Source organism: Raphanus sativus, chromosome 2, assembly GCF_000801105.2.
Source record: "Raphanus sativus cultivar WK10039 chromosome 2, ASM80110v3, whole genome shotgun sequence".
Taxonomy (NCBI): Eukaryota; Viridiplantae; Streptophyta; class Magnoliopsida; order Brassicales; family Brassicaceae; genus Raphanus; species Raphanus sativus.
The window spans coordinates 30,369,050-30,507,705 of NC_079512.1; the positions used below are offsets into that span (position 1 = coordinate 30,369,050).

The 138,656-nt window shown below is 33.6% G+C and overlaps 24 protein-coding genes, 3 long non-coding RNA genes and 1 pseudogene across 30 annotated transcripts in view; 12 read left to right on the plus strand and 16 right to left on the minus strand.

Annotated features, from left to right (window-relative positions):
- The window catches only part of LOC108843184 (RGG repeats nuclear RNA binding protein B), a 2,069-nt gene extending 1,314 nt beyond the window's left edge, over positions 1–755 (plus strand). For both annotated transcript variants that reach the window (XM_018616307.2, XM_018616308.2), the window contains 3 exons: positions 1–105; positions 193–243; positions 332–755. The exon at positions 1–105 is cut by the window's left edge and continues 54 nt beyond it. In XM_018616307.2, coding sequence (XP_018471809.1) covers positions 1–105; positions 193–243; positions 332–559 — 384 coding nt within the window. In that variant the 3' untranslated portion in view covers positions 560–755. The remainder of the gene's footprint in view (positions 106–192; positions 244–331) is intronic.
- Positions 756–801: 46 nt separating this feature from the next.
- On the minus strand, positions 802–2,843 carry LOC108843185 (ras-related protein RABD2c). Its single transcript, XM_018616309.2, has 8 exons — positions 2,563–2,843; positions 2,101–2,173; positions 1,917–1,964; positions 1,784–1,831; positions 1,627–1,698; positions 1,393–1,548; positions 1,210–1,313; positions 802–1,112 (listed from the first exon to the last, which is right to left on the minus strand). The coding sequence occupies exons 1-8, from the start codon at positions 2,574–2,576 to the stop codon at positions 1,019–1,021; spliced, it is 609 nt and encodes a 202-aa protein (XP_018471811.1). The 5' UTR covers positions 2,577–2,843; the 3' UTR covers positions 802–1,018.
- Positions 2,844–2,981: 138 nt separating this feature from the next.
- LOC108833000 (uncharacterized) lies at positions 2,982–4,871 on the plus strand. The gene is given in 8 exon segments (XM_018606452.2): positions 2,982–3,223; positions 3,226–3,333; positions 3,564–3,652; positions 3,751–3,826; positions 4,023–4,072; positions 4,152–4,403; positions 4,473–4,511; positions 4,607–4,871. Coding segments are annotated over 8 exon segments (873 nt in total). The 5' UTR covers positions 2,982–3,144; the 3' UTR covers positions 4,787–4,871.
- Positions 4,872–5,835: 964 nt separating this feature from the next.
- On the minus strand, positions 5,836–7,173 carry LOC108833003 (putative F-box protein At4g17565). Its single transcript, XM_018606454.2, is given in 2 exon segments — positions 5,836–6,209; positions 6,211–7,173. Coding segments are annotated over 2 exon segments (1,122 nt in total). The 5' UTR covers positions 7,087–7,173; the 3' UTR covers positions 5,836–5,963.
- Positions 7,174–9,182: 2,009 nt separating this feature from the next.
- LOC108819758 (GATA transcription factor 26) lies at positions 9,183–12,483 on the minus strand. The gene is made up of 7 exons (XM_018592799.2): positions 11,983–12,483; positions 10,782–11,547; positions 10,613–10,685; positions 10,422–10,525; positions 10,131–10,326; positions 9,927–10,044; positions 9,183–9,836 (listed from the first exon to the last, which is right to left on the minus strand). Exons 1-7 carry the CDS (start codon positions 12,020–12,022, stop codon positions 9,622–9,624), a joined length of 1,512 nt encoding a protein of 503 aa, XP_018448301.2. The 5' UTR covers positions 12,023–12,483; the 3' UTR covers positions 9,183–9,621.
- Positions 12,484–14,868: 2,385 nt separating this feature from the next.
- On the minus strand, positions 14,869–16,589 carry LOC108836337 (uncharacterized). Its single transcript, XR_001947106.2, has 3 exons — positions 16,086–16,589; positions 15,444–15,589; positions 14,869–15,236 (listed from the first exon to the last, which is right to left on the minus strand). It is a non-coding gene; the product is annotated as an uncharacterized LOC108836337 (long non-coding RNA).
- A 2,342-nt stretch (positions 16,590–18,931) lies between these two features.
- LOC108843518 (TORTIFOLIA1-like protein 2) lies at positions 18,932–23,019 on the minus strand. Its single transcript, XM_018616732.2, has 8 exons — positions 22,820–23,019; positions 21,821–22,526; positions 21,536–21,730; positions 21,349–21,451; positions 20,588–21,237; positions 19,795–20,451; positions 19,533–19,698; positions 18,932–19,308 (listed from the first exon to the last, which is right to left on the minus strand). The coding sequence occupies exons 2-8, from the start codon at positions 22,484–22,486 to the stop codon at positions 19,295–19,297; spliced, it is 2,451 nt and encodes an 816-aa protein (XP_018472234.2). The 5' UTR covers positions 22,487–22,526; positions 22,820–23,019; the 3' UTR covers positions 18,932–19,294.
- Positions 23,020–23,447: 428 nt separating this feature from the next.
- On the minus strand, positions 23,448–32,681 carry LOC108843133 (uncharacterized). The gene is made up of 35 exons (XM_018616236.2): positions 32,385–32,681; positions 32,217–32,310; positions 32,028–32,134; positions 31,456–31,931; positions 31,149–31,359; positions 30,756–31,058; positions 30,561–30,678; positions 30,312–30,449; positions 30,120–30,201; positions 29,697–29,968; positions 29,448–29,561; positions 29,125–29,369; positions 28,781–29,032; positions 28,534–28,689; positions 28,292–28,432; positions 27,954–28,193; positions 27,691–27,815; positions 27,394–27,511; positions 27,134–27,295; positions 26,900–27,047; positions 26,704–26,804; positions 26,466–26,627; positions 26,332–26,379; positions 26,133–26,240; positions 25,966–26,040; positions 25,838–25,888; positions 25,579–25,725; positions 25,358–25,488; positions 25,129–25,216; positions 24,966–25,025; positions 24,646–24,889; positions 24,395–24,546; positions 24,205–24,275; positions 23,815–23,971; positions 23,448–23,710 (listed from the first exon to the last, which is right to left on the minus strand). The coding sequence occupies exons 1-35, from the start codon at positions 32,538–32,540 to the stop codon at positions 23,546–23,548; spliced, it is 5,418 nt and encodes a 1,805-aa protein (XP_018471738.2). The 5' UTR covers positions 32,541–32,681; the 3' UTR covers positions 23,448–23,545.
- A 1,719-nt stretch (positions 32,682–34,400) lies between these two features.
- Positions 34,401–38,489, plus strand: LOC108843004 (calcineurin B-like protein 1). Its single transcript, XM_057003043.1, has 8 exons — positions 34,401–34,888; positions 35,228–35,310; positions 36,937–36,996; positions 37,157–37,265; positions 37,349–37,401; positions 37,713–37,793; positions 37,895–38,007; positions 38,116–38,489. The coding sequence occupies exons 1-8, from the start codon at positions 34,810–34,812 to the stop codon at positions 38,177–38,179; spliced, it is 642 nt and encodes a 213-aa protein (XP_056859023.1). The 5' UTR covers positions 34,401–34,809; the 3' UTR covers positions 38,180–38,489.
- On the minus strand, positions 38,441–39,863 carry LOC130508004 (uncharacterized). Its single transcript, XR_008942660.1, has 2 exons — positions 38,872–39,863; positions 38,441–38,781 (listed from the first exon to the last, which is right to left on the minus strand). It is a non-coding gene; the product is annotated as an uncharacterized LOC130508004 (long non-coding RNA).
- Positions 39,864–40,428: 565 nt separating this feature from the next.
- Positions 40,429–43,737, plus strand: LOC108823736 (NAD-capped RNA hydrolase DXO1). The gene is made up of 13 exons (XM_018597014.2): positions 40,429–41,016; positions 41,127–41,389; positions 41,470–41,535; positions 41,681–41,759; positions 41,868–41,947; positions 42,053–42,076; positions 42,232–42,356; positions 42,492–42,708; positions 42,810–42,863; positions 42,967–43,013; positions 43,125–43,209; positions 43,315–43,378; positions 43,457–43,737. The coding sequence occupies exons 1-13, from the start codon at positions 40,623–40,625 to the stop codon at positions 43,591–43,593; spliced, it is 1,635 nt and encodes a 544-aa protein (XP_018452516.1). The 5' UTR covers positions 40,429–40,622; the 3' UTR covers positions 43,594–43,737.
- A 147-nt stretch (positions 43,738–43,884) lies between these two features.
- Positions 43,885–45,878, plus strand: LOC108842937 (casein kinase II subunit beta-2). Of its 2 annotated transcripts, none has more exons than XM_018615994.2 (5): positions 43,885–44,353; positions 44,620–44,844; positions 44,934–45,043; positions 45,136–45,301; positions 45,448–45,878. In XM_018615994.2, the coding sequence occupies exons 1-5, from the start codon at positions 44,131–44,133 to the stop codon at positions 45,576–45,578; spliced, it is 855 nt and encodes a 284-aa protein (XP_018471496.1). In that variant the 5' UTR covers positions 43,885–44,130; the 3' UTR covers positions 45,579–45,878. The 2 variants fall into 2 exon arrangements, with proteins under 2 accessions (XP_018471496.1, XP_018471497.1); XM_018615995.2 differs by having other exon boundaries at positions 44,626–44,844.
- Positions 45,879–46,013: 135 nt separating this feature from the next.
- On the plus strand, positions 46,014–47,827 carry LOC108842939 (uncharacterized). Of its 2 annotated transcripts, XM_057003044.1 has the most exons (5): positions 46,014–46,565; positions 46,791–46,986; positions 47,059–47,190; positions 47,303–47,470; positions 47,667–47,827. In XM_057003044.1, the coding sequence occupies exons 1-4, from the start codon at positions 46,255–46,257 to the stop codon at positions 47,423–47,425; spliced, it is 762 nt and encodes a 253-aa protein (XP_056859024.1). In that variant the 5' UTR covers positions 46,014–46,254; the 3' UTR covers positions 47,426–47,470; positions 47,667–47,827. The 2 variants fall into 2 exon arrangements, with proteins under 2 accessions (XP_056859024.1, XP_018471499.1); XM_018615997.2 differs by lacking the exon at positions 47,667–47,827 and having other exon boundaries at positions 47,303–47,625.
- Positions 47,828–51,441: 3,614 nt separating this feature from the next.
- Positions 51,442–52,459, minus strand: LOC108839875 (FCS-Like Zinc finger 2). The gene is made up of 2 exons (XM_018612657.2): positions 52,005–52,459; positions 51,442–51,824 (listed from the first exon to the last, which is right to left on the minus strand). Exons 1-2 carry the CDS (start codon positions 52,286–52,288, stop codon positions 51,635–51,637), a joined length of 474 nt encoding a protein of 157 aa, XP_018468159.1. The 5' UTR covers positions 52,289–52,459; the 3' UTR covers positions 51,442–51,634.
- Positions 52,460–55,398: 2,939 nt separating this feature from the next.
- On the plus strand, positions 55,399–56,505 carry LOC130500415 (uncharacterized). The gene is made up of 2 exons (XR_008939044.1): positions 55,399–56,119; positions 56,217–56,505. It is a non-coding gene; the product is annotated as an uncharacterized LOC130500415 (long non-coding RNA).
- Positions 56,506–62,670: 6,165 nt separating this feature from the next.
- On the minus strand, positions 62,671–64,228 carry LOC108840269 (BOI-related E3 ubiquitin-protein ligase 1). Its single transcript, XM_018613102.2, has 2 exons — positions 63,586–64,228; positions 62,671–63,500 (listed from the first exon to the last, which is right to left on the minus strand). The coding sequence occupies exons 1-2, from the start codon at positions 63,961–63,963 to the stop codon at positions 62,982–62,984; spliced, it is 897 nt and encodes a 298-aa protein (XP_018468604.1). The 5' UTR covers positions 63,964–64,228; the 3' UTR covers positions 62,671–62,981.
- Positions 64,229–69,136: 4,908 nt separating this feature from the next.
- Positions 69,137–70,343, plus strand: LOC108840928 (peroxidase 41). Its single transcript, XM_018613731.2, has one exon. The coding sequence runs from the start codon at positions 69,153–69,155 to the stop codon at positions 70,152–70,154; it is 1,002 nt and encodes a 333-aa protein (XP_018469233.1). The 5' UTR covers positions 69,137–69,152; the 3' UTR covers positions 70,155–70,343.
- A 746-nt stretch (positions 70,344–71,089) lies between these two features.
- Positions 71,090–74,014, minus strand: LOC108825136 (probable transcription factor KAN3). The gene is made up of 6 exons (XM_018598474.2): positions 73,234–74,014; positions 72,998–73,074; positions 72,151–72,196; positions 71,965–72,058; positions 71,688–71,745; positions 71,090–71,366 (listed from the first exon to the last, which is right to left on the minus strand). Exons 1-6 carry the CDS (start codon positions 73,757–73,759, stop codon positions 71,238–71,240), a joined length of 930 nt encoding a protein of 309 aa, XP_018453976.1. The 5' UTR covers positions 73,760–74,014; the 3' UTR covers positions 71,090–71,237.
- A 6,276-nt stretch (positions 74,015–80,290) lies between these two features.
- On the minus strand, positions 80,291–81,407 carry LOC108827189 (binding partner of ACD11 1). The gene is given in 4 exon segments (XM_018600563.2): positions 80,291–80,991; positions 81,071–81,151; positions 81,229–81,308; positions 81,311–81,407. Coding segments are annotated over 4 exon segments (792 nt in total). The 3' UTR covers positions 80,291–80,457.
- A 1,674-nt stretch (positions 81,408–83,081) lies between these two features.
- LOC108843393 (syntaxin-23-like) lies at positions 83,082–90,154 on the plus strand. Its single transcript, XM_057003046.1, has 7 exons — positions 83,082–83,187; positions 88,581–88,819; positions 88,915–89,008; positions 89,084–89,223; positions 89,305–89,379; positions 89,456–89,714; positions 89,832–90,154. The coding sequence occupies exons 2-7, from the start codon at positions 88,620–88,622 to the stop codon at positions 89,895–89,897; spliced, it is 834 nt and encodes a 277-aa protein (XP_056859026.1). The 5' UTR covers positions 83,082–83,187; positions 88,581–88,619; the 3' UTR covers positions 89,898–90,154.
- A 151-nt stretch (positions 90,155–90,305) lies between these two features.
- LOC108843392 (heat stress transcription factor A-1a) lies at positions 90,306–92,024 on the minus strand. The gene is made up of 2 exons (XM_018616584.2): positions 91,697–92,024; positions 90,306–91,524 (listed from the first exon to the last, which is right to left on the minus strand). The coding sequence occupies exons 1-2, from the start codon at positions 91,982–91,984 to the stop codon at positions 90,487–90,489; spliced, it is 1,326 nt and encodes a 441-aa protein (XP_018472086.2). The 5' UTR covers positions 91,985–92,024; the 3' UTR covers positions 90,306–90,486.
- Positions 92,025–94,411: 2,387 nt separating this feature from the next.
- Positions 94,412–96,436, minus strand: LOC108841829 (uncharacterized). The gene has a single exon (XM_018614599.2). The coding sequence runs from the start codon at positions 96,400–96,402 to the stop codon at positions 94,492–94,494; it is 1,911 nt and encodes a 636-aa protein (XP_018470101.2). The 5' UTR covers positions 96,403–96,436; the 3' UTR covers positions 94,412–94,491.
- Positions 96,437–97,269: 833 nt separating this feature from the next.
- Positions 97,270–101,306, minus strand: LOC108839410 (uncharacterized). The gene is made up of 6 exons (XM_057004316.1): positions 101,277–101,306; positions 100,952–101,166; positions 100,323–100,897; positions 99,188–99,725; positions 98,208–98,372; positions 97,270–97,285 (listed from the first exon to the last, which is right to left on the minus strand). The coding sequence occupies exons 1-6, from the start codon at positions 101,304–101,306 to the stop codon at positions 97,270–97,272; spliced, it is 1,539 nt and encodes a 512-aa protein (XP_056860296.1).
- Positions 101,307–102,265: 959 nt separating this feature from the next.
- LOC108839411 (alpha,alpha-trehalose-phosphate synthase [UDP-forming] 5-like) lies at positions 102,266–104,243 on the plus strand (annotated as a pseudogene).
- A 242-nt stretch (positions 104,244–104,485) lies between these two features.
- LOC108840851 (transcription factor MYB39-like) lies at positions 104,486–106,291 on the minus strand. The gene is made up of 3 exons (XM_018613663.2): positions 105,987–106,291; positions 104,858–105,601; positions 104,486–104,730 (listed from the first exon to the last, which is right to left on the minus strand). The coding sequence occupies exons 1-3, from the start codon at positions 106,250–106,252 to the stop codon at positions 104,694–104,696; spliced, it is 1,047 nt and encodes a 348-aa protein (XP_018469165.2). The 5' UTR covers positions 106,253–106,291; the 3' UTR covers positions 104,486–104,693.
- Positions 106,292–115,414: 9,123 nt separating this feature from the next.
- Positions 115,415–116,927, plus strand: LOC108824349 (uncharacterized membrane protein At4g09580). Its single transcript, XM_018597762.2, has 3 exons — positions 115,415–115,890; positions 116,056–116,497; positions 116,586–116,927. Exons 1-3 carry the CDS (start codon positions 115,685–115,687, stop codon positions 116,709–116,711), a joined length of 774 nt encoding a protein of 257 aa, XP_018453264.2. The 5' UTR covers positions 115,415–115,684; the 3' UTR covers positions 116,712–116,927.
- A 3,263-nt stretch (positions 116,928–120,190) lies between these two features.
- LOC108852101 (AT-hook motif nuclear-localized protein 23) lies at positions 120,191–121,565 on the minus strand. Its single transcript, XM_018625600.2, has one exon. The coding sequence runs from the start codon at positions 121,344–121,346 to the stop codon at positions 120,474–120,476; it is 873 nt and encodes a 290-aa protein (XP_018481102.2). The 5' UTR covers positions 121,347–121,565; the 3' UTR covers positions 120,191–120,473.
- A 16,519-nt stretch (positions 121,566–138,084) lies between these two features.
- Positions 138,085–138,656, plus strand: part of LOC108840738 (zinc finger protein 11) — a 939-nt gene continuing 367 nt past the window's right edge. Inside the window, exon 1 of the mRNA XM_018613569.2 lies at positions 138,085–138,656. This exon is cut by the window's right edge and continues 367 nt beyond it. Coding sequence (XP_018469071.1) covers positions 138,175–138,656 — 482 coding nt within the window. The 5' untranslated portion in view covers positions 138,085–138,174.

Below are 138,656 nucleotides of genomic sequence, written 5' to 3' on the forward strand. Positions count from 1 at the left end.
CAGGCAACCAAGATTGAGGAGAGGAAGGTTGACACCAAAGTCTTTGAGTCCATGCAACAGCTCTCTAGCAAAAAGAGCAACAACGATGAGGTCTTCATCAAGCTGGTAGGTTATATAAATTCTTATATTAGTGTTTGTAATTTTTATTATCATCGAGTGTGTGCTTATTGAACGTTGAAATGTTGTTCTCAGGGAACAGACAAGGACAAGCGCCCAGCTGAGAAGGAAGAGAAGACCAAGAAGGTTGCTTGTTTGCAAATGCCTTATCCTTTTTAAAGGATTTTCATTCAATTTTTTCTTATGCTTATGTGTTTTTTTTTCTTTTTTGTAGTCGTTGAGCATAAATGAGTTCCTGAAACCTGCGAATGGAGAGAGGTACAGAGGTGGTTACCGTGGTGGAAGAGGAGGTCGTGGACCAAGAGGAGCTGATGAGGGAGGTCGTGGACCAAGAGGTGGAGCCGAGGGTGGTCGTGGACCAAAAGGAGGAGCTGAAAGAAAGGCTGCTGCGCCTGCACCAAAGATTGAAGACGCTGCACACTTCCCTACTCTGGGAAAGTGAAGCTCTCTCTGGTTTGGTCCTTCAGCCTCCGTTTGGTCTGCTTTTGTTTTTGTAATCTCTCACCCGGTTCTCTTTTTGTTCTTCTGATTTCATTGTTATCGTCATACTTGCTGAAGGCTTTTTGTTCTACGAACCCAAGTTTTGGGATTTTTTTGCTAAGTTAAATGAGGCAGAAAAAAATCAGTTCTCCATCAAAGTTTACTGTAACCTTTTTCAGCTTTATAATTTATTAAGGCTTTCCGGAAGAAAACACACCACTTTAGCATTAATATTTGCACGAAGAACTTTTACAACCGAGCTTAGTGTTTCCACGAACATTAATACAAACAGTATAGAAGCTTTTGGAAATAAAAGTGACTGAAAAAAACAAATACAAAAGATAAGAAACAACGTTGTTCAGGTGTCCTACATGGAAACAAATGAGATAATATATATGGTTAAAAGTGTTGACAAAACGCATTAAGAAGAGCAGCAGCCTGATTGCTGGTTTACAGGTTGTCCTCGGATCTGGACTGTTGAAGGCTTAGATCCACCAGCAGGTTGGCTCGCCATTCTGAAAGAACAATAAAAAAAGAAACAGATCGAGTTAAGGCTACCCTATAAGTGTATCCAATCTATGAGCTCTGACAATTGAGTCTTGCGTGAGTTACCTTGTCTTGATTGCAGCAGTCATGGCCATGAAAGCTTCTTCAACATTTGTAGCGTTCTTGGCACTTGTTTCCAAGAAAGGGATTCCAAGTTCATCGGCGAAAGCCTGTGTTGGCAGCAAATCCTTTAGACAAGCGTGTCAAACAGCCTTAACTGTGAAGCATCATCATATGATATTTAATTACCTTGGCTGTCTCAGTGGATACAACTTTCTGTGAAGTGAGATCACACTTGTTCCCAACAAGTAGCTTGTTCACATTCTCACTGGCGTAGCGGTCGATTTCATTTAGCCATTGCTTGACATTGTTGAAGCTTTCTTGGTCTGTTACATCGTAAGTCACCTGACAAAATGACAAAGAACATAAGGATTCAGAGTCTAATTACAAATGAGATAATGTCAAGTGTGATAATGAGCATACAATGATTCCATGAGCTCCTCTGTAGTAACTGCTAGTGATGGTTCTGAAACGTTCTTGGCCTGCTGTATCCCACTACATATTTGGTGATAGACATTAAGGAGAGTGATCATCATATATTAAGCAAATGGAATCTGAGTCATCACTTAGTAGAACTTACAATCTGGAGTTTGATTGTCTTTCCATCTTGTTCGACTGTGCGGATTTTCTGCAAAAGATAATATTACAAAAAATGAGAACATTTTATGATTGGTGCATAACAAGCAGTTGATAAAGTGAAAGAGTAGGCTTACAAAGTCAACACCAATGGTACTGATGTAGCTATCGAGGTAGGAATCATCCTGCACATACAAAAAAAAATTCAGAGGACACCACTTAAAACAGAGCAACAATTGGCAGTTAACTGAGACGTCTATTATTCAATAGCATAGAGGCAAAAAACAGTATATCAGAGAGAGAGAGATGGAATGGACTTACAGCAAACCTAAGAAGCAAGCAGGACTTTCCAACACCAGAATCACCAATAAGCAAAAGCTTGAAGAGATAGTCACTGCAGAATCAAAAAGAGTTAAATAAGAGTTAAATAAGCACCACCATGTAAAAATGATCATCAACTCTATCATTCTCCAGCAATACAAGGAGTTTGTGAAAACGTTTGAGAAGAAGCTCATAGAGTCAGTAATCCAAAGCAATCTCAAGCTCCATAATCCAAATTCGCTCACTATCCTAGAATGTCATTTTAATATTTACAGATCTAAATCAAAATACGATCCACGAAATCTCGATCATACATACAGAAGAACAAAGCCTCCATCAAACGAAGATTGCTAAGATTCTCCAGCTAGAAACGGTGATCTAGTAGACACTAAACCATAGAAGACGTTATAAAATTCAAAAAAAAAAAAGGCTAAGTCGATTCTGAAGGAAAAGAGAAATTACTATTCAGGATTCATGGCTGATGTCGTAGCTGGATCGATCTACAGGTGAGAGAACGAAGAGTAGATTTCGCCGATACGGCCGGTGAGGAGCGCCTGAGAGAGAGAGAGGGAGAGACGTAAACGATCGCTTTGTGTCGTGGTTGAGAAAATAAGAAAGGTCCAGACGATGGCTACTCATCTAAATAAGTCTCTGTGTTGATTTGGTGACGTGTCATCTCCAACGCAGAAGATGCGTGGTGAGGAGAGAAAGTTTCATTTTTCTGTCTCTTCCACTTTTTTTTTTCAAAAGGGAAATGCAGTTTGTTTTTGTTGTTGTTCCGACAAAATCAATATTTATATTATTACAGTAATGGGCCGTTTGAGTTTTGATATATGTGCATAATAGGCCCATTGCTCATTTCCTAATCGACCGTAGAAGAATTTGGCTAACCTGGCTGGAACCATAGTAGTCTTCTTCTCTCTCACTTGTTCAACAATTCGGTAACCATGGCAGTGGCGGGAAATAATAGCAGTGTAGGATTCTTAGCTTAGCTTGTGGAACTCCCAATCATTGCATCTTCAGTTTAGCGAGGGAAATATAGAGATGGAGGAAACCGGAAGAATCAGCCGCAATGGTGTGGTGATGAAGAAGAAGAAGAAGAAGGAAGGATTAGGGTTTTCTACTGGGGAATCAGATTAGAGAATCCTTTCGCTTTCAAAGCTCTTCAAGTCTTCACTGGATTCGGCGTGGGTTGTGGAGTTGGAATCGGCAGTGGTGCTCCTTTAAATCTCGGTAATATTACTTTCTCGAGGTGTGTGAGGGGAACGAGAACGAGAACGGCAAATTAGGTTAATATCTTAATTGAAATCAATTAGCTTGAGATGCACTTAGTGTGCTGTTTCTGCCGCTGATGATTATGGTGTTAAGCTATCATTAATAGTCCAAAACAGTGTGTCATTACTTAGCGAATTGGTCTCTATCTCTCTTTATCATGCTTGTGAATTGTATGATGATATTATCAGCTAGTATTCCAATGGTGGGGGAAGTTATGAGTGCAGCTAGAGGAGCTACCACTGCTTTTTCAGGGGCCACCCACCACGTCAATGACGCTGTACTGTTGACAAAACTTTTGTGCACTATCTTCGCTCTTCCTTGCTTGCACTAACTATGCTCTTCTGAATCTGTTTGCGTACTTTGGCCATCTTTTAGTTGAGGAAGCTGGGAGCTAGGAACATTAAAGCAGGTGTTGGCTGTGGAGTTGGCTTCGGTCATGGTTTTGGAGTTGGTATGTTTAACTAACTAAACTTCTTCTCCATTCATGCGATAAAGATAAGACCCCTGAGCTCAAAAAAGCACCCTAGCTTCTGGTTGTTTTTAGTTGGTGAAACGGTTGAATTTTTTTTGAGTGACTTGGGTTTGTTGTTGGTTGTGTAAGCACTATCGTTCTCTTATCGCCGTTAACTGTTATCTATGGTTGACAGGCATCGCAGTGAAACCAAGTGCCATACACAAACTACAAGCTTCTATTATGGTAAGCACAAATCTTTCCAATAAGTATAACCAGTTTGTGCATTCACATGAAACCATGAGTATGTATCTATCTTTTCAAGGGAACTGCGTCCAGCTTGATGACAAAACTCGGAAGAACGAGTGAGACCACCACAGATGAAGCCGAGCCAGAAGACCAGGCGCCTCAATCTCTGACGGAACACAAGAAACACGTGGACACAAAAGCATCTTTCAAGAACAGTGGTTCCTCTAATGACCCAAGAACGTTCGGTACTCGAACAGAGAAAGTGATCAACAGTTTCCTCGACAACCCTATTCTGAAACAACAGGACACAACTGCAGAAGAACGACAGGTAACGCTGTAGTCACAGAATGTCTCTCAAGCCTTCGTTGAACTTCCTCTTGTTGCATGACGTTTGCAGGTCACACAAGTAGAATCAGAGAGCATAATGCTTCAGATGGTAGTGTCTCGTTCTTATCTATTCGTGTTACAATATTTCATATGATTTTATTCATCCATTGGTTGGTTACATATCAACGTAATTTGTCTCTGTAGGTGCTGAAACATCAAAAACTCGTTAACGAACTGATGGAAGAGAACGAAAAGCTTCGAAGGATTATCATAGATGATCTCAAACTTTCACCGGAAAAGCTCAAATCAGTTTCAACTTACGTGTACGAATCACCATGCAAAGATTGCTTCGAGTGTCGTAGAAAACAGAGAAGAAATAGATGAAGAATGTTGTCAACTAATTACTTCACTTTTTTTTTTATGAAATACAAGATTCACAATGTCACACAAAAAGACAGGTTCATCAACATATCCAAGTTTCTCTCTAATTTCAGCAATAACCAGACGGGTCAAACGCAATCCAGCACAAAGAGCACCAACGACCAAACATATAGAACACAGCTTGCAAACCCAGTGTCGAAAGAAACCCTGTCAAAAAGAGGACCCAAAGCCGCACCAGCAGAACCAGTTCCATCAATAATATGCGGTCACAGTGGCAAGAGCCCTTGAGTCGCCTTGTAAGGACTTATGCGTTCCGTGATCCGCTGAGACTGCGGTTGTGATGAGTGCATAAGGTCCATTGACAAACAAACCAGCAACCATCATGAGGAGGATGTTGACTGTCTGAGAGACACCTCCATAATAATGGTACACAAGCATTGCTGGAAATCGCAGCGTACATGAACGTTGCCGCAGTAGTTGCTCTTGCTTTGAACTTGTCTGAAATGTAGCCCGCAAGAATCCCTCCCACGATGCCTCCAACATCAAATAGCGTGGAGAGGTTTCCTGCTGTTTTTACAGACATATACTCTCCACCAATAGCTGTGAAAAAAAAAAGATGTGTGAATGTATGACACGTGTTCTCTTCGTTACGACAGAACCAAAAGTCATGCAAGAAGTCGACGGCGCGTGACCGATTAGCCTGCTGGGGTCAGTCAAATTCATAGAATAGAATATATATATATATAGCACGGCAGCGTCGGGATTTGTTTGATTACATATATTTATTTGGTGATCATTTTGCATTACGACAGTTACTATAATTATATACTAAAGACCCATAAGAAAATTGGAAGCATTCATGCCTTCCTTTCATAGCAATTAGCAAGTAATAAGCGCTAATATTGTCCTCCTCATAAGTGGTTTCATTTGTTTCTATCACGGGCATGGTCGGATTTGAAATGGAGGGATTATCATCTACGTACATGTTGTACGTACACACCACAATAAGAAATAAAACTGAAGTATGTGAAGTTATGAAATCTAAGACAAAAAAAAAACGAATAAATAATACGTATATTAACAATCAGAGGACAAAAATATAAAAAACAACATATTAGTTAGGTTTAGAACCAAAAGAAAAAGAAAAAAAAATCCTCAAAGGAAGCAGAAACGAGTCTGATTAACAAGTGATATCCGGGAAGAACCATCTAGCATAAGAGGAGAAGCCTACTGATGAGACAACCCATTGTGGCAAACGCTCTGTGGTTCGGGTGCCGAGATCATAGACAAATATATGTTCGGTTCTATGATGACTGCTGTTGCCACTGAAATAGATAGAGTTTCTCTTCAGCCCAGGGATATCTTTAGCGACAACAGTGAAACCCGTGTTCCAGATTAGAGCCTCATCACCTAAATCTTCCACTTTTTTCCCATGTCTTATTCAGAGGATCGTACCCGCACATGCAGAACTTCCATCTGGAGTCCTGAAACAGACAAGCTACAAACAGAACTTGTCCAGTTACCGTGGTTGCAATCATACTATCGAAGTACAAAACCCTAGCCCAATGGATAGGGCCATCATCGCGAAGGGCATATATACTGAAAGGTAAAAGAGACCCACTTTGGCGTGGGATATCATCGGAGAAATCCCAAATAAAGACTTCACGAGAAAAGTTGGTAGTAATGTATACCTTTTGATCTTTCCAGTTATAGAAATTTTTTTCAGCATCTTGAACGGGACCAATGCTACCGGTTCTCCACCTACCATCACCTTTCCTAGTGTAAACCATACCGTGACGCACGATCCAAACGACTAGGTAATTTTTGGTTATGCTGTCTATCCAGAGACAAGCTGGGCATGGTCTGATAATGTCTTTTTTAGATAAGTAAGAATGTGGTAGATCAATTCTCTCTAACCTCAATGGATTGATAATGTATAGATTCTGAAAGTGGTCTAACATCAAGAGCCAGCTACCGTAACTCGCAACACAACTGCTTTGTGTGAAGTCAGCACCGAGATCTCGTGTCTTGTAAAGGTTGTCTTTATCATCTGGAACGAATAAAACACAGTTATTATTGCTATTGGTTTGGTTCTCTTTAGGGAAGAGTATCAGCCAAGGAATCTGATTTTTCTTGGGGACGCAGCTTCTCGAAGCAGAGTTCCATGACCTACAAACTAATTTAGCTCACTTCAGATTTGTGAAACTCAATAGTCCGAAAACACTTCGTAGCAAGTCCGGACAAAGATCCGACCAGGTGGGAATCACCGGAGGACGATTAGGTTTGCTCTCGCTCTGATCCATCTCTTAACTTGATTGATACGCGAAAGGTTTTTTTGGTCACGACCCCCCTACTTCCGTATTTATAGATTATCCCTACACACTTCTAAGACTCAGGGTGGATTTTCTTTTTCTTTTCAGTTCAAAATTTTATATTTTTATATAACTATTTATCTTGAATAATATCATTTAACACAGAAATACAATAAACGAAAAATTAATTGGACAATTCTCTCAAATAGTCTTTTTTTAAGTTTTTGTCACAAAAATATCTTTAAAAAAATTAAATGACCTACTAACTTCTTTTATTTCCATGGCTTTTGATTTTTTCACCGTAAATAAAAAGTTATGTAAATTAATAGTGTTGGGAACTAAATATTAAACCCAGTTTTATAATATTGTAATTACATTAATATGGTGTTTTATATTTCTTTTAAAAATTATGTTTTTTTTTTCCTACTGGCACTTTTGGTATATCAAATTTTTTTACTTTAGAAAATTTTGTTAACAATATATTAGAGATTAATTATATATATATATATATATATATATATATATATGTTAAGATATAATTGGAAAATAACTAAATATTTTTAAATAGCTAAATATGAAAAAAAATGATTTTTTAAAAAAGTTATTACAAATTTCTATTATTAATGAAACTAAATATTTTTAATAAATTATATAACATTAATTATCTGACAAAATTATATAAGTTCTAAAAAAATTTATCAAACTAGGTTAAGATCCGCGATTGCGCGGAATGAACATTATATTTACAAATAACTTTTACATATTATTTTTGTTATGCGTTTATTTATGTATTGTATATAATTAAATTTGAATAAACACATAATAAAAAATTACTGTTTGTTTATTTATAATTATTGTTTGATAAACAAATCAAAAGAATCATTTATTTATTTATATGATATATAACTAAATTTCAATGATATGAACATAGGGATATAATATATTTGAATATAAATATTTATTATTGAGACTTCTTACTCATATGATTTTATTAACATTTATATATTTGTTGATCTTCAAAAAAAAACATTTATATATTTGTTGTAACAAACAAATCATTAACCACAAAATTTGTAATGTGAGATTTTTCAATGTAAAATTCAAAATTCAAAATTTAAATATTAAGGTCTCAATACTTTTCAATGAAAATTTCAAATTTTAAAATTAACATATTATGTAGTTTATATGGTATGTATTTTTATTTGAACAATATTAAAAATATATACGATATTATGATCATTTGTATTTTGTTATAACAAAAAATAAACCATTGATCAAAATGGGTTCAACGTGGAACTTTAATATTTTATTAATTTGTAAGAAAAATAAACCATTGACAGAAATATAACATATAAAAAAAAAATTAATTTTTAATTATATAGTTGATGTGGTTATTTAATTTTTTTTAATAATATAAAATTTAAACAAACATTTGAGAGGACACAAAAATTATTATCAAATCTTTATTATTCATAATCATTAATAGTCACATATATTTTAATCATATTTAGTAATTTAGTAGTTTTTATTTAAAGAAAAAATGGTTAATTTTTTTTATACATACTAATCAGTTTGATAGTTAGTTTAATAAAAAAATATTTTTATATATTTAGATGAATCAACTTATTTTTCTAAAGATTATGGGAATTATCTTTGTAATATAGTTACAAAAAAATGTTGCAATGCTTCTCAATTAATATATAAAAGATGAATGATTATTAATATATAAAGGCTAATGAGTATATTGTGGAAGTATGTTTTGTCTATTGGTTTGATCTGACCAGACCTGGATTTTGAATCTTAAAACCAATTATTAATAATTATGCTGATTAATGGAAAAATACTTGCATTTCATTTCCAATATGGTTAGATATCAAACTTTATAAAAGGGTTTGTGCAACTAGAACCGTTAGGCTTGACATGAACCCCTTAAGCAATGGCTCTTAGATCTTAGATCCATTATCATTTGATTCATTTGTCCCTCTTTTATAGTTTAGTGGATACATTTTAAGAAAACATGAAAGATGATCAAGTATTATATTTTAATTTGGATCATTTAAGGTATTTATGCATTAATCCCACAGATCTAATACAATATTCATATACTCTATTTTATGCATCTGGGAAAGTTTACATGATATTACAGTATCATCATCTCAGCATCCTGTTCAACAAAAGGACAAACTGAAATTCCAAGAAAAAATGAAAAAAAAAATGGAACTTTCAAGCTTAAAACTTTTTAAGTTAAAAGGTTTACTGAAAGAGAGGAGGCAATATGTATATACATATGTATAGATAAGACCCACCTTATAGTATGTATATAAGACCCACCTTATAAACTTAACCACCAAAGAGAAGCCCAGACTCAAATGAAAAAAAAGTCATTTTTATGTCTCAATATTCCAGTTTCTAAAGCAGAAGAGACTCAAAAAGCCTAAGAGTCTCTTTCATCAATCTCACTCAAGCTTAAGAATCCTTCCTTCAGCACTGAGAAGCAGCATGAAGTTTAAAGCTTTGTCTCCCCCCTCATAGTTGGTGAATCAGCTCTGCTTGAGGAAACGACCCATTTGACGGCAAGTCCAAAAGAAGGAGATCTTGATCAGAACTGCAATTGCCTTCATAACCACTTTCTTGAGCAAACACAGAAGCCAAGCTTCTTGGTCTGAAGCATGAGCCGTTGCTTTCGTGGATTGCTTTCATTTTCGTTACACTTTTGGGGCTCCTCATAAGCCCTCTTGACTCTGTAACCAAAAAAACAACAGAGAATCAACAAAACACAAAGATTGATCGTAGAATCAAACCTAACAGATGAAAACGTTCATCAGACTGACCTGACTTTGATTGAGTTTGGTTCTCACAGCGTCTCTTAATGGTTACAATATGTTTATTATGTACATCATTTGGGTTTGAGCTTCTTGAAGTTGTAGTAACAGACCCTTTTTCTCCTTCCTGCAACAAAAGAATCCATGAACCTTTTGGCCAAAAGTTAATTAATATTATTATGTCACTGTCAAAATGAGATTAAGCCGCAGCACCTTGAGGAGGTTATAGCTTTCCACCAAACGAGATTTGCGAAAATCAGACAATGCAAGCTTCTTAAGAGACCTTTTGTCTTCCAGTTTTGCCCCAGAGGTAGTAGTAGAAGGCATCTCAAAGACACCCTCTGAAATAAGTTTCTGAAACAAAGTGAAGTTCTCTTTGAACTGAGCACTTTCGAACATCATTCTGAGGCTGCAAAATCATATAATATTGAAGAGATTAGAAACTTCCTTTGGTCTCGTCTCATTGTTTTATATATATAAAAAAAAAAGCAACGCAGTTTGAACCTATCAGGAAGGTTAACAGAGTCAATCTGAGGAAGTAATCTCATCAGTTTCTTCTGTTCTTCTTCAGTAAGCTGTTCTATGAACTCATCAAAGTTGAAAACATCCTGCAAATAAAGTATGCAATGGTCTCTGACTTGATTTGACTTCCATATGCAAGTACACAGACTTGATGAGAGTTGCTTGATACTTACCTTCAAATCTATGCTACAGAGTGGTGAACTATGTCCCCCCAGGACATGCACTCTTCCAGTTTGAGACTTGGTCCTAACCAACAATTAAAAGAAACATCCATTTTACTATCTTTCTTGACTCAATTGGTGAGCTTAATATACCCAAAGATGTATTCAGAACAGGTCTCACCTCTTGAGTTGCTCTTCCTTTACTGTTTCTCCAACAGACGCAGAACCTCTCTCTGCTCCAATCTCAGCACGCTTCACGGAATGCGAGTATGCATCACTGATGGATGACTTGTTCTCAACCGAAGAGAGAGAGCTGGCTTCTTCAGACTCCTCTTCCCGAGCAAACGAGTGAGGATTCCTCATCAGAACACTCCCATGTCCAATCTCAACAGAGACCATTGACAACATCTCATTCTCAAAAAGAAGATCGTCTTCCGAGGGACACGACGGTTGCTGCTCTTGTAGTATATTGTAAAGGTCCTGCGTGAGCTTCTCAACAGAAGAGGTCTTTGGACGGCCCACACACGTCCTCCTCTTGCAAGGAACAGTTGTGTCCCACCCGTTGGATCGAGATGGACCTGTTAACTCGCTGCTCCCATCTGCACTGCTGAACTGTGCAGCACAGCTCTCGGAGTTGGATACAGCAGAACCAGAACTCGATCTATTACTAGCATCCTCCTCTACCACAGCCTTTTTGAAACCGTAGTTGAATTCGAAGACCGGTTCTTGGATTGCTTTCCTCTTCTTGGTCTCTTTGTTCTTGTAACTTTCTGAGATGCTCTTCATTCTTTGATACCTGTGATGATGATGATCTTGGTTAACTTCAGCATCAGCACGAGAGTGAAGTGGAGTGTAGTTCACAAGTGATCCCTTTGTTCTCCAACGAGATCCACACGCATTGCACAACACTGGCTTCTCTGGTGGCCCGTTTCTCCACAGAGGTGTGCCTGTTTCAATGCAAGAACAAAAATTCTCAAACTCCAAACATCAAAGTCTTAAACTTTAATCATAAAACACAAACTCAGATCTTCAAATCAACTGAGAAAGTTTGTCTAAATTCATTGCAATCAGAGTGACTCACAAACAAAGATAAAAAGTGTTGTTGCTCTTTAGATCATTGATCAACAACAAACAAACCAAATACATATTGTTAAAGCAGCATAACTTCATGAATGCTCTCATTTATATATGTTCTTTTGAGTACATGAAAGTCTTTGCTGAATCTCTTCAATAATTGTTTTACAATTTGTTTAAAAACTGAAGCATGTAATCAAATCATTTTCACCAGAAAAAGAAAAATGGGCATCTCATCTCATCCAGAAACAGAAAAAAGTGAATATATTTTATACAATCAAATCGAAATTGGAGAAACAAGAACTCACTTGTAACGCCACAGTGGTAGCAAGGTCCTTGCTTCCCCATAATCTCTTTCTTTCTCTCTGTTGATTTTTCTCAAAAATGAAAAGAATAGTTTCAGAGAAAAGTTGCAATTTTTATAGACTAAACAATGAGATTTATGGAAATAAATTTAAAGTTTATAGATTTTGTTTAATATTGAGCTATTAATGGTACAATACAAAACTGCATAAGAACAAATTAAAGCCAAGGAGGAAAAAAAGAAAACCCAGAAATTTTCCTATGAAAAAATTCTGAAAAACTCCAAAACAGTTGCTGATAATTTAAAATAAAATCAAGGCTGATAATTTTTTTAATTTAAAGATATAATTTTGTTTTTTCTCTCTTTTCTCCGTTTTCTTTTTTGGTTCCCTTGAGCTATCAGTCTAATACAATCCAATAGACAAGAGAAGAGTCTTGAGAGGAGAAGAATCTAATAAATGGCTGTGGAAAAAAAGAAAAGAGAGATAAACTTTTGAGGGTTTAGAGCGAGAAACTTGGCTTTTTTAATCTTTTATTTGTATTGTTTTGAAGTCAATTTTCGCAATTTCTTTTTCATATAACAAAAGTATATCATTAGTGAAGCGAAAATAAAGCAATATATCAAATAAATATATATTTTATTATTAATACTGAGTCTAATGGCTTTTAAGTAAAATGATTTTGGAGGAATATTATTGCTTATGCCTTATGGTTCCTTCTTTCTTGTTGACTTTAGACTTTTCGTTGTTTGTTTTTCATTTGGTACTGGCAACGTATATAATAAATATAATAACGACAATTATATACTAATGACTATGATAAAAGATAAAATGAGGAATAATGATCAAATGGTTCCAGTAAAATGTTCAAATAAGCTTGATATTCGAATACTTAAGCCAGGTGTAAATAGGTATTTAGCTCTCTCTTCCAAAAAAAAATGGCTGCTAAAATGGTCAATCTTTTTATGTTGTCGACAGTATGTGAAATTACACGGGAATATACTATATATAGCCAAATTAGTAAATGTAATTTGTTGTAAAATGGATTTAGTAAATGTCATTTATATTCTCGCTACATACAAAAGTTACTAGTAAAAATTTGATTATATGTTTTTCATATACTTTACATATGTAGTTTTTCTTTAACTTAGGAGTTAAGAGTAAAGTTTATAATATTTGTTTTGTCAACGACTAGTAGATGAAGTCATGAAGATATTAGTTTTCTTTTGCTTATTCTTATGACCTTATTCATCTATGATGACACGATACTGGTAACACATAAATATTTGTTCATAAAAGAAGAAGAAAGAAATGGCAATGTAAAGTCACCGTCCATCATCACGATCATGGACGCAACTCCTCTCTCCACCGTTTGATTTAGGATAAAGAAATTTTAAAAAGATTGGTCCCACTTTTTGTATTTCTTTTGGTGATTGTGAATGTCATTAGGGAAACTAATGCTGGACGAACAACTATACATTATTACGTGTTTTTGTTATGATATTGGGATAGTTATGGTATCAGACACAAGTACAAGATTTGAAAAATAAGTTAGTATCACGACTTCTCTACTGTGTATTACTTTTTTTTTTTGGAACACTGTCTACAGTGTATTACATAATGTGATTTTTTGTCTTTTGATTGAACATTGCACTTTTGAAAAATTGGAAAATAGATTTGTCAAAACAAAACATTGGAAAATAGTTATGTTTAATACAGAAAGAAACTGGTTAAAAAAGTTAGCAAAGACCAAAACAAGGGATAACTATAAATGATGAGATTTTACAAAATGCATGAAAGAAATAGAATCGTGTTGTTTACTGGAAATGCAAAATAATAATGAAAATGATGAATTTACAGAACTCAAAGATTAGTTGCGAACTTGCGAATACTGACACAAAATAGCACGTGTCAGGAGAAGGCATAGAAAATAAAGTCTTACCAAATTTAAAAGGGTAACAAGAAATTCAGATGCCAATCACATCTCCTTATTCCATTTTTTTTTTTTTGAGAATTTCCTTATTCCATTTTATTAAACAATGGTAAATTCATTCTAAATTGGTAATGAAATAACGTATAGGCAAAGTGATGGAGGAAGATCAGACGACTGAGAAAAGGCGATGAGTGCGATAGTGATAGAAGACAAAAGGGGCCTCAGCCAGTCGTGCTTACAATTATAGAACTCAAATTTCATTTCGTTTTTGGTTTTCAGACGCTCATCATAACAAGTGATAGAGGGGAACCATTCAACAAATCCATTTGTCAAACATAATCTAATAATCGGATAGCATCTTTTAATCTTACAATTTTTATTCTAGCATTATCTCTAGTAACATCTCTACGGATTAAAGTCAAATGCGCACTGAGTTCTTACCTCTCGCCATAAATGCGTATTGAATTACTAACTCTCAGTCCAAAAGTCAAAATTAGAAGACGCGGACAAGCTTGCTCATGGGACAAGGAGTTCACCATCAGCTATGTTATATGTCGATTTGATTCCTCCGGTTTGGCTCTCTGAACCGGTAGAATCACGGTAGAGTAATTCGTTGTTGTCAAAAAAAAAAAAAGAAGATGCGGATTCAAAAGTTTCCAAATGAACTCGTTTACACATGTTAAACAAAACTACTAGACAGTAAAGAGTAAAACCTGTGCAAAAGTCATTTAGTATCTGAAGTTCCAAAGTATTTATGATAGTAGAGAAATTAGTCGGAGAGAAATACTCTGAGTTATTATGTTATCACACTTCTCAATTCTTCCACATGATTGTTCTGTTCATACGGAGTAGTGAAACAAACACAACCAGTTCATGCCTCCAAACGAATCCAAAACTAAAAGTCCAACATAAGATAAGGAGGTAAGCTCCAAAGGTAGACGGAACAAGACCTACAAATTTCTGCAAGGAACATAGAATCAAGAACAATGAGCAGAGCATGATCGCCTACTGTAATAACAGTTTGGCAAAAAATGAAGAAATGTAAAACAGTTTGGCAAAAAATGAAGAGATGTAAAACTCTTTACAACACGCGAATCAAATCAACAATTAGAAACCAACGAACTGAACAACAAAATAAAACCAAAAACACTAAGAGAAGTTCCACAACGGAAATCAAATCCAGAACAATGAGCTCAATCGGCTCATGAACACCAGAGTTTCGCAAAAGACCAAAGTTTCGTCGTGGAATTTTTTTGTAACTCTCTCTCTCAACTTTCTTGTCAGTGTCTTGTCTACTTCAGCACACCTAATGATCATGAGCTTTTTCCTGCAAAAGAAACACACACACACACAAAAAGTAAGACTTTAATTTGAAGTTAAAAGATATTTTTTTACTGCAGCAGAATCACAAATGATGGGACTTCTCATAATATGAAGATTTTACAGTGTACCAGTTCAGAGATCAGGGTTGCTTTTTTCTTTCTGTGCATGATTCTTAGACTAAGTAGTAGGACAAATAAATATTTTAGCTTACCCCAAAGTTTGCGCAACTTCATTGCTAATTGAGTAACAGCTCTTCTCACAGCAAGATTCGAAAAGCACATGCATGAAGTCTCTTGAACTGCAGACAACACTGGAGCTCTCTTTCTTGCTGTCAGATAATTAGCTCCAGTGACCTAGCTATTAAAATAGTGAAAGATTACTTCGTCGATCTTGGGTTTTGTTTTACAAAAAAAAAAAGATTGGTTGATTTGAAGATAATTCGATCCAATTAAGCTGGAGAAGTTTTGGTTCAGTTTCATTACCTTGCCAAAATAATGAAATAACTAAAATATGTTTATTCAGTAAGATCGTATCATCATTTCCCTCTTTTTTTTGGATAAACATATAAGCTAGATTTAGACAACAACACCGATTGATACTTTTATTGATCAATGAAGAACAATGAAGCAAAAGGAGTACGAACTTGCCGATTACACACACAAGCCCATAATCCATCATCATGAGAACGTTACGTTCATTATTTTAAACAATCCAAGAAAATTACAAACAGAAAAGCAATCACCAACTAAAAGGAAACAAAAAGATAAAGCAATAAGTTTAAGCAACTGTAAACCATATGATTTGTTTATTCTTTTAGGCATGTCCTTAGATATGTCGTAAGTGTTCAACTTACACGCATTTTATATCCTTTGGAGCTTTTTTGCCACAAAAAGCGAAGAGAGCCGTGATACTTGTGGGAAAATTAGGGACGAAGCTACGAATGCCTTCCTTGAGAGCGGTACAGAGACAGGCTACAGCCTCAAGGTCAGACAAGCCATCATGAATAAGCGAGCAGCATGGGGTTAGGACTCGGTCTCCGAAATTTAGCTGATCCTGTTTGATGATCCCATCAATGCAAGGTTTTAGTTGTAAGGCATTTTTAGGACAAGTGCCTTGTGCAGAAGTGTAAGAGAAGAAGATGAGGTTAATGAAAAGGAAGATTGCAAGAGAGGTTCTTGGAGACATTTGTTTATGTACCAGAAAAATTCTAAAACAAAAAGCTCAGGAAGTCGTAGCGTGTTTATATTCTTCGAGATGGGTGGAGATAAATGCTGGGTGTTTGGTGGGTATTTTATAGAATTTTTCATTAGGAGAGAAATGAAAAGATTTCTTGTTGATCTTCTACAAGAGATTAATTTTCTAATTTTCATTGGTCCTTATGTGAGATTATGCCTCTGCCTTAATAATGCTTTAGAATAATGGCGATATAAGTATGCTCTATGACAATGGAACGTGTTGAATGATGTTATTCAAAACTATTATAATTAGTCCATCCATACGGCACTTATATATATAAATAACTAGGTGATTCTCCTGTGCTCATGCACGGGAATAAATATTTACAAATAAGTACTTTACTTTGTTTATTTATATGTTTTAAGTAATCTTTTATTTATATGTATAAAAAATTGTATTAAATATCTTTATGTTTTAAGTATGATATTTTGTATTATTTCAAATTTTTTTTTTGAGTTGTATATAGACGGTTAAATTAATGATGATTTTCTCATTAGGTTAAAATTATCGTATTAGTAGGTAATTCAGTTTATCCTCTTATATTTGTAAATATATTTCATAAAATTTTGTATAATTTGATATATCTTATTTTAGAAAATAGAAAAAAGTAAATCAGATATTCACTAATAAACATAACTTGTAAAATATTGAAAATTTATTCACGTATATGAATATATGCAAAATAGATACGTCATAATAATTGGTTGATTTAGTTGTTCATATTTTGATTGATATCATTACTTGCATTTGGTATATTGGGCTATATCATTTTTTAATCATAATGTTTTGGTTATAATTAGACTAAAATAAAACGATTTTGCTAATTACATTATTTTTAGTTTACCTTAGGTTCATAAATATATTATGTATAATTTATATATGTTTTTGATAAAAATATAAGTCTATATTTTAAAATTTGATAGATAATTTATATATGTTTATGTATAATCAATCTTTTATATTCTAGAAATATTATTATCTTATAGAAAAATGTCTAAATTATTTTATTAATATTATAAATTTTCTTTTTCTTATAAATATTTTAATACAAATTTGATTTAACTGAACATTAAAATTAAGATAAAAACAATTTTGTTTATTTTGAATTATATTTAAGAATGTGCATGTATATATTTAAAATTATAATCTTAGGTAGATTTTTCTATCTATTTATTTTAATTAAATATATTAAATCAATATGTAAAATTGCTTTATTGTCAAAAATTAAAATTAAAAATATTTATAAAATCTGTAGATATATATAAGAAACTAATAATTTTACGATTTAATTTGATTTGATGATTTTTTTTTTATAATTTTCTAAAAATATGTATATATTTTTGAAATCTTTTTAATTTAAATGATAATCCGAAATTTGAAATGCCATAATTGAATATATTTATTTTAATGATGATTTATGAGTTATTACCATATTTTTAAAAAGTCCAAAATATAAATCGACAATAAATGTAATATATGAGTTATTACCACATTTTTAAAATTTTTACCAAAAATATAAATTAACATTAAATATAATTTTTCATGTCATATTAATCTTTAAAACATGTCATCAATTTTAGTAGCCATATCACAATTATTAATTTAGGTATTTTTCGTGCACCATGTGTAGTGATGAATTTTTTCAAAGTTAAATTTATATTTTCAAATGTAATTTATTAATATTATATATTTTATTATTTTTACCAATAATTAATATAAATATCATTAATTAAGCATAAAATTAAGAGAAAATATTTTTTTTTTATTTTAAATTATATTTAAGAAAATATATATGTATATATATAAAGTTAAAATCTAGATAAAAAAATTATTTATTTCATTTGGATAAGTGTATTAAATCAACTTGTACTAAATTACTAAAAAATCATATAAAATTATATAGTTATCAAAAATTAAAACTAAATAATATTTACATAATTTGTAGATATCTAAAAGAAACTAATGATATTACGATTTATTTTCTTTTTTAATTTAGAAAATTTAGAAACTTTTAGATAATAAAAATTTTATAATTATAAAAGTAAACTTATATAATATTTCGAAATTCTAAATGTTATATTTGAATATATTTATTTTAGTGATGATTTATGAGTTATTACCATATTCTACAAAGTTTACAAAAATATAAATCAATATTAAATGTAATATATGAGTTATTGCCATTTTTTACAAAAAAATTCAAAAATATATATCAGCATTAAATGTAATTGTCCATGTCATATTTAGCCATATGACATGTCATCAATTTAATAGACACGTCACAATTTTTTTTGTAAAAACGATTGTAGAGAAACATGTGGCAAATCACTTAATGTATAGGGAATTGCTAAATGAAGCCATCAACGAGATATTGTTTAGAAGTAATAATGCTTTAAACTAATGGTGATATAGTTTGCCCATGAGGCCATATGGATGTAAGCTCCAAAAAGTAGACACAACAAAAGGACAGCATCAGGTGAGATAGTGATACAAAATTTTCGAAACGAACATAGAATTAGAATCCAAGACAATGAACAGAGCAAAATATCCCCTCATGAACACCAGTTTGGCATAAACCCAAGAAATGAAACACTCTTTACACTACACGAATCAAATCATCGCTTAGAAACCAACGAGCAGAACAACACCAATCAAATCAAGAACATCGAGCTCAATCGGCTCACGAACGAACACCAGTTTAGCAGATACCAAAGAAATGAAATACACGTTCCAGCGTGGAAATTTCTTAAAAACTCTCTCTCTCTCTCACTGTGTTTTCTCTCAACTTTCTTGTCAGCGTCTTGTCTACTTCAGCACACCTAATGATCATGAGCACTTTCCTGCAAAAAAAAAAGAAACAAAAATAAGACTTTAATTTGAAGTTAAAAGATTTTTACTTACGGCAAACAGAACCACACATGATGGGCTGCAAACAGAACCACACATGATGGGACTTTTGATCATACGAAGATTTTACAATGTAACAGTTTAGAATCAATCTTGCAATTTTTTCAGTGCATGATTGTTAGACCAAGTGTTAGTGCAAGGAAATATTTTAGCTTACCCCAAAGTTTGCGCAACTTCATTGCTAATTGAGTAACAGCTCTTCTCTCAGCAAGATTCGAAAAGCCCATGCACGAAGTCTCCTGAATTGCAGACAACACTTGAGCTCTCTTTCTTGCTGATGGAATCAGATAATTAGCTCCATTTGTAGTGCTCAAGTCTGCAACCTATTATAAGAGAAAGATAGTGTGGATTTTCAGTAACTGTTTCCAGTATAAGCAGTAGTAGCAATTCAAGCATGATTTCAAGTCCAATAAACTTGCCTGATGCAGCCAAGGAAGTATTGAATTCATGAATCTTCGCTCGAGGAGGTAGGAGAGAAGTATACTCAGAAGCTCATTCACGGTATTTGGCGACAAACTGTCCAGCACGGGGCCGGTTCTGTCAAGAAGCTCAACAAGTGCTAGCTCATCACCACCAGAAAGCACTTCTACATACTCTGATTCAACCACATCTTCACATGAACCACCTGTTCCACTCATCACCTCTGCATAATGCTTTGTTACACTTTCAGAACTTTGCCGGGTCTGGCTCAGTGCTCGCCTTCCCTGTCCAATGTTGTTCCATATGTCTTCCCTTGTATGTTGTTGACCAGTCTCACCAAAAGCATTACTTCGCGTCTTTTCCATACCCTGTGGTTCATTAAGTTTGCTTCTTCCATGTGTTTTCTTCTCTCTTGTCACTGAGAACTTGGAAGATGATAATGTAGACTGCCGATTGCGGACATCTGTTGAGTTTCTCGAAGTGCAACTAGAGAGCCTCGGTGACACTGTACTACCTTGGTTTAGCTTCACAAAATTGGAGTTTGATATATCTGAATGCAAGGCAAAGTTTTGAGCGATCCCTTCCACTGCATATTCTAAGCTTACCACCTTAGATTGAAGAGCCGAAAAATTGTTCATTATTCCTGTTGAAAAGACCTACAAAACAGGAGGAGAACAACAAATTAGTTTGCACTCCATTGTGTCAAAAATCTAAATACAAAGCTGTTTTGAGAACTTGCATCTTCAAAATACAAAGTTAAAGACAATAGATTGCGAAAGAATATTCACTGACCTGTAGCTGATCTATCAGCCGTGACTGTTTATTCTCGATATCAGAGAGCTGTTTACGTACAGAAGCCATCTCATTTGCAATCTGAGCACAGCAGTCATGATTGATTTCAGAGCTTGACACTGTTACAGTGGAGTCAGTGCTTGTACGATTCTTCACTTTGGTTGAGAATTGTTGCTCCTCAGAGTAAGTCTCTTCAGCTGCGAACTGCTTACTCATTATGGCTGGATTCAGCATACCACTCGCCAGGAAACTGTTTGACGAAACAGTAACAGACTTGATATCGTCATTCTCGTTAACAGCGTCAGTTACATAACAATCTGCCTTATCTTCCATTGGGATGTACTCATATGTCACTTCTGGCGTGTTTGCAGCTTCTGCAAATGTTTTGGTGATGCAACTGCCCTCTGATTCTTCATTGTGAAGATTAACCTTGGAGATAACTGGAGATTCCGAGACAGCGATTTCGATGCGCCAATTATCTTGTTTAGTCTTTCGAGGGTCGTCATTGTAACGCGTAGGTGCATTCCTAGCAGAAAACGGGACCTTCTTCCTTGCCAAATCTGTTACATACTTGTTAGATGTAACATCCTTCGATTTAGAGTCACTAGTGCTGAATAGTTCACTGTCCCCTTGAGCTCCACTATAACTTTCTGTGATTACGAAACAGATTAACAGAGAGAGCATCTATAAGTCTATGAGAAGGAAGCAAATATGGAAAAATGCAAAAATATTTGAGGAAAGAAACCATTTTCTTAACTGACCTCTTAGGGAGGATACAGTTTCTGATGGCTCTTGACTATCAGAACCAGGGACAGCTTTCCAGTATTGTAATGCAAGAATAATTGAGTCCCTCACCGGTTTCACCTAAACAGAAAAGCTCAAAGTTAGATATTTCACTTCAAATATTATCATCTGTTAGAGAGTGAAATTTTAGACAAGAGTTCAAACTTTGTCAAAGCGACATGATTCAAGAGAGCTAATGCAAGAAGCCTTGAGAGGTCCAAGAAACTTTTCACCAGTAGCAGCTATTTCCATAAGTGCTACAGAGGCTGCCTTACGAGTTGTCCAATCTTTGTTTTTAAGCGCATCTTGAAAGCTACTCATTGCTGATAAAAGCACACTCTTCGTTGTCGCCCCACCAGCCTGGATCAGAATCAATTTCCCAAAACTTCCGTTATACAACAACATCTATAAAGCAAACATGAGAGATTAGTAGGCAACAACAAAACTCACCAGGATGATACTTCGGTTAAGCTCAATAACCGCCGGTTTCGCAACGAAATGCGAGCTATTAAGCAGCTTCACAGTTTTGGTAAGCATGCGTTGAATAATCGCAACGGGAGCCTCAGGACTAGTATCAATAACTCTCGCCAAGCACAAAGCCGCACCCGACTGCACATACTTATTCTGATCACCAATAGCTTCGAAAAGCGGTTTCACCAATGAAACAAACACACCGTAGCTCCCGTCTTCGTAGCAGCTCATCTTCGAAGCCAAAACGCCCATCGTCTCGATACACGCGTCTCTCACAACGGAGTCCTGATCCTTGAGCCTCTTCACAACGCTAGAGACCATCTTGGCGAGATACGGCGCGACGAGGCCGTGATGAAACCTAGCCAGAGTAGCGATCAGCCTGATACACTCCTTGCGAACGGCGCTCTTCTGCTCGGAGTCGGTGTCGAGTATGCAGGAGAGGAAGCAAGAGATCTTGTCAGGCGCGAGGTGCTCGACCGTGTTCTCCAGCTCGTCGACTCCTCTCTGGTGCGTATCTCTATCCGCGAGCTTGTTTAAGGCAGTTACGACTTTCTTCTTCAGCTCGAAGATGACTTGCTGTGGATTCGCCGCCTTCGTGTTTCCTCCTCCTCCTCTCCCTTTCGCCTGCATGCTAATCGTCTTCATGTTTTGAGATCTCGAAGATCTGCTAGTTGAATCTCAACACCTGCGAGAAGGAAGCATGTGAGTTAGTTAGTTAGTTATTTTGGTGAATATGAGCAACGAAGATCCTCGCATCAATCAATACATGAAAGATTAGGCGAATCATATCAATTTCGTGAGACAATAACACGCCGAGCAGATCATGATTTTCCCTAAATAGATTCAGTGTAGTGTTTAAATTTGGAAAGAAGTACTAAGTCGAGCTTAAACATTCCTAAACGAAGAAGATTCGATCAATCTAGGATTCGCTACATTCTCAGGGAAGTACGAAGGAAGAGAATAATAGCGGAAGCATACTCTGAAAGCAATCACGAGGAAGATGGTGGTGGTGGTGGTGAGCGAAAGGAGTGAGAAGCCATGGAGGTAGAAATGCGATTCAGTTATTCTGTTAGGTTTCCAAAAAATGATGGGAGTAAAAATCTCTCTCAGAGGTAGTGGAGAGAGTTGATGATGTCTTTCACGGAGCCCAGAGTGGGGGAAGAGGAGTGTGAGGCGCGTGTGGTTCAGTTGCCATTGGTCAGCGTGTATTTAAATTTAATTTTAAGTTTTTGAATCTCGCGCTTGCTAGGTTTTTCGAATTTTGTTTTGTGGGGTCCGCTTGATTGGAAATTTAAATGTTTGAACACCAAAAGAGGAAAAAGGTTGACTGTAATAACTTTCGAGCTGGGCCTTTGTGGGCCGGGTATGTTCTGATCGGGTACTGTCACCATCGCAGGGCCGTTTTACCGCATTTATTCCCTTATTTGTATTGTGCAAGGCCACTGTTACTGTGATGACTTCCATAGGCTGACAGATATTCAAAGATCATGTGTCGCTGCCGTGATGAATTTACGAAATCAAAGATCATGTGTCGCTTACTGTCAGTTTATCACAGACGTTTACTGTAGATAGTGTTACAAATTTTTTGAAATAGTGTAACCAGAGATTGAAATGCCAATAAACATCTCTATTTCATTGTAAAAAACGTTCGTTTAATTGCTACAAGTGTTTAGGCAAAACTATGGGAGGGGCAGATCAAAAAAACTATTGAATGCGTTGCTGGCGAGTGTATTCCCAGAGAGCAATGGCGCCGCTGACATGAACGTTGAGGGACCTAACAACTCCTAGTTGTGGTATCTCCACACAAGCGTCTAATATATGGATTATATCTACAGGTATGCCTTCCTTTTCTCGACCCAGCACCAAAACCTTTCCAAACAACAACAACAGACACAAACATTGATCCACTTGGTTCCAACAGGAAAGTGAGAATAGAAAAACAAAATTCTTCTTGTTTTTGCTCATGAACTTACCGTCTTCTTTGGGAACTGATATTTGTCCAGAGAAACACTATTAGCTGTCTGCTCCAGTCCCAAGATTGAGAACCCTTCTCGTTTCTTTTTCTCCAAGAATAGTTTTAAGCTGTTCACCGGAACTTCAACGATTGGAACCCATTTCTCAGCAGTCACGCTGCATAAAAGATATAGAGAAAAACTCTTAATTAAGCAGGAAGGTTAGCTATTTGAGCTGCAAACTAGGTGTGATGAGTCAAGTCCAATGTTTTCATATTTATTGAGAGCTCTCAAAGGACAGATTATCAAATTTACTGATCCATGTACCATAGCAGATCCAACAACAGCATGAACTTGTGATGTCTTTGAGATTTTCGATATACATGAGCACTTCAAAATATAAAACCTTACCTGATTAGTTGGAACTGTTTGTCGTGTATTATGCTTGCATCTCCAACGACAAGACCTGACGCTTTAAATATCTGGAAATTTTGCAGAGAGTGACTTTGTTAACACAATTAGATACAAGAAGCACACGACACATAACTTTTCTTCTCTTCCTATAATTGTCGAAAATGGAAAGAACGAGGGGTCGTTATACCTCGCATGTCCGGGCTAATCCAGCAAGATTAGGAATACGATCAACCAATGAAGCCACAAGGATCAAACTCTGTCGCCCAGATTTCAACCTCTCCACCTCCATACTTCTAGATCGTAAGAGCTGACTCACGAGCTCGTCTTCTTTCTCCATTTCTGAAATGTTACTAACCGTGTTGGTATGGTGTGCATAGAAGCTGTACTGTACAACATAACCGTGAGAAATAGACAGGTACATAAAAAAAATATGCATACCGAAGAGACGCTTGTAAGTTTCCCCGTTTTGGAGCACAGAAGTTGTTGAACTAGCATCTTGCTTCTCATGTTTAGACAGAGTGATCTTCTTCTGGAAGTCCAATGAAGATGGTTCAGGAAGCCTTTCTTCATCTGATGTGGAAGTGATCACCCGACGGTTGGTTTCTTCTTCAATCTTGAAGCCTTCATTCTTAATGGTAACAATGTCCTTTGCCATGGAAGCACGGAGATCTTCCCTAACATCCTGCAAGACTTTCAAGTTAAGACAGAGAGACAGAAACACATATAAAAAGAAAAATATTCAATGTCTATGTGCTTACATTCAGAAAAGAAATCACGTTATCCATGAGGCATGTTGGAACACATTCAAACTCACTTTCCTGCACCACCACCACAAAATATAATAATAATCTTAGTAATGTAATAACTTGGCTGTTTGATTACTTGGTGCGTGAAGAATCAATTGAAGATTTTATTGGTTACCTCAACACGATTGACAAAAACACCAGACGGAGTAGCAGATGTGGTGGGATCATAGGCATCAAGATATCCTTCCATTGATGATCGCAATCTAGACCAGGAAAAAAAGAAAATTCACAGCTGAATGTGTGTAATAATAAACCAAAACCCTACAAGATGGCTTTGTCCATAAGACTAAGTTCGTTTTTGACCAATATAAAAAATTATAATCATACTGAGTAGAGCAACACACCTCGAACAATCAGGATTCTTGTCCAGGTAAGACTTCAAATTCTCAAAAGAGAGTTTCTCCAACGATATTGTCTGAGAGGAAGTGGACTCCACGGGGGGAAACAGTCTAAAGAGTACCCGATGCACTAATAACTGCGCCCAACCCGAAAAGAAAATGGAACAAGATTAATATACAGCCAACATTTACCAAAAGAAGACAGATGAATACAATAAAAGACCAACCTGAGTGAAACCACGTAAGCTGTGATGATGAGAAGTTAATAACGGAATTATTGGTGGAAGAAGTTCTCTCAAATTTGTCTGTTGAGCTGTCTTTTCGGCATGAAGGATGACATTGGCTGCAATGAAGACATAGGACGAGAGAGCTTGCTGCATATTTACAGTACAACATCTATCAATATATTAAACTGAGAAACTTCTACATAGTATTTTCATTTTAGTAGTACTAGAACGTCTAATGTGTATCTTGCACATGATTTACCTGAGCTTTAGTGTCATAATTTTGCAATATAGGAACTAACTGCTCTTTAACCTGTGATCCAACAATCAAGTAAGCATAAATCCATAGTCAGAGTTCGGTTACAGATTTGTTATTAGAAAGATTATTACCAATGGTGGGAACTTCAGGTAAATGTTTATGGCAAATGTTTCCAGGTATTGTCGAACAGCAGGCAGGTTATTTCTCTGCAAGCAATCAAACACATAAATAATCAGCTTCAATTTTATCACTGACACGTGGATAGTCAACAAGGCAGGCTATCTTTTCCTAAACTTACATATAAGCATATGTGCACACTGTCCATGACTTGGCCAACAATGTCATTGCTGACAAATCGCGACATAATGCATATCATCTGCCAAGCGCGTATTTTCCGTCTATGGATCTGTTACAGAGAGAGCAGACATTACAGTCAATTGTGGTACCCATCTAAGAACTTAATGAAGGAAAAGAAATGAAAAGGATGCAACTCTTACAGCACTATACTTCTTGTAAAGCTCCTTTGCCAAGTCTTTATCATGCACCTGTATCCTCAAAAAAATGGATTCATCAGTACATATCATTTATTAATCAGAGTATCAGACAATAAGACTTGGCAAACAATAAGTACCGCCGCATCAAGAAGCTCCAATAGGAACAACTTTCCAGCCACAATAGCATCCAGATAATCCTTATTTTGACATGCTGGTTCGGCCATAGTGGCCAAATCAGCCAGCTTCTGAAACAGACCAGCTACTGACACACGTGCATACAACTCCGTGTTGATAAAAACCTGAGAGAAATGCAGGACATGTCACTTTGCTCGGCCAAATTAATTGATACCATTATCTGCTAAAACTGGCTCTTACTTCTGTCAGTTCTGGGTCTGGGTTTTTTGCCAGTAATGATACTTCAGTTCTTGCATCATTATTGTCAGATAACTCAGCTTCAAAATCCTCATCAAATGCAACTAAAATATCATAAAGTTAAAGGATAAGCAATTCAATATCATAGCCAACGCAATGATGGCTTGATAGAAATAATAAGATATTACAGAGTACAGACCAGAGCCATAGAGAGTCAGAAGCTTCAATTCTTTAATGTAGTACTTTATCGTCCTAGGGTACATGAGCCACAGTCCTGTTAGGTGCAAGGCCGCAAGACGAATCGTGCGTGGACTTTTCTGACCTTCCTCAAGAACTTTTTCAACAAACTGAGAAACAAGAGATTGCCAATAAAAGACTCATTTTCTCTTTTGTTCCTTCGAAACATTTAATTAGGAAGGATAGATATGCATACCCACTTCAGCGGACCATCTCCATCTTCAGCTACGTGCATGTCTTTATTACTAAACAAAGAAGAATGCAACACAGAAGACAAAAGCGCAGCAATGGGTGCAACCCTTCTCTTCTTGCAGCTGATATGCAATATCCAACATGATTTGACCAGCTGCCACATCGTCTGCTTGCAAGGCATCACAAGAAATGAGATATAGATTAATAATTTGAAAAGGATAAAAGAAAAAAAAAATCAAATCTGTTTAAAACCCATTACAAAACCTGAGTATCCACACCCGTGAAACCATCCAAAGATGACTTCCCAGACGCAAGTATCCCCAAAGCGAGTCTGACAGATTTCAGCATAGGCAAAGCAGAACCTTCCCCAGCATTTTCAAGGCTGCCAAATCGTAAAGGGAAGTTAGAGGCCAAAGAATGAGAAGTATGAATGTATGATAAAGTTCACACCACTAGACTCACTAGATAAAGAAAAGTTTATATGGTACTCATGTATCTATGATATTTTTTGTATCTGCTAGCAACTGCTAGGAGAATAAATTTGAATATATCACATCTCACCTCTCTACAATATCATAAAAGATGCTTTTAACTGTATCATCTGAGAAGAAAGACGTTCTATCCCCTGGAATACGTCTGACATCAAGAACATGCATGACTGATAATAGATACTCCACACAAAGCCACTGAATCAAGAACATTACGGTCAGTATATTTCTTTAGCTCTCCAAGCAAAAGGTCATTGATAAGAAGATCTTGTGACATGTATAATTCCACTGGTAAAGGACCATAGCTTTATCAAATAGAATAAAAATATGTGTTACCTTCCAGCTAAGCAGAACTGCCCTTCTACTTCTTGCCAGAAGTCCTGCTGTGAGAAGATGGTTAATGTTGTGGAGGAAAGCCGGAACTGAAGCTTGTAACCAATATTCACCATCCACCATGTCTAATAATGTATTATCGTTTTCTAAAAGGTTGAAAGCTCTAGCTGAGCACAAGGACACAAATGCATTCAGTACAGCAGCTAGCGCTTCAAATGCTGCAAGACAGACCTCGGCTTCGGCCTGGTCAGATACATTCATCGTGAATTAGTATAGAAACTTCAGAGATTCACACAGTTCAGGCATTCCATCAAACCGGAGAACTCGGAAGAAGGCATTACCTCAGAGTTACAATTTTGAGATGATAGTGTATGATGGACGAACTTCCAAAAGAACGCCAGTGCTAATTTGAGTTCATTAACTCCACTAGTGACTTGACCACAGTGTGACGAGATCAACCCAATGATTTTCACCGACGTTACCTGCTCATCATAAAACACTGAGATGAATCTCTTTTCAACGTTGTAGGGCTTATGGAAACTTGTATGTAATTGTCCGAAGAAAACAAGAAAAGAAATCATACAGCTTCTAGTACAGCTGTTGTAGTAGGAACGGATAGCCGTCGTTGACTTGGACCCCCTAGTTTTCCTATGATAGAACCAGACAGAACACCATTCTCCACAGTAGTGTGAGACCAGAATATTGAACAAGATGAATCAGCAAATGAAATCAGCTGCTTCTGTATTGTCAAGCCAGGAAGAAAAAAAATCATAGTAAGCCAAGTTAATGTGAAGATCATTATATCATCGTCTGTCAAGAAAATGGTTTACCAGTATCGATAAGAGAACAGCAGCAAACTTTTCATTAATAACTGAAGCACTGCCAACGATCTGCTGCTTGCCATTTTCCTCAACAGAACCAATACACGACTTGCTCTTCACCGAAGAATTAAGCTCAGAGACCTCATCTTGCATGTTCTGGAGCTCTAGGAGCATACTCAGAATAAAGATTAAAAACTTCGCAGGTGCTCGTTCTAAATGGTTCTTCTCTTGGAAAAGATTAACGCCGCTATTTTGCACAAACTGCAGAGTTACAGAGGATTGTCAAATTAGCAACCCGCTACAACTGAAAAAAATCCAATGTGGAAAATAAATTTTAGCTGATTAAGTCAAACCATTATGATATCGGCGAGATGTTCTTCATCATTAATTGTGAGGAAAAAGACTCTTGCCCATCGTTTTGTTTGGGATTCCCATGCTTCCAAGTCTTCGTCATCATAACCCTCAACATGATCACTGACAAATTCTTTCAGATACTCATAAAGGCTCGCTAGAAGACGAGTGCCATCAGTACATAAACTGTTGGAAGTGTTTCTGTTGCACCCCTTGAGCCATTCTAGCATCGTTTTCCGCAATGAACCTAACATGAAAGAAAGCAAAGGATGTTAGATGATGAATTTGCATTTTAACCTCCGTATGTAAAATGTCTCACGCTCACCATTATGGTCAGTAAACTCCCGGGGAATTGCTGAAACAAACTGCAATAGTGTTCCAAGAGGAACTTCACAAGGGTTCACCACTGAAGCAGCAGTTTCCAACACTTTTTGACAAACTAGGAAATGGGGGGAAAAAACACAATTCAAAGATTTAGTTCTAGTATGGTTAAATTACTTATATACCACGAGGGAACGCCCAAAAATAATAATCATACATATGATTAAGTCGGTCAAGCTAATTGATTACGGACCTCGAGTACGGTACTTGTGATTAAAATGTTGTCTGCTGCTCTCTGCAACAAACTTCAAGACATCCAGTATATGTGACATCTCATCTTGACTTAAATGTCCACTAGAAGGTTCTAGGGGAGTCCCAGAGAGATGCTCCATTTCCTTGTTCCCATATCCTCCAACCACATATGCTGTAGACACAATGCATTGTGCGAGAGCCATAAATCCAGCCCTACCAAAAGACTGTTTCTTTGCAAGAGATGCCAAGTTGATCAAAAATCCAATCCGATTCCTGCGAAGCGAATAAACAATTAGAAAAGTATAACAATAAAACTCAACGATTTAATAATTTTGCAGACCCCCGAGAATATATCTATATCAAAGAAACTCTAGCAAGAGCATAAATAATATGATATATGACATAAAACACAGTGACACCTTACCTTGGGTTAAGGCAACTTGTGTACGCACACACATATTGAGCTGCACCTTCAATTGTTCTTGAGGTATATACTCCTTTCAGTCCTGGGAGAGTAAAATAAGCAACAAACAGTTCCAGTTACTACTTCACCAGAATGACAGTAAAAAACAATTTATGAAAGTTATTGGAATACATTTCTCCAAGAAGCACCTACCGAAATCCTTGTGATGTGTAGAATCATTCAACGCCTCTATGAAAGGCCCAAGAACGAAGGTCTGGGACATTGATTGTGTACATGTTTTGTATCTTCTCCATTCAATCCCCATAAAAGACTCCATGACCGTGCACCTGACTACAATTTTAGAATAGATGAATCAGCCAAAGAACTGAAATGAAATGCAGATCTGGATCGGTCATAATGTGTTGCCAACAAGGATACTGTAATTTAAGTACACAACAATACCTAGAGGATTATCATGACTAAAGCCTCGATTCCAAAGAACCTCTAACCAATTAAATATTTCAGTTTCTTCATCTGGAGTTTCTTCATATCTGAAAGATGATTTGATTAACAAATCAATCTGCGAGGTGAATTAGAAAACAATGAGTAAAGGAGACAAAGCATCAAGAGCAGAAAATTAAGGAAGAAACAACTGACCTGGTTACTCCACACAGCTTCTACGAGATGAGTGCCGTACTCGTCAAGCATCTCATAAAGGAGCACAAAAGCTTGCCACTGCTGCTGCTGACTAGTCAAAGCAGATTCAACAGAGCCATACAATTCTCCCACACCCAGTGACTTGGCTTCCTTTTCTGCCCACATCTCCTTCTTCGACAAAGCACGATGAACTGAGTTCCCTTCTGGCTTCTTCTCAGAACTCGCCTTACTCACTTCGCTTATAGATAAAACTGATTTCAGTATATGCAATGACTGCTTCCTCACTAAGCTCTCATCAAAAACCTGAAAGGTTAAGTATTTTTTTTACACTCATGGATCATCATATAGTAGAAACGGGAGAATCTATAAGAACAGCGAGTACTTTTGCCATACCAAGCCTTTCTTGATTTCTTCCCAAAACTCTTGTTCGGACCTAAAGTCAAACTCGACATCGTCTTTTTCTGAGACATAACTTTCTGTTCCGTCCGTCCGAGAGTCAGAAGAAAGACACAGAGAGAGAACACTGTAAGCATCCCTTCTCTCTATTGATCCAACCGAGAAGAGCTTCTTGCAGCATTCCCAAATCCTTTTCTTGAAGCCATTCCTGGAGTTTTTTACAGCTTTAAAAAAATCATAACAAGATAAAAAAAGATAAACTAACCTTGAAAGTATGTACACATTCTTCTTTCATTGACCTTACCTTGAAAGTATGTACACATTTCCTTGAAGTGAGATCTTCAGAGAAGACTGAGAAGAGAATGCCTTGAAAATAGCAGGGAGGAGGAAACTAACAGCACATGAACGATGCTCAACACTTTGTGACAAGAGCCTCTCAGTGGTATTACACAGATCCCACAGCATACCAGCTGCAAAATTCTCAACCTTTGGAGCTGCTTGGTCACTTTGAAAAGCAGCGTTCAGAATCAGATTCAAAAGATGGCACGATAGTGGGATCGGAAATGACTCAGACAAAGATCCAATGTAGTTTCCATCCATATTATCTGTACTCAGAGAGCCACCAAGCAACAACTCTCCCCATCTAATGAAATCTGATTCTTCGTGTTGAATCATTCCCATCGAAACACCAACTGATCTCAGTAAAAAAGGCACCAAACTCACTTCCAATACAACCAACGCACTTGTCTCGATCACAACATCAAAGAACGATTGTACAATCTGATACAGTCAAAGAAAAAGACGATCAAATAAGCTCAAGGATAGATGTGACTTTGTGGGCTTAATCAATAGACAGCAGGAGGAGGAAGATGTCACCTTATTAAGCATATCCAAGTCATAAGCACGAACCATCTTCATAAGTGGAACAAACACACTCCACACAAACAACTGCAACGCATTATGATTATCCTCAGTACCAAACCCTGACTCAAACCACACAAAGCAACCCCTCAATTAGTTAATTCTTGAAATCTCTAACAAGATTTCAAATTTTTCGAAACTCACCAAAACTCTTTAGTAGATGACAAAGACCAGCAACCAACGAAGCAATGTGGTTGCAATCATCAGGAGTGAATCTCTTGTCGCCACTATTCGTGTCCTATTACAAAAAAAACATTGAAGCCTTTTACCAATCATGGACAAGAAACTACATTGAAGAAAGATCATCATCACCTCCACGCGAAAAGGCAACTCTTTGATGAGTGATTCGAAGAGGGAGGAGGGAGAGACGCCTGTGGAGCTTAGGACACAGTCGAGAAAAGCAGGAACAGCTGTTGGAGGAACTTGTTTGAAGCTCTGAGACAGTGAAGTAATCACAGAGGAACCCATTCGCTCGAACTTCCTAAAACAATGACTGCTGGCAGCCAGGAAGATAGATATCAGAAAGACGTAAACGAATTTGAAATTTAGTTTTTTTCCGACAAATCCCTCTCTTAAACCCTAGTTAGTACATAGATGGGGACAGAAATTTCAGACAGATCCCTCTACTTCTTTTGCATATATCGCCTAATTGATTGGTGGCGTTTTATTAGTTTGGGCTTAATTCGGCTGTTGTTGGGCCTCGGGAAAAGGTTCGTGGAGAGCCTCTTATTTGCCCAAAAAAAAAGAGTTCCGGATCTGTTTATTGATTTCTATCGGATGAAATATATAATAATGGAGTGTCTTCAATGTCTGAAATATTCTCCACCCAGCTATATGTGCTCCGTAAGCATGTACCGTCCTTTACCCTTAACGGTAGGAGCCTTGTCGTTTTATCTCATGACAATCAATTCATGCCCTGAGAAAACTATATACCTGTAATTTAAAAATAATTCAAATACTATAAAACATTGTTAACCTTTCAAGTGTTCAATGGATTTGAACACTAGAAGGCTAATTTTTTAAGTAACCGTTTTTACATTGAAGATTTTTTCTGAATATATACATTGAAGATTTAAACATTTATGGATCGATTTCAGTCTTGTATGGTTTTCTTTTTGGCCGGCCTGTATTTTTATAGTAATTCTATTTCTGATTATTCATTTATTCATTTTGTAAATTCATATGGATATGATCCAGTGACATACTTTGTGTATAAATCCTATCCGAACCTAATCTGAATCTTCAAAACTCCAAAACTAATTTAAACATTTATTAGATAGTTTACAGGTTTTAGTCACTACACCAGTTTGATTTGTTTTACAAGAATCAAATGATTTTGTACCAAGTAAAAGATCAGAGCTAGTCTCGTGTCTGATTCGTATCGTTCACAAATTAAAATAGTAAAAAGCTGCTAAAATCAATAATATACTGAGATTAGATTTAAAAAATTTAAATATAAAAGCCCTTTAAAAGGAAATCAATAATCTATTGAGAAGGAAAAGAAAGAAAAAAAAAAAAAAGAACAAAAAAACACACGCAAAATGAAAGAAGAGAGCTGACCACCAACACGCAAAGTCTCAAGAAACACCACATTACGACCAGTCGAAGAAATATGATGTTTCCTGAATTTAGTATTGGTATATTTTATTTTTGTAAACTTAGTAGTTAGTACTGGTGTAGTAGTATAAAATATCTTAAAATATTACTATATACAAGGTTTCGTATATTCCGAATATTCCTGGTGAGGTGCCATTTTAACTTTTTGACTATTAAAATGGGTGTATCTTTGAATTTTCCGGATGCGAAAGAATTTATATTTGAATAACTGAACTTTTGAATTTCTTGTGTGTTTTTTTTTCTTTTGTTTTTTACACAATTAATAAATTCGTGTATGCTAACGTAATTATTTAGAAAAAAAAATATACTTAATTTTGAAAAAAGACAGAGAAGAAAACAGAATGAAAAGTAACAGAAATGAAATAGGTGTGTTCAGGTAGGGGTCCAACTGAAACACACACGAAGGATCTATTAACTTCCAAAACTGACTCGTCTTCCACGCGCTTACGACCTTCCCACGTGCGGCATCCCGTTTTATAAAGCCAGCCGCTACTTCTTTTTTTAAGATGGCAAAAAAAAAAAAACTTTCTCAATTCTTCCAAAACAAAAAACAAAAAAAAAACGTAAAATTGATTATCAACCGTTAGATTATTCATATTGCCATCAACGCCAACCAACCGCTACACAGATCATCTGCCTTCTCTCTTTATTTTGCTGCTTCTCGCTCATCTCCCTCTCTGTATCTCTCCGGCTAGCCGTTGGTGGTGAGTGTTTTTTGCTTTTGATCATTTATTAAAAAAATTCCTTGTGATTTGATTCTTTGATGTTCTTTCATTCTACTTTCTGGTATACTTTTGAATGTCATTTATGTATTTTTCTATGTTATGGATTCAAACAACTTTGTGTTCTTTACCATATTGACTTGTAAGAAGATGCTAGAGATTCTAGACTGCTCTCTTTCGTTGTTGTTGTTGTTGTGAATCTAACACGGCTCTGCAAAGTTTATTTGTTGGTCTGCTCCTATGTCAAAATGGTCTCTGTTGTTCATATTTTATTCAAGTCCTGTGTTCTGTTTTCATGTAATATGTGTATATTCTAAAAAGAATGTTTGTGATTATGAGCAGTAACGGTAACAATCAAGCTTTAGCAGCCGTTGAATTATCGCGGTTTCCATCTGTAAATGGGCTGCTTCCACTCAAAGGTAGCTAGAGAATTCCGAGGACACGAAGACCCTGTAAAGCTTGCCTCCGAGACTGCCTGTAAGTCACTACTTGTGATTCCTTTGCATGGCCATTTGTTTTCCTGATATGAGATTCATCTGCTTCATTATATCTTCTCCTTCTTCTTTGCTCATTGATCTAGTTTAAATGTTCCACGGTTTCAACGTATGTTTTTGTTACCAATACCATCACCTAATTTTAAGTAGTCGACAGTTTCAGTATATTTTATATAATAAGAAATGTCAAGAATGGTTTCTGACTCTCTGTTCTATGTCGATTTTGTAAAAAAAAGTTCAAAGGTGTATCTTTTTTTTTGTTTGGTTCCTGGAACTTTTGGTTTGATCCCGCGGTGTGGCTTGTTTTGTTTCTCTTTTCCAGTTAGTGTGAGTGAGGTTGAAGCATTGTTTGAGCTGTTCAAGAGCATAAGCAGTTCCGTTGTTGATGATGGTTTGATAAACAAGGTACAAAAGATTCGAAATTATGTTACTTTTGACCCCACTCTAATAATCTTTTGGCTCTTTACGCTATTTATTATTTCACTTAGTTGACTTTTCAGTAGAGCAAAATGATTCTTCCATGCTACCTGTCTATAATCTATTCTATATTGCACCACTAACTCAATGTATCATAGATTCATAGCCCTGAATGTTTGACTTTACTTTCCTTATTTTACTAGTATTTGCCCGCGCGGTTGCGCGCATGATTAGTTTTTTTTAATATATATTACAAAATAAAATCAAAATATCTTTTATTAGAAAAACAATTAAATTTACATATATGATCAGAAGTTAAGAGTTACATAATAAATCAATTATAGTTAAGCATCACTTTTGAATTATATATTGACAAAACAAATAATAGAATTTAACAACAAAATTATACATAATTTACTGAATTATACATAATTTACCGAATTATGTAACTAAAAGACTAATCTAAATAGCTTTAAAGATCTGATTAGTTACACAATTACACATTATTTTCAACATTCTTATCTTCCTCTATTTAGTCTAATTATTATCTCTCATAAACAACTATTTGCCTTTTTTGTGAACACTATTTGCCTTTTAAATGGTTACTATTTTCATCTGGAAATCCAATAAAACAGAATTTATTTTTAAAAATTCACACGTATCCTACCACTGTATAACAGAAAAATGTATGATGCAAATTGATTAAACAAATTAACACGTAAAATGACAAAGTCAACATAACAAAGAAGAGCCATAATCAGCACAAATCCATAAAATATGGATATTAGATAATGTATACAGTAAATTGTAAGAACTTACAGTTATGAATAACTAATATCATGAACAATTGACCTTGATCTCGTCTTCACGTTTCTTAGTAGTGAAAAAAATGATCTAGCCTTTCTTTTGTCCTGTAATAAACATAACAAACCAAAACTTTTCACTAAGAAAAAAACTAAAAAAATCGAAAGTTTACCATGGTTAGTTAACTGAAAGAAAAATACCAAAACTCTCATGGCCGCTGTCTTCTTGTCTTCCTAAGAATAAGCCATTGAAAAAAAAAATTGTAAATACTCAATCTACTTTTTGTAAAAGGAAGGGAAAGTATTATTATCTACCTGAAAAAAATGCTATGATTTTCTATTATATTGCTCCATTTAAAAGCCCTTTCAAAAAGTGATGAAGTAGACGAAAACTATGAATAAAAGAGAGAGAAAATAAACAAAGAAATGAAGCAAATTAGTTGTTCTGGAATTATATAGGAGATAAAACAGTTATATAGATGACATGATTTCCTTTGAATGTGATGGTAGTGATCCGAGAGAATCTAGAGATTTTTTTTTTGCAGTTTAAATAGTAAGATTTTCTTTTGTTTATCAAAGTTTTTATTTTTACTTTTGTTTCTTACATTTGTCTAACTGCTCGATCTTTTCTATTTATTTCATTTAATAGATTTTGTTTTTGATTATCCATGTGTCAAAATTTAATTGGTAGAGTGACTTGTGCTTTAGTATATAGGGATTTGCTTGCTATAGGTTTTGAATTATGAGGCTCTCATGGCCCACGTTTCTTATGTGTTTTTTTTTTTAATTCTGTCCCCTCACGTGTATGCAGGAGGAGTTCCAACTTGCCTTGTTTAAGAGCAGGAAAAGGGAGAATATATTTGCCAACAGGGTAAATTTCTAAATTCTAGACTTTTACATACTTGGTCTTCTGTAAGAGTGATGTGAACGAAGAACCTTTCGACTAATCCGAACGATACTTATCCGTCCATTCAACTAAACGGTTATTCTTTTTCTCAAAAAAAAGACTAAACGGTTATACTTCTTTGCAGATATTTGATATGTTTGATGTTAAACGAAAAGGAGTAATTGATTTTGGAGACTTTGTAAGATCACTCAATGTGTTCCACCCCAATGCTTCTCTAGAAGACAAAATTGATTGTAAGTTGTGACATAAAAGACAATTTGTTCATATCTTTGTACGAAGAGCTTTGTTGATTCTGGTCAACGTTTTTATTTCTCAGTTACGTTTAGGCTCTATGACATGGACTGCACGGGTTTCATTGAACGTCAGGAGGTAATAATAATATTCATTCTGGATATTTTGGATCACTTACAATATTTTAAGTAATTCAATATTCCAATACTGACATGTAGCCTGCCTCTGTTCAATATATTGAGACCGGTATTCAAACCGTCTAAACGACTTGTAAAAGAAAGTTCATGACTAATCTCACAGTCCTATCTTGTAGTTTAGGTTTAAAACTTGCAAGCTTTGATGCCTAATCATGAAAGATCTTTGCTATGTTGACAACATGTTTTTGAATATGCATCCCTCACTTAAAATGTCCTTCCAGAAAATCATTTTTACGTGTGATACTTTTGCAGGTTAAGCAAATGTTGATCGCCCTTCTCTGTGAATCTGAAATGAAGTTGGCTGATGAAACCATAGAGATAATATTAGATAAGGTTTGTAGTCTGTTTAGTTATAATTTTGTCTTTCTTGAAGTTAATACACATCTGAACCAAGTTATAACATGGTATGTTTCTTTGTGTTCATAAATGAACAGACATTTGAGGATGCAGACGTGAATCAGGATGGAAAGATTGATAAATTAGAGTGGAGGGATTTCGTGAACAAAAATCCATCACTGCTTAAGATCATGACACTCCCATATCTCAGGTATTTGTTTACATATTATGGGAGGGAAGCAAAACTCACAAAAATAACTGATAAATGAGAAATAAAATGAGAGATAAGTTTTCTTAACGTACATGTGAATCCATGCAGGGATATTACAACAACGTTTCCGAGCTTTGTCTTCAATTCTGAGGTCGATGAGATTGCCGCATGAAGAAACTGGTTCCACAAAGTTTGAAGAAAGAAGAAAGAACAAGACCAGTTCTGAGTTGATCAGCATCTGTTTGCAAATACTGTAGAGCTAGAGCATATCTTTTTTTTTTTTTAATTGTTTAATTTTCTGGGTCCTATTTAATTCTCGGAACAGTTTTGAAATCTTGAGTCTTTTAGCTTAAAAAGTGTATCATCAATCCAATCCTATACGTCATACATACATATACTTAGGAGTTCGTAGTTTTGTACATATCACACCATATACTTCTGTAAAGATTTGAAGATTTTACGCATGCAAATTACAAAACTAATGTTTTCTTCCGACAAACACATTTCATTCTTGAGTAACAACCAAGATCAACAACATTAGAATCCCAAACAGACAGGATCATGCACAATCATAATCGAAAGGTAACAAGACCCACCAATAGCTTCCTTAACCATATATGATTGGAACAGATCATTAGTGATAACAACAATCAAAAAACTCGCCTAGGAATCCCAAAGTCAGCTACTGTCGCTTCCCTTTACATAGATGGAGTTTGGCTCCTACCACCGGCAAGAACTGAGCAACAACTAGCTTTGCAGATACATCTAACCACCCTGGAGTTTTTGGATAATAAGGATCACTATGAATGGGAGATTGATGGCAGATTAAGGCCGAAGTATGGTACTGGAGAGATTTACACTTACATGAAGGGACCCAAGGCTCATGTTCCGTGGGCTAAGACTGTTTGGATTTCATATGGAATCCCTCGCCATAGCTTTCACTCCTGGCTCGTCCATCTAGATCGGTGTCCTACAAGAGACCGACTAATCAGATGGGGGCTTGATGTCCAGCCTCACTGTTTGTTATGTGGCACGGGTCTGGAGAGCAGGAACCACCTTTACTTTCAGTGTAGCTATAGTTCCTCTATCTGGCAGAAGATTGCGGATCGATGTCAACTCCAAGCACTTGATTCCTGGACTGGTACTGTTCTTCAGCTACAAGGTCTCACACAGAACAAAGCTTTAAGGCGCCTCACTTTGATCGCAGCACAGGCCACTATCTACTGGATTTGGTCAGAAAGAAACTCTAGACTCCATCGACAAACCTTCAAGCCGGTGGATACTATTGTAAGATCGATCGATCGCCAAGTTCGAAACAGGCTTCAGAGCTTGAGACATGCAAACCCAAGCGCGGCTTCGGCGATGCTACAGCTTTGGTTTCTCCGGTCCTGACCTCTCTTCCCGTGACTCTCTGCTCTTTTGACTTTCTCTCTTCCACTACCTTCCATCGATTATCTATCTCATCACTTGGGCCTCAGTTTCATCACTGGGCTTAGTTCCTAAAATATGTGTTTCCTTAAGTTGATTACTGGGTAGAGCCCAAAACAAACTAAAAGCCTATGGCTTTGTATGGTTTTATTTTTCTTTTCGTTTTTAATATGAAAGCCGATTTACCAAAAAAAAACAATAAAAAAACTGCAACATAACTTAGTCTTTTCTAACTTCCACCACCCCAAATTGTAAAGGAAAGACAAGACATTTAGAGATATTCAATTGAAGCAAGATGTCTACTCACGTGGCGGAGATTCAGGGCCGGCTCAACAGTTTCCCGGATCCTAGTGTCAAAAAAAAATTGGACCCTTAAACTAATATTAATTCCAAATTTTTGATAAATTTTATTTTAGAAAAAAATATTATGAGCATATTTTCAGAAAATTGTGATGAATCCAAATATTTATATATAGAAAAAAATATTTAAGCTCTTTATAGATAATTTTAACATAAAATTACATATGTTTTTTTTAAATTCGAACCCCTTGACTATTAAAAAGTAGAGGGAACATCAGACTGGACCCGAGACGATCGCACTGTTTGTCCCCCACCTAAGCCGGTCCTGGGGAGATTGTCCATAATTTCTTGATGGTACTCAATTACTCATGGTTGCCTCGTCATATATTAAAACAAAGAATATGACCAGAAGTGCAAACTATATGATTATATTCGTTAATCATTTGGAGTCCTCTCATCAATATATGTAGCTCCTTGACTATCCTTTCTATATCATTCTGACAACTAAGAAGTTTTCCCCAATGTCATTAAGCTTGCTAGGCTGTGTATTTGTGCAAACTGTTGAGCGGCGGTAAGAAGCGTATAAAAGGAATATAGTCGATAATGGGCCTTTGATAAATGGATCAGACTCAGTGATTCGTTGCAATATTTAGAGAGAAAGCCCAAAGCTCAAGAGAGTCAGCAAAAAAACGAGTTAACTCGTGAAACTCTCGCTCTGTCTGTCGTACTAGTTTCTAATTCAATTCTCTCGATTCTGACTTCTGAGCCGAGCCCTCTTCTCGATCGGGAAGCTCTCCACAACGGAAAGTAGTGATTCAGAGAGAAACCTAACAGTACACCCCCCCCCAAAAACCAAAAAAAAACCAAAAACCTTCGAGTGTGAGTAAATGGATTTACCACCGATGAAAAACCCAATGGACGACTTGTTCGGAGAAGATTCCGACAACGACTCTCGATCTTCGCGTTCGAAATCATCCTCTTCGGGTAACGCTTCTTCCTCCTCCTCCTCCTCTTCGTCTGGTTCAGCTTCCTCCTCGCGAGCTTCTTCCTCTAAAGGCGGTGATGGAGATGGTGGTGATTCCAGCAGTTCAAGCGATAGCGGAAGCAGCGGCGGGAAAGAGGAGCGTGGAGATGACATAGTCGATAGCACTTATAATGGAGATAGTGGGGGTTACGCCTATGACAATGAAGAAGAAGAGGATGATGACGAGAGAGATCTTTTTGGGTCTGATAATGAAGAGTACACAAAGACACCTGCTTTAAGCACTTACTCAATCCCTGGTACTTTCTTTTTCTGTCTTCAATGTTAAAAAAAAGTGGAAACTTTTTCTTGTCTACTTACTGAATTAAATTGTGTTTTTGAGTTTTGAGTTTGTGACTGATATTGACAGTTTTGCCTGCGGGATGGAGCAATGACAACCATGGTGGGAGAGGTGGGATGGGACGTGGTGGGCGTTGGGCTAATGGGAGAGGAGGAGGAGGAGGAGGAGGAGCTGGCCTTCTTCCTCGCCCCGGGCCTTTCCCTGGAGGAGGACGTGGTGGTGGCCGCGGTGGGAGATACCAGAATTATCAGCGTGATGAGCGTTTTGTCTCTGAGCTTAAACTTTCCAAGAGCAAAGAGACTTTGTCTAGGAAATCCACCGTCTTTCAGGAGGTAAGATTCACTGTTTTAGAGGCGGAATCGTTTTGCTGTTATAGGTTAATACGTTTCGATGTGTTTGATGATATTGACAGCCATGTGAGCTTACCAGCTACAGTCGTGTCGAAAGTGGAGAAGTGTTCTTTGATGAGCGAGGTTTGGTGAGACCTTTTTTGGCTTTGTTTTTCCTTTCCCTTTTAACTCTCTAGTTTGTGGGAGTATATATATATATATATATATATATGCATGTAAACCTATATATATCATCCGCAGCTTATTAATACCCACTTTGGTATTGTTTTCCAGAGGCTTTTCAAGCGTCATGTTTCCGAAGACATTGGAGCGGATTTAAATCAAGGTTATGATACTTTTGTTGAGAAAAGAGGTAATGGTTTAGGTGTTAGTACATTATATTTTGTTAGAGCTATCAGGTCATGTGCAAGATGTCGAAGTTTGAGGTATTAAAGCTGATTGTCTTCTCTTTTGAGAGCAGATCTGGCCTCTGAGGGCTTTGGTGACCTTCTTGCCAGCATTAGAGCAAAAAACATTTCGTTGGAGAACATTCATTTTGTGGTATGAAAGTGCTTGTGTATCAAAGTCCATTTAACTCTCAGTTTCATTACTTTGAACACATGATCCATAATGCTATCTTCTTTTTGTTTGCTTTGTTTTCGACAGACATTCCGTAATAATCTAAACAAGGTAAGGAAGATCCCCAACATTTATTTTGCTTTCTTTAGAAGCCAGTTAACTCCATTTGTTCTTCGTTTTGGTTTTTACTAAATAAGAAATGACGATTGATAGATATGTGTGTTGTGTGCTAAATTACTCACTGTGCTTTGTTACATCTATTTCAGATACTTGGTGCTGCTTACAACCGGCATGAACCGTGGGAAATGGGTGTGCATAAGAGGAACGGGACCATTTATCTTGATGTTCATAAACTGCCTGAAAGGCCACAGAGTGACTTAGATCGCCGCAGGTAAATCTTCATTTTATTAGTGGCTGTTTACGCATGAGGCAAGGTTAAATAGGAAACTACTGTGTTCTGGAAATTGGGAGAGAAGAGTGTGTATGACACTACATTTTTGCTACTAATGTAAACGCTGTTGTTCAGATGTTACTGGGGGTATTGTTTCGAAAGCCTTGCGACGGAAGATCCAGGAAGAGCTTATGGGGAAGATATACATCACGTGGATGCAAATGTTGAGTTCGTTTCTGCTGTCAAGACTAAACTCGGAGCTCACCGTGTCCTGATGGGTGCTGAAATGGATTGTTGCGACGAAACTGATGAAGGAAGAAGGATTTATATAGAGTTGAAAACCTCTCGCGAGGTATTATTTGTTTTCATGTTATAGTTTTCCTTTAAAGCGTCCATTGTTATCTCAGCGCTTCTGTTTTCATCGCCTGAATCTTCCTACTGTTTTCTCTTCAGTTGGATGATCGTACAGTAGAGAGATTTGAGAGAGAGAAACTACTTAAGTTCTGGGTACGTATGGTGTCTCACGAGTTGCACATATCTTCTTTGTTTTTCTTTTCTTGTGGATGCTTTAGAAATAACTACGTGAAAACTTATTTTTACTTCTGTGCAGATACAATCATTTGTAGCAGGAGTGCCATATATTCTCGTTGGATATAGGTAAACACAGTCAGATGGTTTTGTGTGATTTACTCAGAAAATCAACCTAAGTTCCACTTTTTCGATTTTCGTACTTGTTGTAGACTTTTTCGATTTTCGTACTTGTTGTAGAGATGATGGAGGGAGACTAGTACGCACAGAAAGACTAAGAACAAAAGATATCGCACATAGAGCCAGACTGAAAAACTATTGGCAGGTCTGTGTTGTATCACTAAACTCTCAGTATATACACAAACAAAATCTCTAAAATCTAAGTCTTGTTAAAACTAAACACAAATTGAGTTTCTGGGGAAAACTATAGGGAGGAGTGTGCTTGGCATTTGCTGATGAGGTTCTTTGCTGGCTATACGGCACTGTTAAAGAGAGTGAGTCCTTTTTCATTTCTGTCTCCACATTGAAACAATGGAAGACCAATACCTTTTTTTTTGTTTTTCTTTTTTCAGACGAAGATTACACACTACAGTTCGTGCACCCATTCATGAGGCTAGAGCTTCTTCAAGCTCAGTCATGTCCTGAGGCCATCACTAATCATGTTCACCTTCTTCAACATCCTTCATCACCCCCACTCCCACCTCAGTAACTCTTTTAATGTAATCTTTTTAGTACTTTAGTATATTCCAAAATCAAATTTTCTTTTATACAAAGTTTTAGATTTTGGATTATTTCATGTAACTTATATATTACCCATCACATACAATGAAAAAAAAAATCAGAATTTTTCATTTTTGGATTAAATCTGTTCTTCCACCAATGAGAAATGAATCTAACCTGGGCCGAGCGAGCCTGTTTAACTCGATCCAAACCTTGCCACGTGTACCGAAAACTTTCCCGTTTTACCCTTCCCTCTTCTTTTATTCTTTTCTTATCTAAAAAAAAATTCTCCGAACAAGAACAAAAAAAGGAAAGATCTGCGTATGTATGTATATACCATACCACCAGGCAGGAGACTAATTGTCAGATTGATAAACGAGAGACGAGAAGCTCCCGCTAGCTTCGCAACCCTAGCGATTCGTAACCGTTACCCCTCTCCTCGTACGCCTCTTTTTTCTCGTTTTTATTTTTTTCTCGATTCGCCGGCGTGGATCTCCAGGTCACTGTGTGGAGAGATTACTAGATCATGTACAAGGAGAGGGGAACGCGTGGATCGAAGTCGGAGGTGATGGATCGGAAACGGGTAAACGAGGCTCACGATAATAACCGAGCGTCGTATTCGATGTCTCACACCGTCAGTGGAAAGGGGAAGGCAGCTTCGAACTCCGTCACGATAGGGAAGCAATTGAATCATCATGACCACCACAGAAACAGCCGCGATCCTCGTTCCAAAGCCACCATTTCCGACGGTAATCATTCTATATTTTTTTTTTCGTCCCTCTATTGCTCTTATTGTAGTATATCATCGTGATCGCAGATTATTCGATTACAGTTCGTAACCTAGGGTTTGCTTCTCGTCTTGGTTATAGCTCAAACAACGGTTAATTTTCAAAGCTAGAAAATACTGATCCTTTGACGCAGCTTTTGTTTCTGATTCCATCAAATGTTTTTTTATTTGTTTGGGGAAAATGTTTATTTTAGGAATGGAAAAATTATTTGGTTGTGGTTATATTAGCTGTAGATGTATCAGACACAGACAGCGAAGAATCTGAGGTCAGTGGTTCCGAAGGGGAGGACACCTCGTGGATATCTTGGTTCTGCAACTTGCGTGGGAACGAGTTCTTTTGTGAAGTTGATGATGATTACATCCAGGATGACTTCAACTTGTGTGGCCTCAACCATCAAGTTCCCTACTACGACTATGCCCTTGATTTGATTTTGGATGTTGATTTTTCTCAGGGTTAGTCACTCTTTACCCCATATGATTATGTGTTTTCATGGCATTGAAGTGAACGCATTTTTGTTTCTTTGTTTGATTTGGATTAACAGGTGAGAGGTTTACAGACGAACAGAATGAATTGGTGGAGTCAGCTGCAGAGATGCTATATGGAATGATTCATGCTCGTTACATTTTGACCAGCAAAGGCCTGGCTTCTATGGTAATAATTTAACTCTTTTTTTTTTTTGTAAATAAATCCTAGTAGAGCATAGTCTAATGATTTTTAGTTCATTACGAATGATTTTTTTGCAGTTAGACAAATACAAAAACTATGACTTTGGAAGATGCCCAAGAGTTTATTGTTGTGGACAGCCTTGTTTACCGGTTGGTCAATCGGATATCCCTCGATCAAGCACCGTAAAGATATATTGCCCCAAATGTGAAGACGTGTATTACCCACGATCAAAATACCAAGGAAGTATCCTTTTTCATTTTCTACTCACACACACCTCACTTACATATAGATAATATGAAATGCTCTATAGTCTGGTTTTTGCTTCGTCTCACATTCCATAAATTCCTGTAATTATTGCTGTGTTTGTTGTGCTTTAACACGAAAAACAGACATAGATGGAGCATACTTTGGGACAACGTTTCCTCATCTGTTTCTGATGACGTATGGACATCTGAAGCCACAAAAGGCAGCGCAAAGCTACGTTCCAAGAGTGTTTGGGTTTAAGTTACACAAGCCGTGAAGGAAAGAAAGAAAGAAAGAAGCAGGTACAAGAGCATATCATGCGTTTTGAGAGAAAGCAAAGGGACTTGTGGAGACAAAACAAAGAAGTAAAGAAAGCATATTTGTATCACGGGGATGGAACTAGTTTCTCTTTTTTTTTTTGTGTGTGTGTGACTACATTAGCAAATCATGAATTGGTGAAGTAAAATCCCATATTAGCATTGTAATGCTTACCTTGATGTTTTTGTTTCTCCCGCATTCAAATTTGTTAACGCAATTTACTCAAATTGCTTCTAGTAATGTCAGATTTATACGCTAATAGTCTCAGGATTTTTTTTTTGATGTAAGCTAAAAGCCCATTGAGCCCAGACTGAAACCCAATGATCAACGGGCCAATGTTATGATTGAGCTGTCGCTTTCTCTGACCAGTGATGGAAAAAAGGTTTGTCAATATTTTTGTAAAGGTGGGTGTTGCTGCGAGCATATACCGCTGTAGATTACGTCTCTCTCTCTATTGCTTGGTGAAGAAGAGGGTCTTTTGATTGGTTTTTTCTTTCTCTACGGTAGCTAATCGAATCAAAAAGATTTTTGGCCTTCGTCGTCTCTGTTTGCAACCCTAAACTCTCTCTCTCTCCGACACGTTTGTTTTGGATCTCTTCCCAAAACTGTTCTTTTTTTTTTCTGTTTTGGTAATAATGCGACCGTTTATGTCTGGCTCGAGAGCTTTGTTCAGCTTAATTTCACGTCGAAACGCAATCAGGAGCCCGATCAATCGCTCCGGGATCGTTCAGAGCAGTTCAATATGGAATCGATTTCGCCGATTTGGTTCTCTTCCGGGGGTGGAGAGATGCTCGTCTTACGGTTTGATGTCAAATGATGATGATGGTGGAAGAGTCTCTTTCGGTACTGGGAGCTTAATTCAGAGACGGCATTTTCTGGGTTGCGGAGATGGGGAAGAAGGTGGTGGTGAATTGTCAAAGATCTACGAAGAGCGCCGTGTCTTGGGGTAATTTTATTACATCTAAAAACATTGTTTTGAACCGATAAATCAATAATCGATGATTGTTGTGGAAGAGGAGGATTCAATTGAGTCAAATTGGTTTGATTGTAGACACAAGTTGTGTCTTCCTTTTTGTCAATTTTAAGATGAGTTTGCTTTTTGTCGGACATGGATGGTTGTAATTATTGAATGTGAGTTATTCTTGATTGTTATTGTTTCTTCTTATGGCAGGTATTCTCAGGAGCAATTGTTTAATGTAGTTCTAGCTGTAGACTTGTACCACGGCTTTGTTCCTTGGTGTCAACGCTCCGAGGTTCTTAAAGAATATCCTGATGGCTCTTTCGACGCTGAACTCGAGATTGGTTTCAAGTTTCTTGTCGAGAGTTACATCTCCCATGTTGAGTTCGAAAGACCCAAATGGATTAAGGTAATCGACTCTTTTTTGTTTCAGCTTTCTCTTTGTTTGATTTGGGTGACTGATGACGGCATGCTTTTTCAGACAACAGCGAGAGACACCGGCCTGTTTGACCATTTGATCAACCTCTGGCAGTTCAAGCCAGGTCCCATTCCAGGAACCTGCGAGCTTTCTATTCTTGTCGATTTCAAATTCAACTCACCTCTCTATCGCCAGGTACATAAAAACAAAACAAAACTATTACACAAAACCTTTTCAGTTCTTGTAGGTGCCAAATGCTAGTAAAACTTTGAAAGTGTATCTCTTTTTTCTTTTTGTTTCATTGAAGGTGGCTTCGATGTTCTTAAAAGAGGTAGCAACAAGGCTCATTGGGGCGTTTAGTGACCGATGCCGACTTGTGTATGGTCCTGGAGTTCCTGTCGATGCAAACTCATATGAACAAAAAGCTTGATACATATAATCCTATAATCTATTAAATGAAACTAACAATTATCAGGTTAGTTTGCATGTTGTTTGCTAGAGAGAGAGCGATTACCCCATAGCTTTTTGTTGCAATTTTTTTTCATATATGAATTGCTTTTGCATTATCAACACATTAGATGTTTGTTTAAATGTAAAAGCTGAATTTAATTACATCCTTTTCTCCTTTTCTTTTGGGAGTCTTATTCACAAAATGTCTTTTTTTAGTGTAGATTATGAATCAGTGATGATCACAACGCACATGCTGACGTATGTGGTAGCATAACTTGTAGGAATAAGCTTTCAAAAGCTTTAAAAATGAAGTAGGGAGGAATTCGATTAGATAGAAATTGAACATTGTAAAGGGGAAATCAGAGATGTTAAGGTGTCAGTCAGAATCTAGTCATAACCATTGAACTCAAATGAAGAAATGGTCTTCTTCAGTCCGGTGTGTTAGTCCTGTAAGTGATGCTTCTTCCTAAAAACCGATGTTCCATTTGATTGTATGTGGTTAAAATAAATTCTGTTAAACGACAAAATTTGAGCTTACATATCTTTGGAAGAGATGGATACTTCAATGCATAAGTTTTTTGTGCCCCACGTGTATCATATTCTTATCTTCCAAGTCTGGTGCAAATGAAGAAACCAGGAGAAGGGATGAAAGGGACCTTGCTTAACTACCATACTTCTGTTGATATGTTATCTGAATAATTAAATTAAGTATAAACCCTCATCCCCTTCACATTCTTATGGATTCAATGCGCTTGGAGAGATTTGGAGTAAGCAAGTTGCTGTATATCTGAGCCATATGTTTTTTATATAGATGCTAAAAGATTACCAACTCATTTTATTTACACTACTGTTGTTCTTCGTGGATGATGAGAGATCATCCATACAGTTGCTCGTTATCTCTTCTTAAAAGGCAAACAATTGGTACAAATTTACAAAAGTCTGTTATTTTTATCTATCTGTTACTAACAAGTCACAAGATCTTGTCGATTATGAGGTTTTGGATAACTAGTGATGTCCATCAGGATTTGGTGATTAGTCATATTTGGGGAAGACAGAGATCACATTGCACATCTCACAGTTTAGCAACTCTTCATGTCCTAACCAATGAGTCTCGTTATTTTTTGTCATTATACTGACCAATGTGAATGTAATTATGTAACCATCTATTATCTGTGAAGAACTTGTGGTTAACAAAGACCTACGTTTGTGACTTGTAAGGCAGGTAATGAAAAGTTTATTAAACCTTTAAATCTTTGTCTGAAAAATAAAACTGTACTGCAGTTCTCATTTAACCTCATTTGTACTGCTGGTTCAATGAACTGATAAAAACTTGTACTGCACAAATGATCTCAAAGAACATGCTCAGAAACAAATGTCTAATAATACACCATTACATAATTCTTTCTGAGGTCATCTCCAATCCTACTCCATTTTCTACTCCAAACATCATTTTGGAGTAAAATCCTTTCTAACCCCACTTCATTTTCAACTCCAAAATGGAGTAATGGCTAGGGTTACTCCATTTAGGGCATCTCCAACCTAATTCCATTTTTTACTTCAAAATTTAGTAAAAGTGAATATGGGGTAACAAATGCTCCAACTCAACTCCATATTTCACTCCATTTTGAAGTTTACTCCATAAATGGAGTAATCTATTTTTTGTTTGTTCATGACTCTATTATGGAGTGGAGAATGGAGTAGGGTTGTAGCATTTCTACTCCATATTCACTTTTACTCTATTTTAGAGGAAAAAATGGAGTTTTACATTGGAGATGCTCTTATGGAGTAATCTTACACATTACTCCATTTTGGAGTTGAACTTTTTTTATTTATGAAATGGTCCTTTAAATCTATAATGTTCTTATTTCTTACTTAAATAATATTTAAAAATGATACAATAACATGAAAATAAGATATTTCATTATTTAATAAATTGACATTCGCGGTTCGCTATTGTAAAATGACTTTTTCGTTTTTGAAAATAAAAGAATGTGTTACATGACATCATGACTACATGTATAATTTTACAAAACATGATAATTCAGGATGAGCGTGAACTCGATGCACCAATTGAAGTTGTAAAAGAAGCTCCACCTCTAGAGATCGAAATTGCAAAAAATGAAAATGTCTGATTTCAATATTTCTTGCTCGATTTAGGAATATCAAAAATAAATATGTTCTTTTTCATTACGAAATGCATTAGTTGATCATTTGTGGAAAAAATATTCTAATGTTCATTATTGAACCAATTTATATATTATGTTTTATTCTATTTTTATGATTTTTTACCTTTTAATAATAAATTTTTAATTTAAATAAATTATATTTAAGGCATTTTTGCAAATATAAAATAGTTGGGGTTAATTGATAAACTTTTATAAGTATATGATATTATTAACAATTATTAACTATTTTTGGAGTAAAAAATAGAGTAATACATTAGAGTAAAACATTACTCTATTTTAGAGTTGCACCATTTTGAAATAAAATTTGGAATAATACATTGGAGATGCTCTCAGTTGATACAGATAAGTATTTGGAATATTTCCAAATATCTTATTATTTATTTTGTTAAATATATTGAATTAGATAATTACCTTTTATTTGTATTTTCTATATTTTAGTGGTTTTCCTATTTTAGTTAAGATTATGATTTTCTAGATTTAAGGATTTATTATAAATAGGCATTCAAGCCTAAAGTTGTATTCAGACTTTGAAAATTAATAAACGAGCTTTTGCTTTATACCTTGAAAGGGATTTGATTAAATTCATCTTTACAAGAAGTTGGTCTCAAGACGCTATCGAAAGAAACTCTTGATTGATCCAAGAACAGGTCTCTAGAATCCTAAAAGTTCTTTGATCGACCGTTCACCCTATCGTCCGCTGCATCAGTTGGTATCAGAGCTTCGTCTCTTTGGTTTCTTAATCAAAGAACGATTCTGGATGTCATGGTGAATGCGAACATCTATCCTATCCAGGACGAAAATCCTTTTGTTGAGAAAGCCGAAAACTTTGAGATCTATCGAGAGATCTACGGTGATCCGATCTACGACGTCTACGAAGATGATGTCTGTGTTGTCGACTTTGTCTTCAATGAAGATTCTTTTACAAATTTCGTTTGTGCAAAAATAGGACCGGACGAGATCCGTGCAAAATTCGTACAGGACGAGTTTCGTGCGAATTTCAGGCAAAGACAAAAGATCAGGCTTTGTGCAAATTTCGGATTTGAAGATACATATTTGAAGATTTCAACCACGAAAAACCGATTTAAGATTCGAGGACGAATCTTTTCCAATCCGGAGAGAATGATACAGATAAGTATTTGGAATATTTCCAAATATCTTATTATTTATTTTGTTAAATATATTGAATTAGATAATTACCTTTTATTTGTATTTTCTATATTTTAGTGGTTTTCCTATTTTAGTTAAGATTATGATTTTCTAGATTTAAGGATTTATTATAAATAGGCATTCAAGCCTAAAGTTGTATTCAGACTTTGAAAATTAATAAATGAGCTTTTGCTTTATACCTTGAAAGGGATTTGATTAAATTCATCTTTACAAGAAGTTGGTCTCAAGACGCTATCGAAAGAAACTCTTGATTGATCCAAGAACAGGTCTCTAGAATCCTAAAAGTTCTTTGATCGACCGTTCACCCTATCGTCCGCTGTATCATCAGTCATCATCAGTCATCATGAGATCAAGCCTACTCCACTTCAATCAGAGTTGATTCCACTACATCAAAATTTATTCCGTATCATAACTGTATCACATTTTGAACTTGACAAAGAAAATTAAACGATAGTAGATAAGTTATTATCATATATATTATTGTTTTTTTCATTACAAAAAACTGAAGATGTTAATATTACATTTTTTTTTGTTTTCTTCACATATTAAAAAGAAATAAAAAGATTTACCAATTCACATAGGCGTTTTTCTTGTACTCCCAAAATTGCATTTTTTTCTTAGAAATGTAAAATAAAGCTAATAATGAAAAAGAAAAAAAAGAGACAACCCCTTGAAAAAGAGAGGTTTCTTCACCTTATATTTTCTTTTTATCATTTTTTTGTTTCCCTGAGTTTTTCATATTCGAACCATTAACCAGCTTTTACTGCAATTGACGTTAATGGATTCTTCTCACTTTTTAAAAAAAATCTTCCAGTTTGAAATAAGGAGGAACCGAACTAGGCAGCAACAACAGTTCCAGTTTGTAAAGCATAGTCACGAGATCTAGTTGGAGAAGAAGAAGAGCTTCTCTTTTCATTTCTTCTCATAGCTTTCACAGATGAAGACAGATTACGTTTCTTCTCTTTCGCTTCGTCTTTATTTATCTGTTCTTCTCTACACTCTTCGCTACAGAACGGTGTGTCTCCTCTGTTTTTCGCACAAATCAAAACATTCATAATCAGACACGATATAGTTCTTCTTAAAATAACAAAATGGCAAATAAAGAATCAGGGTTTCTTCTATCGTTGACTAAAAAGGATCAAAATCTAACGTAAAGTATCTATATAGAGAAATTAATTAAGATCTAAGTGGAACAAAGATACGTACCTGTACATGAAGATGTCTCTGTTATTACCAAGACGCTTCTTACAGAGAGAACAGGAGTCCAAGAAATGAGGAAGTGATTGTTGTCCGAAAGAGCTATGGTCGAATCTAAAATCATGGAACTTCCCAGGAACAACAACGGATCTGGGTGAGTACTGATGGTAATTATAGTAACTCTGAGGATGGTACCGATTCATGTTTTTGTATAAAGAAGAAGGAGATGAAACTCCAGCTTCCATATCAGCTTCTTCTTCTTTGAAATAAGGCTTTCTCTTGGGAACGTCCATTTTCTCTAACTTTTTTTTTGTCTTTCTTGTTGTTCTTTAAGATGAGAAGAGAGAGGTTTGGTATGGAGGAGACTTGAAGGAAAATGGAGCTTACTTTTATAGCAATGGAAGGATAGGTTTATTTCTAGTTTAAGAGAGAGAAAGTTAAGGAAATGCAGCGAAGTTTGAGGAAAGAATATAAAAAAGAAAGTGACGAGAAGAGGAGAGAGAGAATCTATTGGCTTCTTTGTTGACAAACCCGCCTTTTCTTTATTTGTTTACTTAACTTTGTTGAATTTTCATAATAATTCAAACTACCTAAACCATTATGAGGAATAATTGAGGCAGTCACATAATATGATAGTTTTCCTCTGTTTGTAGGCATTTTTCTTAATCAAATCAAGGCTCTTTTATTCAGTAACACAGTTTTGCTAGTATATTGAAGTATATAATTTTCTTGATACTAAAAACAATCAGCCTAGAAAATTGGATCAAAAAAGTCTAATCTTGTGTGTTTAAGATAATCTAAGTTAAACGGATACATAACTTAATATATTTAAATTCTGAATAAAAAATAAATAAATAACAAAAAGTATTTATGTTTGTTACTGAACTTTAATTAAAAGTATTATGTTCTGAATGATAATAGCTACTTAACTATAGAATGATGCAATACAATATTAATGAATTAAAATAAAATGCACCGAAGGGATGATGTCAAAAAATGTGGGATAAAATTATATGTGTGACATGATAAAATTGTAAAGTAACAAAGGATAAATTTGACTATTTATAAACAATTTCATCTTCTTTTTTCTTAATAAACTTTTCTTTTTGATTTTTTTTTGTCAAAAAACCTTTTCTTTTGATTACTGACCTTTTGTAAGCATGAATATGTTATTCAGCTACTTATAAAATTCAACTCAGCCATTAATGACTTTTGTCTGCATAGTGTTTACACTATGTAACTTCTTATACGAATACACAAAATCTGTTGTTTCATATTAAGTTTAGTTTTAACATTTTCTTTTTGTTATATAAAAAGTGTCATTTTAAAATTTTAATGTAAATTTAATTACTTTCAGTTTAAATATAATTATAAAGTGCGTTGATTTTATAAATAATTTTATTTATCACAAATACTATTGGTCAAATATATGTAAATAATATAAATTTAATTATATTTTGCTCACTTTATTAATTTGTGTGAAAAAGTTAAAATAACATTTATTTAGAAACAGAGAAAATATTTTTTAGCATTTTGTAAATATATTGATTAATAAAATATTACAAACATCATCTACTTTATTAAAATAGAAATACACATATAGAATAACCCTTAAAATTCATTTTTATTTACAACCAAATGTCACAGACAATTTTATTAGTTTCATATTAAAAATTAATGTCTTCTCCATCTATTCATTCTTTCATAAAGCAACGCAAATAAACTACAATAAATGAAACTAATTAAAAACATGACAACTAACAATACATTTAGATTCACAACAAAAAAATTAGCAAATCTGTAAACTTTCCTATTTATTTGGTAAAAATATAGTCCAACTTAAATTATATTATCCAAGTTGGATTTATCATTTTTTAAAAGCTAAACTCACATATATTCATGAATTAACTCGATTTTGTTATCATAGTGTGATCAAATGCACGTTTATTTTTTTTAAGAAAAAAACTAATAACTATAAGAGAAATTATATTACAGCAATATTTGTATTATATGAGATTTTTTGTCAGCATTTATACTATAATTTTTATAGAATATATAATAGTGTAAAAAATTAATTATGTTACATAAACAAAAACACCCTCTCAGTCGGACGAGTTCAAATCTAGTTTCGTATTAATCGGCATGTTTAACAGTCAATACCTTCATTTTCCATAAACTTTTTTTAAAAAGACACCATAATATAAGAGGGTTACAATTAAATTAAATAACTTTTAACGTTTACCCATTGACCATGTCAGTTATATTTACTCCAGGGTAGACTGTGCAACAAATATTTAATGTCTACCGATATTTGAACAAAAAAAAAAATGTCTACCGATATTTGTTGTCTATTTTATTTAATAATCATAGTGTTAGTACTAAATATCATCATTAACCTAAATGGCAACGCAATTGGATTCCATGTAAATATGTGGCAACAGTGTTATTGAAGCTAAAGAGTGAGGGACATAAATGTAGTTCAATACCTGCAAAAAAATCTTCGAGGATCGTCGAGGGGACCACAAGCGCGTGATCTTGCGTGTTACGTAAACTGTCTCACCAATTGTATCTTTTCTTTATTGGGAGGATGCGTAAATTATTAATAGAATTAATACGACGTCTTTTTCTCTCTTTTTATAGATTTTTCTCACCGTTACGAGTGACGTTTAGGAAGACTTTGAAGAAGCTTTGTGCGATACCACCGCGCACTTGAAGATTTTCAAAAATCATATTTTTTTTTTACAAATCTCAGTATTATATTAAGCTACAAAAATCATAATTGCTTTAGCTTATTAATAAAAAGCTTAATCTAATTTAGAACATGTAGTTACATTTACCTTTTCTTCCCACAAAAGAAATAAACTTAATATAATACTGAGATTTATGTGAAGTCACGATTGGTTTGGATAATTCGATCAAACAAAAAATGAATTGTACATTTTTTATTATCGGAATAACTAATAAAGGATGCCCTTTTTCAAAAAAGAAAAACTAATAGAGTATTTGCATTGCATATACATGGAAAAAAGTATAATTAGGTATATGGTATGTGTACTGTTTATTTTTCAAATATACTCGACATATCCTTAGGGCATCATTATTGGTGGGCAGCCCTTAACTTTTTTTTTTTTTTTTTTTTTTTTTGTTCATCAAACACTTAAGGGCACATAAGGGCAGCCCTTAGATAAGGGCTGCCCTTATGTGCCCTTAAGTGTTGATGAACAAAAAAAAAAAAAAAAAAAAAGTTAAGGGCTGCCCACCAATAATGATGGCCTTATATCTACATATGCTGCCTACTCTAATTAGCTAACATAAATAATAATTATTTTTCTTTTCTCAGATATCAAGATATGTATTAATCCAACAGGTGTCCTTGTAAAAGATTATTTTGGTCTTCGTTGTCAAGAAGTCCAATTAAACAAAAAAACCACTTCCCTTTTTCTCAGATTTTTTTCTCTTGCAATCATTATTTTTCTTACTCTTTGATTTTACTAGAGTATCATTCTTCATATTCTCTCCTTTTTCTCAGATAGTGTTCGCTTTTTAGAGACAGTAAATTATATGCGCCAAGCTTTTTCTCTACTAAACTTTGTCATCTTCGTGTTTGGGTGGAGACCTTCCAGCGCCGGTGACGGTTTGTGCGGTGATCTCTAACTCACCCATTTAATTTGGAATCTGAGCAACATGATAGAACAGGTGCGGCTTAGTATTTTTGGTGGTGTTTCTCTCGATCTCTGTGTATCTGTGGGAATTCTGGTGTGGCCGTTCCCTATGAGAGCTCCGACGCTCTAGTGATTTGTCGATTAGATTACGATGTTGGTTGTCACTGTAAGAAGACGACGAGATTAATGGCGATGAGTGAATCCGATTCGGGTTGCAAGATACCGAGCCAGTTCTCAGGGCAAGTGGAGGGGTTGCCGAGCCAGTTCTCAGGGCAAGTGGAGGGGTTGGTGAGGCTGCTCGTAGCGGAGCATGAGATGCGTTGGTTGGAGGCCTCGTTGCGGATACCTTTGCGGAACTCGAGTAGAGATCGGTCATGCTCCGTTACGGTGTTGACACCAGGAGGAGGAGGGAGATGAAAGAGAGAGGGAGAGTGTGAAGGAGAGTGTGAAAAGGACAACAAAGTAACTTCGCTTCTTTCATCTGTCCATATAGCTAATTTATTTTTTTTATGCGTAGAAACCTAATTATTTTTATGTTCTCGTATTTTCACCCAAATAGCTCAAACTAATAAAGGACCCTCCTTGAAGTGTGAAACACGCGCCAATGATGCGTGTAAGCAATTATTCAAACATGTAAACGTCGTACACTTGCGCAAGACTTGGAAGTTCGAAGTTCTACCCCACTCTGTTCCTCAAAAGTCTATTTTTTGTTTCTTGTGTCAATTTAAAATGTTTTGCAAGTGTTACTATCGTTCGGCATTAAGTTTTCAGTGCTAAGGATGGTTATGAAATTATGAAGCACCTGCAAAAACTATATACAGTTCTAGTGCTGAATTTTTATTTCTTGTTAGGATAAGTTTTCATTTACAATAATCTGCCAGAAAATGTATGTAAGGAACCACGTCACTCTCTTTCGTTTTCATTTTAGTACTAGAAAATTATTTGATTCTCTCTCGCTCTTGAATTTTCTCTCATTTTTAAAAGGAAACTAATGTCATTATTTCTCAACAGCTTAAATACTGTGGACCCATCTTCCTTGCCCATAGGATGGAGGCTGCTTGTTTACCTGCCCCGCCATAATGCCATTGCCGCCATTGGACCGTTGTCTGTTTTCTATTTGTTTACTTAGATTTATAAAACACCTATGACTCTACGAGTACCATTAATCGTGGATTGTCTCTGCACAGGGTTATCAACGACGATTATATGTTGAATCTATAAGATTAATGTTCTAATGGTGCTTGACGAAAGTGAACAGTACTTATTACTCAGTATGTTTCATTATAATTGTCATCCTAATATTTTTTTATTTCAAAATAAGTACTCCCTCCGTTTCATATTATTTGTCGTTCTAAGATTATGCATACAGATTAAGAAAACATTTAATTTTACATATTTCCAAAATAAAAACACTATTACCAATACACATAACCATATATCAACCAATAGAAAAATAGAATAGAGAATATTGTCAATAAATTTTGTATTGAAAACCGAAAACGACACTTATTTTGAAACAAAATTTTTCCTCTAGAACGACATATATTTTGAAACGGAGGGAGTATTATTCTATATTTTCAATGTAACTTTCAGACATAATTTCATTATTATTATTTTAATTAACCAATAAAAATTTATTTTAATTATTTTATTTAAAATTATGCATTAAATAATGGTAAGTTAGTATACTATATCAATTTTTTAATCTGCATGAAACAAATGAAGTATTTATTTGATCTGAGTTATTCATTCGTATAAAATATTGTAGTTGTTGAACAGCTAAAACGTATTGGAAAAAAAAATAAAAAATAAAACGTATTGGAAAACAATAAACAATAAGTTTTATTCAGTGACTAATTCGTTGCTTATGTATACAAAGTTCCAAAAAAAAACAATTTGTTGGTGTTTTCTTCATTTCCGGTTTTGGTTCTCAATGGCAGAGCCTTGTCTGAGTCTTTTCTCTTTTTTTTTAACAATTGTTTGAGTCTTTTATATGGGTTAATTTCGAATTTTCGATAATTAATTGATTAAAAGTTTATTCACTTAAGAAATGGTTTAATTAGAAAGAAGAAACCCCTTTTTCTTACAAGCCTTTACAAACAAACAAACAAAAACGTAGAGTTTGTTCAAGAAATATTTAGTTACATTTTTTGGAATAAAATCTACTTTGGCTTTATTTTACCAGATGCATATTGATACCCTTGAGATTCAATCTCACAAGAAGCACACGCGTGTCCCAATAATGTTGGCGTTTCATGACACGTACGCCTTATGATGGTTAACGCTGTCCAGTCTCACAATATTGTAATTTGTATCGGTAACATTGTTTCTCCATCGTCCGATTCAAAATTGATTCTTCTGGCCCCACTTTAACGAATCTGCTCAGTCAAGTCTCGCCCAAGTTAGACCGTTCTTTTTTTTTTTTGATCAATTACACCGTTCTTCTCTTCTTCATATCTTCTATATCTTGTCAGCATGGAGGGAGGAATTTTCTTTGTATGTGTGTATCAACATCCAACAAAATATATGTATTTTTGACAAAACCATAGGCTGGCGGTGCGGTCTAACTATAAATTTATAACATTCCAGCTCTGATAAAATAATTTATGAAGAAAGTCTTATCAATAATAGATCAAATCACGGGTAATAAATCACATGAGTATATATTTATACTAAACCCACGCTTTTGGCGGAGTAATATGTACCTAAACAAGGTACTAATCAATAATGAAATGCTGACAAAAAAATCAATAATGAAACGTTGAAGGTTCTGAAAACATCAACATAGGCATTGTTGAAAACATCAACAATGGCTCCTACTGAAATAATAAAAAATGACAATTGTTTTCAACTTACTATTAAGCGTGGTGTTTTTGAATTAATATGAATATTGTTTCTTATGAGATTCATCTATTCCAAAAAGAAAATATGAAACTTTTGTATGAAAAATCCTTTAGTCTTCCATACGCAAAATAAATGTGTTAGATTATTTTGGATCTCTACTGATGTATTCTTTTTTTATGTTGTTTTATTGGTTTTTATTGTTTAGAATTTTTTGCTTTAAAAGTTTAATAATACAATTCAGCGATAAAAAAAAAATCTTTGAATGGGTTAAAACGTCTGATATGATTAATAAATAAAACATCAACATAGGCTCGTCGTAATTATAATTTGTAGTAATCGTCCAGTTTGTCACATGGCATGAGCTCAGAGAGGGAACAACATTTGTGGCGCACCAGGCCACTAATCATCGATATAAATATAATAGTCCATATTATTAGCAACTCGATCACTGATCAATATACACTATTCAATAAATAACTCAAAAAACAGGCTTGCTCTACAAGTTTGATAGAATTATCGGATCATTAGGTTCATTGTTTACAACAAGAGATCTAGAAACGGCCACGCGACAACAATGTCTCCTACGTCGAAACACATCGGTTATCATAGTATTAAATTAGCTCCCTACGAAAAGAATGGATTGATTATTATAAAGTGAAATCCACTAATGCTCACTACATTATATTTTATTGGTTTGGTTAATCCCACACCTAACATTAGTTTCTTAGTTGTTTAAGCACTACTCCTATTATTAATTATGTATCAGTAGGAGCCAGAACAGCAGCCTAAGATACTTTTTTTTTTCCATCTAACATATTTCATTATTTCAAAAGTGTATAAGATAAAAGTACACATACTATACCAAAAAATCAAGCTAAAACCACAATAGGCAGAAATATCCCATACAAAATCAATGAAGTAACCATCCTGGAGCACCAGTAACCACATATGACTGGAACCTGTTCCCCGTCATCACACTGTCTGCAATTAAGTGGGCTCCTCTATTTGCATTATAGGATTCAAGGAGTACACGCCAGCCTAAAAGCTCCTCAAGCAAACGTCGAATCTCTGGTATTTTGAACTTGAAGGAAGGCCATGATCTTGGTCTATTGATAGCATTCACCAGCAGCCCCCATTCAAAGGCAAAGTAGACTTGTTGACATTTGTGAGATACCATACTTTCCACTGCCCACACAATTGAAAGAAAAAACGCTTCGTCCTTCGACCGTACTTACTTTGTTGTTGATGAATCTTATTCTTATTATTATTAGTTTAAATTAGTAATTACCTCCAATGCTCCATCATCTACCTTCTTGTTTTATCATCATGAATGATAGTTGATAGCGCATGCAAAGCAGCACCTTCCACACAAATATTTCATTATGGGCTTGAAAACACTCGGAGAATTGTATGATTGGGCTATTTGTAATATTGTACTATTTATTTTGTGGGGGAGTGAACTTTTGTATATTGTGAGGTCATTCCAACTCCATCCAAAATGAAATTTATAATAAGGAATGATCTAATTTCACTTCATCTTTCACAATATAAAAAAGTAAATATGAATTTACTCTATAAATATAATAATTATTGTATTTATTACTCAATTCTCTATTTCAAAAATAAAATAAGGATAAAATAATTTTAACTCTATTATAAAATTAATTTATTTTAAAATGGAATCTTATATTAAAAATGGTGTAATTTTATAGGCAGAATTCTCTTTACCGTACAAAGTTAAAAATAGTGTTATAATGTAATTTTGTTATATTATTAACTTTTATTTTGTTGATTAAAATTAAACCATTCGTGGAAGGACATTTGGCAATAGAGTATTGAGAGGTTTCTTACAAGAGACTAAAAAACATTAATACTTTAATGAATGATTATATTTGTTAAACTATATTCCCTTTATTTTGTAAAAAAAATTTCATTTGAATTTTTTTACTTATACTAAAATGATTTGAATACATTAATGTTTTATTAAATACACATGCTCAACTAATAATATTTGAGACAAATAAAATTATTTATATAAAGAAAATTTTCATTTTTAGAATTATATTTTTAAAATATTTTTTAATTAAAAGAAAGAAAGAATTTTTTTATTTCATAATATTATATTAGGTAAGACTTTATATATTTGAATTTATTTTACTTTTATGAGATTATTTGATATATTTTATGTATGTTGAGTAAAAATGAAGTATACAAATGAGTTTTTGTATGTAGTTCCATAAAATAATACCAAAATACTGAAATGAAAAAAAAAGAAAAATTAGAGATACAATTCATTTTGAAGATTAAGAAACAATAAGATGTTTTATTTATGTATATATCAAATTTATATTTGTCGTAGTTATTAATTTATGATTTCAACGGAACAATATATTTAGTTAGGAATTTTATAAATACTATTATCTTATTATTTTATTAAATTATGATATATTTTACACTGTTCAAATTTGGAACTATAAAAATTTATTAATTTACCATATTATTAATTTATAGAGTTTCTTCTGTAAATAGCAACCACTGCGATCTCTTATATTACTCGTTTACGCACATCGCCAGTGTGCAAGAGTCATTTAATTTTCTATAAATAGTATTTTCTTGGGTTCATTTTATTTTGGGAACCTATAGATTCACCAACTAATAATATTTTGTTATTTCATATTTAATATATATTTTAAAAATAATAAGAATTTGCAAAATTATGTTATATTTTTAAAATAAAAATAAATAAATGATAACAATAGTTGCCATAAAAAGGAGCTTTTTAATATTTTTAACGCTTTTAGCAAAACACGTAAACCTAAATCCTAAATAATAAATTTTAGATCCTTGTTAAATCATAAACTCTTGGATAAAATCCAAACCATTGAATATATCCCAAACCTTAAATTATAAACACTAAATCTTAAAAACATTAAACCTTTAATTTATAAACTTTAAATCTTTGGATAAATCTTAAACCCTATGGTTTATGGTTTATCCAAGAATTTAGAATTTATTATTTAATATTTAAAGTTTAAGGTTTAGTATTTTGCTGACGACGTTAAAAATATTTTTAAAAAATAGCAACTACTATTATATTTTATTTATTTTTATCTTATTATTTAAAAACATAATACAACTTGATAAATTCTTATTATTTTTAAGATATTAAATAATAAAATACTTTTGCTTGGTGTACTTAAAGATTCACGCTAGTGAGGCCCAATGAGAATAGTAATGCCGGAAACGTTTTGAAAATTCTAACACCGGGTTTTTCACATGCATCAAATACTTGTCTGAATTTCAGATTGGAATTTCTCACTTTGAAATAAGAATATTATTGGTATACAATAATATGTGATAAAATATGCGTAATCTCTTCTTTTTTGCTAAAGCATATGCGTAATCTCTATTCATTAATTACTCTGGTTACCAATAAAAGTGAACGTCTTCTAACAAGTGACTTTTGTTATTTTCTCTTTGTTTTGGTACGTTCAAAACAAAAGTGGATGAATTATTAAGTACATGGATCCAAATGCTGGACACTATCGTTTATTGAGGGGACAAAAGAGTCACATGAATAGTTGGATCGCATTATTGTCACATGGAAGGCCAAGTCAGATGATGCAAATCATAAGGATAGTTGTCTCACCAAACTTCGATTTCAAGTGAAGATCAATTCCTTTTTCCTTTAGTTTTTTTGACTTAAATTTTCCTTTTCCTTTAGTTTCAAAGAAAATTTACATGGAAATTCAAAAAGACACATATATATATATATACACATAGCACAAAGCAAGTTTATACCAAATGCAGTAGAACACAACCCAGTATATAGCAAACGTAATAACACAAATATATACAAAGCTAGCACACAAGCAAGTATGTAACAAATTTATATAGACATTAAAAAAGATAACTATATACATAGCACCCAAGCAAGTTTATAACAAATGTAATGACAGTAGGTGAAGCTGCGAAGGAAGGCACGGGTTTCTTACAATTCAGATGATTTTTTTCTTTTGTTATAAGAAGATAGTATCTCATGAAAATGGCCATAACAGGCTTAGTAGCGCATCCTCGCAACTTAACCTATACAATAAAGTCGTTTGAAGAAGTAAACCCGAAGTGTCGCGAAAAGACTGGGATGGGAAACAAAACGGATTTTTAGCATGTGCAACCATCAAACCAGAGACCATACATATTTAAAACCCTAAATATTATATTTTCTAAAATATGTACGTTCAAATCAAAGATAAGAAATAGAAAACAAATAATTTCCAACAGAAAAAAGTCAAAACGAAAAAAGGCCACTGCATGTGGCTATGTCCTAATCCTATGTACATCAACTATATGATAATTTCTAGAATCACAAATGCATTTTCTCCGTCGGTTCAGAATACGTCCTTTTTCGTACGGTTGTATCAACTGTTCCTTGAGTATGATGGGCCCCATGGGCCTCACTGGCCGATGCACGAAATCATAATCAACAAAACAGAACTTCGACACCGGAACTCTTTACGGCGAAGCAAATCGGACAGACACGCACAGCGCCGCCGCCGTCGCATCCTTTACAAAGAACCAGATGTCGACATGGTAACGCCATCACCGTCGCCGGTTTCCGCCAGCAAATCCTACAACTAGGTCCGTTCATTCCGACCCGCTCCGGATCCACGAAGACGGATTCAGCGTCCTCAGCTTCCTCCCCGTCGCCGCCGATCATACTCTGTTTCGCCGCCGTAGGTTGGCTCGCTAGGACTTTTTGGATATGAGCCTGTAACGAAGAGACCTCGGCTTCCCGCGTCGCTGCTCGTAACTGCCATGTTCGCGCCCCTTCTGCTAGCTGAGCTGCACGCGCCTTTAGCTCAGCGTGACGGCGCGTGGCTTTCTCAAGCTCCGCTTCTTTTTCTCTCACTCTCCGTCTGGCTAACTCCTCCGCGGCGTACAATAGCTCTACATATTGCCTCTCTCTATTCGATGCTAAATTACGCTGCAGCTCTTCACTCTGCAAAACAAAATATAGAGATCAACACACAGACGAGAAAAAAGACAAAACACTTAAAAGATAGTTTGTGAGATCGAACAAACACCTGAGTTTGAAGAAACATGTCCAATTCATATCTTTGACGTTTATATTCTCCGGCAAGATCTCCTGAAAGCATAGAAAAAGTCGAAAGTAGCTGTTCTTGATTATGTGAACGGTGGTCGTGAGATGAACGAAAACCTGTAGTACTAGGAACCACATTAGATTTTAACGGATTATGATTCTGCAACAACTCGCTCAAATCGATAGCTTGCGGTGGTTTTGGCGGTGGAGGATTCATCGGAGCAGCAGCAGGAGACGAGAACTGAATGAAATCTACCGAAGAAACCTCTTTTGGTTGCTGAGGCTGCAACGACGAGCAATTATTATCTTCTTGTCCATTACTGAAGAAGTAACTTGAAGCATGCTGAGTCTGAACCGCCATTCATTATCAATGAAGTCTTGTTAAGAAATATATGCATTCACTTAAAAAAAAAGAAGAAATATATGCATTCACTTTTAAAAGATGCATTCACTTAATAAGGGTATGCACGTGTCATGAATGTGATGAACATATCTTTAACAAAATATGATGAACGCTTGGGGATCATAAGAACTAACGAGAAGATTAGTTAAATAGAGAAGGAATTGGAGAAATAAATGGGGAAGGTGAGGTTTTGGAGAGGAAGGGACGAAAAGGATACAGTCTTGTGGGACTTTCAAGGCTGTCCACATTGTATGCATGATTCTCATTAATGTTACGTAACTTTTTTTGTTTATATGTATACTATATCTTATCGCTTTCCAACAGATTGAGATTTAAAAGACTTTTGTTCTGCTCCATTTTATTTAAACTACCACTATAAAATGTACTAGACTCTCATCGAATAAATATTTGGTTTGAATGTTCTTATAAATTTTGTTCGATTTATATTTTAATATGTTGCAAGGTGAGAGGTAGGTCAATTGCTCTACGTTTAGCCCTTAGAGCATCATCATCCATTGACGCTCTGTAAAGAATTCTCAAAATTATGATGTTAAATAAATTAGTTATTGAATTGTTTTTTTTAAGTTATGACGCTTTGAGAACATTAATGACATCTGGTGAACAATGCTCTTGGTAGAAAGCTACTCTTTTTCTTCTTACATCTTTTTTTCCTTCTCTTTCTTACCTTTCCATTTGTTATTCATATATTTTACAGTTGATAGCAGCTCTTTTTTTTTCGCGTCTCGGATGTTCTTAAAAATTTCTTTTGGTTATTATCCATAGAAAACTCCAAAAGATAATTTTTTTTGGGCGCGGATGAAGCGTATACTATTACTACATTCTTTATTAAGGAAATTAGCAATATAGCTTTTTTTGGTAAAAAAGTAGCAATATAGTTATGGAGATTAGAGTTATGTAACTCTAAAGAGGTAACAACAAAATCTGTTATGTAACTCTAAGTAGCAATGTAGTTATGGAGATTAGAGTTACATAACACATTTTGTTGTTACCTCTTTAGAGGAACCCACGCCAACCAAAATCAAGAATTATTAAATCAAATTTTCTTTTGATTAACAGTCAACTAGCTCTTCTCGTCTTATAACATAGCTTGAAAGTTTTGCATATTGCAAATGAACAATGCCTAGCTATGTTCGTGAAACCTCGTAGTAGCTAGGAGTTCTACTTCACGTAACAAATTCATTTTCAACACATAGTTATATTCAAAATAAAAGGAAAAAGAAATAAAGGTATTAAGAATCACTTGAAAGGTGTAGATGGCTATACGCGTAAAGCATTGGACGTCGTCATAGATTCACCCAAATAAGAATTTCAAATTACATTTCTCCTCTGTCGACTTCACGTTTACTCATGAATAATATGCTTCACACTTTGTAGTTGCGTATTATGCTGTCTAGGGAATGAGTAATTCCTCTTCATTTCTCAAATTTTACACCATTCATGTGGAATATTATTTTCTTAATGTTCCTTCTCATTCCTTTTAATTTAAGGAACTAGATTTTGACCCGCGCTTTTGAAGCGCGAGATATTTTACGATGAAAAATTTCACTAATAATTTAACAAATATTTTGGTTATTTTTAAAAAGTGTGTATTTAAAATATTTTTGCATTTAAATCAGTATTTTTAAATTCAACCCGATTGTGATTATACCGGTTAATCCGGAGATCTGACAATTCAATTTATGTTTTTAAAATATTCATATTAAAAATCACTAAAACCCGAGACTAACCGATTGAACTGATGGATGACCGATATGTAATCTAATTGGATTTAAATTGTAATAGTTTCATAATTTGTAATCTTATAATCGAAATTTTAAAGTTCACTATTTGCAATTTATGAAATTATGACGTTTCTACAAAATTTTAAAGAGAAAATTATAGATATAAAATAACTAAGATTAATTATTGTATTATTTGGAAACATTGATAGTAGTATAAAAAATATATTGTTTGGAAACATTGATAATAGTATAAAGAAATAAGTATATTGTTTGGAAACATGGATAATAGTATAAAGAAAGGAACATTAGTGACTTAATGTATGTTTAACTATAAAGTATAAATGTGTATTTAATTTAAAAACTTACAAAATAAATGTTAGGTCCAACAGAATGTTTCTGTTTTAATAAAATAGATTATAGAGTAAAAGTATTCCTTATAAAATCTGGCAAGGAACAAGAAGGAATAAGTATTCCTATTATTTTGTTCCTCTTTATTCCATTCCTCTTTGTTCCTATTATTCCCTTTGTGGTCACCAGTTAGAGCCTTAGTCTTCTTCATCAAAACGTTCGATGTATATACATATTGGTAGGTGATTTGTAGTCATCAATACAACTTGTGTAGTACAATTTTATACGAGAAAGCAACTGAACTATATATACAAAGAAAAGTGAGCTAATCAAATGTATGGAGGAATAACTACAATAAATAAACTCATACTCCCTCCGTTTCAGTTTATTTGTCGTTTTAGACTTATGCACACATATTAATAAAACATCTGATTTTATACATTTCCAAGATAAAAATACAATTACCTATACACCTAACCACATTTCAACCAATAGAAAAATTAACTGGGGAATCTTATTAATAAATTTTGCATTGAAATTCCAAAATGACACTTATTTTGAAACGAAAAATTTCCCCTAGAACGACATTTAATCTGAAACGGAGGGAGTATTATATACACTATTATCTATGATAATAACACGTTAACAAAATTGATATCAAACAGCAAATCAGTTCGTTATTTAATTTTCTAGAAAATGTTGGTCAGAAAGAACGGTAGGATTTATAGAATAATTAATGTCAACAAGATGACATAAAATGTAGAAATGTGGTGGCAAGGTAAACAACAAATTGATTTAAGAGGGATGGCATGTTAAGCAATTACTTGATTTTGTTGGTCACAAGTCAACATTTGTATTTAGTTAGTTTTGTTATTTGTCTTGAAATGAAGATCAACATTATATTACACAAAACCTTACTTATGTTAGCCTATATATCGATATATGAAAATGAGTAGTCATACAAAACATTCAATTTTGTTGTTGTGCTTCATTTTATTGGTTGTCGTTAGTTGGTTGTTTTTTCTTGCGAAAAAGCTTAAGCTTCAGCCATTTGCCTCATAAGCCATGTTAAGCTACAATCAATTGCTCATCTCAACTATTCGTCATTATTGTAATCATCCTCATCACACTACCATTCTCTTAGTACATAATGTGACTAAATTTCAATTCAACTCTCGATCGCCTTGCATTTTGGAGCTATGATATTGAAACATCTTGCCTCCTCTGTGTTACACTAAATGAATCCAGGGACCATTTTGTTCATTGAATGTTCTTACTCGTCAGAAGTCGGGTCTCGATCGGATTTGTGCTCAGCTTAATCATCATGCTCCTCCATTTGCTTGGAACGCTGTATTGCATTGGCTAATGGTAGCTTCCTCTGATTCTCTCTAAACCATTCATTTCCCTTCGCCAAGGGCCGCAAGCTTGCGTTTATGGTTTGTAGCAGGAACGTAACACCCGTTTTCATTATGGGCTCTCAGAGTGCCTGTTCCACTTGCTTTTTTGGTTTTATTTTGATAGTTAGATCATTGAAACTCGTAGTTTCAAAAGAAAAAGGAAATGAAAAACTTACTTGCAACGTCACTTTTGAGCAGTAGATACATATATTATATACAAAAGACAAATCTTGAACTGGAGCCCCATTTAGTGGGGGCCATACGTATGTTTCGTAGGACTCTGTACAAACCCGGCTCTGCCAAAGTGGTTCAACACTTTTAACTTCAACACCTGCAAACAAATGCATCGTGAAACTAGGATTATCCTTTCACCTTCCCATTTCATATTTCACCAAAAAAAAACTAGGATTATTTAAGTGAGTGAGGAAATCGTAAAACTAAAACTTTTATGGGTTGGGATTTAGAAAGACATAGCTAAACTGTGATAGAACAAATAAAAGAAGGGGTAGAATGGCTTTTTGCTCTTTAATGAATTTTTTTTTGATCATTTTCCTCTTTGAATGTTATTTTGGTGATAAGAACTTGAAAATGGTGTATTTGAGAGAATTTCCCTATATAAAACTACACTTTAAAATTTAGATTATAAACATAAATTATAAATTTATGGTCTTTTTACATGTAGTTTGTTAATATAGTTATAGTAGTGTGGGATGTTTTTGTATATAAAATATGTATACGAAGCCTATTTTGTATTTTATGTATAATTATTATTACTAAATAAAAATGTTTTTTGTTTATTATTTTATGTATTTTATTAAAATAAAATCATCATTTTTTCTCTTTCTATATTTTCAAAAATTAGGTACCATAATTCATTTGTTATAATATTATATAAATCATTTGGAAAGTGATATTAATTGGTTATAATTTTACCCTTTATAGATCTAATTAAAATAGATAAAATTAAAAATCATCAACCAATAAAATTATAACAATTTTGTAAAAGTCTGTTTTGCTGATTACAAAAAACAATTTTGTAAGAGTTCACTTATGATAACACGTAAACAAAAATAAAAAGAATTGACTTCTTAGTTAATATATATTTATTTTGTAAATTATTTGGCAAGTGATATTAGTTGATTATAGATTTATCTTTTTAAATCTAAATAAAATAAATTAAAATTAAAAATCATCAACCAACTAAATTATAACAATTTTGTAAGAGTTCATATATGATCGAAATGTAAGAAAAAAACACTAAATTGACTTCTAAGTTAGGATATAGATTTATCTTTTTTAGATCTAATTAAAATAAATAAAAATTAAAAATCACCAACCAATCAAATTATAATAATTTTGTAAGAGTTCATCTTTTTTTTTGGCATCGTAAGAGTTCATCTATAATCGATACATATGCAAAAATCATTAAATTGACTTCTAAGTTAATATATAGTAGGATATACTAAATATAGAGCAAATACAAATATAGGAAGTAGAAGAAAAAAGGAAAGTCCAACCACACGAACACGCTAACTACTTTTCCTCGATAACAATCAATGAGAGAGGTCTACCTTGTAGATATCTCTTAATATAAATTCCATTTTTATATTTGACGAAAGTATCGTAATCGTAAATCGATATACGTCTCACGTTATTCACAATGCCATCGTTTCCTCCCGTTATCTTCCTCCTCCTAGTCTTTATCCCTTCAGTATTATCAGCACCGGTGACAAGTTTAACCAACGACTATTACCAAGAAACGTGTCCTGATTTCAGTAAAATTGTTCGTGAAGTCGTTACGACCACGCAAGGCCCGCAGGGGAGGACAGCTGCTGGAATACTCCGTCTCTTTTTCCACGATTGTTTCTTAGAAGGATGCGACGCGTCCGTACTGATCGCTAAAGATGCTTTAAACAAATCTGAACGCGATGATGAAATCAACCATTCGCTTACGGAAGAAACGTTTGAAATCGTGACTAGGATAAAAACAGCTCTTGAAAAGTCTTGTCCCGGTGTTGTGTCTTGCGCAGACATCTTGGCTCAGTCCACGCATGAAGCTGTCACAATGATCGGTGGGCCTTCCTACGAAGTCAAGTTAGGTCGTAAAGATGGGTGCGAGTCGAAAGCTCGAAAAGTTGGAGAAAACTTACCATTACCAAACCACACGGTCCACGAAATGATGTCGTTATTTCAAAAGAAGGGTTTCACTCTAAAGGAGATGGTTGCGTTAAGCGGCGCACACACTATCGGAATTGCTCATTGCAAAGATTTCATCTGCCGGGTCACTGGGCCGCGACCTGATCTAGATATCGATGCGGAATACGCAGAAGTTCTTAAAAGTCAATGCAAGGATTACACAGTAGTGAATGAAACAAGGGGGTCGTTTTTTGATCCGGTGACGCCAGACAAATTCGATAATATGTATTACAAGAACTTGGAAAACGGGAGGGGACTGTTAGCTTCCGACAACATCTTGTTTAAAGATAATAGCACGAGACCGTTCGTGGAGTTGTATGCGAATAACCAGACGGTTTTTTTCGAGGATTTCGCACGTGCCATGGAGAAACTAGGCATGGTCGGTGTTAAGGTCGACAAAAATGGAGACGTGAGACTCAGATGTGATAACTTAAACAAACCTAAGGAAGCAATATTAAGAGTATAATTGAGCTCAGTTTTTGTTTTGTTTTGAATAATGTATTTATAAGTTAACGTAAGAATACCTACAGTGAGAAAAAAAATCACGGAGTGTAATGATATTATATGTTTTGTTTTTGGATTATGAAGTTTTGTATGTTAAATGAAACGTATTATTAGTTACTAATTTACGGAGGAGAATAAAAATTCAAGTGCTTCACTTACCTCGCCTTATATCTTTCAAATTGCTTCACGGGGTGGAGCCTCTTTTTAACAAGACTACAAGACAACAAGTGTCCCCTTCAAAGTATTGCTGGGCCAAGCTAACCCGTTAGAAATCGGGTCAGGTTATACACTATTGTCTTATACGGGTCAACTTATAGCTTTATATGTATACGACTTCTTTTAGGTCTACTGATCAAGTTTTCTAATTATTTTTCTTCTGGCGAAAGACCTATGAAAGTTTAGGTAAACGAATGGTCTTTCACTTTATTCATCTAAAATATTTTTCTTCGTCTAGTAAAGTTTTGGTAAATAATTAAGAGTATTTATTGATGTGAATATTCTTTCATTAGTAGAATATTATTCTTTTGTTTAAGCTCTTCTGTTTGCCAAAATCCCTCTGATTATCAGTTTATTAGCATTTGGAATTGTTGATGGATTTTATTCTCTTTTTTTGTCTTTACATAATATCTGAATATATGTAAAAAGTCTTTGGTGCGTCAACGTCCAAACGGTCTGAAACTTGTCAGACAACCATGTGTTCAGTAATAAAGACCGATTTAGACACGTGAAGTAGTCGAAGCTTTGCATCGCTGTAATGATGACCAAATAATTATTATTTCCATATTTTCGGCACAAGAAATCTGCCAATGCCGACAACAAAAGAAGAAGCTGCTTATCTATATAGGGCCCTATCTATATTACTATGTAGTGACCCCGTAAACAAAAAGGCATCTCAAGTTTACAGGAAAAAAAGAACAAATATATAGTCGGAGAAACAAACATCATTTCATATTTTTTCATAACGCAAGCATAACCGTAAAGTTTGAGATTTGTATATTGTAACAGTTTTTTTTTTGTTTTTCTTTTGACGTATATATATAGTAAACTAGGGAGGAAGGTTTGGTATAGCTAAAGTGAACTCGAGATTGGGAGTTTCAATCTCTGGTCTTGTCCCAGTGAGACTTGACGAATCCGACGACAATCGTTCGTAGCTTGGACATCTTTGATCCACATTCTGGTAGCAATTTTAATATGAATAAGAGATCGTATAATAAAATCTTATATACATTTGCATATTTACAATTACCCCCGCCCCATCAAATTATTTTTGAAGATTTTAAAATCTTTTTATAAAAACCAAAGTATATATCTCCTCAAAGTCTTTCTTTTCTCTTCTTTTGAGACATAAAATACACTTTTTAATTACCTAAATGGAAGACAAAAAGTAAATCAAAAGTTCTATATGCTAACTTTTTTTTTCCTTTTCACCCTCGAATTTTGCAGTCCCATCTCATTTCAATGTGCTCTTTTGGTTAAGTTTTTGAATGTTTGATACCTTATTGGATGTAATGTCTAGACCTGATGCCTTTGCCTTTAAATGGAACCGAGATTCACTGTTAGACAGACAGACATCCCAGTTTTATCACATTTGTAAAGAAGGAATAATAATATTTTGGAGAAAACAAACAAAATAAAACATGTGTTATATCTTTCATATGATGAAAATATAGAAAATTGCTTAATAAGTATAGCGATCTGTCCGACGAAAATAAACAACATCTTAAACTAAAACGAATATAATTGAATAACATTAAGACAGATACATAACATACCTTGAGGAGTTATTCCACAGACCTTGGAGATCTTTGGCTTGTCTCTCACTGTTTACTTTTAATTCCTTCTCGAAAGTATCTGATTGCTCTATATCTTCATTTATATATACACACAAACTTATCATATATTTAATAATGTACAAGAGAGAAACTAATTATAAATCAAAACATAATTGATCAAATAACCTGAGGATGTTGTAGGCTTCTCAGTAGATTTGATGGTCCGATACATCTGAAACATTATATTTGATTACAAGCCTACTAATATATATAAATGATATATACAAGAATAGGTTATGTCATAAACAGATATACATGCGTATGCACGCATGTACGTAGACTTATTCTATTCACGTGTGTGTACGTATACTTCTCTCTCTCTTTGTGTGTATGCACGCACACAGAGATGGATAAAGTAAGAAAAAGAGAGCAGAGTAAATAAGAAAGCATTTACGATTCATGAAAATGTGCAGCCATACACAGAGATGGGGTATGTGCATGGGTCTATACGTGTCTTGTTCTAACCATAATCAAAATGTATATGCAGAAATGTAATTTATATTTTTTTTAACACATGTAATTTATATATTATCATTGAATAATCATGCATATACATATATTTGTACATATATGCATCTTGAGAAAGACATATCATCATTGACGAATTATGCCTTCTTTGTACTTTACTTTTTCTTCAACATCTCTTATAGTAACATATGAAAGGACTCACTCTTGGTCTATTGGCTATATCTAGGTTTTGATTCCTTTTCCTATGTTTTGTTGTTGCTATTTTTTTATTGTTTCACCTGGTAAATATTTTCTCAACGGTAGAGACCAAACGATTAATCACAGAAAATGTTTAGTCATTTTATTAAATAGTGAAGTGGGTTCGGTTCATTTGCACATACAAATACAATACAAGGAAATCATGTGGTAGATTGTGATTCTATCTACACATATTAAAGGGTCTAACTAATTTAATTAGACTAACTAATATACATTGTATAAGCTAGGAACTAATGGATAAAATTACCTGTAGATGAGATTTAACATGAGCCAATGTGAGATCTTGAACATCCATCAACTCAAGTACTGATTTTGGAGTGGCTCCTGGATATTATTCAAAAGCACAAAATCCATAAAAATATAATCATATATTAAGATCCCATACAATAATTAGTTAGAAAGAAAGAGATATAGTGAAAAAAGAGAGATATAGTATTCACTAAAAAGGAAAAAAGAACAGGAAATAGTGAAAAAGGACAATACTTTCATGACCACCCAATAATTGAACAGCATGAACGAAATGGGCATGAAGGGTCGTCGTCCACCGCATCCTCGGAGCCCTTACTCCTCGTTTTGCCGTTAATCTTTGCGGCTGAGCTTGACGATGAGGACGGTGGTGAAGATTATAACTATAATTAGGGTTTGCGTGTTGACCGTTGACTTCACTGAAGAAGAAAGGAGTGGGAGAGTAGTAGTAGTGGTCAAGGATTTGATTTTGGCGAAGAGCGATTCCTCTTATTGGTCTTACCACCAAATTCGATCTCAAATCTTGATCTCGAGATTCCTGGTGTTCTTGATTATGATCAATCTTGCTGGGTTTATTGTCTGAAGTGAATTGGAGAGCCTGGATAAGATGGTTAGAAGCCTTTATGTCTGAATCTGAGGCTTTACTCCCAAAGAGTAATCTCCTTTGGACTTCTTCTTGTTCCTTATTATCTTCTTCTTCTTGTTCTTCTCTTCTTCTGTTGATCTTCAAGTACAAGTCAGGTTGTGAAGGGAAAAGCTCCATAGCAAGAGTGAATTGGGAATGAATCTAAGATAATATTTGATAATTTTGGGGAAAGGGGAGGGGGGGGGGGTGTAATCTTATTTATTTCAGAAAGGTTATTTTCTTCCTTAATGAATGTTTTTTTTTTTTTTTTTTTTCCCTTAATGAATGTTTGTTCTTGGTGAGAGGAGAAAATCAGTTGCAAAGGCTTGGAGAGAGAGAAATAGAGGTGGCAAAAGGTATGAGGAGAATGAGAAGTCTCTTTCGTCTCTGTTCCCTTTGAGAAAATGACATTGTAAGAGTCTAATAAAGAGGTTGGGTGAAACATGAATTTTCATTCTATTTTTTCTTCGTATATACAGGAAAAATATAATTTTAATGGCATTCTTTGTTACAATGTATATATCACCTATCACGTATCAATATTCAATGAGGGTATAACCATAATGTATGGAAATATTCCATTATTTGTGTTCAGATTTACATGTGAAAATGACACTTTGGTTTGAAACTGAAATATGTGCGTGCTATATTGTTATTTTAAATAATTGTTCATGAGAATGAAAAATAAAATGTATCATATGCTGGTATTTATATAAAACCCCGCAGTTAGCTCCTTATTTAGTTGTTGATAAAATGGTACAAAAAAAGGGAAAAGATATTTATGAATTTTTAAAAAATGGAGAGAACAAGTCTCGTCTCTGCTTGTTGTTTATTTGTTTTTTCTTTCAATTGTTTACTTCTCTGAAGTTAGAGTTTGGAATTATACCGAACATTTGCTTGCTTTACCGTCATGGTGGCTGGTTGCCTAAGAATTTATTGATTATAATACTTGGAAATTTGTTTTCTATTGTTTGTGGTGAAGGTGATTTATTTTCTTTACGTGATAAATGCTGGAGCTTAAGAAAAAATAAAAATTGGAAACATAATATCACCTTGAACTTTTATTTTTATATGTGTAATCATAAAGTTCACGATAGAGGTCCTTAGAGCATCTCCAATGTACACCTCTATTTTTTCCTCTAAAATAGAGAAACTCTATTATAGATGTGGATTTGCTCCAATGTATGTCTCTATAATAGAGTTTCTCTATTTTAGAGGAAAATATAGAGGAATTCTACTTTTTGCCTCTATATTTAGAGATAAAAATAGCATATCTCTATATTTTCCTCTATAAATAGAGAAACTCTATTATAGAGGCATACATTGGAGCAAATCCACCTCTATAATAAAATTTCTCTATTTTAGAGGAAAATATAGAGATTAAAATAGAGGTGGGTTGGAGATGGTCTTATATCTCGTCTGTAACTCCTGAATTAGATGATTAAAAATATCACTTTCCTAAACAGAAGAAACAAACATTGGCATCAAAACACATATATGGAGTTTACCAAAAAGAAAAAGAAAATACATGAACAATGAAAATATATGGAGTTGGTTAAGAACAGTGATTGAGGCTGCTACGCCCGTTGTATATAGGGTTGAACAATGTTGGATTAATGAAAATTGAAGTTTTTTTTGCAAAAATGAAAATTGAAGTTTTTTTTTGCAAAAATGAAAACTGAAGTTAAACAAAAAAAAACATATATGCAGTATTTTTTTCGCTAAAAATATGCAGTATTTGTTACAAAAAATAAAGACATATATGGAGTACTTACATTTTACTTGTGTTTATTTGTTACCGTGGCTACGTAATTCTAGGGGAAAGAGGACCCTTAACATGAGTTTTTTTTTTTTTGCAGAACTAAAGTCCGACCTTGATATTTTTTTTCTTTCTCTTTGTTTTTGTGTTTAGGGTTTTGGAATTTCACATTCTTTTATACCAACAGTCGAGCATCATCAGAGATGATTATCAACCACTCTTACTCCTCATCGGTTCGATATTTTAACATCGGTTTTAAATCCGACTTTGTTTTTACGAACGCTGACTTCAAAATTTCAAGTGAAGCTTTTCTTAGATCTTTTCTCTATTATATTTATCATGGTTTAGTTTTCTTTTTATTTATTGTTTTGTTGCGAATGTTTTCCGGTTATATTCACTTATATCATTTGGATTTTTAATTCTAATATAAGAATTTAGTGTTAAGAAAGAGTCAGCGAGTAGAAGTTATCCAACAATAACATATACATACGGGCTTATTGGTTGGTAATGTAACTTTAATTTTTTATTTAGAAAATAAACAATTTTGACTTTAATTTTTGCTGTAGATTTATTTCAAAACACAAAATAAAAACTGTAAAATTAAAATTAATTTCTAAGAGGTACCGTATTTCCTTTTTTTTAACTTTTTGACTATAAATTTATTTTTGAAAGATAAATCATGATTACTTTAAAAATGTTTTAGAAAAATTAAATGTCCAAAAAACATCTGAAACCTTTCCAATCAATCCATTAATATTTTTTCTTCATTCTCATCAAGTTAAACAAATTTAACCCAATAATATCTATTATTTTCTTGGAATAAGCTATATATATTTGAGTGTAAAAGCAAGGTGTATTTTATATATTGTTTATTACCTTTTTTGTTTCTGAATAAGTGTGGTTTTAACATTTTTCGCACGTATTAAAAAACTGATAAAAATATATATAAGTTGTTATTAATTACATACCTTTGACCAATATTATTTAAGATAAATATAATTATTTATAAAATCAATATATTTTGTAATTAATTTCCAGTCGAAAGTAAATATAATTTGTATTTAGATGATAAAATAACACTTTTTGTGTAATAACAAAAAAAAAGTTAGAACGAAACTTATTATAAAACAGAGTGAATAAATAATTTCTAAAATAAGTTATCACTAGATGATAATCCGCGCCTTGCGCGGAGTAAACTTTTTTTTAAAAAATATATTGTTTAAATAATACATATTTTGTTATCAATAAGTTTTTTATATTTGATTAGGGATGACATGCGGGTAGATATCGTTTGGTTAGGTTCGGTTTGGATCTTTGCAAATTTGGTTTGAATCTTTATATGTTTGGTTTGGGATTAGATTCAGATAACTCATTTAAATTTTTAAAAATTTAAAGTTCATATATACTTTAAATTTCTAAAAAAAATAAAAATAAAATAATATGTTACATATAAATTTGATTAATGTATACCAAAATACTTAAACTTAGAATAAAATGTGAATAAATATAATAAAATAATATGTACAATGAATAAATAATTAAGTATATAAATCTGGTTAATTCAGCGCCGCGCCCTCCTACTCATCGAGGCCTGGCTCTTGTCCCGACGGCCGGGTATAGGTCGCGCGCTTCAGCGCATCCATTTTCGGAGCTAGTTGATTCGGTAGGTGAGTTGTTACACACTCCTTAGAATTATTTATATACTAAATAAATAATATGTACAATGATAAATATAATAAAATATTATATACAATGATAAATAATTTGTATATAAATCTGGCGCTGAATAAATAATTAATTATTCAATTTTTATACTTAATTATTTATTAATATGTACAATAATTAAAATAATATTATATAAATCTGGCGCTGAATATACTTATACTTAATATGTACAATGAATAAATAATCCATTTTTCAAAATATAATAAAATAATATGTTACTTAGATATTCAATTTTTTAAAAAATAAGATATTTAAGTATATAAATCTGGTTCGAATATATTCAGATACCCAAAATATTTTGGTCCGGATCGGGTTTGGTTCCGGTTTTTTAATACCAAAATTTTAAACATGTTCAGATATCTAACCAATTTGATTAAAGTTCTGTACTATTTTTTTGGATTGGATTTGGTTCAGTTATTTGGATTCGGATTTTTTTTCCCAACCACATATTTTTTATTGTAACCAAATTTCAAACAAAAGTGACGATGGTTCATACTGATTTTGGGTATGCAATAATTTTTAAACCAAAACACTTTCTATTATGTACGTGATTTATTTAGTTAATCATTAAAAAATGTTCAAGGCCTATTAAAAACGATAGGCTGAACTGAAAAAGGTACCATTGATCATAATTTTTTTAATGTGAGGCTTGTACCATTTTTAGTAATTTATAGTCGTTTTTAAAAAATTGAAATACTACATATAAGAAAAAATATAAATTTTTTATTATATGCTTAATGTGATTGTTTAATTTCTTTTGACAAATAAAATTAAACGAAAGGTATAGAGGATAAAAAAGTTATTATCAAATATTTATTATTCATAATTATCAATGATGATATATATGTTAATCATATTAGGAAGTTCCGTAGCTTTTATTTAAGGAAAGAATAGAGAATATTTTTTTGTATATTAATAATTAATTTAATAGTTATTTAATAAAAACTATAATATATGTGTAGATGGACCAACCTATTTCTCTAATAATTCTGAGAATAATTTTCGTGATGACACGTGACTACCAAACAATGTTGCAATGCTCCAAGATTAATATACAGAGGATTCATACTACTACGCATTAACTCTATTATATCAAAAACACCATACGACATCAATTTAAGTTTTGGCCCTATGCCAACGATGGACAGTCCAAGATTTGATTCCCGAAATGCCCTTTGATAATTCATGTCCCCTAAGCCCATACATCGACGATAAATAGAGATAATGTTGGGGACGGTCCATTGATTCGTTTGATTTTTACCCACAGATTTGATAAAACTTACTCAGAAAAATCGTATACGATAACGATGTACATATGGAATCCAAAATTAGTTGAAGTCGATCCTCCAGGTTAGTGCGGCACGAGGAACGATATTGATAAAAAGAAAGGAATTTTAATTAAAATCTAAAAGAAAATAAAAAGATTAAAGAGTTTAAAATGCATATCGTTAATTCGTTACTTTATTGAGAGTTGCTATTGACCGACAATGCATAAGACAAAGTTCGAAGATTTATCGATTCAAGTATACTACTTATTCGTTTTTCACAGAGAAAATTTAAACAATTGGGAAAAGAAGAATTTATTCAATCATAGTTATTGACTGTTTCGAGGATCCAGCGACTGAATTATCATCACTAGAACTCGTTATACTACAAACAAGACACTAATTATGAATAATTCTGAGTTCTGAGTCTTCTGACTTATGAACTACTACGCATTTACTTTATTTCACTCCGCATGGGGACTAAAGAGTGAAGGAACATGCTGTCCACTTCGCTAAGTGTAAACTTGTGAGACCTTTAGGCCAAAGTTGGTTGTACATGTTAGTTTTTTATAATGCATTTACGTATCAGTGTTTCTTACGTATTTAATTTTGTTGCGGTTGAAGTCTCTCTCGATGGTAGTTATTGTGAAAGAAAAACTGTTGTTCTTTTTTTTTTAAACACAAAATGTTCAAAAACAGTAAGACTAACAAATACTAATATGAGTTTTAATCTATCAAATCCAACACTGTCCTAACCTCACGCTAAACTCTTACTTATATCATAAACGACACCTCAGCACTTGGACACAAAGAGAAAATCCAGTAACGAAAATGTGAAAAGAAGTATAAACAGGAAACAGATTGATCGGAAAAAAGTAGGAAGCACACAGACACTGAATTTTTTTATTATAAAGGAGTAGATGAAGAAAGATTTGGAGCTTGCTAGAATAATCGGCCCCACGAATCCTTTTGGGAGATTTTTAAGCACATCTAAACTTTGGGGAGTTTGATAATTAAGACAAATGAGTTGCTTTCAAACTTTAACTCGAAATATGAGCTACACCTACATGAAGGAAGAAAAAAGAAAAAAAAAACCCATTATTAGCTGGTACGTGTGTCATTTAATACAATGGAACTTATTTGGTTATGTTATTGAAAGTAGACTATTGAAAGTAGACTTTAACCCATTTCTACAATTTTAATCATGAATCGTGTTATTACTAAAAATGAATTCAGAATCGTCCAACTTAGGTTTTGGCAGATTTGAGCTTAATTTTGGAACCTAGTTAATCCAGAATCGTACTACCTAGCAAACTCGCAAAACCATTACGGCGGCAAACACAGTACACAACAACTCAAGTCGTGTGCTCAACATCGTCTACAAAATAAACCTCAATCAGTTTTCTTTTAAATGAACAAACACACATAATAATATATATTTTTTTTTTAAAGAACGGAATCGAACTTGTTATATAAACATAAACAAGAACTTATCTGCACCCCCCAACACCACACGGATGTTTGATTTTACTAACTCAAAAACACTGTTTGCTGTTTATGTTCGAGGAGATAACCAAGCAAGGATTGAATTTGATACCGAACGAGGAGACTTTCGTTATTGTCTTCTTGACTTGTGCTGATGTGGCTGGGATTAAGGAAGCGTTTTTGCCATTTTGATTCGATGAAGAACGATGTGAGAGACGACAAACGTTTCCATCACTTCAGTGATGGTAAATGTTCTTGTGGCGATTACTGGTAGAACTTTCTTGAGTGGCCTGTTCCCATCATGTATACTCTGCTCGAGGTTGCGATTAATATTTGCTTTAGACCTTTTACTCGAGGAGGTATTAAGGTGTTTCTCTCCTATTATGGCAGAACATTGGAGATGTCTGTTTAAAGGAAAAAAAAACGAAAAACAAGGATTACAAAATTATTTTATTTTCCAAACCAAACCTTGGATCCAATGTTGCAAGAACACATGTCTTGGTCCTAAATAGCAAGCTAGATCTTCAGGAGGGATTAGCTCCAAGTATTACAGTTTACAACAAGAATTAGAAAGATCTTTTTACTTGCCTGCATAGCATAGCTTAAGGTTGAGCCGGAGCCACAGGTGTAGGAGCTTGCGGGGGCTCCTGATGTTCTTCAGATTCTTTCTTTGCTTCAAGAGACTCAGAGAGTTTTGATTCTTGTACAAACTCATCAACCACTTTCCTCTTATCCTCTTCCTCAGCCAAACCAACCTTCTCTTTCGCCATCTGTCCAACTCCCTCCGCAGCTTTAGCCACTCTGCCGAAAGCTCCCGTGACCCACGTGGCACCCGTGAGAACGTACCTGTTCTTCATGATAGCCGAGCCTGCGTTGCTCACCGTCTGCTCCGCCGCAGCGATCGCCGATTTGGTTTTCTCCGAGACTTGGTACTTGTGATCGACCTCCCTGACTTTCTCCCCCACGGCGACCGTTCCCGTGCTGATCTTCTCGGTGAAACCGATCTTCTCGTCGACGCTCTTGGCTTTGGCGATGGCGTCTTTGCCGAGGATGAATCCCTTTGCGAGCATGCTGCTGACAACGTCTTCGGCTTTTCTCAACACGGATGATTGAGATTTGCTGCTGTCTTTGGGTTCCTGGAGAGAGAGGGAGAGGTAAGAGTCTGAAACTTCAAGAGATGATGATGATGATGAGTTAGAAGAGATTATTTATTACCAAAGAGGTTAAAGCCTCAGGGGATAGTTGGTAATCAGGAGCCATAGTGACAATGACTGAAGAATCAACAATCGTTGCTCCCTGAGAGAGTTTTGACAAATTAATTTTAAAAAAGGAAACGTAAGAGGGAAGTGAAAGAGGATGATTAAAGAATATACCGAGAGAAGAACAGCAGTTTCAGCTCCTTGTAGATCCTTGAAAGTGACATATGCCAACTTAGACCTTTCTGTCTCGCTGTGGTCTCAAGGTAGAGAATATCGCCGGAGAAGGAAAAGAACTCCTTGAGGTCACGCTCGGTTGCTCCTAGTGATACATTGCTCACTTTTACACTTGTCATCTGCAATTATAAAAGATGCAAATATCGTGAGACTTGACAAAGCTAAAAATCACATCTTAGTCTTTAAGTCATTACTTTGTAAGCGAACCAAACTGATGGTAGCTAAGATGAGAGAACACACGAAGTCAAAAAGTTTCAAACTTTCAACACAATGAACAATACCCTGTTAAACTGAAATCATATAACCGATGACTAATAAATCTCGTCAAATAAACTAATCTTTCGGTCTAAAAACTAATCCTTTTTGATATGAATCGCATTTAACAGATTACAGAAACAAAAGCAAATGATCTAACACCATTTTTCGAACAAAGCGTTACGGGATAACAATCACAATACAGATCTTCCTCGATATCAACTCAACAGCAGAAGAAGAAGAGAGAGAAGCAAGGGTTTAGAGAGACTTACGGTGAAAATGGTGGAAATCGATCGACGCGGTCTGAAACGTAACTTTTTTCTGTTTCAAACGAAAACGAATATTCAAAAGAAAGAAAAAGGAAAAATCTTCGGAAGCAGATTTTGATGCGAGGAGAAAAAAATAAAAGGGACCCCACCTAGAAAAAAAACGGACGAGAAGTCTTCGGATTTGGCACGTGCTATTTGTCGGGATGTCCACCGGAAGCTTCTCACGTGCTAAGCGTAAATGCATCCCTCATAATATCATTTTGTTTTTTTTTTCCCAAAAGAGACTATATTAAACTAAATTAAATCCGGTTTAAAAATCCTAATAAGTCAAACACAATCAAAATAAAAACATAGTTAAAGGAAACTTTTGTGTGCAAATTTGTGGGAAAAAACAACCTTTTCATTTGTAATAATATTGTTACAATTCATTTTTGGCAGTTTCTTTAGAAGTTATTTAACATTCCCTTTTAAATATTTATATAATTTTAATATATAAATAAATTTAAATATAAAACTATAAATTATTGATGAAACTATTTAAAACATATTATAGGTGAATTTTCGCAATTAAAAAGGAAAAAAATTGAATAGTTTCTCAAATGAAAAAAATTCAAAAACACTTGAAAGAAACTCTTTTAGCTATTTTTCATAATTTTTAACCAATATAAATTTAGTAAACATATTTTTTCCAATTTTTTTTTTGAAGAATTTTTTTTTTCAAAATTTACAATTTATCACTCTTACTTAATAAAAAGTGCATTGAAAATGTCAAAAATATATCTTTCAGAAACAGATATATATATATATATATATATATATATATATATATATATATATATATATTTGGAATATAGGGAGTATTTATCATATTTTAAAATCATATTCGGATCTGTGTTAAACATGTTTAAAAGTATTATTGTATGATGTAATTTTCTATTAGTTGCACTTCCACTAATAATTAGTAAACCCTATGATTTGGAGAAAATCAACCAACGACGTGACGAAATCACTCTTTCCACCAGTGTCTATCATCCACGTGTCTTGAGTTCAGACTATACTTCACTTCGTAAGATCATCTTGTATTCGAGAGTAGACTATAAGATAAGAATCTTATCATTCACACACCCATACTTTTGCCCCTAACATTCATACCCTCTTTCATTATAAACCTGAAGGAGGATATACTTGTTAGATTCTAAACTATCAAGTCACTTTCAAAATATCACAGAAAGAGTAAGGATAGAAAATGATATTACACACAAAAAGGTACAAACATTTCCGTTCATACAGCTAATGTGACAACTTCACGCTTTTCTCAATCTCTCTGTCGGAGAGAGAGAGAGAGAGACTCGATACTCACCGTCAAAAAAGGAAGAGACTTTGTTAGAGTAAAACTATAGATTTTCCTGTAAATTTCCCTTTTGTATTGAAAGATTGAACAAGTACAGAGTGTATAAGCTTTGCGTATGAAACAACCTAGATTCTCATCACGAATCTAGAGAAGTTCATCGATCTCATAGCGATCGAGTGTTCAAGACTCATCACGTCAATGAACTTACAACAACAAAGCATAAACCTCTAATTCAGAGACTCTACTATTTATACTTCTTCTCATTATTCTTCAGTGTAACTGCCAAACCCCCTTTCTCAACCGGAAGTGCTGCTTCCCTCCTCTTTATTCTGAATAGTAACGTTATTTGCCACGTCCCCATCTGCAACCACTTCCTTTCCTGCTCTCCTTCGATAGTAAGCTACTTTGTACCTATCAATACTCCCCCCAACGAAACCAAGCTTGCCCTCAAGCTTGTAATTTGGAAACTGCTCAATGAATTGAACGTATGACATCCAAGCATTCTCACTCGATGGTCTGCCTTTCCAAACTACAAGTAGCTCCAACCGTCCTTTAGAGTCGTATCGCTTATCGACCACATCCTCTGGAACCACATCCTCCTGATCACCACACAAACACACTTGAGGCAACTCTAAGACCTGTTCTTGTGGACTCAACGCCAGCTTCAACTGAGACACATGGAAAACAGGATGAATCCTTGAGTGATCCGGAAGTTTCAGTTTGTAAGCTGCTTTGCCAACTCGTTCCAGCACTTCGTAAGGACCAAAGAATTTGGCCGCCAGCTTCTGACAGAAACGATTCACCACCGACTTCTGTCGGTACGGCCTTAACTTCAAATAGACCATATCCCCCATAGCAAACTGGATATCGCGACGATGTTTATCAGCTTGTTCTTTCATGACCTGCTGAGCCCGAGCTAAGGTTGTCTTTAGCGTCTGCAACATTTCATCACGCTCTAACAGCTCTTGTTCCAGATCAAAGTTCCTTGTAGAGCCCGGTTCAAACGGTAGCAGAGCTGGAGGCTCTCTGCCATAGACTACTTTGAACGGAGTGGTTTGCAAAGCCGTATGAAATGATGTGTTATACCAGAGCTCTGACCAAGACAAAAATTTTGACCAAGTCCGTGGATGTTCTGAAGCGAAGCAACGGAGATAGGTTTCAAGACATCTGTTAAGCACCTCCGACTGTCCATCCGTTTGGGGATGAAAAGCTGTACTGTACTGAAGCTTAGTATCTGCTAGACGAAAAAGCTCTGTCCAGAATGCACTCAAAAAAATCCTATCTCGATCAGATGTGATACTTCTTGGAAATCCATGTAACTTGACAATATCTCTGCTAAATGCCCTTGCTACATCGGCAGCAGAAAATGGATGATGTAGAGCTATGAAGTGTGCGTATTTGCTCAGACGATCAATAACAACTAGCACGACGTTAACTCCTGCTGATGTCGGTAAACCTTCGATAAAGTCCATGTTTATATCTTCCCAAATCCGTTGAGGAATCGGTAGCGGTTGAAGTAAGCCAGCCGGTGATAAGGTAGAGTGTTTGTGAGTTTGACAAATCGCACAGTTAGCTACATACTCCTGAACCTGCCGATACATTTGAGACCAATAAAAAGATCGTTGAATCCTCTTAACCGTCTTTAACACCCCTGAATGACCTCCTGCCTTACTATCATGACATTCAGATAGAATCAATGGAATGAAACGAGATGACGCCGCAATCACCAAACGATGTTTTGACCATAATCTCCCTTCAATGATCCTCAACTTTTCTGACTTGACTGACCCATTCTGAATCTTTCTCATCATCAACTGAATATACGGGTCTGTAGCTGCTTCATTGTCCAATTCCTGCCACTGTAAAGCTGATGGTAACGTAAGGTTAAGCAACAATGAGGATACTGACATTGAACGTGACAACCCATCTGCCGCCTTATTCTCACAACCCGGTTTGTAGAATATCTCAAAGTCAAATCCTAGCAAGCGAGTGAGCCACTTCTGATACTCTAAATTGACCTCCTTCTGTTCCAACAAATATTTGAGACTACGGTGATCAGTGTGTACTTCAAACTTACGACCCATCAAGTAGTGTTTCCATTTCCTCACCGCCATTACTATTGCCATTAACTCTCTCTCATATGCTGGCTTTAGTTGTTCTCGATCTGTTAATGCATGACTGAAAAATGCTATAGGTCTTTTGTCCTGCATCAACACTGCTCCCACTCCCACTCCTGAAGCATCCGATTCAAGAACAAACTTTTTAGTGAAGTCGGGTAAAGCTAACACCGGTGCCATTGCCATTGCTTGTTTCAATTTCTCAAGTGCTGTTTGTGTGTCACTGGTCCACTCAAACTGATCGCGCTTTAGCAACGTCGTTAACGGTCGAGCAATTACTCCATAAGAACGAATGAACTGTCTGTAATAACCAGTCAAACCCAGGAATCCTCGTAGTTGTTTGACTGTAGAAGGTGTTGGCCATTTAAGCATAGCTTCTGTCTTGGAACTGTCCGTAGCTACACCTTTCACTGATATGATGTGCCCCAAATATTCCACTTGAAATGCTCCAAACGTGCATTTCTTTTGATTGGCGAACAACTTCTGATCTTTTAATACTTGTAGAACTAACCGAAGGTGTTCCAAATGTTCCGACATACTTCTGCTAAAGATCAGTATATCATCGAAGAAGACCAATACAAATTTCCGTAAAAATGGTTTGAACACGAGGTTCATCAACGCCTGAAATGTTGCTGGGGCGTTTGTTAAACCAAATGGCATTACTAGAAATTCGTAATGACCTTCCAAAGTGCGAAATGCAGTCTTCTTAATGTCCTCTTCAGTCATTCTGATTTGGTGATAACCCGAACGAAGATCGAGTTTAGTGAAGACTGAAGCGTCGTGCAGCTCGTCTAATAGCTGATCTATAACCGGTATCAGGTATTTATCAGGTATTGTAGCTCTGTTCAAGGCTCTGTAGTCAATACAAAAGCGAAAAGATCCGTCTTTCTTCTTCACTAGTAAGACTGGGCTTGAAAAAGGACTGGTGCTTGGTCTGATGATGCCTGAAGTTAGCATCTCAGTCACCATTTGTTCCATCACAACCTTGCTTGCGTGAGGGTATCGATAGGGTCTCACGGATACTGCAGTCACTCCGGGTTGTAGCATAATAGAATGCTCCTTTCCTCTTATCGGAGGAAGTCCCGAAGGTATTGCAAACACCTCAGCAAACTGCTCCAGAAGTGCTTGTAATGCAGAGTTGGAACTGTCGGTTTGTGATGGGGGATTCTCTGGTTTCATGGACATGACGCTCGAAGTAGCCATCAACACTGCCTCTTCTTGAAGACTACCGCGATATATTGGAGTTAGTGATTTAAAGGAGAGTTTGTTACGGTGTAGGGACTCATCGCCGTACAAAGTAACTCGCTGTCCTTTATAAACAAATGACCATACTTGTTGCTTCCAATCAACCTCGCATAGGCCAAGTGTTTCCAACCACTGAACTCCAAGGATCATATCCACGTTTCCCAGTTCTAAAGAGATGAAGTCTGACGTGAAATCGGTTTGGTTTAGTCTGAAAGTTACAGCCTTACTTATCCCAAAAGCTTTGACTGTAACTCCATTCCCCAATAACACGTCCAGGCTGCTATCTGCAGAAACTTTCAATTGCAGCCTGTTCACAATCTGTGGAGATATAAAATTGTGAGATGCTCCGCTATCGAGCATGACTATCACCTCTTTGTTGTTAATACAACCTCGCATCTTTGTCGTTCTTGGAGAGTCCAAGCCTAAGAAAGAGTTTAACGACAAAGTGCACAACTCTTGAGTGTTGACCATCCATGTATCGTCTTGTTCTTGTGACTGATCAACCACCTCGAGTTGTAACCCGTTAATCACCGTCATTACACGCAGCACTCTATTAGGACATATTGGCTTGTGTTCTGGTGTCCACGGTGCCTTGCATCTGAAACAAATTTTATCTTTCCTCATCTGATCCAATTCAGCATCAGAGAACTGGAGTCTCGGTCTCATAGAGTTTCGATTTGCTTGATTCTCCTTGTTGGCTCCTGCCTCCTGCGTCTTTGGAATCGTTACTGAGCTTGAATATCTGTTTCCATGATTTGATCTCGAACTTGCTGGTTTTGTTTCTTCCTTTGTAGCTGCTCCCATCACCTTGCAGAACGTACTCTTCTCCATTCTCAACACTGCTGCGATAAATTGAGATAACCCTTGCGGATCCTTCATCTTAATCACTTCTTGCATTTCTTGATTCAAACCAGTGTAAAAAAGTCGTTCCAGAAACTTATCTTCCAACCCTGTCACTTGAGACGATAGCTCCTCAAACTCAGATACATAATCTGTCACTGATCCTGTTTGCTTCAACGTCAGTAATCTTGTTTCTGGCTCGTCGTCAATCGATTCTGCAAACCGAAGAATCAATTTCTGTTTGAAGTCTAACCAATCTCTGAAACCTCCTCTTCTCAGCACCCACGCAAACCATTTCTTGACTCTGCCTTCCACACACAGAGCAATCATATCCAAACGTTCTGAATCGCGAAACTGCCCCACTCTGAAGAAATGTTCCACATCCACTATCCAATCATGCGTGTTACTCCCTTCGAACTTCGGCATTTCCAATTTCTTCAACATATGATCTCTGTTCGCAACATTCAACTGACCAGTTCGATAACCTAGCTGAGATTCTTCCGGATTCTGTTCCCAGTTACGAATCGGTACCTGATTATCGCGATTAGAGGTCTCTGGTTGACGTCGGCGAGGTTCCGGTGAGTCGTCATACTCCATCGGTCGTTTCCCCAACGTCGTCATGATCTGTTTGAAATGATCTTCCAGCTGCGCGAATCGGAGCTTGTTCTCCGCCGCCTGATTCATCAGAAGATTGTAACCGCCGCGTAAAAACACCACCTCGTCTTTCATCGTCGTTTCAGGTTCTTCCGCCTCCATCTGAGCTCGCGAACTCCTCGGTGAACTCGTCGGAGATCGCATCGCGTTGACTCGATCAGTTTCACCGCACCAATGTTAGAGTAAAACTATAGATTTTCCTGTAAATTTCCCTTTTGTATTGAAAGATTGAACAAGTACAGAGTGTATAAGCTTTGCGTATGAAACAACCTAGATTCTCATCACGAATCTAGAGAAGTTCATCGATCTCATAGCGATCGAGTGTTCAAGACTCATCACGTCAATGAACTTACAACAACAAAGCATAAACCTCTAATTCAGAGACTCTACTATTTATACTTCTTCTCATTATTCTTCAGTGTAACTGCCAAACCCCCTTTCTCAACCGGAAGTGCTGCTTCCCTCCTCTTTATTCTGAATAGTAACGTTATTTGCCACGTCCCCATCTGCAACCACTTCCTTTCCTGCTCTCCTTCGATAGTAAGCTACTTTGTACCTATCAGACTTTCGTGGTGGGTTTCCCGAGACTTGGAGAAAGAGATGAGTTTTCGAGATTTAGAGGCGGGAAGAGGAAGATCATTAGCTTCGTCAAGGAACATCAATGGAGGAGGAGGAGGACAAGACACGACGCAAGCCGTAGCCTCCGGTATTTTTCAGATCAACACAAGCGTCTCTAGCTTCCAACGACTCGTCAACACTCTCGGTACTCCCAAAGACACCCCCGAGCTCCGAGATAAGCTGTAACTTCCTCCTCTAAAAGTCGAAAAATTGTTTTCTAATTCAGTTGTGTCAAAATGTTTCAAATGCTTGTTTATGTGTGTGTGTGTTATCCAAGGCACAAGACAAGACTATATATCGGACAGTTAGTGAAAGACACAGCAGCTAAACTTAGAGAAGCTAGTGAAACTGATCATCAAAGAGGTGTTAATGTGAGTTGTCTTTACGCTTCTTTTTTCTGGTATCTGAATTTTGATGGTTTGTGTTTATATTCTTGGTGTGTTTAGCAAAAGAAGAAGATTGTGGATGCTAAGCTTGCAAAAGACTTTCAATCTGTATTGAAAGAGTTTCAAAAGGCTCAGCGTCTCGCTGCTGAAAGAGAAACCGTGTATGCTCCTCTTGTGACCCTACCATCTCCTCCTTCTAGGTAAATAGTACTCATCTTAAAAAAATCCAAAATAGTTTATGTTTGTGTAATTGATTATTACTTGGCTTTGGTAAATTATAGCTATACAGCCAGTGAGATAGATGCGAATGCAGATAAGCCTCTAGAGCAGCGTGCGCTTCTTGTTGAATCAAAAAGGTAAAGTTTATACAGACAAAATTCTTGTTACTGAGATGGTTTAATCTTATGATTGGTTTTGTTGTTGTTGTTGCAGACAAGAACTTGTACTGTTGGACAATGAGATTGCGTTTAATGAGGCTGTTATTGAAGAAAGAGAGCAAGGGATAGAAGAAATCCAGCAACAAATCGGCGAGGTGCATGAAATCTTCAAAGACTTGGCAGTGTTGGTACATGATCAAGGAACCATGATTGATGATATCAGTACTCACATTGATAACTCCCACGCTGCAACTGCACAAGGAAAATCCCATCTCGCAAAAGCCTCAAAGACGCAAAGATCGAACTCTTCCCTGGTAAAGATAATATCCAAGCTTTTTGATCATATACCATAAATGTTTTTTTTTTTTGAGGATATAGGATTGATGATAGGAGCAAGCTATAAACTTCTTGTCATTTGCTTTCCCTTGCAGACGTGCTTGCTCTTGGTGATTTTTGGTATCGTGCTCCTGATTGTCATCATAGTGCTCGCGGTTTGAGTGCTGCATCATCAATCAAGAAAGCATTGATGAGTGCCTGGTTGTTCAATTGTCACCTCATGGCTTCTATCCGTTGCTACCATTTAGTCTGTCTGGTCTTTTTGTCTCTTGTTATTGAGTATATAGAGTAGTTCCCTTTGGTTGGTTTGGTCTGTGGGTATTGGGTTTTGTAAGAAAGTGTGTTACTCAGCGTTGTCTATGTAAGACAATTCTTCTGTTGAAGACCAGAGTGATTGATAAAAGTGAAATCTTCTATTTGTGTTTTTTCTTAAAAATGGAATTCTTAGTGGTCATGAAGCTAAGTGAATCTTATAAACAGTGCAAGGGTTGAGTCAGTTAGTTGTACTCGTATGATCTCATAACAACTTATAAACAAATCAAAATCATCTAGAGAAAAGCAGGCCTTGATTGAGACAACAGTAGGGATACTCAAGGCATCCGCAAAGTTCTATTCACTTTCTATAATGTAAATGAAAATCTTAAACTTTTTTACACAAACGAGACTTCAATAAATAAAAAAACTCGGTAGTCCCAACCATCCAAGTTAGTAGAGAAAGACTATACAACTTCGACACTAAACATAATCCCTTCACAGTTGCTTTTTCTCAGAAGTGAGATGACCCAACTCCTCTATCAGCTTATCCACATGCCCACCATTTGCATCGCTGCTTTCTAGTGTTGTCTCATCTCCAAAAACAGGGCTCTGTGCCAGATACTCTTCAAAGATATCACAGTTACTCATCAGTTCATCGATGTCGAGGCCTTGAGGTAATCCCTCAAGCTGATTCGGTACTGAACCACCGTCAAGGAACTGGCTCGGAGAGATGAATGCCCGTGAGATATCCTTATCTGTATTCATGTAGTTTTCTGTAGGGGAGTCATTGATGGTCTCTTGTGGCATGGGAGGAATGGGTAAGGAAGTTGAGGTAGAGGGTATGGGTGGTGCATATGCTTGTGACTGTCCTGAGGTTGTGGGCAGTAACACCTCTTGAAAAGTGACTCCAGAATCCCGGTTTGGCGACGAGGAGGAGAATCCATCAAGAAAAGGGAACTTCTCATCAGTGTTCATCATGTTCCACAACATGGAATCACTTCTAATAGGCTGATACTTAACTATCTGTCCCTCAGCAGCATCAGCAGCAGTGGTACCACCATCCTCTGTGAGTCTCCGCTTCTTACTAGCCTCGGTCACATGCATATTACCACTCTCGCTCTGCTTCTGTATGAACTGAGAGAGGAAAGTTGGATTCTGAACAGCTTTAGCAAGAAAAGACATGATCTGCTGTTGTCTCTGCTCCATCGTCTGAAGACTCTTGACCGTAGACTGAAGCTTGCTGTCTGTTGACTGTTGCTGCTGGCGTAACTTCACTAGCTCCTGCATCAGTACGTTCTTGTCTCTCTTGAGCTGTTCAACCTCTTCCTCGAGACCAAACTTCCCAACCTCAACACATGAAGATAACGAAGCCATTGAGCCTTGACCCTGATGAGATTGTGTATTACTACTACTACCACTACCATGTCCCTGAGTAGATTTTCTCCTGCTTATTGTCTTCAAGAGATGCTTCTGACCTCTTAAGAAACCTTCGTTCGCAAACTCCCACCGATCTGGATCCACTTTCCTGAAACCCTGATGATGAGTCACATGAATCAGTAAAAGTTTGAAACTTTCTTACAATTAAGATCAAATGAATCAGTAAAGTTCGAAACTTTCTTAAAATTGAGACTAAATGAATCAGTTAAAGTTCGAAACTTTCGTTCTCTGTTTAAACATGAATGGGACTCGGATTAGGGTAACTTACATAGGTATTCAACTGACGGACGAAGCTGGAGAAATTGTTGTGTTTGAAGTATTTGGGGAGAAGGGAGCGAGAAAACTCCGGCGGGTCCCACACGACGAAGCTGTTGTTCGCCGGGCTCCACGAGACGATCGCGTCGCTCGCCGGATCTTCCACCATGTCGTACGTCTTGCTGAGGAAAGGAGGCGGTATAGCGTTCGCGCTGAGCAGCGTAGCTGGATGCGGGTTTCGGAGCGGCGCCGTCGTGGCCTCGCCGTTTTTTGAGTCTCCGCCGGTAACACCATCCATCATCTTGTACGGTGAGAGAGAGGGAGAAAAGAGGGTGAAAATGACTTGGGATTTACGATACTACCCTTTTTTATTTCGGGCTCTGTGATAGCGCGGCAGGACACGTGTCGTTATATTCTGGTGGGCTTTTATGTTTGTTTATATATTTGTTGTGGGTCGGAAAGAGTCAAAACTTTTATTAAGAACTGGGCCTATGATTGAAATAACTGGAGGTGGTTAGGGAAAAGACATTGTTTACTCGATTTAATTAAAACTATACGATTTTCAGGATTTTCATGTGTTTATACACGGACATAAATATTTATAAAATAAATATATTATAGTAATTATTAATATTTTAATTTACTAGATGATGGTATATATCCAACTAATTTAAATTTCAGTCTAAATTATTTAATTAGTTTCAAATATTAAATTAACCGGAAGATATAGTTTATCTTTTACGACAATGTAATATAGATGATAATTTGGTACTTTTTTAATATTTTATTTACTCTAACACTAAACTACATATGTAAAAAAATATCATCATCATAATAGCTTAATAAATTTTTATTAACTTTTTAAAATAACATAAAAATCAATCTATCAAATAAACCATAATTTCCAATTATCAGTGAAGTCTATAATATCAAACCCTTCTTCATCAAAGTCTTAATTGTATTTTTATTTAACTAAAATCTTATAAATAAAAAGTAATAAATTATATATATCTTGTGAAAACTGGATTTTTTGTAACTTTTAACGGCGAGATATTGTATTCTTTGGACTCATATTTTTTATTAATAAGATAATTCAGTGACATAAAAAAGAGCCAAACTTTCTTTTTAAAATAATAAATAAAACATTAAACAATTTAATATTACTAAAGTAAATATAGCATGAAAAAACTATGAAATTATTGCTTGATAGTACTCCTTAATAATAATTATCACTAAATATAATGAAAGCATTTATCAAATAATCACTAAAAACGTTTAAAGATAACAATTCAAAGTTTTATTTATTAAAACTAATGATTCAATCTAAATCATTGAATATGACAAATAAGCTTCTAAAAAAGAAATATCACAAATGAATAAATTAAAATCATAGAAAACATGACAACTTAGCAAAACTAAAATTACCAAAGAAAATTATTGTAAAATATTATAAATAGATAAATTACCAATTAAATTTGTTAAGGACATAATAAATAAATAAATAACCTAAATTAAGGAGAATATGCAGATAAACAAAACTAAAATTATTAAAAAATATAATAAATAAGTAAATTTCCTAAAATTATGGAAAATATAACAAATAAATAATGACAAATAAGCAAAATCACCTGATATTAGGGAGAAGATTACACATAAGCCAAATCACTTCATAAATAATAATAATTTTTTTTGTTTATATTATGATATGCATGATTTTATTTAAATAAATATTATAATATTTTAGGTATACATATGATTTTGAAGATGAAGTATTTTGTTTGTTTGGTTATTATTTGGATATATTAGATACCATCTACTTTTTCGTTTCAACTATAATATTTCGGTTCTATATATTAAAATTGACAAAAAAACTGACTGATTTATTATTTGATTTTGATTATATTTAATAATTTGTAAATATATTTTAATAAAATTCTGTATAATTTTATATATATTGTTTTGAAAATAAAATAGTAAAATAAGTTAAAGTGGTGATCAACATAAATGAATATAAAAATAATCTTTTGAAACCTTATGCTTTAATTTGTCAGGGTTTATAGTTTACTTTTAGACTTTTAGAAATAAAATGATATAAAAGTTATCTTAATAGCTTGGGTATAAAATATCAGGGCCGGCCGAAAAGATAAGAAACTCAAGATTGAACATATTTTTATTAAAAAAGTTTCATATTAAATTTTATTAGTGTTTATGTACATAAATAATTTAGTTTTTTTAAAACTAATATTTGTAAAAATATTAGCATTGTTTATGAAAATTTATCAATAAATATATCAAATAAGTGTATTGGGAAATAGTAATAATTTTCTAAACGTAAAATTCATTATTACAAATGATCATAGTAAAATTATAGTTGATTATATTCAAATGCTTATGATAATATTGACTAACCTTGCTACATAGTTAACTTTATGAAGTTATCATAACCAATCTTTTATGGAGTTTCATTAGTATATGAAATTTAAAATGATTCTTATATTATAAATTTATATAATATTAGCTAAAATATATGTTTAAAATTTTTCTTTAAGACATCTAAATACGAATGTTAGATCGGTACTAAAATAAGCATAATACTTTGTTAAGATGTTGGTATAACATATAACAAAAGAGGTGCAAACTAATATTATATAACAAGAATTAAAGATAAGCATTTTAAAACAAACATTTTATTTATATTTGATATTTACAAATAATAATATTTTTAGGTGTATATATATATGAAACGATGTAGTTTGGTGCAAGTACACTTTACATAAATCAGTCTGTAGCAAACTGAATCTTTATAAGTCATGACCTCTTTCCAGAAAAATTATTAAAACATTTTACCGAACAGAATGTATATTCTTCAAAGAACTTTAAGATAGACGAGAATTTGCATCGAGATTTACACCCATCACAAACCAGCCGATTTATATGATTATTAGAAATCACAGAGAAGCGCTTATCCTCTCCTGGTTTAATCCATATGAAATCCCCGAGCGTACATTTGATATGAAAAGTGATAGCACAATAATCACATGAATAAAACCATTTATTAGGGTGTAGATCTTCTTCACATACCTCGCACCAGTACTTCATACTCCTCTTTTCTCCATAACATAGAGATAACAAATGATCTTTATCATTTTTGTGTTTAACCATCTTTGGCAAAGTAGAACATTTGATATGTAAAGCAAACTCACATTCTTCGCAACTCAAAAACGTAGTTGCCTTACTTCCACAAGCATTACAGTTTTTGTTATCCCCAGTTGAGTAATTGATGTATAACGAATGAGGATGACTTTCATGGACAAAAGGCTCAGAAATAAAACCACATCGCACATCAAGGCAGACATGATTATCATCATTTCTATATGCTGAACCTCGAAAGAAGTTGTGACAAGCACTGCATATATATATAGCATCAAATTTTGATACTAGAGTCAAAGGCAACATGTAGAAGGAGTCTTTTATAATCTTTGGAAGATATGCACATTTCTGATGGACGATGAATTCATCACATTCCATACAATCGTAGAAAGAGCTAAAAAATATGGGATATGTACACATGTTACACCACACCCATTCATCATTAGCATCACTCGCTTCTTTGAGCTTTAAAGTATGCTTCTCGTGACTAAAATGCTTTATAACTCCTTCTTCGATCACTTTATATGATTTTGAATCTGTTGTATCTTCATTGAGGTCTTCATGTTCAGTTCCATCCCAAATCCCAAACTTTGTGGCACATTTCACATGAAATGCTAAACCAGGACATTTCAAACAAGAATAGGCTCCACATGTCCAGATTATCTCCTTTTGACACACTCCACATTTCCAATCTCCGGCATTAAAGCGTTGATAGTAGCGGATACGATGAACATGACGATTTATTTTTATGATGTGTGGTATGTTTATACAACTTCTATGGATCATGAAATTGCATAGAATACACACATATGGATTTGGATCATCACTCATTCCACAAGCGTTACAAAGAAAAGTTCGTTGCGGCAAAAGAGTGAGGTGATGTCCATGAGCTTTTAGGTCGAAAAGAGTGACAGGGGGTGGACTCTTTGAACAGTCAAGATCCACGCTAAAATTGCAGATAGAACAGTGATAAAATACCGTATGAAGCTTGCTTCCACACAAGCAACACTTCCCATCAGTGTAACTTGGAACACGTGTGAGACGCTTGAGAGGGTGATAAGGATGACAAGAGTAGAAGATCTCTGTTGGAGATTCAGCGCAGTCTTTGTGAAAACTTAGCTCACATAAGTGACATCCATAAGGGAACCGATCATCAAGCAGTTCACATATATGACAAGTAAATATAGTCATCTCTGGAACAAGGTATAAAGGATGCTCATGGTTCTCTGGATCTTGAATCTTCTTTATAACACTTTTTCTTGCGCATATTAAATCGATAGCAAAATCGCATAATAAACAATGATAATACATTTTGGGCAATTTACCTCTACAAAGCTTGCATTCACCATGGACATCTTCGATTTCTGAAACTAGCTTCATTTTTAACGTATGTTGGGGATGATATGGGTTGAAAACTTCTTGCTTCGAGTCAGCGCATTCCTCGTGAAAGAAGAATCCAGAACGAAAGCAGCGATAACCATCACTATAGAAGTTTGCACCAAGATTGCATGCAGCACATTTTAACCCACGTGCTCTGTATGTTGAATAAACTTTGTCGAGCACTTCCATAGATGAAATAAATTTAAGTTTTTAGTGTTTTCAATAGTTTTTTATGTTTTGGTTGCAACGAGAGCTTTTATCATAAATAACATGATATAAAATCACCATATCAAGTTATTCTTTGTTCAAATCAAAAGGCACACGCATAGAATTATGCTTTTCTTAATATTAATGATAGTGCAAACTCAGCGAATAAATTCTTCTAACTTAACTTTTGCTGACAATGATTCTATAAATTTATATAATATTAGATAAAATATAAAATGTACGTTTAAAAATTTTCTTTAAGACATCTAAATACGAATGTTAGATCGGTACTAAAATAAGCATAATATTTTGTTAAGATGTTGGTATAACATATAACAAAAGAGGTGCAAACTAATAATATATAACAAGAATTAAAGATAAGCATTTTAAAACAAACATTTTATTTATATTCGATCTTTACAAATAATAATATTTTTAGGTGAAGCAATATATATATGAAACGATGTAGTTTGGTGCAAGTACACTTTACATATATCAGTCAGTAGGGAGGCTAACCGTCTTGCCGATGATCTAGCCAGCTATGCGTTTCTTCTTCCGTTAGGAATTCATATTTTTGATGCTGTTCCACCTGATGTAATTTCGTTACATGAGGATGATGTTCTGATGTCGTAATTTTTAATTTCTTAATAAAATAGGGAGACATTGTCTCCCGTTTGCCCACCAAAAAAAATGTATATTCTTCAAGAACTTTAAGATAGTACACACTGAACTTTGAATTAACTTACGAAAACAAACATCTTATACATAAACGTTTAAATTTTACAAATAATAAAGGTAGACAAGGATGAATTTGCTGTAAAACCACTTTGATAAATCACTAGCGAGCTACTACACTTTTAAAACACTGTAAAGAACGTAACATATCTATCTTATTAAAGTAGAAGTACTTTAAGCTTTTGTTTGGTAATAGGAATAGGAGTTTAAAAAAATTAAATTTTGTTTAGTAACAAAGATAGTAGAAAATTTTGTATTTTCCTTATTTAAATGATAGATTTAAGTATTTAATGTATTTTCCTAATTTAAATAATAGATTTCTTTAATAGAATGAATCTTAACCAAAATAAATTTTCTTATAAATTTTTTTGTTAACATTAAATATTTTTCAATACTTATTAATAAAAATAATAAAATAAAAATCACACATCAAAATCAATTTATATATCATATAAATAAAATATAAAATATTTTATTTATAAATTGTTAGTATAACACTTTTATAATATAAGTCCAATTAGTTATAAATATTAGATTTTTATATGATACACTGTGATATAATAGACGACTAAAATCATATAATATAATTATTTAAAGTAATAAATAATTTTTTTTGTTTTAAAATGTTATACTAACAATTATGTAATACATATTAATTATATATATATATATATATATTATCATTAGAACAAAGAAAAAATTAAAGTGAAAGCAAATATTTATACAGCCAAGGGTCAAACTATAGAAATAAACAACAATGGCGTAAGATTTTTTTCTAACAAATTTATTTGAATTTCAAATATGTTTACATATTTTATTTATTTATAAATTATTTTATTTTTTATTAATAATGCTAAGATTTTAGAATTTGAAAAAATTATGACCCATCTCTATATTATTTTAATTCGGAATTTAAAATTTATATCAAAATATTTTTTAAACTTTTAATTTTTATTATAACTACAAATGTTAATTTTCAGTCTAAATTTATGTTTAAATATTATAAATATATCATTTATAAATAAAAAAAACTAAAAACATAAAATAAATACCTGCTCAAAATATAGTATTTCTTAAACTTGAGGATAAATGGGTATTGACAACGAGAATCACACCCGTTACAAACGGGCCGACTTGTATAATTGTTGGGAATAACCATATATATGGACTCAACCTCGCCTCCCGGATTAATCCATACTAGATCATGACCCGCGCGCCTGCGCAGATTTATCTTTTGATTCACATATTTTATATACATGTTGTATATTATTTAAGATTTATAATATAAAAAGTTAGAATGATCCGGAACCAAAAAAAATCGATCCGAACAAAAAAAAATCAAATACCTACTTAGATCAAAATATTGAGAATTCGAAGAACTCATACCTGAAATGAACAGATTTATAGCCGATCCAGTGAGCCAAATTTCAAACATAATATTTTTGTTATATTTTTAATTCATTTTTTTGGGTTGGTGAGATTTACTATTTATTCGAAAGATTGGCTAATTTAATGGTATATATTCGTACTATAAATAATTTCAAACATAATTTATTTATATTATATAACAAATTGCTACTATAAATAATTTTTATAAAAACTAATTTGTAACAGTAATATCATTTTGTTATAAATTAGTATATGATAGTTTATAGGTTTAAAGTATAGAGTTAGTCGTCTTTATAGTATTGCTAATATTGATAGATGCAAGTTAATGAATACATATAATATATTGTATTATTAGTAATCTGTCGTATAGTATTATATGTTAGTAGATGTATTATTAATAATCTATCTTATATGCTAGTGGATGTATCTAGTTTATAGTAAAATATGTGCAATATAAAAAAACATGCGTAGTGGATATAATAATAAGGTAATAAGTAAAAAACTATGGTAATGGTTGATATTAATTATTTATAAAAAAGCATGTCTAATAATAAATAGATTAATATTACATTAATTACATAAGGTCCAACTTTAAAATCCACCTAGAAAAAGTTGTAATGTTTCTGTTTTAGTAAGATAGATGAAATCTCCAAACGTACATTTGATATGAAGAGTGAGGCCACAATGATCACATGAATAAAACCATTTTTCTGGGTTTAGATCTTCTTCGCATACCTCGCACCAGTACTGCTCCCTCATTTTTTCTCCATAACATAGAGTCAGAAAATGATCTATATCATTTTTGTGTTTAACCATCTTTGGCAAAATAGAACATTTGACGTCTAAAACAAATCCACAGCATTCCCCACAACTCAAAACCATATGTGCCTTATCTCCACAAGCGTTGCAAAACTTATCTTTTGTTGAGTAACTGACGTATAACGAATGATCAGGATGACCTTCATGGACAAAAGGCTCAGATATAGAACCACATCGCACATCAAGGCGGATAATATCATTATCACTTGTGTACACAAAACCTTCAAAATAATTCTGACAAGCATCACATAAACTTAAATCGTAAGTATTTGAGGCTAGAGTCATTGACATCTTGTAGAAGGGATCTATTTTCTTTTTTGGGAGATAAGCACACTTCTGATGAATGATGAATTGGTTACATACTGTGAAATATCAAACTAAATCCCATATTGGAAAATTAGATAAAAAGTGTCTAATATATAAAGAGAAGTCCAACTCTAATTAGTACGAGGCCTTTTGGGATGTAAACCAAAAGTAAATCCATGCGGATTTGTCATTAAAGCCCAAAGTGGACAATATCGTACTAATCGGATAAATAGAGTTGGACATGAGCTTTCACAATCCCAACAATTGATATCAGAGCGGTTGACGAGAGATTTGCAAGAAGACCTAAATACCCTTCGAGTGATGAATGGTATATCCTATGAGTTAGGAATGATGAGAGGTGTGTGTGGCAGATATCAAGTCAGAAGATCCTGAAAATCAGTTGTGGGACACGAGATGAATGTGATTTTTAGTTTGAGGGGGAGAATGTGAAATATCAAACTAAATCCCACATTGGAGAATTAGATAAGAAGTGTTTAATATATAAAGAGAAGTCCAACTCTAATTAGTACGAGGCCTTTTGGGATGGAAACCAAAAGTAAATCCATGCGGGCTTGCCATTAAAGTCCAAAGTGGACAATATCGTACTAATCGGATAAATAGAGTTGGACATGGGCTTTCACAATCCCAAACACATACTGTGCAATCATAGAATAGGCTAGAAAATATGGGATATGTGCATGCTGTACAACGTCTACATTCACGATTAGAATCTTCCCCTTCTTTGAGCTTTAATGTATGATTCTTATGAATGAAATGTGTTATTACTCCTTCTTCAATCACTTGATATGCTTTAGTGTCAGTGGCATCTTCTAATATGCTTTCAAGTTCAATCCCATCCCAGATTCCAAACCTTGTGACACATCTCATATGAATTGCAAAATCAGGACATTTTGAACAAGAATAAACTCCACATGTCCAAATTATCTCTTTCAGACAAACTTCACATTTCCAATCACCGGCCTTGAGGCAATCATTGTAGGATATACGATGAACATGGCGACTAACTTTTATAATGTGTGGTATGTCTATACAATTTCTATGGACCATGAAATTGCATTGAAGACATATATAGGGATTTGGATCATCATCCATTCCACAAGCATCACAAACAAAAGTTCGTCGCGGCAAAAGAGTGAGTTGATGTTCATGCGCTTTGGGGTGGTCAAGAATTAAAGGAGGTGGATTCCTTGCACATCTGACATCAACGCTGAAATTGCAAATAGAACAATGATAAAACACAAGATGAAGCTTGCTTTTGCACAAGCAACATTTTCCATTGGTGTAACTTGGAACACGCGTGAGACGCTTGAGAGAGTGTTTAGGATGGCATGAGTAGTTGAGTTCTGGTAAAGATTCAGCGCAATCTTTATGGAAACTCAAACCACATGTGTCGCATGCATAAGGGAACCGATCATCAAGCATTTGACATATATGACATGAAAACATAATCATCTTTGGAACAAGAGATAAACGATGCTCGTGGGTATTTGGGACATCGATCGTTATGACAACTTATTTTCTTGTACATATCAAATGGATGGCAAAATCACATATTGAACAGTAATAATACATTTTTGGCAAGTTACCTCTACAAATCTTACATTCACCATATACATCTTTGATTATTGAAACTGCCTTGATTTCTAATGTATGTTGTGGATGATAGGGACTGCAAACATCTCGATTAGAGTTAGCGCACTTCTTGTGAAAGAAGAGTCCAGAACGAATGCAACGATAACCATCATCGTAGTAGTTTTCACCAAGATTATAACCGTCACACTTTAAACCGCGTGTTGGGTATAGTGAATAATTTTTTTGAGTATTTCCATAGAGAAGAAAAATATAAGTTTTTATTATAATATTTATTGATAATTTTTATTATGTTTTGGTTTCATATAATGATGGGAACTCTCCATATATATACACACACTCTGATATAAAATCACAATATCAAGTTATTTTTCGTATAAATGAAAAGGACACTTTTAGAATTATGCTTTAACAGAGATTTACCGAATATATTCTTGTAACTTAGCTTTTTGTAACCATTTTTGTGAAATGAAGGCAAGTTATTCTTTGATTAATTAAGAGGACATTCTGACTTTAAAATGGATTTCTGACATACTACGAGAACAATTTTTGCTGCAAGAAAAGAATTCAGTATAAACCGATGAACAAGTTAATGTCAAATTTAAACAAAAGAGAAGTATTGTAAGAAAAAAATATAAAATATCAAAATTTTACCATTGGGTGAACAATAAGCCTCAAAAACATCACTGAACAAAAAACCTCCAGTTTTAAGTTGGTCAAGTCATTTAAACCTAACCATTAGCCAACTTTAACATTTATAGTTTACTCTTGGTAACATATACAGTATATATAATCTAATATGGTTTGGCCATAAGAGATATTGTTTGTTTAATCATTAATGTAATATAATTGGAACTTTTTTGGACCAACTCAAATACGTTCTTTTTTGGGAGGGGGTTTATTAAAACTAAAATGAATATATTTGCATCATCTTTCATCTTTGTGACATTAAATCAATCACTGTGATGTATCAAATCTTAGTATAATGTTTTCTCGATTGACCATGTTAGTTTGATTTACAAAGAAGAGATCAGCTTTCGCCCACGATTGAACCAGACGCGCCGGACCTCGTTCGCCAGCTGGATAATGACCAAGGCATGGTCGATGCGCTCACTTGGATCACGAGGTTCTTCTTGGTGTTGATGAGATGGACATCTTCAAAGGAATCAGTCTCAAACTCTTGGCAATGGAACAGCTTCTCCAATAACATCCTGAGAAGAGATGTCGAGTTGTGTTTTGTCCAGATCGCAGACCCTGCAAGAGGACGTGGGAAAGACGTTCAAGAGGTGCAGTCCAAAACTGCAGCCACGGTTACAAAGGATCAACTAAATGTTTGGACGACCAGGTTACCAACTTGTGGTTCTGATTGACAAACCGCCTCAGTTCATTGAGATTGCAGAGTGTTGTCTTGTAACAGCGGTTAGAGATGGTATGAATCTTATACCTTATGAGTACATTATCTGCATGCAAGTCAACGCGAAACTCAACGAGACTATAGGTTTGGATCCTTCTGCTCCAAAGAAGAGTATGCTTGTTGTCTCTGAGTTTATAGGATATTCTACTTCCTTAAGCGGTGCAATTAGGTAAATCCATGGAACATCGATGCAGTGACTGAAGCAATGAACAATCCACTGAGACTTTTAGAAACAGAGAAGCAGATGCGTCACTAGAAACATCACAAGTATGTGTGCGTGCACGCATGATGTTGCGTATTGGGTTCGCAGCTTTATACAGGATCTTGAAACGGCTTGTGGGATCATGTGAAGAAGAGGTGTTGGGGGATAGGTTTTGGGTTAGGCTTCAGAGTTGTGGCGCTTGATCTAAGCTTTAAAAAGCTTTCCATTAAGCACATTGTCTCGGCTTATAAGAGGACTAAGAACAGAGTCATTCTTGTGGATTATTATGGCACAATGGTCTGTGGGAAAGAGTTTGATCTTGGTTTGGGCGCAGAGCATGAGTACTTTTATAAGGTAACACTTGGTTTCATGTCTTCTTGAATCTTTTTGAATACAAAGATAATTATCCATTTTGGTTGATAATGGGGACAAAACAAATGATGGAACAGACTGGGGAACATCTAAGTTTGGTGTCAGCTATCGACTGGAAACAATGAGACTAACTAAAGAGACTGCTCTCGTTTGGAATTACCAATTCGCAGATCTTGATTTTGGTTTTTGTCAAGCCAAAGAGCTTATGGAACACCTCGAAAGCGTGCTCACAAACGATCCAGTCTCTGTCAAAACCGGACAACAACTCGATGAAGTTAAACCACAGGTTAGTTCAAACAGTCTTTGAGGTGATAATGGGTGCAAAAGATGGTCCAGCTTTATCTCCAGTGGTTGAGATATTTTCTTGAACCGTTGGACAAAAGCCAAGCAAAGCTAAGAGTATCCTCAACCCAGAAACCCAAAATGAGTTTCTGATTTTTTTTATTTTTATCATTTTTTCAGAAATAGTGTGAGAAACACACCGAACGCGTGTGAATAGTGTGAGAAACACACCTATTCGTTTCTGTACTCAGGCTTTTTCTCACTTGTTTCTCAAAATTTGCGGATCCTACGTTCTATTTTTTATTCCAAGAAACTCAATGAGATACCGCGTTGTGGATGGCCTAAATACTATTTGGATGATGCAGCGGAGATAATTAGAATGCTTGATGGTCTAGCCACCTATACCGCGGTTATATTTGAGCAAACGGCTTCGACCACTGATGTTCCGACAAAAGATCCTTTTAAGGATGTGTGAACTGAAGATTAATGAGTTATTGGTGTTGTGACTTGTGAATGGTTTTCAAGTTTAGGAAATGGCTTCTTCTTTTTATGTGTTAGTTCAAATCTTTATAATGGATCAAGCTAAGCAAATCTAATGTCATGTATATTTTATATTAGTGTCTATAGAGGAATTTACTTCATATCAATTTAAATGATACTCAAGAGTGTAGAACAGGGGTGTTGTTATATTTGTAGATGACTTGTTGATCAAGTAATGATTTTGTATAATTACTAATCCAAATCCTAAGTTTCTTTTTGCAATGGACAATATCTGATCAAAACAAATTTTAAAGGTTTTTTTGTTTTTGTTTTTTGGCAATGCTCCTCAATCAATATAGTGTTACGGTGTAGAGGAATTGATTTTTGTTAGTGTATAAGACTCATCATATGTTTTAACCAAAATATCACTCGTAAATGTGATCAAAGGCATAAATGCCATTACAATATTTCTCTTTACACAACAAACAAACCATATAGAAGAAATACACTACAATTTTACAAACCTTTTTCCTATAAGAAAAGAGATACAAACATATAAATCAATAATTTTGTTACTAAAGAATAAAAAATAATATAAATCAAACGTTTTGTGTATGATTTTTCTTTAAAACTATACTTATACGACTTGAACAACATCCAGTTCTACCATGGGCCAGGTGACGATGTGGGGGACGTTAAGCTGCATATATCAAATAGCAATACTCTGTTAATAGATATTTTGATTTGAGAAAATATATTTTGTTACCATATGTATAATTACTAGATTGCGGATATATATTTAAAATAATTGTGATAAAAAATCTTACTCTAAGAAACTTTTCCAGCAAGAGTCGCTTGTTTTATCATCAAGGAACTTCTCCCAGTCCTCTAGGACATCTGGACCGCTTGAGGGTTGAGTCGTACCAGGATAGTTCAAGCTGGATGTTTCAGGAGAAACTGATAACGAACCATTAGATGGGATCTCACTTAATTGATCACCATGATAACCTGTTATTATACCCGGTTTTGCTGAATTCAAATTCTTCTGAGAAACCGTAACCAAACCAGGAAGCTGGTTATTTTCATAACCATCCCAAATATTTTCAAACGATTGCATGAAATCTTCATTTTCACTTTGGTTTATGATAACATGTTGTTCATTAGCATTCAGATGTCCAGCCGCCTGCTCCGGTTTAGGATTCACTGAATTGGTGTTGTAGCTATTGACTACTGCCTCCGGTTTAGGATCCAATGAATTGGTTGTGAAGCTATTTGGTATGGCTTTAGGGGTTATGATTAGAAGCATTTTATGGATCAGTTGGAGTTTGAGAAGATCTTCCAAAGAAGTGTTGTTATTGTTGAGGAAATTACTGTTACCAAGTTGGCCGGTGCTAATAGCTGCCGCGAGCATTTGAGAAACGTCCAGGATAGGGCTAAGATCGTTGGTTCTTGGCTCGTGCGTGATTGGATCAATCCCCATTTGCAACATCTTCTTCCTCATATGAGTGTTCCAATAGTTTTTGATTTCGTTATCGGTTCTCCCTGGAAGATGACTCGCAATCTTCGACCATCTATAAAAATGAATTTAGATTTCAAGCGTTACAATAATAAACAAAGATTAACATTTTGCATGGTTAGCGATCTTTAAGCTGAAGGTCAGAGTAGTCTTTAAAACTGAATCGTGTATTAGCAAAAGTATATTACAATGGAAGATAACTATATATAATATAGTAGTCGTTGGTCCATACTAGTTCTTCTTATGTTTTTATGTAATGCATAATGTACGTATATTTTTTTCTAAATAAACCCACAAGAGCCACAAAATTTGTTTGTTCATTGTAAGAGCAAACACAAAATAATAATTGAAATTCTTAAATAAACATTTTATATAAACGGAAAATGTTTTATTGTTCAAAAATGTTAAATATGTAAATTTTAATTAACAAAAAGTCTTACTTGTTGCCAAGAAGGGCATGGAGTCTAACGATAGTACTCTCTTCTTCATCGGAGAACTCGCCTCGCCGGATATCAGGCCGTAGATAATTCATCCACCGGAGCCGGCAGCTCTTGCCGCAACGGTTAAGTCCAGCGAGCTTAGGGAGCGACCGCCAATTCCCATAACCATTCTTCTCTATATAAGCCGTGAGTTTATCATCTTCTTCGGGCACCCACGGTCCTTTCTTCACGCCTTTGTCTTGATCGCAACACGGTGATCTTCCCATTTTGTTTATATATTTTCTGATCAACAACCCTAATTTCTTGAAGATTATTGAAGATCTGATAGCTCTCTACGTTCTAGTTTGTATGTATATATATACACAACATGTGTGCAAAGGAGCCATCACATTCCTAAAATATGCATTCTTCAGAATTTTATGTAAATATTATTTTTATAAGTGTGTGGCAAGTCTACAATATATGAGTCAGACAACAAATAAGTTGAATAACCAAACCAAGATTAGGTATTGATAATATGATATATGTCATGGCGTTCGCAGAGCAATTCGTGGTGAATAATGTTCAAAGAAAGAATGTTTATATAAAAGTTTAAGAACCTATATATATATTTTTTATGGATTTCGTTGTGTGTTGACGTATAAGATATTTTCCCTAGCGATACTGAAAACGGAAATTGCTATATTTCTTTCTATTAAGAACTCTTGCTGCTCATTGACAAAAAAAAAAAAAAAAAAAAAACTCTTGCTGCATTGTTACGTACTTTATATATCCAATGCAACTTTTTTTTTTGATTAAATATCCAATGCAACTTATAGTATATATATATAATTTCAAACCATACAAATCTTATCGAAATTATATTTTTTTTAAACTTGCTCAAAAATAGAATTAAAACCCACATTCCAAATGAACATAAGATAATTTTTGAATATCCCATATATATATATATATATATATATATATATATATATATATGTTCCACTATTTTGGTTAAAACCTAGAGTTTGATATGAAAAAGGTTAAAACTAAATGCATGATAATAAATTCAAAAGGTTAGCTACTTTTCTTGAGTAGTATATATAAATAATATTGCTAAAACATGTTCTCATTGCAATCTTCATCAAAATTGGAATCTTGTTCTCAGCATTTTGTGATTGCTTCCACCGCTTTCAAAGACGACTCTACCTGCTTCAATTTCTCATTGATGATCAGCCGACTCCTTCTCTCTCCGTCCTCCATTTGAATTCAAACGAATATTGCTCTTCTTAATTCTCCTAACCAAGCCATATAACCACTTGCGTAAGTTCAACACTCCCAAAACAAACAAAAAAACAGTCAGAAATATACATTTTGGCGTAAATCAAAATGATTAATGGAAATGTCATTATTTATATTATTTTGTGTTATTTAATAATGTAAACTCATGGAACTGTCTTAAAGTATATAAACGGTCTCCAGTTTGCTTTTTAGATATGTTTTTTTTTTTGCTTTTTAGATATGTACACTGTTATACAAAAGAAAAATACAGTTACCTTTATTGTTTAGTGAAATATAATTAATTTTAAATATTTATTTTGTTATTATTTTATTTAAAATAAAAAACATTATGAATTTCATTATTGTATTTTTAATATACAAGAGATGGGAAATTGAAAACATTGTACATAATCATATAAAAGCAAAACAAAAAGACAAAACAAATTTTTTTTTATCAAATATGGTGCAAAGGAAAGATTAATCTTTATTGATAAGAGTAAAACTTATTAACCTCAAACCAATTATCTATCAAATATTAATTATATAGGCATATAAAATAACATTCAAATGGGTCAATTGACCTCCTAATTGTGAACTAGCTCCGCAGTCAGATGATCATTTAATTCAAGATCTGCAAAATAATGTACATGACTACATTCTAACGTAATTGCTTTATTCAGTTAATTCATTTCTCTGATCTTCTTTTCTCTGATCTTCTCGAGGTTTCAAAACATTTATTCGATAGCGTAAGGAACACATAAACTAGAAAGTGGTGGATTATATTAGAAGGTGTAACCATAAAGTTGGTATTATATATTACGTTGAATTATACTATTGGACTTTTACAAAAATCTTACATGTAATAGACATTTGTTGTCTTCGAAAGAATGAGAAAACGTTTATCACGACAAATTAGAAGAAACATAAAACGAAGTTTCATTGAGTTGGAGAAAACGTTTATTGTAATTTTAATAATGAGATCTCGTAAAAGATCTCGATTATATACTTAATTACTAAACCGTTAATTACTATCATGGATTAGAGGGTCAATGTTCAGGCTTGATTCACACGGTCAGATTAAACCAAACACTTACCAACTTTTTGCTTAAAACAAAATAACAATACTTAGGTTCATCCCTGGGGTGAACTTATGAATTCATCTCTTTCCTTATTTCAATCATATTGCCATAAATATTAATATTACATAAATAAATAAATTATAAATTACAAAAGAAATAAACTTTAAATCATAAATTATAAATTCGAACTCTAAACCCAAATCTTAGATCTTAAATTTTAAACCAAACCCTAAACCCTAAACCCAAACCTATACCCTAAACTCAAACTATATACCATAAATCCTAAATCTAAATTTAAATTCTAGACTCTAAACTCAAACCATAAACCCTAAATCCAAACTCTAAACCCTAAACCCAAACTCTTAAACCCTAAATCCTAAACCTTAAACCCAAACTGTAAACTATAAACCCAAAATTTTCAAATACCTTTGGGTTAATGATCATCAAATGTATTTTCAAATACATTTTAGGGTATAGAGTTCAGGTTTATGGTTTACAGTTTGGGTTGAAGGTTTAGGATTTAGGATTTAGAGTTTGGGTTTAGAGTTTATGGTTTGAGTTTAAGGTCTAAGATTTAAATTTAGATTTAGGATTTAGGGTATATAGTTTAGGTTTAGGGTATAGGTTTGGTTTTAGGGTTTAGGGTTTAAAATTTAAGATCTAAGATTTGGTTTTAGGGTTCGAATTTAGAGTTTATGATTTAAAGTTTATTTTATTTGTAATTTATAATTCATTTATTTATGTGACATTAATATTTATGATAATATGATTGAAATAAGGAAAGAGGTGAATTCATAAGTTCACCTCAGAGGTGAACCTAAGTATTGTTCAAAACAAAACTTTCTGTTTATCTCGTTGACTATATAAACAGTCGTATAAACTAAGGTTTCCACTTTCCATATAAGTAGCAGCTCATCGTATATAAAACTCATTCCTATATTATGCGACATTGTCAACCAATGTAGATAAGTCAAAGCTATAATTTCCATGTTACAACTTACATTATTGTTTCGACATAAATATTTCGTAGATTGCTGTAAAAAAAAAGATATTTCGTAGTTAAATAGTGTAAATTGAAATCCAATGCATGGTTTCCTTCTATATCGGTCGTTATATAAAATAGTTTTTCGAATCCAAATTAACGCGAAAACATGCACCTAAGTATTCTTGAATTATACTTCAAAAACTATTTATACTACGCTATTTAACCCAAAAAACTAAGTTCTTTTTATCGCATTTGAATTCATAGATTACAATATTTTTTATAAGTCTAAACATTGAATGAACTATGATAATCTAATTATCTACTCTGGTATAATGATAATAATATATACTCTATTTTTAATTAAATAAATTGTCCACAAAAAAAATATTTTTCAAACCAAATCTTCAAAAAGCATTGAAATATATTTCACATGTACTATATATCAAGTTCAAATTATAAATTCTGATAGTTCAATGCGTTAAAAGGCACAGTCTTATATATTTATTTAAAGACAGAGATTTTTTCTCTGCTACCGAGCTTAGACTTGAGTGTGCAACTCCGTCTGTGAAAGAGAACTTAATACATGAACCGGGTATCGTCAAGAAACAAAATGTATGTGCCAAATGCCAAATGCCAAATAATTTGCGTGACACTGTGCTCTTATCTCACTTTCTTGCCAAGGAAGTATGTAATTTGGTAGATGGGAAAATCTTGGAAAAGTCAATTAACTTGTAAAAAGTATTTGAACGTAAAAATGGCCAATCTATACGTAAAACAATAAAATAAACACAATTGCATAAAAATACCATTAGAAAATTTCTATAAAGTTTTCTTATATAAAGCGAAACAACCGTGATCGTGTCTCTTGGAGTCGCTATATGTTTTGGTCATTTCCAACAACACAAACATTAATTGTCATATTATAAGTTGTCGTTACATAACGAACCCATATCTTAATTTGACAACACTAAAGTTATTTTTGGCCAATAAGTAGTTAAGTAATTTTAACCGAACAAAAACCACACATTCTAGAAAGAGTTCCAAATGTGTGCGCGTTTCTACACACAAATGTATATTATTATTGTTATTATAAACTGTCAAATGAAACATGGCCTGTATTGTCTTTTTCAAATAAAAAATGAACACGGCCAACACAATTAATTAGGTTTTGAACGTTAATTTTTACTTCATGTTGATGAAAATTTGATAATGTATATAGACGCACTTTCAATTTTACTATTTCAATTGTTTGGATATTAAACCTATAGTTTGTTGTATATGTTTATTTGCCATGCGAAAAGGAAAACGATATCATCATACAAAATAAAATATAGTTATATCATTATGTAATATATTGGAAATATGTATTTCAAAAAAAAAAAGGATTCGGTTAAAACTAGTTTGGTTTATTCAGTTGTAGACAAATGGAACTGAACTGGTTGCAAGGACATTATAGTTACTGATTTTGAACTTCGTTTTTGGTTCAATTCTCTTTGGAAACAAAAGACATGATGGTTTTGTCGAAGTTTGAAACGCCACTTTTTTGGTCAGAGAAAAAGCTTCTTTACTTATAGAAAGCTAAAGGCAAAGTCGAAAGAGCCCACGACCCAAGGAAAAGGATTAAAGCTGTGAATTGCTTTAGGGACATATGCACTATATATTGAGACCTTTTTTTTTTATAATTCTGGTATTTGGGCAGCCACATTCCCAACTATCCCCCGAAGAGGGTTCAGCGCCCCAATGGAAGGGATGTTAAATCCGTTGTGGCCAAGGCTCGAACCCAGGTGGCGGGCAGTACAGCTGTACTTCCTTTACCACCAAGCTACGAGCACTTGGTTTATTGAGACCTTTTTAACAGTAAAATAATGTGAAGGTGAAGCTTATTAAGCGAACATCAAATATTAAACGGTGAAACTGTATGTAATATCATCAGTTTATTTCATTATTTCTTTAAAAACTGTTCAAACTTGAGGATTGAAGTAAACTGCTCAAACTTGAGGATTGAAGTAAACTGTTCAAACTTGAGGATTTAATGAGAATAAGAGGGAACTAACTAAATCACTTGACCACTGCGTTGTAGTACTAATTTTCAGGGTTAATAATCCATAGAGGATTTTGAATGATCTAGAGCCAAGACTCTCGATTGAGGTGAGAATGTAGGTACATGTGGACCATGTGGTGATGATGATGCATGGTCCATGGACTCTTTCTATCTTTTCGATAATAATATACTTATTTTGAATAATATGAAAACTTCTTAAACGTATCTTCGAAAATGAAAAGTTGATCAGAACCACTTGCAAATTAAATTAGATGAAAGTAACCCTAAAGTGTTGCACGCTGTATCTGTCTCTTTATCAAAGCATCTCGAACCCTATCTTATATTTGCTTCTATACTCTATAATAGAGTAAATCTACTTCAACCCATCTCTATTTATTCTCCTAAAATAGAGATTTGCTATTTTCACCTCTATATTTAGAGGAAAAAATAACATTCCTCTATAATAGAGGCACACTTTTTTATTTGCAAAATGATCCTTTAACTTTTTATGATTATAATTAAAATACATATTTATAGATAAATATAATTTTTTTACATATAATAACACAGTTTTAGTTTACATAATAAGTTTTAAACTTTCACAATTATAAATAATCATAAATAAAAATACTATTTATTTATTCAAAATTGAAAAAATTAACAAATGAAATTTAACGTTTTATTTAACTGAAACTAAAATTAAAATTTAACTATTAAATTTTTTACATATCTTTAACATATTAAAATTAAAATCATAATAAAAACATATTAGTTTAAATAATATTGCAATTTTATGAAAATTAAAAAGATTACATGATTGGGTGAATTTTCAACATTTATAAATAAAAGGTTTTAGTTGTAAGATAATAAAAAAATCTTTTAAGAATATTCCTTTTTGGAAGAAGAAATAGAGAAATACACTGGAGAAGAACACATCTCTATTATAGAGTTCTCTATTATAGAGAAAAGAATAAGAAATTACATTGGAGATGGTCTCACCTTTAACAAAAGAGAATCCGTATTTGATTTCCATCTTATATTTTATCTATATATCATAATCGTGTAAATAAATGGGCTCTCGTCACCAGGAAAGCTTTTTTCTCTCTTCGGAATTTCAAGTCCAATTCAAAGACTACTAAGATTTTAATAAATATAAAGTATATTTTCAGTTATTAATTTATTAGAGCATCTCTCAAAAGACACTCTATTTTAAAGATTGCAAAACTTCATATTTAAAGTTTTAAGTTAGTTCTCTCCAAAAACAAAATTTCAAGGACCTAACTTTAAAAGAATTTATATTTTATGTTATAATCTTTATATTTGTGATACTTAATTTAAACTCATAAAACTTTATAAATAAATAGCACATATATATATAAATATTATATAAATATTAATTAACAAAACGATACAATAAAATATATAATTTTACATAGAAATACATAATTAAATATTAAATTACAAGTAAATTACTACACTATTCTATTAAAATATTTTCGTAACACTTTCATTTATGATCAATTAGCACATTTGTTAAGTTTCTTTTCTAATATTGTTGTTATCTAAATCTAGTTTTGAAAAAAACTTATTTTAAAATTTTTATTTAATTTTATTTGTAGAAATTAAAAATATAAAAATAATTTTGAAATATTTAGGAATTATAAAATTTTGAAAGATTAAAAAGATTAAAAGACAAAATATTTAAAAAATATAAATATAATATATAAATGTAAGGACCAAAATACAATGAAAAAGATGAAACTTCAAATTTGAAGTTTTAAATAATAAAACTCTATATTTGAAGTTTTCACTATTCAAAACTTTATTCTTTTTGGAAATGCTCCTAGTGCTTTCCTTCAAAATCCTACTTTTCTTCCTCTTGTGAATTTTTTTAAGTAATATAACAAAGTTTATTTTATTGTTATTCTCCTCTATATATCTGTCTCACCATTCCTCTTATACACATGTCTCCGCTAATCCTTGGCAAAGAATAACTCCATTTTTTTTCTCTGGTTCCATTTCTCCCACCCAAATGAAACTACAAAAAAAATTATTCTATTGAATCAAGATAACGACTATATAAGCCATCCATGATTCATATTTAGAAGTCTAGTCTAGTATAGTCCTGCCTGGCTCCCTGTATGCCACAAGTAAACACCGATCTCATGAAGAAATCGGACAGCTAGTGGCGTACAGAGTAGTCAAGCATGACCACTGCTATTCTTGGTATATAAGTACTTTGTTTTTATAACACAAGATACATATGTGTGGATGGTGTCTATAAGATATCTGTTATATATTATGTCTAGAAACTGTTTTATGGTACTCATCTTCGCTATTTTTTAGATCCTGTAATTTAATAAGACCATATCTAACTCATCTCTACTTTTTATAAATAGAAACATTTTATTATAAAAACATATATTGTAATAAAACTATCTATATAGTAAACGTTATCTATTTTAGAAAAAATATAGAGAAAATTATAGAAATGATTGCAGATACTCTAATGTGTAATTCATCTTTAACTATGCACGGCGCAATTCCCATATTGCTAATATGTTACGAGTTTATAATTTTAAAAAATGCTAACGAGTTATATATTCATAAAGTTTAAAATTATTGTTAGCGCTGTTGGTTGAACAACAGTTGGATTTAAATCGATCTCAGGACATTAAACATATGTGGTTATGATACCACGTTTTCATTAAAAATTTGGAGAGATGTTAATAGACCGCAATTTCCTTTTTTTTTAAGGATTAGTGTGTCAACCTATGCATGAATGATGAATCTAAGATACAACGATTGTGTTTGTCAGTGATAAAATATATTTTTCGTGTTTTTTAAATTGTCGTTTTAAATTTATATATAAATTAAAATATCATTAATATTATGTATATTTCAAAAATAAAATATTATTATCTATACACATAATTTTATTTTCTAAGAGAAAAATAATTGGAGATTAGTGAATAAATTTTACACTGAAAATTTAAAATGATATTTATTTTAATCTTCAACAATTAAATCGAAATTGAAGGAATAAGTGTTAGCACATGAGAAAATTAATTATCACCCCTCTGGTGTTTTAGTTGCATATATAAGTATGATATATGATACATATATGCATACCTAAGCGCCCATATATATATATATATATATATTTTTTTTAACAGGGATGTTCCGCAACCCGTAGACCTGTAGACACTTCCGTAGCTTTCCGCAACTCATAGGTCCGTAGTCACTTCCGTAGCTTTCCGCAATCCTTAGGTCCGTAGTCACCCCTGGCTCGAAACCAGCCGTTACTAATACCCATTATCCAAGGACCCAGCACCAACGCCGCGTTTAAATTTAAACTTAGGAAAGGCGTAAAGCATTTCGTGGCCACAACGGGTATTCGAACCTGGGTACTCAGGACCACTAACCCACCAACATATTATGTCTCTCCTTTACTCAAGTAGTTATCCTCCTCTATGTGAAAACGAAGCAATTTACTTAGGAATTACATGGACTCCAAATCTAGTAGTGTATAGTTACCAAAATATATAGCTTGCACGAATCATTTGACTTTGGTTATAACTTATGCGTACCATTCATAAAACTTTTCCAATAATACGGACAACGTTATAAACATCAATCATCTCTCCTTAGAGCTGTTGGAGGTAAACATGCAATATGAATATTATATTTATTAGAAAGTTCATAAACCGATAACATTGAACAGAACATTGTAAAACAAAGAAGGAAAAAAAAAAGATAAGAACCAAAACATACGTAAATGTTACATTAGACTAATAGGCAAAGTTATAAAATAAAGAATTTTATTGCTTAACCGGGACGTCTCAATTTCCAACCCCGGTTCAAGTTATTGGTCTGCCTACTGTTTACGTAATCTATCGTATAATCGTTACTTCATTGTCCAAGCAACACTTGGTTATTTATTTCCAAAGTTTTAATGATTTAAGGGAGTTACGACCACACCTCTATAAATGTTGGGGCTAAATCGTAAACCACGAAAATATAAGGTCATAAGTAGATTCTGAAGGTGCAGAATTAGCTTCTTTTTTTTTTTTTTTGCCTTGCTGTTTTCAAGATATTTACAAACAAACAAAAAAATCCAACAAATCTTCAAAATCAAAATTCGAATATTCGTTTTATTTATTTTTTCTTCTTCCTTCTCCTTCTCCAATCTTTCCTCCGTCATTCAGATTTGGAGAAGACAGAGACAGAGAGGAGAAAGGAATCGTGTAAGCAAGCACAAAACTTTCCTTTCTTCTATCTCTATCTCTCTCCTTTCGACCAGATTGTACACAGAAGAGAGAGAGAAAGAGAGATGGAGAGAGAAGGAGAAACAACAATCGCCGGCGTTGCTCCGGCGACTCCGAGAAGATATTCTGTGAGCTTTTGGGAGGTCACGACAGCTTCCGGCGTCGTTTTGGGCTTTCTCGTTGGCCTTCTCTGCGTTTATCTCACAATGCCTCAATCTGATTACAGCTTCCTCAAGCTCCCTCGTAATCTCCAAGACCTCCAGATCCTCAGGTCAATTTCGAATCTTTTTTTCTGGGTTTTTATAAAGTTTCAACCTTTTACGAATTAGGATTCTGGAATCTAATACGATTTGATGAATATGAAAGTTTTTATTTTTTAACATGTTGATCGATTCCATTACCGAACCTGAGATGTGTTTTGTTTTTTTTCTTGCAGAGACAATCTGGAGATTTACACAAGTGATTACACAGTTCAAGTTCTTGTCGGATATTGTCTGGTGTATGTTTTTATGCAGACATTCATGATTCCCGGGACTGTGTTCATGTCATTGCTTGCCGGTGCTCTCTTTGGAGTTATCAAAGGAATGGCTCTCGTTGTCTCCACCGCGACAGCCGGTGCTTCCTCTTGCTTCTTCCTCTCTAAGCTCATCGGCAGACCTTTGATCTTCTCCCTTTGGCCCGACAAGCTCATCTTCTTCCAAGATCAGGTCGCCAGGAGGAAAGATGGGTTGCTGAACTATATGCTCTTCTTGAGACTAACACCGACGTTGCCTAACACGTTCATTAATGTTGCTTCTCCTATTGTTGATGTTCCTTACCATATCTTCTTCCTCGCTACATTCATCGGTCTGATTCCTGCTGCTTATGTCACTGTCCGGGTATGAGAATTTTTCAGACATCTTCCTTGTTTTGATCTTAAGGTTTTAATGAGTATGAATGTAATGTTTTTTTGGTTTTGTGGTACAGGCTGGGATCGCTCTTGGAGAGCTGAAATCGTTGGGAGATCTCTATGACTTCAGCTCTATGGCGACTCTGTTTCTCATTGGTGTGCTCTCTGTGACTCCAACTCTAATTAGCAAGAAAAAGGTGTAAGAAGAAGAAGTTCAATGGAAACCTAAGACAAAGCCTTCTCATGGATACAGTGATGATGACGATGAAGATGATGATGAGAACATTGCAAAAGCCTCATTTGTGTATATATTTTAGAATGTTTAGTACCAATTTCAAATCCCACATGTTCTCTACATGCTTTTAAACTTAAAAAATGTACTGGAATACATCTCAAACGGGTTGCACTTTCATGGGCCTTTGAACAACGTGTTTATAGGCCTAGTTTATAATCTAAGTTATCCATAAAAAAAAGTGGTCTGAGCTTGGGTCTAATGACCTATCTAAATCATACTTTCAGTGAATGATACTTACCGCAAGCTTGATAAGAGATATCGATCCAGTTATTGTAAGCCGGGTTGGTCGTAAGCTGATGAAGAATACTCTATTGTTGATCACGATGTAAATTTAATAATTTATACTCAGCAACTTCAGGGTTCTATTGATTCTACCACTGGCCTAGATCCAAAGTCTTTTGACTTATCAGAGGAAGAATAAATCATAGGTTCATTCAGGTGGTTGCAGAGAGCAAGTGGAGCAAACCAAAATTAGATAGAAGCCTAACCTACGTATTTTGGGGGTCCTATTGTGATTCATACAGTCAATGAAATAAATTATCTGATTTGGAGAAATTTGGCTCCTTTGACACTTACCAGTTCAGAGGTTGTAAAGGTTGACCAAATTTTTTGACCAATTTTCTTTTAAAAGTGAGATTGACCAAAAGAAAAAAGAGATAAAGATTTGCTGTAAATGTCTAGACGGCAGTTGAAAAAATCTTGATCACTATTGAAGAGATCTTTCAGGCTAGAAAGAGGCCCTCCTTTCATGCTGACAAAAGTAATTTGCCACCGGCAGAAGGCCATCACACGAACAGAAAGCTTAAATCGCTAATAGTGTGGAATTTGCTAGTGTTAGCATGTCTTAATTCAAAATATGGATTTGGTGCAATCCTAAATTAATGTTGGATATCATGGACAATGCTGACGATTCAATCTCACTGTTATGAAATTAGGGATTATAAACTACTTATAAAGAGAAAAATCTTAAAATAAAAAAATGAATACAAATAAACTAAGAGCTAAGTTTCAACGCTTCTCGGTGACAGCAACTAAGTTTTAGTTTTACCAATACATTGGTCGTTGAATGCTTCAAATAAATTTTGTGTGAAGTTCTCTTGAAAAATTATGTTCAGAAAAAAAAAACAATTGTTTGAATTCTCTCGATTGACTTTATAAACCTATAGCGTAATCGTCGGGAATGCTCTAAATCAAGATACAGAAGGTTTACCATGTTTTCGAGTTTGCCATCAATTTTTTACTAATCATAAATGGTAAAAAAAAAATCAAATGAGAAAAATATTATTGTGCATAAGGATCAAACCCAAAAGGGTTGAGGTAAGTACTCTTCCCATTTTTGAAAGCCTTTCTACAAAAAAAAAAAGTACTCTTCCCATTCATACTCCAACCCAGATATTCACTATACAATCTAAGGAACAGAACTCCAACGCCTCTTTGTACGTATAAGACTATCCACACACTTCTAGATTAATTATCCTAATCTCTGAATAAAAGATGCTTAATTTGGGCATTGGAGAGTTCTAAAAAGAAACTCTTATTTCTTTCTTCCAAAGGATTTTGAGGTTGTTCTAACAGAATCTGCATCTTAGTCTCTCAAAAAAGGCTCATACATCTTAGGATTTTGAGGTTGTTCTAACAGAATAATGCTATTTCATTAATCATATGCTCTAGTTAAACACATTAGTTGATGCGGAAGTTACCCATACAGGACATCTCCAGTTTTATTCTGAACAATTTCTATTCTAATATACTGTATACATATACCACCCATGTCAAAATTGAAAAGCAGCCAAAATTTGATTTTATATATGTATCCCAATTCAAAACTTTATCATACATAAAATTACATGTAGTTCAATCAACTGTCTCGAAGAATGTTTGCTTCTATTACATATATATTGAATGCTTATCTAATATCTGGTATAATTGATGTTCTTTTTTCTTTTTGATAAAAACTTTCAGAGTTGTTTAGTGTATAATAGCCGCCCACATCATAAATAAAAAAACTTTTAAAATATCTAACATTTATTATATTTGCTAAAAATATATACATATGCAGCTATAATCATAAAGAAAATAAATGTTGACTAAGATAAATAAGAAATTGAAACATATATATTCTCCCGATGAATAATATAACTAGATGTCATCAAAAAGGAGCTATATATATATAGATCGATGAGGAAAATAATAAACATGGGGTTTATTTAAAATAACTAAGTAAATATGTTACTTTTAATATTGTATTTCTCAAAATCAAGTATAACAGGAGGAATATAAAAATAAGAAGATAGACCAAGGAACTTTCTCAGAGAATATAATTTACAGTAAAAGCTCAACTAATTAATCAAAAGAAAATTCTCTTACAGATAAGCATGCACCACAGCACATTGTTTAATAACTTAATAAGTCTGCTTCCAATACGAGATTCCCATAAAATTATTAACAATTTAGTTAAACTATTATAAGCATATGAATCTTATATAAAGATTAACTAAACGAGAAGAAAACAATCATCAGCCGTACAAAATCAAACTTATATTCATCCACACTTATGGGAAACACGAATTAATATATTAAGAGATTATGAAATTATGTAATGAATTAATAAAAACATATAATAGAAATTTTTCATTGCGCATCCGTAAAGTAATATATACAAACAAATCCACATCCCAAAATCGAAAAATATATTTCGCTAGAGTATGTTTACTCAAAAGAATTACACCCAAAGATATATAAACATAGATATATTTTAAAGACGCAAAGCAAGTATTAGCTCTACAAGTATAATAAAACCTACAACATATAACATGACTCCAATAGAATTGGAGAAATATTAATAATTAATAAAAAACGAACAGGTTTCATTGTTTATTCCTCTAGATCAAAACAAAACAGATTTGGTAATAATCATGTAGATATGCTAGGGCTTCAAGAAATTGAAAAGCGATGTTTAACTGATTTTGTCAAAAAAAAAAGATGTTTAACTGACACTAGGTCATAGACAAACATAAGATTTATAAATGTTCATAACCATGCCACACATACACAATCACATGTATATAGAGTTGAATAGATCATATATAGCAGCAACTAAGAAGCATATCCATATGAGCATGCAATTTTTTTGGTTTGGTAGTGTCACATTGTTCTATCTGAGAAAATATTAATTTCATATATTCTATCACCAAATCCACCTAAAATATATATGGGTTGCTCTTAATCATTGTAATGGCCAAAACACAGAAGGACCAGGATTTAAAATACACCTCAACAAACCTATATAGAAATGTAGAAATTTGATTCATAACCGATAACCTTAATCAAACTCTAATAGACTATATGGTCAATATTTTTTTGTGATATACGAATTGTAGTTAGATATGAAGAAAGATACGAGGATATTTTTTTCATCGCAGACAAGCACAAATAGAGTTTCACAGAAGGAAGCAAAGGATTAAAACATAAAATTCTACAAACGCAAAAAGAAAAGAAAGGAAAAATCTAAACATAACATGATGAACGAGATAATGTCGGGAATAACGATTATAATGTGAAATTCATTAGTCCATTAGAACTTCTCTAACCTTTCTTCACTCTCGCAAATTCCTCTCCGGAAAAGCTCCTCCGTCGGTATATATATAGTGGTTATCAATACATATATACATCAGAAGGGACCTCTTCCACCTGAATTCCCCGGCCAACCTTCCACCGGAAGTTGCACATTCGGTTGCATATTCATGGGTAAATTAAAGAACGGAAGTCCTCCTCCTCCTCCTCCGGCGGAAACCTCCGGAAACAAGTTGCCTCCGCCGTTAGATCCTCCCCCTCCTCCTAGATGTTGCTGCTCATCTTCTTCTAGTGGAAGTCTCTCATAAGCCACATTAGTAAACGAAGAAGCGATTACAATCACCGGTCCAGCTGCCGTAAGCTCACCGACAACGCTGCCTCCAACGACTTGTCCTTGTCCTCCGGCCAAAAATATTGTCAAACTCGTTGCTCCAGGAGGAGCCGGAGGAGGAAGAAACGATCCGGAGAGAGAAAGAATCTCGAACGTTCCTTGTAGCGTCACGACCGCTCCAGACGCAGATGGCTGACGTATGGTGACGTTGGTCACCGTTCCACTACCGCTCAGAACGCAGATCCCTCGCTGCCTTCGACGAGCGTAAGTCGCAACGCAGTCAAAAACGTCGCAGCCGTTTGTTACTTCAAGAATATGAGCTCTCAGAGTGTTTGCGCTCTCGCGCGTGATTATCACCGGAGGTTTCGGTTTGTTTTTGGATCCAGGTGGTCTTCCACGTGGACGACGGCCAACGACGTTGCCTCCTCCGCCACCGTCACCTCCAGAGCTTCCTGATCCTCCACCAGAGGCTAAGTCAAGACCCTGATGGTTGTTGTCGTCGTCGTCGACGGTAAAGTGACCAAGTCCGGCTCCTGGTGTGACGTCATCTGATGCTGAGCTGTGGTGGAGATGGAGATCGGGACGATGGAGCTGGTGATTAACGTAGCCAAAAGCTGTGCCTAGATCAAGACCAGCCATGCCCACATCAAAAGCAAAGTAGAGATTTTAATTTGTAAAAAAATTATATAAAAACCACACACACACAACAACAAGATTAAAATAAAGCTTCTCTTCTTTGTAGATTTTCTATAATTTTTCTTTTAGAACAAGAAAAAAAACTAGAAAAATAATGATAGAGGACTGAGAAGAAGTTTGGAAGAGGAATATGGGAAGAGAAATGATAAAAAGTAGAAGGAGAAGGTGAGACTTAAAATAAAGCATTAAACAAGAAGAAAATTATAATTGCGTATATATAGATTAGATATATGTATGTAAATGCAGTCACTTGTCTAACCTAAACTCTTACAGGTATATATTAATTAAATATTTTGTTTTGGTATCGACTTCAATTCAAATTTTCAATTTATTAATTAAATATTTGTCCTTTTGTGTGTTTTGGACTCAACAGCTAATTCCACTATTTTTTTCTCAAGGGCGTGAACTATAAGCGAATACCATTAGCAAAAATATAGTACGGGGTTTCTGTTTGCATTGGTGTTTTTTGTTATGCTCACAAATTTATATACCCTATTTGTATTAAATAACTATAACAGTTTAGTATTTTAGGGAACACTGTTTTAAGATTTTATATTTTTTTATATCCATTTACTATTCATAATACTTTTATAAGAAATAAACCATTTACTTTTATTTATAAGTAAAATTTTAAATTTTCAGATATAGCAAAGAAAAAGTTAATTGCCCAAATTGGTATTGGTGCGAGACTGCGAGTATATGAACACAAGGCTTTAAAATTAGCAAAAATTGTACTATCGAAGTTTTTTTTTTATCAAGTACTATTATTGAAGTTTAAAGGAGGTAGTTTGCACGCGAAGATCAGGCGTGTGAGAAGTTCTGAAGGAGATGTATGTGAGGGAGTGAGTGGATGTGATATAATTGGTGTATAATAAATTACTAAAGTTTTGAGAAAATGAAAGTTATAATTAAAACGGATGAAGCCATCATGATAATATGTGGCTGGGGTTATCTTGTGGGTTTCATTAAGATGTTTCCTTTTTTCTGTTCTTCAAAACATTCTCCACCATCATTGCTTAGCCTCTGTTATTATTGATAATTTATTTAAAAATTAAAATGTTATGAATGTGCCTCATATATAGCGATCATATTAGTTTCTTAAATTCAGATGTAAGCCATAATCAAGATAGTAATTTAGAAAGAAGACAAAACTTAGGCCAACATATATGTAATCACTTGTACATAAATTATTAATATTGGAAATCGAATAATTGTTACTTAACCATGGTTAGCTAAAAGTTGACCAACATTAATCAATGTTAAAACTTCATAGAGAGAGAATATTAAGTGGGGCGAAGCGAGAAGCGGCCCGTGGGGTCCACGATTGTCTGAACCATTTGGATGGGTTTCTCTTCGGTCTCACGAAGAGCTGGAGATTTTACTTAGCTTTGACCGTGTTTGGCTGTAAATGAGTTGGGATCTAATCATTTTAAACCAATAATTGCGTGACTTAATGTTGTTGCATTCAATTCACTATTTAAATTTGCGTTTCTTAAAATTTTATATGATTGTAGTTTCTCATTTTTAACAAATACTGTATGTAATTTGTTTAAAAGTAATTTTTATATTTTACAAAATTAGCTTTACATTTTCAGTGTACTATCACCTCGAATTATTAATTTAATTACCCCTTACGCAAACCTATAAGATTTTGAATTGATAAGTTGTTTAATTAGTAAATAGTATATTGAACAAATGGTATATATTTGATTAGTGAATACCTGATAGATCTAAACAAAGTAGTGCTGATAGATCTAAACGCTATATTTGTGTGTAGTGCTGATAGATTTTCTTCAAAGTAGATTATTATGTGTTTGTTCACTATAAATGTGTGTATCAAAAGAAATATCAATAAGGATAAACTCAGTTAGTAAAGTTGTTTACATCAGAAATCACTTAACTTGGGTCAGCTGATTCATTTTGTCTAGAATTACTAGGAAAAGCTCATAATGACTTAACTTCAATATAAACGAAACCAACCTTAATTTCATACAATAAAATATCATAACTGCGGGCTTACAAGTGTTAAAATTGTTAATTTTCAGAAAAAAAGATTTCTAATTATTGTTGTCTAATTCGGTCTTTTTTTTGCTAAAATGTAAATATCATATAATGAAGAAAGATTTTATAAGAAAAATCTAATATTTAAACTACCTTGGAAAAAAAAAGAGTAAAAAACAAAATGGATTATAGAGGTTACTTCCCAATAAGGAACCTTATGACAGCCACATCAACATAAGGGATTGAAAATTTTTTCTAGATCTTCTAGCTGAAATAATGTTCCTTAGCTCCTTATCAATGGCATGAAAGACTGATCCTGGTGAGATCGTAATCTGATTATTCATTAGATTGTTTCTGTGTTTCCAGAGATTAAAGATAGTAGCTTGCAAGGCCAGCTTCCTGAATAGAGTCAGCCTCTTAGACTGTGAAGATCGAATCCATGACAGTAACTCTGACCAGTTGGTGAGTAATGTTGCGACTGGCATCTTCTAAGCACCTCCTTCCAGACTTCCTGGCTATACTCATAAGTCAGCATAAAATGGTCCCTGATCTCATCAAACCTGGAACAGAGAGCGCAAGTAGGGGAGATGAGCATTCCCCAGCCAGCGAGCCTTGCCCGTGTCGGTAGCCTGTCGTAGTTAGCCACCTACATGTTGAACTAACGTGCTCAGCTTACTTGAACTATTGTTCCTTACTATAACTACCGTTTTGTCATCCAAAGCACAAGACCAATTTTCTTATATTATGTAAAGGGATATGCTAGACATAATCACATGATCGTGTGTTTAGAACCGTTAGATTGAACCCAAACAATAAATTAGTAGTAGCTGGTTGAGAGAGATATCAACATCTAGATCGCTTAATAAATTTTGAAATAAATTTCTTTTCACTCTAAACATATGTTTTGTATAGTATGAATTTGTCGAATAATTCTATGGCAAAATGATTACAAGCAAATCAAATAGCTGTGTCTTTATAATTTGTTTGGTTGGCTTCAATATTTTAGGGTTAATTGCACACTCCACGTGCAAAAGTGTTGTAGATCTTTTAACCCTTTAGAATATGTCTTCCACGTTATGACTTAGAATAATGTACAATCAAAAGAGCTTGCTTTTTCAGTGAAAATCGTTAGTTTTAGTAAACAGGGTATTTTAGAAGATGTGTGAGTCGCTTCTATTTGTGTAAAATATAGTATCTAAGAAATTGTTTAAAACTTGATAAGTTGATATATTTGTAACCACTGAAATTGAAAAGCAAAACCTATTGGTAATGACGACTTTTGTCACGAATGTAGTGGTGTCTGACGAAGCCATATATATACACTGTTCATAAGATTATTTATGTATTTTATCTTTATGTGTTGTTTTTCATATATTATATTTTAAGGATGTTTGTGGCTTATGGTTCCTTGTCCAATAGCATTTTTGTAGGCACATATAACTTTTCTCTTACATATATTATTGTAGAAAGTGGGTCTTTAAGTTGTTAAATTAAATTAGCCATACTGCCGTCCTTAAGATATGTTTAACAAGGTAGGTAATCATATTTTATATACGTATAATATATCAAACATAAAACATACTTGTGTTACTCGGTAGATAAATTGTTAAGTAATTTTTATAATATTTATTGACCATGTAACATTGGAGTTGTTAAATATTAATCGAATCAACACCGATCGGTTCATTTTATATCTAATCTATTAAAAGGGGAGTACAAAATTTGATTAACCCTTAGTTTTCCACTATATTTACATTGTCATGCCACTGAGATATTAAGTGAAGCTATATTTAAGTATGATTGTCTTTTCCTAATTTAAATAATAGATTTAAGCATTTAATGTATTTTCATAATTTAAATAATATATTTCCTTAATAAAATCTTAACTAAAATGGATTTACTAATATATTTCATATTAACATATTAAATATATTTTATATTTGTTAGTAATAAATAAATAAATTACACATCATAATCAATTTATATTACATATAAATAAAATATAAAATAGTTTATTCATATATATTAGCATAATGCTTTCATAATATAAGATCAATTAGTTAAAAATATAAGATTTGTTTATACGATACACTGTGATATAATAGACGATAAAATTACAAAATATTATTATTTTAAAGTAATAAATAAAATTATTATATTTTAAAATTTTATATTAAAAATTATGTAATACATTTTGATTTACAAATATATATATAGTATACCATTAGTACAGATGAAAAAAATTAAAGTGAAAACAAAATATTTATACGGTCACGGATCAAACTCTAGAAATAAACAAAACCAGCGCAAGATTATTTTTCTTTAACAAATATATTTTAATAGAAATTATAGTTCCAAATATGTTTATATATTTTATGTATTTATAAATTTATTTTCTTTGTTTTTGAGGGATGTTAAGATTTTTGAATAGGAAAAATGATGATCCATCTCTATATTATTTTAATTAAGAAATCTAAAATTTATATCAGAATATTTTATTAAAATTAAATTTTTATATAACTGCAAAATTAGTTTTCAATCTAAATTTGTATTTAAATATTGATAATTATATATCATTTAATATTAAAAAAAACTAAAAATATAAAATAAATACCCGCCCGGTCGGGCGGGTCAAGATCTAGTTTTAAGATTATATCATGAAATATAATACTCCCTCCGTTCCTAAATATAAGATGTTTTAGATAAAACACGGTTATTAAGAAAATCACTTTTTATCTAAGAACTTTTATTAAAGTTATAAATTAAAAACTATCTGACCAACTACAAAATAGAACTATTAAATTTGATAGGTTACACAGTTTTTGATAAAGTTAAAGTTACCTAGAAATATGAGAACATCTTACATATTGAAACAAAAAAATTATTCTAAACATCTTATATTTAGGAACAGAGGGAGTACAATACAAAGGTAGTTTTGCTATAGTCTACATAAGCAGCGAAAAAATAAATAACTAAATTCAAGGGTTCTTAAAAACAAGCAAATTTCATTAGTATTATTCAGGAATATATATCCTAATTATAATATACTAGTGCACTATTTTAGTGCATGGTACTATATAGTATATAAGTATATTGTTGAGTTTAATTGTTAACCAGAAACATTACAAACGAATAATAAATGAATCTATATGAATAAATTTTTAGGAAAAATGAGGTATGATTATTCTTTTTCGTATCTAACAAAGAACAATATTATTCTATATTTATTTGCAATAAATGAAATGAGAAGAAATAGAAAAAACTAATTTTATAACTGGTAAAAAGTTAGGAACGTTAGAAAATGCTTTATTTTTGTTTATTCCTTGGTTACTACTCGTGCTCTTTATGTAGACCAAAAAATATGAGTACACCTTATAAAATGGTCCTATATAACAGATTGAATCTTTGATCTGATATTGCAACAACGTTACTAGTTATATATTTTTCAGGTGGTAGGAAACTAAACTTGTTGTTTTCATTTGCGTGGAAAACTAAATCATCGGATTACTAGGCCACAACTTTATAAATGGTTATAAAACTTAAAAATACATAATGAATTCTTGTGAGATATGCTTAGCTAGTATAAATAATTAAATGTTGAAGTTTTAGTTACACTTACCACAAAATGTTCTAAATTTACTAGATCTCATAATATTATCATTTAAACTAGAATTTCTGTGTTCTAAATTTTATATTTATATAATATTATCATTTAAACTAGAATTTGTAAAAAAATGATATACACCTATAAAATATATAAATTTAAGGTTAATTTTTTCACAATTATAGAAAGATGAATTTAGAATTCGTTTCCGACATAAAGTTTTTAAAAACTAAAAGTTAGACACAACAAAAAAAATTAGTTGGAAAGCAGTCTATATCTTCATATTAGTTAGAAGGTATTTCAAACTCTAGATAGTTTACTCTATATCACTAAGAATATTTTTTTCGGGACCGGTCACATCAGCCGACTGAAGCTTATTCAAAAAAAAACTCTTGAATTAGAAAGCTCCTTTTCAAAAAAAAAAACTTAGTTTTAGTTATAGGGTAAAAGCATCATTACGTAGCTAGAAATTTGCGTTTAAGTAAACGCGCGAACTTCCTCCTTTAATTAATTTTGTAGGTTAGTTTTAAGAAAACACGAATCAGAAATGTCAAATCCAAGTTCTTGGATCAAAGCACGTAACTTCTAGGGTTTCTAATCAAAGGGAAAACAAATTTAGAAGCTAAATTATCTATGTATGGGTTTCTACAAAAGTACATGATGAATATTGAAATACCTAATTTTGTTTATGCAAACACAGAAGAGATGGAACAGCACTGGTACAACCGTACGAGGTTGAAAACTACTGTTCGGCAGAACTCATCATCACTTTGACAAAATAAAAGTCGTCATCATTTCGTTTCTGTACTTACGGGTCTTGCAAACATGTATCCCAGGGCATGTATCTAAAGAAAATGTGAATAGGCGCGTTGAAGGAGAAGGGAAACACGTGAGAGAGAGAGAGAGAGAGAGAGAGAGAGAGAGAGAGAGAGAGAGAGAGAGAGAGAGAGAGAGAGAGAGAGAGAGAGAGAGGAGAGAGGAGAGAGAGAGAGAGAGAGAGAGAGAGAGAGAGAGAGAGAGAGAGAGAGAGAGAGAGAGAGAGAGAGAGGTAGGCTGTCACTTCTCTCTCATGAAAACATTGGGAATTGCTCTTTGTTTCTTTTCTCTCTCTAGAGCCCTTAAATCTCGGGGAGTTTATGTAAGAACATCTATCTACTAGGCTCCTGCATTTTCACCTGCCCTAATTCACCGCTTTTCTGTTGATCTTCAAAATATTTAAGATACAGAATCAAATGCTTATTATAAGTATACACTTATGTAATTATTAATTTTACCAAAAAGAAGTCACGAGATAGTGTTTATTTGTTTAAAGAAAAAAGAACTAAACTATCATTATTGGTCGGTCTGAAATTGAATTTTGACCCAAGTGGTTTACATTGTAAATTGTAACAGATAATCGGTTCATCTCCTGGCATTACTTGGAAGATATTCTAAACTTGGATCAGACAGTGTGATATCCAATCCACTCTGTAATATTAAGTGTGTTCCTCATAGAGCCGATTAGATCAGCCGATAGGTTTTATCAAGAAAAAAATATAGGGAAGTGTTATTTTTGATACAGAATTATTTTTGATTCACTTAACCATTAGTTCTTTGGTTATTCCATACAGTATATATTTACTTAAGGTAAGTTAGTTAGTTCATCAATTAGCAAAAAAAAAGTTAGTTAGTTCACAAATATAAATTGCATCCCCGATCCGAGAAGTTTTGTCCTAGTAAACTAGATAAAATTCCACGAAAATCTATTGGGTTCGTTGAAAAGAACAAAATTGGTATTACATCTATCCATGACAAAATTATTCCAATATATACAACGGACATGATGTATCTATATACAGTAGAACCTCTATAAATTAATAATGTTGGGACTTTAAAATTTTATTAATTTATAGAGATATTAATTTACGAAAGTTTCATTTTTTAGATTTTTTCTACTGTTGGTTATAAAATAAGAAAATATTGATTTTACCATATATACATTATTAATTTCTTTTAAAATAATGACTTTCATATTTTTTTATTATCTTATTTGGTATATATTTTTATGTTTCCTAGAATTTTTATGTGATTTTCGATATAATTTTACTAAATATTATCAAAATATATTGAAATATTAAGAAAAGTTGATGTATTTTCATTGTAAATATAAAACCAACAATATAATGTTTATTTGTACTTATATATATATATATATATATATTAATAAATTATTAATTTATGATTTTAATGGGACTATATATTTACATGGAAGTTTTAAAAATATTATTATCTTATTATTTTATCGATTTGTATCATATTTTATACTGGCCCAAGTTGGGACCGACGAAATTTATTAATTTATAAAGATTATTAATTTATAGAGTATTAATTTATAGAGGTTTTAGTGTATGTGTGTGAATGTGATGTGAGGAAAAAGAAGAGCAGCTGAGCAGGTAAAGATTCAGAGGTATGGGGTTTGCTTGAAGCTGGAGCTAAATAATTTATTAAGCTCTTCGTGCTTCCCTAAGTTACTTTTATATGACTACATAAAAACATTTTTAGGCTACAAAAACATAGTTTTAATGGTTCAATTTTTTTTTGTCATACGAGTTTGTTAAGATAAATTGATGCATTTACGTAAACATCTCATTTCCGCACCTAAAAAGCACATATTTGTTTTTTTAAAGCACAAGTCTGTTAATTAAACGACAATTATATAGAAGAAGGGAAAAATCTCATCATAAAAGAAGAGAGGAAAAAAAAAGTTTTTGTGAATGGAAATTAAAGTTTGGATTGTAAAGTAGTCATCTCTCCTTTCTTAAAATATTAGACAAGGAGTATCATCTGAAAATTTATAGAATTTAACAAATTTTCCCATTTGGTTGTGCTCCAAACTACCCATACATTAGATCAAACATCTCTAAAAAGATTTCAATTTTCAATTTTTGAAATTTCACTGTTCAAAACATCATATATAAAGTGCATATTTTTGGTCCTTATAATTATTTGTTTTTCCGAATAACCATGTTAACCTTTATTGTTATCATTTTAGTTTTAAAATTTGACAATTATCAATTATTTTGTCCATTAATCTAGAAAAAAAGAACTTCATTTATCACTCTAAAATGCATTAGTTAGTCATTTATAAAAACATTATATGTGACAATAATTATAATGAATAATTTTATTTTTATTTAAATTTTATGATTTAATTTATTCTTTATTTGTTTTTTTGTACTTTATATTAGAACGTAATATTTTATCAAATAACATTGTTAATAATTTTTTTATTGCTATATAAAAGTTTTACGACCTTTATTAATTTTTAGTAACAACAAGAACTTTTGTATAATTTTTTTTATGTTCAAACTTCAGATTTGAAGTTTCACTAATTTCAAAAATGAAGTTATTTTGGAGATCTCTTTAATGTCTATAACACACACATGCATGTTTAACATATAGAGTTGATTATTAGTTTATATAGAACTACTGAATCATAGAAGCAAATTTAAGTTTTCATGAAATAAGTTGTTGCTTTTGTAATCGTATATATACTAGTATGAAAGATGGTTTTTGTATAGAGTAACTACTATGACGAGACTAATTATATTACATTATATGTTTTTTTGTCTAAGAGTTTCAGTTCCGAATGATATTAAAAATATAAAAATATCAATAGAAAACAAGCTAAGCACTAATCAGGGTTGCAATTGACCAACTCGAATAATTGAGGCCACTAAGAGCCTTTTGTGATTCTTCCAAGTCATTAATATTTAATGGAGTCTTAATGCATGAGCTAATTTGTCCATTTTCCTTCACAAACCTAATTAACAAAATATACTCTTTAATTAATATCAGAATTGGACCAAGACCAATTGGATAATGACTTTCGGACGCGAAATCAGTGATTAGCTTGCCTTAATGCGTATTTAAGTCCGCAGTCCCCACAATTACAACTTTTGGTCTAGAAAACCAACCCTCCACTATTATATAATCATATACTCCCTCCCTCTGTTTTATATTATTTATCGTTCTAGGTTTATATACACATATTAATAAAACATATAATTTTGTATATTCCTAAAATAAAAACACAATTACCTATACACTTAACCATATTTCAACCAATAGAAAAATGAATTGGAGAATCTTATTAATAAATTTTGTATTGAAATCCTAAAACGACATTTATTTTGAAACGAAACTTTTGCTCCAGAACGACAATTAAATCGAAACGGAAGGAGTATCATAAATCAATTAATGTCGTTAGCTAGTTAAATTTAAAATTAATTACGCAAATCTATAATTGTCGGCCTCTAATGCGGAGTTTTGGATACTAGCTAGACGACAAAAGTTATGAATGCGTCATATAACTTTTTTTTATCCCTTCAATAAACTAGCTCAAATTATTCTAAATTCGAAATTATAAAAGAAATAAGGTGCTTCGTTCAAAAAAAAAAAGAAATAACGTGCTACAACGATTTCGTAATGATTTTATTTAATTATATTCATAAAATCATATAGCATATATGACTTAATACTTATCATGTTAACTAAATTAATCAAGAGCCGTTTGCCGTTAAAAAAAAAAAAAACTAAATTAATCAAGAAATTCAATACCTCCAGAAAAATATCTGGAGCTAATTTTCAATACACATTTAGTCTAAAGATTATGGCCATCGCTTACAACCTTACAAGTCCTACATATTTATGTTTGTCAACGGTAGTTTTAGGAGGTATTGAATCTATCTTATTAAAACAGAAACATTTTGTTAGACCTAACATTTATTTTGTAAGTTTTTAAATTAAATACACTTTTATACTTTATAGTTAAACCTACATTAAATCACTAATGTTTATTTCTTTATACTACTATCCATGTTTCCAAACAATATACTTATTTCTTTATACTACTATCAATGTTTCCAAACAATATATTTTTTATACTACTATTAATGTTTCCAAACAATACAATAATTAATCTTATTTATTTTATATCTATCATTTTCTCTTTAAATTTTTGTAGAAATATCATAATTTCATAAATTGCAAAATAATGAACTTTAAAATTTGGATTATAAGACTACAAATTATGAAACTATTACAATTTAAATCCAATTAGATTACATATCGGTCATCTATCAGTTCAATCGGTTAGTCTCAGGTTTTACTGATTTTTTTTAATATGAATATTTTAAAAACCTAAATTGAATTGTCAGATCTCCGGATTAGTCGGTATAATCACAATCAGGTTGAATTTAAAAACACTGATTTAAATGCAAAAATATTTTAAATACACACTCTTTAAGACATGTCTCTTATTAAAACAGAAACATTCTGTTGGACCTAACATTTATTTTGTAAATTTTTAAATTAAATACACCTTTATACTTTATAGTTAAACCTACATTAAATCACTAATGTTTCTTTCTTTATACTACTATCCATGTTTCCAAACAATATACTTATTTCTTTATACTATTATCAATGTTTCCAAACAATATATTTTTTATACTACTATTAATGTTTCCAAACAATACAATAATTAATCTTATTTATTTTATATCTATCATTTTCTCTTTAAAATTTTGTAGAAATGTCATAATTTCATAAATTACAAAATAATGAACTTTAAAATTTGGATTATAAGATTACAAATTATGAAACTATTACAATTTAAATCCAATTAGATTACATATCGGTCATCCATCAGTTCAATCGGTTAGTCTCAGGTTTTACTGATTTTTTTTAATATGAATATTTTAGAAACCTAAATTGAATTGTCAGATCTCCGGATTAACCGGTATAATCACAATCAGGTTGAATTTAAAAACACTGATTTAAATGCAAAAATATTTTAAATACACACTTTTTAAAAATTACCAAAATATTTGTTAAGTTATTAGTGAAATTTTTCATCGTAAAATATTCTGCACTTCCAAAGCGCGGGTAAAAGTCTAGTTTCTTGATTAAATTAGTTAACATGATAAGTATTAAGTCATATATGCTATATGATTTTATAATTTATTTTTGTCAACTTTATCGTTTTATTCATTTATAGCATAAAACTATCGAAAATACATTATGATCACTAGACACGATAATGATTTTTCATCTTATCTATTCATTTAAATAGTGTACATGTAGTTTAATAACACTGATATATATAATAACGCGATTGGTAGAAACCTCGTAAAAGTGAGACATAAAAACAAGAACAATAATCTATTGACCATATGAAGTAATTAAAAAACTAGCTAGAAAAATAACCAATGTATTTTTATATTCATACTTCCCTTATGTAATACTATAACCTACCCTTTTTACCATTTTTTTATTGAGATAGGTTGGTGCAATAAAATTTTCCGCGGGACAATGATTATGTAATTTTACTATGCAATCATTATGAAACGAACACTTTCCTTATTATTTTTTTCTTATTTTAGACATACATAAATATGTACACTTTCCTTATAATTTTAGACAACGATTATGTAGTTTTACTATGCAATCATTATGCACAATTGCACACACCAACATACGCGAATCTGATACTATATCAGTTCTATTGTTAATAAGTTTTTATATATACTAGGATTTAGAGAGATATTTTGTGGAATAAAACCTCAAATATATATTTTCTCTTTCTAAATCCTCTCATCTAAACAGATTTTTGTTTTTCAATTTATTCGGTGGCTAGTGGCTTCTCTGCCACTTGGCTGGATATCACATTTTTCTTTTTGTTTTGATTTATTCTTCTCTCTTTTGTAGAAAATAAAAAGCAACTGTATTTTTTATTGAAAGTGAACGATGGCTATATATAGCGTACAACTGAAACAGAAATCCTAAAACTCTATTTTACATAAAACTTATTCAAAACGACTAACTCCTACACTAGAAATCTCGTAAACTAAACTCATCGACTTATACAATGTTGACCAACTTAAACCAGTGACTTGTTCAACGAATTCTACAAACTCTCCCTTAATCTGATAACAGTGACACTTGTTCAGATTATCTCGACTCTCGTTGACTTCACATACCCCATCATGTTTCTGAATTTGACAAAAGCTTCCGACTTGAACGAATTTGTTAACGTTTTGTTCTTTCCACAGTGTTGAAGAGCTATAGTACCTTCTTTGGTCAAGTTTCTGTAAAATTAGAACTGGATTTTTTTTGACAGTTCGGTGGTGGAAGTGTTGTCACAGATGATGTCAATGCATTCATCTTCTCTGCACCCAAGCTGTTCTAGGATAGTCTTCAACCACATGGCTTGGCAAGCACTATAAGAACACCACACCACAAGAAGCATGGAGTGGTGTTAAACCCTCAGTTGAACACAGTCTGGGCTTATGTTGCACACGTCCACGTAACACAAGCAGGTAAACTTTATGATTAAAGTTTCTTATGTGTATTCTTTGGAGTTACTGATTCCAAAGGCTATCATCTATTTGATCCCAAAAGCAAGAGCATTGTGGTGAGCAAAGATGTTGTCTTTGATGAAGAAATAAGTTGGGATTGGGGCAGAAATTTCGAGGAGCAAAATAACAGTTGAGGGATGATAATCTCAATGATAATGAAACCGAGGGAAAACTTGATAATGATAACGCAGAAGGCACATAAAATGAAAATGCAGAAGACAACTATGAACAAATCGAAGTTGAAGAACAAGATGAGGGAGAAGGATCATCAACTGGTATAAGAACAAGTGCTAGGAAACCACCAAAATGGATGAAAACGTTTATCAATTTCATGAAATAAACAAAATATATAAGATTGTTGTATTCGAATAGATGTAGAAAACTTAAAATGTTACGTACCGATTTAAGAAGAAACTCAATCGTAATTTTAATATTGATATGAAAATAAAAGGTACATACATGCACAATACGAATGAAACATGTAAATATAAAACAATCCAACAAAAACACATAAGAGTGTATAAATGAATTCAAATGACTTAAACTAAGATAAATATATTAGAAGATTTAAGCTGCTAAAATAAAAACATATCATAACCCATTCAAATATCTCAACCGTATCTTAATATTTACCAACAAAAAAAAGTTAACCGAGACTGATGCTAATGAGCTGATTGGTATGACATGTAGCTTTATGTTTTTGGCTGTATAATTTAATATGTAAATTTATTTACAGTAGTTTTTAATGTAATTTTTAAAACACTAATTTTGTTCTATAAATAAAGTTTCTACAGTCATTTTTTTTTCATAAGGTATTTGTGCTCTAAATTTTTCTAAAGAAAGAAAAGTTTAATTAATTGATATATATATATATATATATATATATGATTCTGAACTAAATTTTGGTTTTCCATAACATCCGCAGCCACAACCAATAACACTAACACATAATGGTTCAGACATAATAATATCAAACCCTTCAATATAAAAATAAATGTTAAAATGAAAAATTGGATGAAAACAAATTCTTCTTAACTATTTCTCTAATGGCCCATTTGAAACAAACGCCAGGATCGACATTGACCTATATATGGGCCGACATTTCACATTGATTGTATAATTCCTAAGGAAAAACCAGGTCGCTTTTCCTTTAGTGTAATTTAGTTGAGATCTAACTAAACTTCCAATGCATGCACTAGTAACTTTAATATGGCAAATATCTTTCGGACATTAAGACACATCACTTTCAGCTCTTCTGGTCTTTTAATATTTTCTTTTCTATTCCCCCATATTTGATTGTTTTTAGAGTATTTTACGTGTCATATACAAGAAGTTTCTTACATTTAGGTAAATGACATAAATACTATGCACATTCCATATTCCCAACGATGCCCCTACTATAACTCTGAGCTGAATCTGACACACTAAACTTTAGAGTCTATAATCTTGTAATTATTACGCTATTCTACTCTATTACATGCAACCGGTTAACTAACAGTCGGAGGCTAAATAATATCCAAATTTGTAGTTACATAATCTCTCTCATCATACTGTCTAACTTCTGTTCTCTTTCTTCTTCCTATTTTTCCTTTGTGAAGATTTTGATTTGGTTCATACTATTATACATAGTTTGTTGTCTATAATATCAATGCGTATTATAACCGGATTAAAAATCATATTCTTGAGTTGATTAATTATAAGAGATCAGATAGTACATATGTGTGACTCGTAACCAGATATTAGAAAGTTAATCCGGATAAAACTTGTAATAGCCAACAATATCATTTTGTTAGTCGGAAGTAACATGTGAGATATCTTGATATGTATATCATCGTATTTAGTTCATTGAAGTGATTTTAGGATGCATTTAAGTGTGTATACTACATTTATATGTTTATTTTCATTGATAGAGGCTAAAGTGAATATTTAAAGTTTTGGGGTGAAACCTCAAAGTTAATTCTGCAACTTATTAAGTTTCGGGTCAAAATTAAAAACTATACATGGATCAGGGATCATTTTTTCATTTGTGAGGAGGTCTAGATTCTAGAATGTACAATCAAAATGCTAGGGACTAATTAGAGACAATATATGTACGATTCAAGAGTTTAGAGTCAGAAATAAAAATATAAAAAATCTTAGGGATCATATATGCAAAAGAACCTAAATTGGCCATTGTTGTCTCAGCGAGCTTTTGGAGACTAATTGGAGCCGTGATGGTGAAAGCCACCAACTCCAAATCCAGAGCATGACAACCGTGGGAGAGGATCAAGGTTATGGACGGCGGATCCAGGCGAAAGACACATCGGAGTGTTCGACAAGACGCGGAGGTGACACAGTGTGGAGGAGACCCAGATTGAAAATCCCAGAAATACAATAAAACAATGAATCAAAAATCAAGTCTCATCATGAAACAAGGAACCAAACCGAAACCTACAGTGAAACAAGGAACCATGGATATAAGAAGAACCCATAAAATGTTATTCGACCAAAAAAAAAAGAAAAAAAGAAAAAAAAAATACAGTGAAACAAGGAACCAAATATCATTTAAATTTGTATGTAGCCGTCCAAATATCATTTAAATGTATATCATCTAAACAAGAAAAAAAATGAATCTGACATCAACTGACACGACTACACTACCTAAATCCACCTACAACATAGACTTCTAGCGACTCTCTCACTCTGCATGGACATAAAGGTAATTTCATTGTCCCTCACTAACTGTATGTGCAAATACTATTTTTATGCATGAATAGCTAATTACCGAGCTGAATATGGATATTAAGCTAAATTACTCTTGTTTTTATTACTCCTGGATTTTTAACTGAATAAACTTTCCATTTGGTACAAGAAATCCTACTTAAAAATACTGAAATAGATATTTATTAAATTCTACTTACCACAAATGTGTAAATGTAGATTTTATGATGTCTATAATATATGTAGGATAGTTATCTAAAATATATGGTGTTAATTTGACGGTGTAAAGCTACACGAGGCATTTGTCAGATTCTAAAAAGAGAATCTTAGTATTGATCACGCAAAGATAAGATCTTTTTTTTTTCTTATTCATAGAGATAAGATCTTGGCTTCACCATTTATAGTTTACACGCTTGTTTGTTTTTAACTGATTTCCTGTGTTAAATGCATAGCAATATGGGACTTTATGTTAGAATTATTATAAATCTCCGATTAAGGTATACAGGATGAACACAGCTAAAGCCTATATACAAAGCATAGAAATGTAGGAGCTAAAGTTGTAGTTTTAAGTTTCCTACAATAGGTAACTTTATATATTCAAACAATTGAACTATTTATTCAAACAATTTTCAATAGTAACTAAATGTATGTAAGTGTTTTTGGGTAAAAATGTTATGTTAAATATATGTAAGTCAATAAAATAGCGGACACCTTTTCAATTTTCTTACATTTGTAGTTGCGAAAAATATGTATGCAGTGAATGTAATAGATCTAGATAGTATTATTCTGATATTGAAAAGCTTTTTTAGCTGATTTGAAATGTGTAAATTTAAAGTTGACAATCAAATTTTGTAACCTCTTATTCTCTGTGCAATTTCAAATGGTTCAACGTACTTTTTCATTTACTGAAAATGATAAAGATAAATGGCATATCTCTGTATATTTCGGGTCCATCTCTATATTTATTATTTACATGATACATCATTATCTATCAACCCCATCTTCTTCTCTTCTTATTCTCCATCTTCTCTACTGAGATTTTCTTTAACTAAAAACTCATCCTTGAATGCACGGTGGTGCATGGATGTGGAATCATAGCAAAAATGAAGAATTGGAGGATGATGATGAATCTTGGGAAGTCAAAGCCTTCGAGCAAGACACTAAAGGCAACATCTATGGTACCACTTGGCCTCCAAGATCTTACACTTGCAATTTCTGCCGCCGTGAGTTCCGTTCTGCTCAAGCCTTAGGCGGTCACATGAACGTCCACCGCCGTGACCGAGCCTCTAAGGCTCATCAAGGTCCTGCGGCCGCAGTTGCGGCTAGAAGCTGTGGCGGCAGCGGAGGAGGTAGGACAACGTTTCTCAGTTCTTGTGTTCCGCCAACGACGACGCTTATAATCCAATCCACGGCAAGTAACAATGAAGGTTTGTCCCACTTCAACCAATTGCAAAACCCTAATGGCATGTTTGGTAATTCCAGTGATATGATGAATTTTTATGGTACTGAGCCGTTTCCTTTGAGCAACCTTGAGTTTTCCTTGTTGAA

Bases quoted from the DNA above. Each gene is read 5' to 3' on its own strand.
- LOC108819758 (XM_018592799.2), bottom strand. From the start codon at position 12,022: ATGGGGAAGCAAGGACCTTGCTACCACTGTGGCGTTACAA. The intron at 11,548-11,982 runs GTGAGTTCTTGT...GCATTGAAACAG, and splicing joins CTACCACTGTGGCGTTACAA to GCACACCTCTGTGGAGAAAC. The intron at 10,526-10,612 runs GTAAGTATCAAG...CTTTATTTGCAG, and splicing joins TCTGTAGCATAGATTTGAAG to GATGTTTTCAACTTTGATGA.
- LOC108843393 (XM_057003046.1), top strand. From the start codon at position 88,620: ATGAGTTTTCGAGATTTAGAGGCGGGAAGAGGAAGATCATTAGCTTCG. The intron at 89,224-89,304 runs GTAAATAGTACT...GGTAAATTATAG, and splicing joins CTACCATCTCCTCCTTCTAG to CTATACAGCCAGTGAGATAG. The intron at 89,380-89,455 runs GTAAAGTTTATA...TTGTTGTTGCAG, and splicing joins CTTCTTGTTGAATCAAAAAG to ACAAGAACTTGTACTGTTGG.
- LOC108843004 (XM_057003043.1), top strand. From the start codon at position 34,810: ATGGGCTGCTTCCACTCAAAGGTAGCTAGAGAATTCCGAGGACACGAA. The intron at 35,311-36,936 runs GTACAAAAGATT...ACGTGTATGCAG, and splicing joins ATGATGGTTTGATAAACAAG to GAGGAGTTCCAACTTGCCTT. The intron at 38,008-38,115 runs GTATTTGTTTAC...GAATCCATGCAG, and splicing joins ATGACACTCCCATATCTCAG to GGATATTACAACAACGTTTC.
- LOC108840851 (XM_018613663.2), bottom strand. From the start codon at position 106,252: ATGGGAAGATCACCGTGTTGCGATCAAGACAAAGGCGTGAAGAAAGGA. The intron at 105,602-105,986 runs GTAAGACTTTTT...TCATTTTTATAG, and splicing joins CATGCCCTTCTTGGCAACAA to ATGGTCGAAGATTGCGAGTC. The intron at 104,731-104,857 runs GTAAGATTTTTT...TGATATATGCAG, and splicing joins TGCTGGAAAAGTTTCTTAGA to CTTAACGTCCCCCACATCGT.
- LOC108842939 (XM_057003044.1), top strand. From the start codon at position 46,255: ATGCGACCGTTTATGTCTGGCTCGAGAGCTTTGTTCAGCTTAATTTCA. The intron at 46,566-46,790 runs GTAATTTTATTA...TTCTTATGGCAG, and splicing joins GAAGAGCGCCGTGTCTTGGG to GTATTCTCAGGAGCAATTGT. The intron at 47,191-47,302 runs GTACATAAAAAC...GTTTCATTGAAG, and splicing joins ACTCACCTCTCTATCGCCAG to GTGGCTTCGATGTTCTTAAA.
- LOC108843518 (XM_018616732.2), bottom strand. From the start codon at position 22,486: ATGAAGACGATTAGCATGCAGGCGAAAGGGAGAGGAGGAGGAGGAAAC. The intron at 21,452-21,535 runs GTTTGAACTCTT...TTTTCTGTTTAG, and splicing joins AATCATGTCGCTTTGACAAA to GTGAAACCGGTGAGGGACTC. The intron at 20,452-20,587 runs GTCAGTGAATAT...CCTGTTTTGTAG, and splicing joins GGCTGATAGATCAGCTACAG to GTCTTTTCAACAGGAATAAT.
- LOC108842937 (XM_018615994.2), top strand. From the start codon at position 44,131: ATGTACAAGGAGAGGGGAACGCGTGGATCGAAGTCGGAGGTGATGGAT. The intron at 44,354-44,619 runs GTAATCATTCTA...TGGTTATATTAG, and splicing joins CAAAGCCACCATTTCCGACG to CTGTAGATGTATCAGACACA. The intron at 45,302-45,447 runs GTATCCTTTTTC...CACGAAAAACAG, and splicing joins ACGATCAAAATACCAAGGAA to ACATAGATGGAGCATACTTT.
- LOC108843392 (XM_018616584.2), bottom strand. From the start codon at position 91,984: ATGATGGATGGTGTTACCGGCGGAGACTCAAAAAACGGCGAGGCCACG. The intron at 91,525-91,696 runs GTAAGTTACCCT...ACTCATCATCAG, and splicing joins TCCGTCAGTTGAATACCTAT to GGTTTCAGGAAAGTGGATCC.
- LOC108824349 (XM_018597762.2), top strand. From the start codon at position 115,685: ATGGAGAGAGAAGGAGAAACAACAATCGCCGGCGTTGCTCCGGCGACT. The intron at 115,891-116,055 runs GTCAATTTCGAA...TTTTTCTTGCAG, and splicing joins CAAGACCTCCAGATCCTCAG to AGACAATCTGGAGATTTACA. The intron at 116,498-116,585 runs GTATGAGAATTT...TTTGTGGTACAG, and splicing joins CTGCTTATGTCACTGTCCGG to GCTGGGATCGCTCTTGGAGA.
- LOC108839875 (XM_018612657.2), bottom strand. From the start codon at position 52,288: ATGGACGTTCCCAAGAGAAAGCCTTATTTCAAAGAAGAAGAAGCTGAT. The intron at 51,825-52,004 runs GTACGTATCTTT...TGCGAAAAACAG, and splicing joins AGAGACATCTTCATGTACAG to AGGAGACACACCGTTCTGTA.
- LOC108839410 (XM_057004316.1), bottom strand. From the start codon at position 101,306: ATGTATATGGTGAATGTAAGATTTGTAGAG. The intron at 99,726-100,322 runs GTGTTTGGGATT...GATATTTCACAG, and splicing joins ATTCTATGATTGCACAGTAT to TATGTAACCAATTCATCATT. The intron at 98,373-99,187 runs CATCTATCTTAC...AAATCTGCGCAG, and splicing joins AAATGTACGTTTGGAGATTT to GCGCGCGGGTCATGATCTAG.
- LOC108825136 (XM_018598474.2), bottom strand. From the start codon at position 73,759: ATGGAGCTTTTCCCTTCACAACCTGACTTGTACTTGAAGATCAACAGA. The intron at 72,197-72,997 runs GTAATTTTATCC...ATAATGTTTCAG, and splicing joins ATGTTAAATCTCATCTACAG to ATGTATCGGACCATCAAATC. The intron at 71,746-71,964 runs GTATGTTATGTA...TCTGTCTAACAG, and splicing joins CTGTGGAATAACTCCTCAAG to TGAATCTCGGTTCCATTTAA.
- LOC108840928 (XM_018613731.2), top strand. From the start codon at position 69,153: ATGCCATCGTTTCCTCCCGTTATCTTCCTCCTCCTAGTCTTTATCCCT.
- LOC108843185 (XM_018616309.2), bottom strand. The intron at 1,314-1,392 runs GTAATTAAATAT...CTGCCAACACAG, and splicing joins TATCCACTGAGACAGCCAAG to GCTTTCGCCGATGAACTTGG. The intron at 1,113-1,209 runs GTAACTCACGCA...TTGTTCTTTCAG, and splicing joins ACTGCTGCAATCAAGACAAG to AATGGCGAGCCAACCTGCTG.
- LOC108843133 (XM_018616236.2), bottom strand. From the start codon at position 32,540: ATGGGTTCCTCTGTGATTACTTCACTGTCTCAGAGCTTCAAACAAGTT. The intron at 29,033-29,124 runs GTTTGACTTAAT...GTAACTCTGCAG, and splicing joins ATCTCGCCGATATCATAATG to TTTGTGCAAAATAGCGGCGT. The intron at 28,433-28,533 runs GTATGATTTCTT...TATGATGAGCAG, and splicing joins CAACAGCTGTACTAGAAGCT to GTAACGTCGGTGAAAATCAT.
- LOC108823736 (XM_018597014.2), top strand. From the start codon at position 40,623: ATGGATTTACCACCGATGAAAAACCCAATGGACGACTTGTTCGGAGAA. The intron at 41,017-41,126 runs GTACTTTCTTTT...TGATATTGACAG, and splicing joins AAGCACTTACTCAATCCCTG to TTTTGCCTGCGGGATGGAGC. The intron at 41,536-41,680 runs GTGAGACCTTTT...ATTGTTTTCCAG, and splicing joins TCTTTGATGAGCGAGGTTTG to AGGCTTTTCAAGCGTCATGT.
- LOC108840269 (XM_018613102.2), bottom strand. From the start codon at position 63,963: ATGGCGGTTCAGACTCAGCATGCTTCAAGTTACTTCTTCAGTAATGGA. The intron at 63,501-63,585 runs GTGTTTGTTCGA...TTTGTTTTGCAG, and splicing joins ACATGTTTCTTCAAACTCAG to AGTGAAGAGCTGCAGCGTAA.
- LOC108852101 (XM_018625600.2), bottom strand. From the start codon at position 121,346: ATGGCTGGTCTTGATCTAGGCACAGCTTTTGGCTACGTTAATCACCAG.
- LOC108841829 (XM_018614599.2), bottom strand. From the start codon at position 96,402: ATGGAAGTGCTCGACAAAGTTTATTCAACATACAGAGCACGTGGGTTA.